Source organism: Pituophis catenifer, unplaced genomic scaffold (assembly GCF_029215685.1).
Source record: "Pituophis catenifer annectens isolate HBS135680 unplaced genomic scaffold, rPitCat1.0.hap2 SCAF_1, whole genome shotgun sequence".
NCBI classification, from domain to species: Eukaryota; Metazoa; Chordata; class Lepidosauria; order Squamata; family Colubridae; genus Pituophis; species Pituophis catenifer.
The window spans coordinates 186,470,966-186,615,144 of record NW_027256881.1 but is presented as its reverse complement, the minus strand read 5'-3'; the positions used below and the strand labels follow the sequence as shown (position 1 = coordinate 186,615,144).

The 144,179-nt window shown below is 40.1% G+C and overlaps 1 protein-coding gene across 1 annotated transcript; it reads left to right on the top strand.

Annotated features, from left to right (window-relative positions):
- The first annotated feature begins 48,730 nt into the window (after nt 1-48,730).
- Nucleotides 48,731-116,621, top strand: NAB1 (NGFI-A binding protein 1). Its single transcript, XM_070933540.1, has 7 exons — nt 48,731-49,549; nt 70,466-70,599; nt 78,917-78,968; nt 89,596-89,712; nt 113,097-113,238; nt 114,669-114,818; nt 116,248-116,621. Exons 1-7 carry the CDS (start codon nt 48,731-48,733, stop codon nt 116,337-116,339), a joined length of 1,506 nt encoding a protein of 501 aa, XP_070789641.1. The 3' UTR covers nt 116,340-116,621.
- Nucleotides 116,622-144,179: the final 27,558 nt, after the last annotated feature.

Genomic DNA, 144,179 nt, shown 5'->3' with positions numbered 1-144,179 from the left:
AGAGAGACAAATGGTTCCAATAAAGGAGATTATTTGCAGCTCAGGATTCAAATGACAGGTCCTAGGTCCGTGATGGCAAACCTATGGCATGCGTGCCACAGGTGGCACACGGAGCCATATTAGTGGGCACGCCAGCTCAGCTCTGGGGTGCATGCGCGCGCCGGCCAGCTGATTTTCGGGCCTTCTGGGCCCACCAGAAGTAGGGAAACAGCCTGTTTCCTGCCTCTGGAGGGCCTGGGGGGTGGGGAAGGCCCGTTTTTCTTTCCTATCTGGCTCCAGACCCTCTCTATTTATCTGGGAAGGGCAAAAACAGCCTTTCCCACTCCCTTGGAGGCCCTACGGAGGCTGAAAGGGCCCATTTCCTGACTCCCGGTGGGACAGGAAATGACTTTTTTTGCTGTCCCCAGCCTCCAGAGACTCCTAGAGAGGCTCCTAGAGACTCCTAGAGAGGCTCTGGAGGCTGGTGACAGCAAAAAATGTCACTTCCTGTCCCACCAGGAGTTGGGAAATGGGCCATTTCAGGCCTTTGGAGAGCCTCCAAGAGAGTGAGAAAGGCTGTTTTCGCCCTTCCCAGATAAATAGAGAGGATCTGGAACTAGGTAAGAAAGAAAAACGGGCCTATCAGGCCATCATGTGCCAGGAGTGGGGTGGGGTGTTGTGCGCGCATGCGCGTGGGCACATGCACACGTGACCCTCCCCTGCCCCCCCTCTTCTGGCATGCAATGGCAAAAAGATTAGCCATCACTGTCCTAGGTGGTCTCTGAGCTTGCTTGTTTTGTTGCAGACGTTTCATTATCCTAACTAGGTAACGTCATCAGTGCACTAGTTTAGGGTAGTGAAACGTCTGCTACAAAACAAGCAAGCTCAGAGAGACAAACGTGGCAGGGAGTTAATGACCTGAGGGGAAGGGGCATACAATCCAGCAACCAATCTCAAATCTTAGTTACGATTAAGTTAAGACTTCATTGCATTATACAATAAAGCTACTTTAACCAGTTGGTTGCCCTTTGGCAACATGGAGACTCTTCTTCTACCCATAAGAGTTAATTATGTTTTTTTTCTTTATCTCCACAGCTCAGCTCCTGCTTTTCAGACTCTAGATCCCCACAGAATTCTGTAGTATCCATGCCTTCTAATGAACTCCTAACATATTTACCTATCTCTCTCAACACATTCCCACAGTAAGATCTCTTCCCTTCTTTTACTCTTCCCTTACCTCTTATTCTTCCTTTAACTTTTACCGTACACTCGTTAAAGGTAAAGGTTTCCTCTGATCAGCTGTGTCCGACTCTAGGGGGCACTGCCCATCTGTTTTTTAGCCAAGGGAGTCAGCATTGTCCGAAGACATTTCCGTGTTTAGGTGGCCTGTATGAATGTATATCAAGGGGCATGAAACATTGTTACCTTTCCACCGAATTGGTATCTATTTATCTATTGACATTTGAATGCTTTCGAACTGCTAGGTAGGCAGTAGCTGAAGCAAGGACAGGATCTCACCCCATTGTGCAGTACTCAGGTCTCAAATTTGGGGTGTCAGCTTTCCAGCTCACAAGCTCAGTGTCTTTGACCACTGAGCCATCATGCCCCCACATCCTAGTTAAGAGATGGTAAAAAGTTATACAAATTTCCCACATCTTCAACCCATGCAGAAAAAACAGTTACTACAAACCTGCCTTCCACTGAGGACCTGTATACTGCACGAGTCAAAAAGAGGGCTGTGAAAATATTTACAGACCCCTCACATCCTGGACATAAACTGTTTCAACTCCTACCCTTAAAACGACACTATAGAGCACTGCACACCAGAACGACTAGACAGAAAAAGTTTTTTCCCGAACAACATCACTCTGCTAAACAAATAATTCCCTCAACACTGTCAAACTAGTTATTAAGTCTGCATTACTATCACCCATCTCCTCCCACTTATGACTGCATGACTGTAACCTTGTTGCTGGTATCCTTACAATTTATATTGACTGTTTCCCAATATGATTTGATTGCTTATTTGTTCCCTATGACTACCATTAAATGTTGTACCTTATGATTCTTGACAAATGTATCTTTTCTTTTATGTACACTGAGAGCGTATGTACCAAGATAAATTCCTTGTGTGTCCAATCACACTTGGTCAATAAAGAATTCTATTCTATTCTATTCTATTCTATTCTATTCTATTCTATTCTATTCTATTCTATTCTATTCTATTCTATTCTATTCTATTCTATTCTATTCTATGACATTAGCTGTAGGGGGAAACTACTTTATTCCCGGATCAGCAATGATGTGCACATCAACTAGAGAGAAGCTGAAAGACAGTGTTTCACATGATCAAAGAAATTTGGAGTTGCTGGGGCATAATGGTGCTGTGATAAATTGTACATGGGAATAATGCAGGTATATACAATCCTAAATCTGTTGCCCTCCAATCTGTGCCAAACTGATTGAGAATTCTAGGAATCTAGAATACACCAGATGGAGGAAGATGAATCCAATAGTAACCGTCCCTTCTTTTCAAACTGTATACTGGGTTTATTGATTGCTCTAGTATGGTTCGTTTGGCTTTGGTTGATGGTGAAGATTGTCACTATAGTCCAGAGGTGTCAAACTCAAGGCTTGTGGGCTGAATCTGGCCCATAGGGTGCTTAGATCTTGCCCGAGGCCTGCCCTGAAAACATCGAAGGACCAGCCCGTTTTCACTGGCTGTAGGAGGCCGTCGTGGACGAAAACAGAGCGCCAATGAGTGACATTGAGCTGGCCATGCCCACCCTGGCCACCACCACCCCGAGGTCAAACACAACCCTGATGCGGCCCTCAATTAAATCAAGTTTGACACCCCTGCTATAGTCTGTAAATCATGGTTTATGGCTTGTTCAGTCCACTTCTTCCATATTTCCAAACTTTTTATCCTGTAAGGAACTTACAGGATAAAAGAGTCATTTATTTATTTATAAAATTCATTGCCTGGCCATCTTACCATAGGGTAACTCTGGGTGGCTTACAGTCATAAAAATGTATCTATACATAATGTTAAAACATAAATAAATTAAAGTGAAATATTAAAATCTAAAGATGCATGGGGAGGGCAGGGGCGGAGTGAGGAAAGTGGGATGTGTTATTACTTGATCAACCTCTTCCACTGTACTGTTCCTCCATTGGGGCCCCAGGCCAACTGGCAGAGCCAGGTCTTTAGGACCTTAAGACAGGCTAGGAGGGTTGGGGTCAACCTCACATGGGGGTGGGGCAAGGTGTTCCAAATGTTTCAGATAGGATCATTCAGGGAGGACCTTGCAAACCAACAGCATGAAGACCAGGATGAAACCAGAGAGGGCTCTGCATCATTGCTTTCAGACAAGGATACAGGAATTGGGGGGAACAAAGCTGAAGAGAGAGACATGCTACTTGTTCACACTTGAATTTATGCAAGATTGAAAGATATGTTTGTTAAATTAAGCATTTGTAACATAAAATAATAATCTACCACAAAGCCAACAATAGTTGTTAATACAAAGCAGTTGTGTAGCAAATGGATGAAACCAGCTATCAGTAATTTGGCTTCCTGATGGTCTTTTCCATTTTCATATATTTGTCCCTAAATCTCAAGATATTTTATTTATATAGCAGTAATCATTTTTACTATGATATTTTTACATGTTAAACTCTTACTGTTGCCCTGGCTTTACAATATACTGTACACTATATGTCTGCCAACATATGGGCAGATTGCAAAGATTAAAATGCAGGATTTCTTTTTCATGATTTGGCATTAGATTATTTTTCTGATGGATGGGGTTTCTGTTGGCATGCAGTTAGGGGTTATTTGAAATAATTTTGGATGATTTGAAAAGTTCCAAATTGAAATCTGTTACGTATCACCCAAGTTAGAGGTATGTAAGCCTAAAGCAAATTGTATGGATAGAATTAGCACATTTTATTTGGAGAATTTTAAAGAAGACCCCTTCCTCTCCCTCTCCCATCACATTAGTATTTGAAAACTAAAATCAAATTCAGACATAGCCATCTTCTCTATGGGTAGTTCTTGCAAAATAGGTGATTTTTGTTCCCTCCTATGGAACTCTTGCTTCATGAATACATATTTTTTTGTCAAGAACATATTAGATAATATATATAAGTATAAGCATGGATTGGATACATAAAATAGATACAAATAGAGGAAACATTAGGACAGGGACAGTAGTCCCATTCTTTTTTATTTGAGATAAACAGAGTTTTGTGTAGGAGAAAAGATGCTGATCTAGAAATCAAAAGACTGTGAGTTCTAGTGCCATCTTAGACGTGAAAGCTGTCCGGGTGACTTTGGGTCAGTCGCGCTCTCTCATCCACTCCACCCACCTGGCAGGATTGTTGTTGTGGGGAAAATAAGAGGAGGAAAGTGTATTAGGTACAGTATCTTCACCACCTTGAGTTATTTATAAAAAACAATAAAGGTAGGAAAATAATTCAAAATAATGAGCTGTGCACCAGATTTGGGAACTGACCAGTGAGAAAATATGTTTACTGTAGTGGCAAGATTGTGTGCCTTTTGTCTGATCTTATTCCGCCTTTGTCCTCTCTGTAATTATCAGAGCATCAGCATCATTTTTTAAAAATGGGATAAAACAAGATTTATTACAAAGGCTTGAGTAGGAGTAATGTTGGCATTTGCAACGTTCCCTTCCTCCTTGGTGAGATCTGGCTGTCTTCCAGTTGAAGTGGAAAGAAGTGCTGAATTTCATTTTCAGCAACAGATCTTTGGCATTTCATGGTTTATGACACAGAAAGTTTTCCATGTACCCTTTGGGTAATCTGAGTGCAATGCCTACAGCAGGTATTACCACCTTAGATTGGATTTCTGTGGGACCCTTGTGCCTAAGTCAATAGTCGGCAGAAGCGTATTCTTTCCTTTGGCAGCAATAACATTGAATATCTGGTGCTTTCTTTGAAATCTTTCTATTTCTACACTGCCAGGAATCCAACAACACTGGTTAATCCAACCTTGTATTTTAGCTTGCATAGAAAAGAAGGACGTTTATGCAGAGGGCAACAGACACTTGAGCAAGCAGAGAGAGAGAGAGGACAGTTCATTATGGTTGACTTCAGTCATTACACAAAGCCAAAATGGGCTTATTTTGTTTTGGACTAAAGGCAATATGTATGTAATGTAAATTAACAAACCATGGTATTTTTTTTTTTAATGGCTTAACACGGTATGGGAATCCAACTATCCGTCTCTTCTATCTTGCTTGGTTTCTTTTTTTAGTCATTAAAAGAAGAACATAGCTTTGATAACAGATATTACTGATTGCTCAGCATCCTGGTTATTGTTGTGGTTTCAAGGCTGGACAAGGTAGTGGTGAGGTTCCATCAAATCTGAAAGTAGATTCTCTGCCTAAAATCACACAATGTATCAAGTCATTGGCCATGATTTACAAATGCGATGCCTGACTTCACAGAATATCTATGCCAAAATCCAATAACCTCTGTTGTAGCTGAGTGAAAAGTATGAACTCTGGCATGTAGGCAGCCTTAGAAGAAAACCTTAAAATAAATAATAAAGTTTTTGTGTTATAGCTGAACCCAGCTAGTAACATGCTACAGGGTAGCTGCTGATTCTAATTGCTGTATTTTATTGTTGTTTGCCAAAGCTTAACAGCATTTTCATAAAGGGAGCATAAGTGATTTTTTTTTACATCTGTGAATTGAATGAACCATCTAAATTAACTAGAATGTCTACTTGATTTTCAAAACCTGCCAATGACAATTAAGCTTGTGTTTGTGTCATTATATATTCATCTATATTTTTTCTTTTTATGCACACATTCCCCCTATCATTAACATGTAAGCTATTGGCTTCTTGATACAGGAAATCTATTCCTTTGTCTCACTACTTTGAAAATCACCAGGAGCATTGATTCCCTGACTGTCATTGCCACCATTATCATTAATTTCACCTCCATTTTGTCTCATGGTTACATCATTTGCAAGTGATGTATTCATGGTGAAAAGCACTCTAGGATCATTAGGCACAGAACACAACCTTCTGTACTTTAGCTTCTCTGCAGCATGTAATGACTCTGCCAATATTATGATTCTATCTATGGAGTTAACAGTATTTGAAAATAGTAAGAATACAGTCTTGTGTAGATTTACTGAGAAGTTCATCTTACTGGCTTTGCACATCAAGAAAAGAGCCTGGTGGCTCAGCAGACTAAAAGCATTGTGATTAACACCAGCTGTCTGCAATTACTGTAAGTTCGAATCTCACCAGGCTCAAGGTTGACTCAGCCTTCCATCCTTTCTAAGGTAGGTAAATTGAGGACCCAGTTTGTGGGGGCAATAAGCTGACTTTGTATAAATATACAAAAGTATGAAGGCTATTGCTTAACGCATTGTAAGCCGCCCTGAGTCTCTGGAGAAGGGCGGCATATAAATCAAATTAAAAAAAAAAAGTAAAGTAGTGTCAGTTTGATTTAGTGGTTATGAAGTCTACTGGGCTGCAGCATAGGCCATAAATCATGGTTCATACGTGTTGCAATTGGGAGTCATAAATCATACTAAGCCAAACCAAATCATGGCATAACACAATTTGTGAACCCAATTTTAGATAGGAACAAGCTTCATTAGTTTGGGCAGTTATTTTAGAAACCAGTAGTTAGAATAGAATAGAATAGAATAGAATAGAATAGAATAGAATAGAATAGAATAGAATAGAATAGAATAGAATAGAATAGAATAGAATAGAATAGAATTCTTTATTGGCCAAATGTGATTGGACACACAAGGAATTTGTCTTGGTGCATACGCTCTCGGTGTACATAAAAGAAAAGATACATTCTTCAAGAATCATAAGGTACAACACTTAATGATAGTCATAGGGAAACAGTCTATATAAATCTTAAGGATACCAGCAACAAGGTTACAGTCATACAGTCATAAGTGGGAGGAGATGGGTGTTAGGAACGATGAGAAGATTAATAGTTATGAACATGTATAGGATTACTTTGTTGATATACAGTGCAATATATTCATTATTACATATCTAATCATGTGTTTGGGGTCTGAAATGGCAGATTAAGAAAAAGAAGTGCTGACTGGAAGCTATCTACTGAAATTGTAACTGTGTTGTTCTGTTGTGATGTTATAGAAGCAAGGTTATTTAACAACTCTTGTTTCAATCCTGAGGGACAGTGGTAGTATTACAAATACTTTTAAAAATTGCAATAGTTTTGTTCAGAATAGCCTTCTGCTTTGTAACATTAAGTAACTCACAATTTAATAATTTAACTAACTTGCTTCAGTATAGACAACATACTGATTCATAAATAACCAGATTATTTTAACCACATTTTGTCTCAAATGCTGGCTTTATATTACAAATTGGAATGAACTGGCTTAGCGGCTTAGTCCTGCATTAGACTGCAATGGGTAATGGCTTTATCAAAATCACAAAAACCCCATTTAATTAGGTCTACCTTCCCAGCGTTAAGCCAATCTGGTCAATTGGAAGCTATATTTACATTTTATAAGCATATTAGATTGTTCCTCCCTCTCTGTTTTTTATAATAATACAACCGGCAATGCTGTAAAGCACCAGATGAATCTTATCTTCAAAATAACATATCTGCTTGGTAATAGTCTGGTTGAGACTCAACAAATCTACCAAAGGAAATAGGAATGCCAGAGAAGGGTTCATGTATCTTGATAGGTGCAGTTCCAGAAGAATTACAATCTCCTTGAATGTTGACATTTGCAGCTAAGGGATGCTCAGTTGTTCATTTTTATCTTTGGAGAACTAAGTAGCTTCTTTGGCACAACTCTCTTCTTCATCAGTTGCAGTTATAATGCACCAAGATCTCTCTAGCAATCTCTGTAGTAGGTTATTGTAATGCCTTCGCTGTAGTGCTGTACCCTTGTAGTGCAGTAGCCTGGGAACTGCAGTTAATTTCAAATTAAAAGATGTAGCCCCTTGAATGGGATGAAGCACTGAACATATGCCTTGCCAGTGATTTAAGCAGCTACACTGATTTATTTTATTTGTTAGATTTCTCTATTCCACCTTTTATGTTCAGAGGCCAAGCACTGTACACTGCATTTCCATCTCCTATTTGTAAGTCCCCTGAGAAGCTTCTGTTGCTGAAAGAGACATGCACCCAGAAAGTTACCCAAGAGAGGAACAAGTAGGGAAACAATTTAATGGCAAATTTGCTATTGGGGGGCCATAATGTTACTGCAATAACATTTTTATCAACTCTGCCAGGGTTTTAAAGATGGAAAAAATCATGAGAATCTGTTTCCTTTGGCTACAGCTGTAGGAAACTGGAGTTTAGCAATATCTGGAAAACATGTCTAAAGGAATACAGCCAGATTAGACATAGAAATAGTTTATTTAATTGTCGTTGATATTCCTATGCTAGGTTTCCAAAGCATGTTGATTATGGGATTGATTTAAAATCTGACAGAGATGAATATCATCTTCTGCACAAGAGGATTAAGGTATGTCAAGTGGCTGAATCAGTTAGCACAATTTCTTGTAAGAACTATTTACCCAGTAATCTCTTGCTTCTGGAATAAAACCTTCTTGAAGTAAAGTTCTTCTTGGCTTTTTAAGTTCCCTCTCCCCCCCCTTCTCTCTCTCTCTCTCTCTCTCTCTCTCTCTCACACACACACACACACACACACACACACACAGTAATGCTGAAGAACATTTTCCAAGGGGCATTCATTCTGTAGGCGGAGGATGTGAAGATCATAAGCGAAGAGGAAGCTATTGAATTCCTCTGTGTGGAGCAAGCTGTGTGGTAATCTTCGCCTGAATCACAAAAGAACTAATCATGTTCAGCTTCAGTCAGAATAAACACATATAGAATTCAATGGTTTGGTTTTTTTTAATCAGGTTTTGGAAGACAGAGCCCATGATATTATTTAAACCTTTTAGAGGATTTTCAGCATGAAAAGCTAAGCATTTTGCCTAAATCTCCTTATAACAACTAAAGGCAAGGTACAGGATACAGTAATTACTTGGCAGGTATGACGATAGAGCCTGATTATTACCTGTACAGATCAAGGTCAGCAACACCATCTGGCACCCTTAAGCGGATGTTGAAGTTCCAGTATTCCAGCAGTCCACTGATGGAACTTACTGTTTACAATTTAACCATTAAAAAAAACCCTCATGGATTACTACAGTACCTTTACCAACAGAGCAGGCAACGAGTGATCTTTCCTTTGCTGATCCGTCACTTACCACCTGCCCCTTTGTTTTAGCAGTGACAGCAAAAAAAAAAAAAAAAAAAGACTTCTGGCTACCAGATCAGTTTCCCTTTGCCTACTGTCATCATTTCCTATATTGCTGTAGTAGCAAAAATTAGAAGGAAGAACGAGAAGTGATGGCAAAGCAGAGAAACATCAGATAACCAGCCATATTTTGGGATACATGGATGTGGTTATCATCCCAAAGAGAGAAAGAACTAGGCTACCACAAAATGAAATCAAACTGCAATAGAATTCTTGTTTGAAAATTGCATAGAAATGAGTGATTCAGAGGACAGAATGTACCTAATTGAGGATCCTGGATTCTGTTCTCAATTCTTCTATCATGTCTGTAATCATAAAGGTTGTCATAGAAAGAAGGAGACATGAAGTCTCATTCGTTTGACACCAGAGTTCACAGGTAAACTCATTTTGGATCTCCTGTTATGATGATTAATGTTTCATCTTCTCTAAAATTAGAAATAGACTCATGTCATGACAAAGGACGTGCTAAATATGGAAAGCTGGTTTGGAGAGAATTTCATCTGAGTTCAACATCCAAAGCCACTCTTTACACAGACACTAAAATTACCATTATCTCTATAGAATATAGTCAGTGTACTAAAAATCAGGCCCTTCATGCAATTTATAGTATAAATTACATTGAATTTTCCAGTTAGTTGCCATTTTCTTCTAAATATTATCTCACTTGGTTGATGAATGAACAGTCTTAAGAACAGTAATATTTTCTATGAAAAAAATATTAATAAAACGTACTGTGATTGGCCTATGGCAGAGGTGTCAAACTCGTGTCATCATGTTGTCATCATGTGACATATCGTGACTTTTTTTTCCCTTCGCTAAACTGGGCCAGTGCATGACGCAACTGACCCGTGGCCCACGAGTTTGACACTCCTGGCCTATGGGACCAACTTTTGATATACTCTATATATAGTTTGCAAACCAGATGTTCCTAACCCAGTCCCTTCACGTACTATTTATTTGTTTGTTTATGAAATATTTATGCTGTCAAAATCTGTTATGACTTTGGTGGCTTATAAAAAGAAATACATCTCTGAAAAAAATAAAATCTGGACAAATACCAACAAGCATTCAAAAGATCAAAACAAAAAGCTCCATCATCCACTCTGATCCTGGGCTGGAAGATACAGTCAGATTTTAAGAGCTGCTCTGAACAGAGCCGAGGTGAAAGTCATATGAATCATAGGGGGACTGGTGTTCTAGGACAGATGTCTCCAAACTTGGCAATTTTAAGACTTGTGGACTTCAGCTCCCAGAATTCTAGAGGACAAGTGTCATGTTGACAGAGGAGCCCTACTTCCTGAATCCAATTGTGACATTGGGAACTGGAGCATGTCAGCTCTGTCAGAATATGTGAAAAGATCTGAAAATATTAGATATAGATGACTATTCAAATAACTCAGTGTTATGCCATGAAGTGGCTTTATAGGTGATAACCAGCATCTCCAATTGCACCTGAAAACATACCAGCAACCAATGCAACTCACAAGCAAAAGTGTGACATGGCATGCCCATAACTGCCTACGCCACTGCATTCTTGACTAGCTGTAGCTTGAAGGGGACTTTAAGGAAAGTCCCATATAAAGCATTTTTCAATAGTCCAAATACATGGCATTTAAGACAACACACGTGATTGTCTTAAGAGGCTTCTGGTCTTAAGTTATAGGTGCAATAGGCACATTTGTACAAACACCTGATATAACTTGGTTATAGCGGTCACTTGAAGATTGAATTCTACTTATGAGCCCAAGAAAGCCCCAAATTGCCCTCAGTCCAGGAAAGGAAAGTGCCGTTTCTATCAAGATCAAAAATGAAACCTCTTTCTTCCTTTGGGGCTAATACAGTAAGACTTAACATGCTCATAATTTCCAGAATCAGCAAAGAATCTTAGAAATTGCAACTTAGCACACCCTGGAGGATGTTAGGATGGGGAAACTGTTCTGGAACAGTCAAATTCAGGGCAAGTAAAGGTAGTTCTTGGGCTATGACCATTAATTTAGCAACCGTTCAAAATTACAATAGCACCGAGGGAATGATTTTAATACTTGTTCTTGGAGTGCCAGCCATTGCGGCATCCCTATGGTCACACAATCGCAATTTCTGACATTCTGTGCCAGCTTCCCACAAGCAAAGTAAATGGGGAAGCCAGCAGGAAGTCAGAAGTCATGATCATGTTAGGTCCTCGCCTAATGAGTGTATAGTCTTTCCTTAATAAAGGCAATTAGGATTGGTAAGCACTGACTGCATTTCTTAAGAATGGAAAATCCAGTCCCAATTGCCACTGAAATTGAGGACTACCTATGGAAATATTTTTTTTGTTAACCTCAAAATCTTTTATACATGCTATATCCTGATCAAGTAGGTTTTCACTGATTACTAAAACACACAGTTACCTCATGATATTTTTAACACTGACAATTTGGGCCATACCAATTCTTGGTAAATATAGACGGATGACACACTGTATTCGCATTCATACTCCCTCAAAGGTTAGATTATGGTATTTGGATTCAAGCTGAAGAGTTATGGTGACTGTTATTAACAAATCTGGGGAAATACTGAAGGTATTATATTAATATTTTAACCCAGGGGACATGGGTAGTTCAAAAATATGAAAAACAAATAAAATAAATAAAAAATGCACCATTATATTTTCAGCCTTGAAAAAAAAGTGTGTAAAACAGTGTGAAATTTGGTTAATAGCATCTAAGTATTCTTTCTACAATAACTTACAAAAATAATTTCTTATTTAAATACACTGAATTAAAAGAGGTGATTTCAAAAAGAAATTTGATGACACTGCATAAAAAGCAGAACCAAAATAATTGTTTCTGGGGTTCTCTTTTTTTCTGATGCTCTTTATAAATTTGGAACATTACATAAATAAGGACACTGATTATTTAATCATTAATAAATTTACATGGCCACCCATCTCATTACAGACATGATTTTGGGCGGCTGATAAAATAAAAACAGGGAAAAGGCAAAACCAACAATTAAAACATAAGTAACACAACACAGCCTTAATCTAAGCCCAGAAAAAGAATGATTAGTGACACTCTGCTGATCTCTCCCTTGGAGATATGTACCTGAAACATTCAAATACCTTCATTTTGCTACTACCCTTCAGTGCTGAAATTGGATAAAATCCCTAATTCCTTATTTGTTTGTTTGAAGTAGAGTTCAAACAGTTCAGACTGTTAAAGAGTGTAAGCAACTGAAATGCTTTGTTTCTCACTGTAAAGTGAGCAAGTTATCTCACTTTATCTTCTCAACAACCCTATGATGTTAGCTGGGTCAGCCAGAAAGTTCTTGGCTGAGAAGGCCCATTTCCAAATCTCCACAATGGATAGCATCACTAATTCTTTCCACTGCTGGTGAGCCTCCAGATCAAAACAATCTGATGTATAGCGAATTCTTTCCAGACCTAGAATATGGCAGTCATGGGATAATACACATGATAAATTTGCCTTCTTAACAACAATAAAGTCTTTTTTTACTTTCTGATCGCTACTTCATCTTGAGTTGTGGCTATAATCCAGAGGGATAGAAATTTCTTTTTAGACAGTTTTATGTGTGGGAAATTTCATTGACAATGAGAATAAAGGCTGGATTCCTCTTTAAATTAATTAATATTGCAAAGAAGCAAACCAACCAACTAGATAATAGCAAAGATACAAAACTAGTTCTCTAGTTCCTTTTTTTAAAATGCAAAAATCAGTCAATGTAGTCTTGTAACATTTTCATTTTCTTGCACTTCAAAGGATTTTTTAATTAATCCATATCTAAAAACAGATGTCAGTTTTTCATTAATGTTCTTGGTTTGACAGATTCTAAAGGCACATCTGTTTCTCCACCAAAATTTGCACTTAGCTGAAAAAAGAAATTACAGTTGTGATTTACAGTCTTTTTCATAATGTGGTGGAAATGACATTGGTCTTTCATAAAAATTGATTTATGTAAAATACTGCTGTTCTACCAATAAATCTGTTTAAAAATATTTGACAGTTTCTTTCATTTCCTGGAAAAAAAGGAAAGGAAAACAATAAGGCTAGCTTAAAAGTATGTGTTTCATAAATTGGAGGGCAGAATTCTTGTATAGTCAATGCATTTCTCTTTGGACCCCTCTTTCAATATATTATTTTGTCTAGTGGTATAATTTCAACACAATTTTTTGAATAGCTTTTGGTAATTTGTGCCATGAATTTGTTTGTGCCAAATAAACCTATTTAGCAGCTAGTACGTAACATAGGAAAAGTAGATTTCCTATTATTTTTCCAAGAATTGGCGTACAAACTTTCCCTATGTAACTAATTTATAATCTTTGAATTTGAATTTCTTTAAATTGTCCATGAAATCTGAAGAAAGGAGTCCACCTAACATAATAAGAAATTTTGGTTTTTCATGGAAATATTTATACTATTGACAAACATGGGAATAAATGTATGACAGATAGACCATGATACGTGTGTTTATACTTAGATAAATAATAGTCCTCAAATTACAACCACAATTGAGCCCAAAATTTCCATTGCTAAGCAAAACAGTTGAGTTTTGCCCCATTTTATGACTTTTCTTGTAATCTTTTTTAATTGAATCACTGCAGTTGTCATGTTAGTAACAAGATTGTTAAGTGAATCTGGCTTCCCCATTGACTTTGCTTGTCAGAAGGTTGCAAAAGGTGATCACTGAAACCAACCTAAATGCCAGTTGCCAAGCGCCCGCCCAAATTTTGATCAAGTAACCATAGAGATTCTATGAAGTTTCTCAGTTATCTAGGCCATCCAAGCACAACCACAACCTGGATGACTGAGAATCTCCATAGACGTTTAGCTATGCACTTTGGGAGGAACACCCTTCAAACAGTGTGGGAGTATGAAGGGATTTCCAGAAAAATTGCTCACCATGGGGACGTTGCAACAATTGTGTGAAAAAAAAGTCACTTTTTTTTCATTGCTACCTTTCTCTAGAATGGAATGACCTTTACTTCAAGATCATATATTCTGTCCAAATCTTTCCGTCTGGATGATTATATACAGAGATTTGTAAACACTTACTCCAACTGAAAGATTTTAGATGCCAAATTACAAGCATAACTCCAATTATTTTATTTTGTAAGAGTAATATTTAGGGAAAGGTTAAGAAGTCAATACTGTAATACATTGTGGTCATTTTAACCATTCAGTCATGTGCCTGACTCTTGATTTTACAGGCACATGCTCTCCATCCTCATCCACTAGGATGCATGTGAAAAAGGGTGGAGCTTTGGTCAAATGGTCGCCATCAGCATGATTTTTTTTTTCAAGCCCCTGCATAGTTCTGTTCCCATTCCTCTGTTGTTTTATTTTTTTTTCTATATACACCCAGAACCCTGACACCAAAACTTTAGGGAGAAAAAGTTGGAAGAATTGTATGTTTTTTGACTGGCAGCATTCCCAGAGCTCTAGCTGGAAACATCCTGATTCTCAAGAGATGTCTACATAAGCCTGCAGCCTTTGCCAGTTTTCCTTTGGCCTGGTAGTATAATTTTAGGATCCTCAAAGTGAGCCTGCTGGGCTGTCTGTCTTGGCTGCAATCCGATAAGAGCGCAGGTGGTCTTACCAGCTGTAACCTGGAGGAGGCACCTCCCGGTCATGACCAATGCCTAAACTGAAAAGGTTGCCAAGGGAGAAGACGCTGGGATCCAAGATGCTTTCTCATTAAAAAGGGGGCTTAAAATAAGACCAAGTAGTTTCGCAACGGCAACTTTTTGAAGGTATAAAAGTCCTGGAAATACAGAAAGTTTTTAGGTTATTTTTATTACATTTGGTTTTTAATTAACTGTGATGGGTGTTTATTAATTTGTCAAATTTAGGTACCTCCCATCTGATTCACAGAGTGACTCTGAGTTCCCTATGTTCCAAGCAGGCAGAAGCACATTAAAATAAGAACACAAGTAAAAGGAATGAAATGAATGGATGTGTATCTGTGTGTCTGGATCTGTATATCCAGAGTTGTGTCAACTGATTTATCTGGGAGTCTTGATTACAGGTACTCCTCGACTTACGACCATATTGGAGCCCAAAATTTCTGTTGTAAAGTGAGACATTTAAGTGAGTTTTGTCCCATTTTGTGACCTTTCTTGCCACAGTTGTTAAGTGAATCAATGCAGTTGATAAGTTAGTAACCTGGTTGTTAAGTGAATCTGGTTTCCCCATTGACTTTGCTTGCTAGGTTACATGACTCTGAGGCACAGCAACGGTCATAAATATGAACCAATTGCCAAGCATCTGAATTTTGATCACATGATATGAGGATCAGGAGTGGGTTCTACTTACTTTTATCACTGGTTCACAACGGGATTGCGGCATGCGCAGATCATTGATGACAACATCCGGGGTGGTGGGCAGGGCCTCCCGCTGGTTTTACTACCGGTTTTTGCAAACCGGTCCAAACTGGGGGCAATTCAACCACTGATGGGGATGCTGCAAAGGTCATGACTGGGAAAAACCGTCATAAATCACTTTTTCTGGTTCCGTTGTAACTTAAAATGGTCACTAAATGAACTGTTGTAAGTCAAGGACTCACTGGAGAAGAGCCTAATGCTGGGAAAGATTGAGGGCAAAAGAAGAAGGGGATGACAGAGAACGAGGTGGCTGGATGGAGTCACTGAAGCAGTAGGCATGAGCTTAAATGGACTCCAGAGGATGGTAGAGGACCGGAAGGCCTGGAGGAACGTTGCCCATGGGGTCACGATGGGTCAGACACGACTTTTCAACTAACAACAACAACAAATAAAGGATTACCTGTAGTTTATTTTAAATATCCAAAAGTATTTCAGAGTTTTTGCCCCATGAGGAGGTATGAAACTTGCTTTGTATTTTCAATAAGGTCTTGTATTCTCAGGATATCTAAGTAGTTAACAGCACTGTGTGTTCTGCATGCCTGCACGCATGCACGCGGACGCACGCATGCACACACACATACACAAACACAAGGAACAGGCAGAGGAAAGCATACAGAAATTTCACATGCTCTCCCACACATTTGAGAAAACAATTAAAAAATTAAACTGAAAAAAAAAATCTCCTCAGGATACTGATGAGATCTAAGTGACTGGATGTTAAGCCAAACACCTACTTCTGGGCTCCAAGTCATATTTGCTGTTAGTCAAACTGGTTTTGTTTTCTGCTTCACTATTTGTACACAGCATTTCCCCCAGTACCATGCTGCACTGCTCCCAGGTCATTCTTAAGGCATCTGAAAACTCGACTGGCATGAAGTTGCCTATCCCCATTATGAGATCTCCATTTCCTCTCCTGTGCTTAATCACTTGCCGTTCCTCCCAGGCCATGGGCACCACAGCCCAACAGATCTATATATCTGGAGGTTACCCTTGGGTGATGTCAGAATGAGAAGAGGAATGCTACTTTTATGACGAACTTACAACTGCCTTATTTAGAGTCTGGGGATGAAGTCAAAAAAGGGATACCTCCATAGAATGCATGCACCATCCATAGGTGCAAGTGAGGACATGGAATTGAATACAGGAAATCCTTGACTTATTTAATTTAATTTAATTTAATTTAATTTAATTTAATTTAATTTAATTTAATTTAATTTAATTTAATTTCCAATTTATATACAGCCCTTCTCCCTGAGGACTCAGGGCGGTGTACAGCCAAGATAAAAAACATAGAATACAAATATTAAAAAACATTTAAAAATATATATAAATTTTGGCCCGAAAGTTAAAAAATCACAGACTGATTAAAAGAATTTAAAAATTTCTTCTTAAGCCAACCCGGCTTGCTGGAAAAGATGGGTTTTCAGGGAACGACAGAAGGCATTGAGGTCATGGATTCTCCTTATCTCCGGGGGCAACTGATTCCAGAGGGTGGGAGCCCCCATGGAGAAGGCCCTCCCCCTGGGGGTCACCAGCCTACATTGTTTGGCTGATGGCACCCTGAGGAGGCCCTCTCTGTGGGAGCGCACGGGTCGATGGGAGGTCGTCGGTAGCAGCAAGCGGTCTCACAGATAACTAGGCCCTATGACTTATGACAATTGAGCCCCAAATTTATGTTGCTAGGTGAGACAGTTTTTAAGTGAATTTTGCTCCATTTTACGACTTTTCCTGCTATAGTTGTTAAGTAAATCACTGCAGCAGAGGTGGGTTTCAACAGGTTCTGACCAGTTCTGGAGAACCGGTAGCAGAGAACCAGTAGTAAAAATTCTGACTGGCCCCATCCCCATCTACTCTCTGCCTCCAAAGTCCCAGTTGATCGGGAAGAAATGGGGATTTTGCAGTATCCTTCCCCTCCCACGCCCATCAAGCCACACCCACAGAACAGGCAGTAAACATTTTTGAAACCCACCACTGTTCTCTAGATATCTTTTTATAGCTCTTCCTGGACATGGTTAAGGGCTGAAATTACCTGGGGATCTTTGCCTTTAAGGCCCCTTCAGAATCAGTACCAACATTAAGTAGAACAGGCTTGGTGATGTTTTCAAGCACTAGGTACAATCAAGGTGCATGTATTCCAGGGTGGATAAAAATCAATGATTTTTTAAAAAAAATAAAAAAAAATCAGATTTTTTAAATTTAAAACGGATTTTTTTTTAATTTAAATCGGATTTTTTTGATTTTTATCGAATTTATTTTAATATAAAACTTTTGGGATAAAAATCTATCGTAAGATAGTTTTCTATTTAAGATACATAAATAATTTAGTTTATTCAGCATGAAATGGAGCTTAGTTATGTAGCATGAGGCTGTATATTCTGCAACACTGGGACTATCGGTGAGTCAACAGTGGGTCAAAGGAGTAGCAGAGATGACAGTTGCTCTTTAAAAATTATGATTTAAATCGAGTTGATTTAAATCAAGCCTTTTTACTTGTGATTTAAATTGTGATTTAAATCAACTCGATTTAAATCAAATCCACCCTGATGTATTCCTCCCCCAAAATTAAAATTTTGCCCAAATTACATCCCATGAAATTTCAGTGATCAAAAATCTCCATGAGTCCATAAATTATATATTATAAGATTTAGGAGATAAGTTATATATTCTCTCCTAAGTCTTACAGATCTGATGAAAAAAATAATAAAAATAGCACCTATTACAATATAGACACCTATAAGTATAGACTTGTGAGCGGGGTGAAATCCAGCAGGTTTTGGAGAACCGATAGCGGAAATTTTGAGTTCGGAGAACTGGCAAATATCACCTCTGGCTGGCCCCAGAGTGGGGTGGGAATGGAGATTTTGCAAGATCCTTTCCCCAGGAGTGGGGAGGGAATGGATTTTGCAGTATCCTTCCCCTGCCATGCCCACCGAGCCACACCATGCCCACCAAGCCCCGCCCACAGAACCGGTAGTAAAAAAAAATGGATTTCACCACTGCTTCTGAGCCCATGTGTTTTTTCTGAATAATGGAGCCGAAAATGGATATAGTCCTTTCATAGAAATACAGTAGATACCCCTGGTGAAACCAGGTTTTCTTCCTTTTATGGTTTGAAGTGGAATAAGAAATCATTTTGTTGTTGCAGTTAAACAACTGGGAGCCAGAAATCCTGTTCATCCATTTCAAAACTCAAGAAGCCTAGCAGTAAATCCAGATCTACCATTCTCCTCCTGTGGACACAACTATTTGCATATAAGCCTGATGATGTGTGAAATGAGAAACCATAAAAGATGTATCTTTAATTGTAACGTAACAGGAAGACCAAATGCATTGTGAAACAAACATACATTTTGACAGATGTGGCTCAATAGGGAGGAATGACCATAAGGATTCCTGCAGAAATCTAAAATTACCCTTCTTTATTACAGACTTACGACCATAAATTGAGCACATTTCTGTTTCTAAGTGAAACACTTGATAAGTGAATTTATCCTCATTTTATGACCTTTCTTGCCAAAGGTGTTGAGTGAATCACTGCAGTTGTTAAGTTAGTGACAAGGTTGTTAAGTGAATCTGGCCTCCCCATTGACTTTGCTTTAAAAAAATTGCAAAAGGGGATCACACGATCCTGGGACACTGCGACCGTCGTAAATATGGATCAGTTGCTAAGTGTCTGAATTTTGATTACATAGCCATGGGGATGCTACAACAGTTATGTGGATAATGGCCTTAAGTCACTTTTTTTTAGTGCCGATGCAACTTTGAGCAGTCACTATATGAACTATTGTAATTCGAGGACTACCTATATATTTAAATCTGCTTTTATTCTTGGAAGTCAGGTCAATGACATTGGAAGTCTCTATTTTTCCATCCTGTAATACTGTGAAAGAATTTGGGCCGAGAGAAAGGGATTGACCCAAAGGTATTTAGTGAAGTCCATGGCCGAGTGAGGACTTGAACGTGATTCTCCCCTATCTCAATCCAATACTGCACTTGCAACACCACAACCACTCTGTTACAGAAATCTTTTCCTGTTTTTCGACTGAAAAGCATAACTGGAAGTGTTAAGACAGCCAACAGCTGTTAGCATCTTAGACCAAATGGGATGAACCAAAACTGATCTTCCTTCCATAATTGCACAATTGTTTACAAATGAGATGAGTAGACTGGGGAAAGAAAGCACGTACAGGTAAACCTAGATTTATGACCTGTCCAGACTTGTAACAGACCTCCCTGGGGGTACTTATGATCCAGCTCTAAACTTCCAATGGCTGCCCCATCTAGTCACATGTCCATATGTTGGGTGCTTAGCAGTTGCCCAGCTATGGCCATTCATAACATTTATTTATTTTATTTATTTATTTTATTGAATTTCTATACCCCCTTTCTCCCAAAGGACTCAGGGCAGTGTACAGTCAAAAATAAAACCATGACAATATAAAAATTAAAAGCAATTTAAAACAATTAAATAAATTGGCCAAAAAACTCTAATAAAACAACCCATTAAAATAGTAAAATGTTATTATTTAGGCCAGCCCTGCTTGTTGGAATAATAATGTTTTTAGGGCACAACAAAAGGTACGAAGGTCGGGAATCCTACGAATCTCCGGGAGCAGCTCATTCCAGAGGGTAGGGGCCCCCACAGAGAATGCTCTCCCCCTGGGGGTCGTCAGCCAACATTGCCTAGCCGACGGCACCCGGAGGAGCCCCTCTCTGTGGGAGCGTACTGGTCGATGGGAGGCTATCGGTGGCAGAAAGTCGTCCCGTAAATACCCAGGTCCCAAGCCACATAACATCACAGTCATGTGACTGTTTTACACTATTTTTAAGTTTACTTCTGAATTTTGGCAAAACCAGCTCATAGTGAATAATTGGTACACAAAGGTTATAAAATCAGATCAGTCATGCCTTAACAACTGTAATCAGTAAGCTCCATATTGATCGTAATATGGAGGACTTACCTGTATTGATTTTATAAAGCCTAGATTTGGTTATATCCAAATCTGTCATTAGCTTGTAGATGTAATAATTAAAGAACAAACCCAGGATTTCTTCCATAAAGGATTTAGCATTATTTTAACTGAAATGTTTATGGCAATTCATGCTAAACTTTTGAATGCCGGTAAGTTTTTGACAATATGTAGTTGATATTGTAAAATCATGGCTCTGGAATGAGTTTTGGAGATGTAACCAGTGTCAAATACTGATACATCTATCCATTATCCACCTCAGTATATACTCTGCTGCCCTTGCTTATCTTTGCCTTTTATCTAGGCATGCGGGCACTCTTTAAAGCATGACTCCAACTGCCAATGGCATTTATCATCTAAGAAAGCTTCTGGAATAAAATAGATGCTTTGTTTTGCAGCATGCCAGTTCCAAAATATAAGAAAGGTGTGGGAAGAAGCCTTGAACTTCAAGAGCAGTCCGATGATGAATACTAACCGATGAAGTAACACCACTGACATCCTATTCCTGGGCTTTCTAGAGCTTCTGTTTAATCATCGAAGGAGCAGATGCTGGACTAGATGGGTCTCTGATCTAGCACAGCTCTCATTACAGGGGATGTTGTACAGCTGAGCTCAAATTCTTAGTGTTTTTATATGCAAGCACCATTATTTTTTTGGTCATGGACAACAATGCTCTGGTTAATTTGGGATGGGATGGGATGATCTCTACCAGGGATGTCAAACTCGCGGCTCACAGGCCGGATGCATCACATGCTGGCCCTGCCCCCACCTGGTTTAGCGAAGGGGAAGGAAGTCCTGATATGTCATGTGACGATGCAAGTTTGACACCCCTGACCTATACCAACCTTTTTTTTTTTAATGTATTGCCTTTTAGATATTGGATTACTCATTCCATTATCTCCAGCTAGTATCTGGAGAAAACCAGTGCCAGGAATGCTATTTTATGCTAAAGTAGGCTTAGGTAATGGCTCCAGTGATCCTGAACTGCACGAAAGCTCTCTTGTGCTGTGAAATTTCATTCCATGAACAATATCACTTTATGCAGTTTTCTTCCAAGATCCTTTTGCTTACTGCTTAGTGAGGCATTCATTCATCCACAAATTAGGTAGCTCCAAAATAGAACTTATTTATGTGTTGTGTGACCTATACAAATTGTGGTCCATCCAGCTAATAAGTTAGTCACAATCCATCTGGACCACTGCCAAATTTCAGTAAATCCAAGATATGGTATCCATTATCCTATAGTGCACTCTGGGAAATGTAGTTTATGATGAAAGGCATTTTGCTTGGCAATTCTCTTCTCTACTAAGCAACAACTTTGTACCTTCCTAGGCAGGGGCTGGCTAAAGTGGAGAAGAGCTCAGCCAATAGGTGGCACATCCACTTTCTTCATTACTCTTAAATACATCTTAAAGCATTTTGAATTAAGGGGGTGCAGCTGAATATCATTGCCAAAAACAAAACATCATTTTTAAAATAAAAAAGTTGATGGTAATATCAATCCTTATAACTCTCTTTGGGCTCATGACCTTCTGTGGCTTTATTATCCCAGAATCTTACAATGCCAGACCTGAAAAAGCTAAGTATAAGTTTCACTTTTGTAGCCCTGGAACAAGGGTGGGTTCTACTTACCTTTATTAGTGGTTCACATCGGGAGCACATGCGCGCATGCGTAGAACCTTCTGCGCATATCGTCGATGATGACGTCTGGGCGGGTAGGCGGAGCCTCCCACTGCTTTTACTAACGGTTCGGAAGAACCGGACCTAACCAGGAGCAACCCACCATTGCCTTGGAAGTACCTAAACCAGGACATTTTTAAACCTCTTGCATGCCATGCCCGTTTTGCAACCAAAATGTGCAGATGGTTGCCTTCCCCGCGAATAGCTTCCTTCATCCCATTGTACTATATAAAATGCAGAATAACTTGGGACTATTATAAGAAATCTGTGGCACACTGAGAACGTATACATATGCAAAGAATCATCAACCTTCTGTATCAAAAAGCAAACAGTTTGGAGTGTTTTCTTCACAAATGACAGTAGCATCTTTGGAAAATATGGTTAAACATACATTTTAAAATAGTAGTTCTGTTTGTGTTGCAACCTTATGTAGCAGTTGAAAGCCTGCACAATTAAACAGACTGTACTGAGTGGATGAGGCACCATCCACTTGCCATCTCCTCCTCCTCCTCCTCCTCCTCTTCTTCCTCCTCCTCCACTTCTGGTGTCTGTCAAAGACACCGAGGAGCAAGTCGTGGGAGATGAACTTCAAGAAACTCAACAGGGAGCTACACCAGCTGTTATGTTTGGAGTCTTAGAACAGCCTCTGGAACTTTTGACACCAACTGCATTCCCAAGCATTTTTTAAAAAAAATGTATACATCTTGCAGGGAGCTCTGAGAACTCACTTACCTGTTTCTTATGTTGAGCCCATCCTGATTTCAAAGACCCATGCACAGCAATGCCAGCTGCTACAGTCTTTAAAACTTAAATCTTTCAATGTCATTTTTGATGTAGTGATTAAAAATTCAGACACTGCTATGTAGGTGATCTCTAGCCTGCACGTATTTTAGAAATTAAAATAAAACGCTGAATGTGATGTCTATTTTGTTTAAAAATATGACAACTCAGTCATATTCTCCTTTAAAGCAAGACCCGATGGGATTGCTGTTAGTAACAATTTTTGTCTCTTTCGTATGTAGTTAATCAACTTAGGTTATACTGTGTACAGCAGAATATTTCTGATTTACTTCAATAACTGAGAGCATTTAAGTGAATACAACTTAAACAGTGATGATAGTTATTATAAAATACAAGAATGCATATTTCCACTTAGTTGCCACAAACTGCAGTTACCAACTTATTTCCTATTAGTTTTATTTGCCAATGGAAGGTTTGCTGTAATGAAACAAATGCTGTACAACTTTTAAACTTGTACAGCTCATCTGGGAACCATCATTTAACCCCACCCCCACCCCGAATGTGTGCAGAATTAATTTGGATTGCCATCGCATTTCCAACATTACCATTCTGAACAGTGGTATCTTTTACACTACATGTATATTCAGAACTGAAGCCTACTGGATTCTAATGGGTTTTGTGTACACTACAGAAGTGGAGAGGATTTTCATGTCATGCACAATTGCAGTCAAGATAAATCGGACAGCAATTGTTTATGCCAGATCCAAAAGGGCAGGCAAGGTCAGAATGAGTGGGATCATGTGGGAGAAGACTTTTGTTCCCAGGCATTCTCTTGATCTGATTAGTGCATCAGCTTTGCTGTTGGGAAACAGATCAAATCGATTTCCCAGCCTGGTTAATGTTTAACTTCCGCTTCCTAAATCCTTGGCCAACATTGGGTAAGAACTACAGACTATGGGAGCTAAATTCAATCAATACGAAGGGCACAAAATTATGGAAGTCTGGAATAAATGATGTCAATAATTTAAAATGACAGATTATAAGTATGATATGGAAAAAGATGATGTATGGGCATATAAAAGAAATTGGTGTAATGTCTTAACACTTAGAAGGAATACACAAATAACCAAGAAGGTGAACTGGATAAATTTCCTATATTGCATTTACAAAAGAGATTGTTAAACGTCTTTTAGAATGTTGTGAAAAGGGACTAAGGAAAAAAATGAAATCAATTGTGATTTGATTTGACATTATTTGACTAAAAATCAAAACTGTTAAAAGTAAAAGAAAGGAATATAAAGTTGGTTTATTTGATCAAGGTTAAAATAGCTATGTTGTTACCTCTAGTAACTCTTAACAGATTTTTGCTAATTAGGACTAAAATAATGAGGTTTTACAGATTGCTTTATAATAAAGAAAGTGCTGTGGAAGGAAGAGATCATTTGTTGCATTTTAACAAAAGGTGGTAAGTTATTAAAATTGTTTATACATGTTGTGATGAATGGGAAAGTCATTTATTTATTTTATTTTATTTTATTTTATTTACTGACCTCAAGCCAAACATCCCAGAATGTGAAGTCAAATGGCCCTTAGGAAATCTGAGCAACAATGCTAGTGGAGGAGACAGTATTCCAGTTGAGCTATTCAAAATCTTAAAAGACGATGCAGTAAAAGTGCTACACTCAATTTGCCAGCAAATTTGGAAAACTCAACAGTGGCTACAGGATTGGAAAAGGGCAATTTACATTCCAATTCCAAAGAAAGGCAATGCCAAATAATATTCAAACTATTGCACCATTGCACTCATTTCACACACTCGTAAGGTTATACTTAAAATCTTACAAGCTAGGCTCCAGCAGTATGCGAATTGAGAACTAACAGAAGTACAGGCAGGATTTTGAAGAGGCAGAGGAACTAGAGATCAAATTGCCAACAAACGCTGGACCATGGAGAAAGCTAGGGAGTTCCAGAAAAACATCTACTTCTGCTTCATTGACTATGCTAGACCCTTTGATTATGTGGATCACAACAAATTGTGGCAAGTTCTTAAAGAGATGGGAGTACCAGACCGTCTTATTTGTCTCTTGAGACATATGGGGGTCAAGAAGCAACAGTGAGAACTGACACGAAACTACTGATTAGTTCAAAATTGGGAATGGTAAGGCTGTATACTGTCGCCCTGCTTATTTAACTTATATGCAGAGCACATCATGAGAAAGGTGGGGCTAGATGAATCAAAAGTTGGAATTAAGATTGCCGAGAGAAATATCAATAACCTCAGATATGCAGACGATACCACTCTAATGGCAGAAAGCGAAGAGGAACTAAAGAGCCTCTTGATGCAAGTGAAGGAGAGTGCAAAAGTTGGCTTGAAACTGAACATTAAGAAAACTAAGATCATGGCATCCAGCCCTCTCAATTCTTGGCAAATAGATGGGGAAGAAATGGAGGTAGTGACAGATTTCATTTTCCTGGGCTCCAAGATCACTGCAAATGGGGACCGCAGCCAAGAAATTAAAAGACGCTTGCTCCTGGGGAGGAAAGCTATGGCAAATCTAGACAGCATACTAAAAAGCAGAGGCATCACCCTGTCAACAAAAGTGTGTATAATCAAGGCTATGGTTTTCCCAGTTGCAATGTATGGCTGTGAAAGTTGGACCATAAGAAAGGCTGAACGCCAAAGAATTGAGGCCTTTGAACTATGGTGCTGGAAGAGACTCCTGTGAGTTTATTGGACTGCAAGGTGATCAAACCAGTCAGTCCTAGAGGAGATCAAGCCTGACTGCTCTCTAGAAGGCCAGATCCTGAAGATGAAACTCAAATATTTTGGCCACCTAATGAGAAGGAAGGACTCAGTGGAGAAGAGCCTGCTGGGAAAGATTGAGGGCAAAAGAAGAACGAAACGACAGAGAACGAGGTGGCTGGATGGAATAACTGAAGCAGTAGGTGTGAGCTTAAATGGACTCTAGAGGATGGTACAGGACAGGAAGGCCTGGAGGAACATTGTCCATGGGGTCGCGATGGGTCGGATATTACTTTGCAACTAACAACAATTTTTCTTTACTATATTCTTTCTTTTCTATTTTTTACTGCATCTATTTTTTTATTTTTAGAGTTTTTAAAATTATAATTGTAATTTTTAATAAAATTATGATTACAAAGAGGAATATATATGTATGCATATGTGTTAGACCAAGGGTTTAAATGCTAAGTCTTTTTTTCCAATCTTTTTTGCTTAAGAGATTTCAACCCTTCTTTTCCCAGTTTTGAAGGCTGACAACTGTTCAGTGCCTAATACAACAGTTCTTTCTACACTTACCTTGACAGCTTCATTCCTTTTCATGTCTTCCTTTGTTGTTCCACCTCTGAGCCCTATTTAAAGGGTTGCTTTTTAATCTTTTCAGATCTTCTGTCTTCATTTTTCCCTTATATGCGTTCCTAACCTCTAACATCTCCTTCAGATTCCTGTTCAGAAGTCTTTTCCAAGGGCTTAGGGAGAGCCTATGGATGGTCTTTCAAACAGTGGAATACTTTAGAAAGTCTTCCTTGGAATTACGTTTTAAATTTATTTATTTTATTCATTTATTTATTTTGTCAAGCATATATAAGATTGCAGATATAAGTATAAACATGATTATGAATACATGAAATGGACACGAATAAATGGGGGCATTAGGACAGGGACGGTACGGTCATTGGTGCGCTTATGCACGGCCCTTAGAGACATTTTAGGAATGGGGTGAGGTCAATAGTAGACAGTCTAAGGTTAAGTTATGGGGGTTAGGGGATGAAACCAGAGTCAGGTAGTGAATTCCAGGCATTGACCACTCTGTTGCTGAAGTCGTATTTTCTGCAATCAAGTTTGGAGCGGTTTACTTTAAGCTTGTATCTATTGTGTGCTTGTGTATTGTTGTGGTTGAAGCTGAAGTAGTAATTGACAGGTAGGACATTGTAGCCGATAATTTTATGTGCTACGCTTAGGTCAGACTGAAGGCGGCGTAGTTCTAAGTTGTCTAAACCCAAAATTTCAAGCCTGGTGGCATAAGGTATTCTGTTGTGAGCAGAGGAATGCCCAGAAAACATGCTTTGCTTAACTGTATTAATATAGTTTAGTAAAAATAAATTCAGAAAATCAAAGAGTTTGTATTCTACAAAAATTCTCTATAGAGTCCTTGATGCTCTAAGCTTGGCTGTTTGCATGTAAATCAGTGCACTGATGGTGTTACCTAGTCCGGTAATGAAACATCTGCAAACAAACAACCAAGCTCAGAAAGCATAAAAAACTCCACAGTTCAACCCTAAGGGGTGTGTGTGTGTGTGTGTGTGTGTGTGTGTGTGTGTCTTTGGTTATTCAGGTTTTCTCCCCCGTAAAATTGGAAGTGTCTTGGCGACGTTTCGACGAAGTCTCATTCGTCATCTTCAGGCTGGTGTTTTCGGCTTCATGCTTCTAAGAGCAATGTGAGATCACAGCTGTTTCTTCCTTTTAACTGCTAGTGGGGGTGTGAGCTGATTGGGTGGGAGCTTGGCTGTGTTCTGATTGGGTGGGGGTGTGTACTGATTGGTTGGGGGTTTTGCTGTGCTCTGATTGGATGGGGGTTTGGCTGTGCTCTGATTGGATGGGGGGTGTTCTGTTTAGGTAGGGGCTTGGTTGTGCTCGTGTTAGTCTGAGTTGCAGGGGGATTTGAGCTGGTGAGCTGCATTGCTGTTGTTTGGCTTCGCGTTTGTGGTCGTGCCACATCTTCATGATGGGTGTCAGTTTGCTTCATGTATGGATTGGAGGGATTTAAAGTGACTAATGATGCAGCTGTGGTCTGGCTTCTGGTTTGTGGCCGTGCTTCATCGGTGTGGGTTTGCTTTTTGCGTGGATGGGTGGTGGTGACATCCTGTGTGGTTTTCGTGAGTGTGGGTCTGTTGTCATTCTTTGTGTTAGGGACTCGTTTGTCAATGAGGGCGGGTTTCCAAATGGCTGGTAGGCGGCAGGTATCATCTCGTTTATTCATGCTGTGTGGGCATTTTTCTATCTCAATGGCTTCTCTGATTATTCTGTTGTTAAAGTGTTCAGTTTTGGCGATAGTTCTGGTCTTTTTAAAGTCAATATCATGTCCTGTGGTTTTAAGGTGTTGGACCAGGGAAGAAGTTGGTTCCTCTTTTCTGACTGAATTCTTGTGTTCTTCAATGCGTGCACTTATTCTTCTGTTGGTTTGTCCGATGTATGTGGTGGGGCAGGTTGTGCATGGGATTTCATATACTCCTTGATTTTCTAACTCAATTTTGTCTTTGGGGTTTCTTCCCTGGTCCAACATCTTAAAGCCACAGGACATGATATTGACTTTAAAAAGACCAGAACTATCGCCAAAACTGAACACTTTAACAACAGAATAATCAGAGAAGCCATTGAGATAGAAAAATGCCCACACAGCATGAATAAACAAGATGATACCTCCCGCCTACCAGCCATTTGGAAACCCGCCCTCATTGACAAATGAGTCCCTAACACAAAGAATGACAACAGACCCACGCTCACGAAAACCACACAGGATATCACCACCACCCATCCACGCAAAAAGCAAACCCACACCGATGAAGCACGGCCACAAACCAGAAGCCAGACCACGGCTGCATCATTAGCCACTTTAAATCCCTCCAATTCATACATGAAGCAAACTGACACCCACCATGAAAATGTGGCACGACCACGAAGCCAAACAACAGCAATGCAGCTCACCAGCTCAAATCCCCCTGCAACTCAGACTAACACGAGCACAACCAAGCCCCTACCTAAACAGAACACACCCCCATCCAATCAGAGCACAGCCAAACCCCCAACCAATCAGAACATACCTCCACCCAATCAGAACACAGCCAAGCTCCCACCCAATCAGTTCACACCCCCACTAGCAGTTAAAAGGAAGAAACAACTGCGATCTCACATTGCTCCTAGAAGCACGAAGCCGAAAACACCAACCTGAAGATGACGAATGAGACTTTGTCGAAACGTCGCCAAGACACTTCCAATTTTACGCGGGAGAAAACCTGAATAACCAAAGACCTACATACAAATACCCGCGAAAACCTCAGAAAACATATATATATATTCCTTTCTATTGTTCTATAAATCTAAGGAGTGCTATAGGCATATTCTAGAGCAGTGGTTCTCAACCTTCCTAATGCTGCAACCCTCACCACAGTTCCTCATGCTGTGGTGACCCCCAACCATAAAATTATTCCTAAAACCATCAAAAATATGTGTTTTCCGATTGTCTTAGGCGACCCTTGTGAAAGGGTCGTTCGATCCCCAAAGAGGTCACGACCCACAGGTTGAGAACCACTGTTCTAGAGAATTTCCTGATTTTTTTTTTACTGTTCACCTTATATCTTTTCTCATTATAGAGTAGGCTTCTTTCTTATTTAAAATGTATAATAATAGTATGCATTGTTAATAATTATAATATTAATAATAGGCAATCTGACCCTGTTTCACACATTCTTTTAACATATTTGAGAGAGCTCACTGAGGAAGAAATATTATGTCTGTCTGTCTCTCTCTCACACAGAGAGCGAGAGAGAGAGGAACAGAGAGGGAGGGGGAGAGAAATATTGCTTCTAATGTACCACATTCAAGTCTCTTAAATTCTTTCTTCTCGTTGAACATACATTGCCATTAGCTATGCATAAAATAGAAGCAAATTGCTCTTTTGAATTATCTTGAATATCACAGAGATTAAGAGATGACTAGGTAGATTCAAATATTCCTCTCCTACCTCTTGGAATCCTTCGCGTACTGCCTCTTTAAATATATTTAGCACAGCTTCGTTCCCACCATGTTTCTTGTCATTACCGGGGGTTTTTTCTTATCCCACTACAATGTTTTGCTTGCTTACAGTTTAATCATCTTCCCTTCTCTTTAAATCAGAATAAATTCTGCAGATTTTAGACATGCTTACATTTTAAAAACAACTACAGCCACCAAAGGTATTTTGTTCAGATTAAAGGAAACAAGCATAGGGAATGCAGGTATATGAGATATAGGATAGCACACAGTTGCCACTGTTATCTCCTCTCTCAAAACTTTGGCACATATGGGTGTTGTAGTGATGGGGAAGGAAGCATCTTCCCTGGATTTGGGAGACCCAATTTGAGCTAAAGGTAAGACCTTGGATATCCAAATTCACTGTTCACAATTTAATGTTATTTGCCAAATACCGATTTCCCCCAATTAACCTCTAGCTTATGAACATTTAAGGAATTATCAGAATTTTAAATAAATGTTTGATGATGGAGAAGTGCATATGGTATCTTGTTTCTTTTCAAATTTACAAAATCTTCACAACAATTAGAAAGTACCTGTGACTTTGTATATGACTCTCTATAATTCAGAGGTTAGCACTTGGCTGGGCAATAGGCCAGTTTCCCGTTTCATTAACACTGCTTTAAACTAAACTCTCTTTAATCATCTGCAGGTGAAAATGACTGAATCTGGAAAATAGAAAAATGAAATGAAAAAAACAAATCCTGGGTCTATGTAGAAATGTGTTCAGCTTGCAGCCTACAAACCAGCTAATCGTGACAGCAATGGGATCAAGCTCCCCCTCCTACTAATAATTATAATCGTGGTGCATTCCTATAGTAAACTAAAATGCTTAAGAGCCAACACGGCAGGAGCTAAACAGCATCACTGAGAAATAGGAACACTATTACCAGTGTGCTCACTTGAAGCAGAATCAATAATTTTTACTCTTCCAGGAAAAAGGATAACTTCGTCTCTCATAAGAAATAATACAATGAAAATCCAACATTCTTCGTAGCCTCCAGGCATCCAGGAAGGCTCAGTTGCAATAGAAAAGAGGAGAAATTGCATTTATGCATATGTGTGCGTCTCAAAAAGAGAAAATAAACATATGCCCATCAGGATGCATATTATGGTTTTGAGCTCTTTACAGCATGGCTGGCTCACAGTTTAAGCCGCAGGACAATCAACTTCCTCTGTGGTCAGCGTAACTCCACATTTTGAATACCCCTAGAAATAACAGATAAGCATTCCAATCTACATGTGTTCTGTTTGTAGAAATTCCAGCAAATTTTCTTCTTCCAGTTCAAAGTAGATTCCTTAGATACTGTGTGAACTCGGGGTCATTCCCCACTTCCATTTAACTAAATCATAGCAATACTCAGCAACGTCTCTTTTTTTTTTTTGTCATGGCCTCATGACATTGTCTTCATCATGACTGAGATGGATCTAAATCATCTGCAGCCGAGTTAGTTTAAAGCAGTGTTAATGAAACGGGAAACTGGCCTATTGCCAAGCCAAGTGCTAACCTCTGAATTATATTCATTTACAAAAATGTCTCTGGGATCCACATTAGGAGATGAGGACTTAATCCACAACTTTGCTGAAAATGTACTCATCTGCCCAGAAGAAGTATTCTGGGTGTGGGGCTGAGAAGTGTCAGATACAGATGTTATGAACAGCTGTCAGATGTTCCTAATAATTTACACGTATCTTAGACTTTTTATAGAACCATACAGAACCACTGAATTAAAGGAACTATTCTAGTCTTTGAAATAGGGATATCTCCAAGGGGTTTGGGGGTGTGCAACAGTAGTGAACAAAATAGTAGTCACAATAGGCGGTATCAAAGGAGTGTACAAAGGGGATGGAGCTTTGTTCACTCTTTTGCACTTACCATTTTGATGCTGTTGACTCTCCGTGGACACTTCTGTTTTGAATTCCACAGGCTATAAATCCCTTTGGGTAAGTTTTACCTGTAGGAAACAAATGGCATCCATTCATTTCTCTTGTGGATCAATCCCATAGTAAATTGTCCTGAACACCAGTCTGCCTTTTTATAAAGCACTTTCGGTTTATTGGACAGGTGCAAGTGCAGTTGAACTGAGAATTGTCCAACATAAGCCCCTTAGTTATGAATTGTATTTTGTGATGTGTGCTGGGTGGAAACTAGGAAGGAAGAGTGCCAAGAAATATTAGGATAGTAGACTAGACTGGGAAAGCAGGATAAGACCCCGGGGAAAAGCACTTCTATCTTGTTGCCAAGACTTCAACTTGACTAAAGGAGACTGGAAACTATGAATAGCAGCCAACCAGTTTCCAACATATGCCAAGGCTTATGTTGTTTCATATGATGTTGCATGGAAAGAGAATCTGGCATTCCAGGATTAAAAATACTGGGAAAAAGTTGCTAGGAGTTTCATGGTGATGAAAGACATAATGGCAAGGGAACAGGAAACGTAGGACATTTTAAAAAAAAAACAACAAGAGGGAAAATGAAGATGGACTTCAAGTACAGCAAGCGTTCTCCTTAAAAGCTTTAGAATGTTTTAAAATAAAGTATAGACACAATTAATAAGAAGACCAGAGGTGGGTTTCAGCAGGTTCTGACCAGTTCTGGAGAACCGGTAGAGGAAATTTTGAATAGTTTGGAGAACCGGTAGTAAAAATTCTGACTGGCCCTCCCCCATCTATTCTCTGTCTCCCAAGTCCCAGCTGATCGAGAGGAAATGGGGATTTTGTAATAATCTTCCCCTGGATTAGGAAGGGAATGGAGATTTTACAGTATCCTTCCCCTGCCACGCCCACCAAGCCATGCCATGCCACACCCACCAAGCCACACCCACAGAACTGGTAGTAAAAATTTTTGAAACCCACCACTGAAGAAAACCAATCTCTTTTATATTTCTTCGATGCTGCCAAAAGCAGCGATCAGAAGACAAGAAAAATATAACTGTTTCTAATGTAATATTTCGCTAGAAATATTAAATGTATAGTTGTACTTTAGAGAGCTTTAAAGAACAGAATACATAATTACCTATATCATCTTTAAGGTTTGCCACTTCTATTTTTGGTCAGTGATAATTACTAAGAAAATTATTCCCGGGAGAAGGCGTAACAGGGAGACAGGAGGAGTCAGGTTACTCTCGCAGAATACGCCCTGGGTATGGTGTTCTAGTGGTGCATTCCAGCCCTCTGGTCTCAACGCTACACTCCTATCAGTAGTCCTCTGAGGACTGAGTTTTTGGCTGTTGCTGTTGAATGTCAGGTCAGTCAGTAATAAAGCTGTCCTCATCCATGATTTGATCAGGGGGAAAAATCTTGGGACACCTGAAACTTGGCTGGGCTTGGAGAGGGATATTTCTCTCTAGGACATATGCCTAGCTCCTCTCTAGGAGATATTTCTCTCTAGGAAATATGCCTATCAAAGATGAAATGCTCCCGGTTCGGACAGGATCACCTGATCCGGTAGCGATGGAGGCGGGTGGTTCAGAGAACCAGTAGCAAAAATCCCTGCCCACCCCCTTCCCAGCTGAGCTGCACAATCATCAGAGGCTTTTTTTTTACTTTTAAAAGCATTTTTTCTACAACCTCTTCAGCCAAAAAACCCCTTTTTTTCTTTTAAATGACTCTGACAATCCAAGCTGATTTGCCTGATTGGCAGAGGTTTTTTAAAAAGCCTCTGCTGATCAGGCAACTCAGCTTGGATCATCAAAGGCATTTAAAAGAAACCCCCCCTTTTTTTCTTTTAAATGCTCTGATGGTCCAAGCTGAGTTTTTATTAAAAAAGCCTCTGCCGATCAGGCAACTCAGCTGGGATCATCAGAGCCTTTTGAAAGCATTTTTTTACAACCTCTTCGCCGAAGAGGCTGTAGAAAAAATGTTTTTAAATTAAAAAAAAAAAAAGTTGGCCACACCCACCCAGTCACATTACAACCCCGCCACAAGCCACACCCACAGAAGCGGTAGTAACAAATTTTACATTTCATCCCTGATGCCTCTGCCATGGGTGTGGCATCAGCCATGTTCTCTGAGTGATCATCATGATTCTACCAGAAGCGATTGTCAGGTGCAAGACCCTGCTTGCTAGGCTGGGCTCTAGCATACAGTTGGGATTGTTGCCAATGTACCAACCTCCAGGCTACATAGTACCAACCTCCAGGCTGCAATTTCCCTCCTTGGGGTGCAAGGTCTGAGGTAACGTGAATGTTCATGACCACCATCACAACCATGAACTTGTCTCAGGTCGTCCAAGCCTGGCCCATACACCTGATCTGGGTGTGAGAGTAGTGGTAATGTGATCTAGAGTTGGGAGACTTTTATTTGTCAGATGACTCCCTGGCAGCACTCTAGTTCTCTGATGCTGCCCTTTACTGCAGGGAGGTCAGACTCTCAAACTGACCAAGATGACGAACAGACCTAATTGGGTTCCAGAGGGAACTTGGGGTTGTTCCCAAGAGTCTGCTACCTAGTTCAACTGATGGCCACCTGCAATGAATGGGCACTAGGGTTTTGGATTGGATTGGGTCCATGGATGTTCAAGAAATGTAAGTAAACAAACAAACAAATCCACACTTTGCTAAGTGCTGCCATCTACTGTGACACAACTCTATCAGACAATATTCAGAAAATTGCCAATTGATTTCACTATGACTTACTCTTGCAACAATCTCTGTATATGGATTGGAACAGTCTCAACGGAATCAAATAAAATCATTTGGAAAATACATTTGGAAGAACAGTTAAACTTAGCAGGTTCTTTGTCCATGTGAACAGGAGTTTTGTTAACGAACTCATTGTTTCATGGGGTGCTCTATAAATGACAGATTATATTAATTTTTGGAATATATTCATCATTATTCTATTTTAATCCCAGTTAATGAAAATCATCATTTTCTCTCTTTTCAAAAGTAATGTTTTTTTCAGATGCTGCAACTTTACTGTCCCATAAACATTTCTGTTTTAATTGGAAGGTGGTGGCTTTGTGACTTTATGCCAGAATAATATGACAGAATATTCAGGAACATTAGAAAGAGCTGAAAAAAGCAACAGCAGTTAAAAAAAAAAGAAACTGGAAGCTGGACAAATAACTGAAAGATGCAGTTATAGGCACAAGCTTGAAAAGACTGAATAATATATTATCTGCGGTGTAATATAAGCATAAAACCTTTAGTCTGTTACTACAATCTGACCTTTACTTTAAGATGAAATCTCATTGTGCAATTTGTATAATCAGGCATGTGCTACAAATGTATGCATTGTTGGATAGAGTGTTTGAATTCTTTCTCAGAAAGGATTCAAAAGACAACAAGCACAGGAATACAGGGGAAAGGAAGAAGGTGCTGCAATTCTCTACTCATTTTAGGCTAGCGGCCCCCAATCTTTTGAGCACCAGTTCCATGGAGACTCAGTTCCACAGACCAGAGGGGGTGTGGTTTCTCCTACTGCCAGCATTCTGGATGGAGTTTCTCTTGTTTGTGAGGCCCGATTGTGAGGCATACCACAGAGCACTGCCGGTCCATGGACAGGGGTTGGGGACCCTTGTTTTAGACAGGAATTAAGAATTCACTTTTGAACAGACCTGGACAGGACTTCTCAAATAAATCACCCTATTTTCTGGGAATAAATACTATTGATATTTATTACTTGCATGAACATATTACATCTTAACCACCTTGCAGAGATACAAATGCTCAAAATAGTGGCAACTAAGATCTTTAAGAACAACTCAATACGTATGAAGGCCAAGCCAGCAGGCAGTCAATCAAGAAAAGCTCTTGGAAACAACAATGACTATAGAAAAGCAGCAACTGAATACAGATTTGCTCATTGGAAGAACAAGCCAATGAAGAGTCAATACTTGAAAGATACAGTAGTGGCCAAAATTGTGGAAACCTTTTGGGGAAAGTATATTTTTGAGGTCTGATGGCTAATAACACCACTTTTTTGGGGGAGTTTCAAGATAATCATATTCCACTTCTGGAATGGCATGGGAACCTTAACCCAATTGAAAATCTATGGAGCCGAGTCGACTAAAGAAACATTAATCAGAAGCAACCCAGCAATAAAGCCCAGTTAATAGAAGCAATCATTCAATCTTGGTTTCACATTATAACAACTGCAGAACTAAAAGACTTGGTTCACACTCCATGGGAAGACGTTGTAAGGCCGTAATTCATGCTAAAGGTTACCCAACTAAGTATTAACTGATGTGATTTTTCTATATCTCATTTTTTCTACGTGTTTCACTTTTCTTCTTTATACTGTAACTGCTATTCTAATAGCAAATCCTTTATAAAAGTTATTGCATTACATTCTTGATTAAATTATCTTCCACTGGTACTACTCCAAAAAAAGGTGGTGTTATTAACTAGTTTTAGAAAATACACTTTTCCCAAAAGGGTTGAACAATTTTGGCCACTACTGTACAGAAGAAAAACCTGACCAAACAAAAAACAAAAACCCCCATCAGGGAGTTGGTTCAGATCAGGAGTGTTAAAGAAAGAAACTAAAGGTGTTCTTTTAGCAGTTCAAGAACAAGCTTTGCCAAGTAACTGCATGAAGGTGAAAATTCAACATGTAACAAACAACAGCAAATATCAACTTTATAGTAAAAAGGATAAAACTGACCATTTGATTAATGACTGCAGCAAATTTCACCAACTGACTACAAGCAGAATCGTGACTGCCAGAATTCTTCATTGAAAACTTTGCCAGAGGTTTGAATCTGAATGTAGTAAAAACTACTGGGACCATCAAGTTGAGAAGGTTTTGGATAATGAGTGAGTAAAGATCTTATGGGACTTTAAGTTCCACATAGGCATCTTACTCATAACATGTCTCATATCGGTTATTGAAATGAAAAATGTCTGGTTCATTGATGATGGTCTTTCGGGTGATGCTAGGATTGATGAAAAAATATTTAGAAACAATGATGAAATACCAGGGGGGCTTGCGGATTGAAGTTAAACACTTATGGAAAAAGAAATCCATTGTTATTACCAATCGAGAGCAATTGATATCTGGACATATTGAATTTATCAGACCAGGTTTTTACAAAGAAAAACCACCTTGCTTGGAACTGCCTGGATTCTTAGACGCTACTTTTAATAATTCTTAGGCCGTTGGTTAGTATTTGAATTATTAAGTTTCCACCAGTCTTAGATTGCAAATCTAACTATAGATTACCCATCCAAAATAATAATAGCTCCGAAAATAAACCCCATTAGGAAACTGCGGTTCTGCTGGGGCGGTGACGCAACGCGGGCATTCAAGCATGCCCAAACTTTAAAACCATCCCCCTGCAAAGGGGGGAGACTGAATGAGACCCCCATTCTATATCTCCCTCGGGGAAGAGGAGCCCACGCCAATGCCTCTCCTCAGAAGCTGGGCGTCCTTTCAACCTCGCTGCTCCTCTGAACTAAAGCCATCCAGCGATTCCAGCCGCTTAGGGGCTGCCTCCATCCTCGCTGGCGCTCCCCTATCCCGCCTCTCCCTTGCCCGGCTGCCAAGCGCTTCCTTCGAGGCGGCTCGCCTTCTGTTCCAGGCAAGGGCCGCCGAGCCAGGAGGAGCAGCAGCCGCCGCCCCCGGCCTCACGCTGCCCACGCCAGGATCTGCGTCACGCGGCCGCGAGTGGGAGGGAGGAGCAGGAGCGCGGAGCAGGCGGGGAGCAAGAACGGAATCTCCCCATGTGACGGCGCGGGAGGGGGCCGTGGATGCGCAGGCAGAGGAGAAGGAAAGGAGGCGGCGGCGGCGGTGGCGGCGGCAGCGGTGGAGGAGGCGGAGGCTGCTGCTCCTGCTCCCGCCGCCGCCAGAGCGGCAGCCATTCCCGCGCTTCGGGCTTGCGGGTCAGAGCGGAGCCTGAGAGGCGGCGGAAGCAGCACACCCACTGATGGAAAGAGAAAAGCTTGGCCGCAGGCGAGGGGGACTTCGGCCGTAACTTCTGACCAGCAGCCTCTCCGGCTAGGACAAGAGCCGGACGGTCAGGCGGAACAGTGGCGGCGGCTGCGAGGACGTCCTCCTGGAGACAAGTAAGTTAAGGACGGGGAAGTCTCACCTTGTGGTTGGCGATCGCACGGGAGTTTCCAGGCGGAGCGGCGGCTTCGCTTCGCTCCAACTCCGAAGGCGTGGAGCGGCGCAGTCCGGAGGCTCCGCGGCGCACCCTTTTGCGCCGCGTGCGCTTTTTCTCGCTTGCCGAATCGTTGCGTCCGCGCGCCTTTCAGAGGCTCCGGCGCCCACTTAAAACACAGAACGCGTTGTGGATCGCTGCGCGCGCGGGAGCTTTCTTGCGAAACAAGCATTGCAGGATCGGGGGGGGGGGGAGACCTCTTATAAACCAAACTGCGTTCCGTCCTTGCAACTTGCTGGGAGAAGTGAAATTGCTGCCAGTGGGTTTATTTCATGCTCTACTCCTGAAGAAATAGTATAAAAAACGCAGGTCCCGTTTTTCATTGTTTTTCAGCCGCGATCCTTACTTTTATGCTAAGCATCGTGTTGCTCGCCGGAGCTTGGAATAGGTGTGTGTGCGCTTCGGGTTTTTAAACTGAAACGGGCTGTCTTTAATTCGGCGTCTCCTTCTGCAGCCCGAGGTGCGCGGCTTGCAAAGAAAACTTGCGCGCGTCCTTCTCAAGTCAACGTCCGGTTAAAAAAATGCACGAACCAGGTTGGGCGGCAGGTGAGATGAAAACATTTCTAGATAAACATGCACGGGTAACAACATGCACAGGTAACATCCGTGCGAGTTTCGTTGAGCCGTGCTCCCGTATTCATGAGAAGCGAAACTGACGGGGACAGCGGCCTGTCTGAAACGAGGCCGCAATTCCTCTACGCATTTACCTGGAAGCAAGTAACAGGGAGGCTAGTGGGGCTTCCTTCTAAATTAAACAGATGTTCAGGCAGAGTTGCGTTTGTAAGAGGAGGGGAAAAAAGGGCGAACGGAATATAGAAGCGCCCTGCCTCTTTTTCGCCTAGCAGGCTGTTTGCAGCACTCCGGCGCTGCAGTTAGTTCCTGCCGCTGTAGATTGCCGGAAGGAGAGCGAGGATGCGTGTGTGGGTGGGTGGCGTGTGGATAATTCCCAGAGAAATCCAGTGCAAAAAAGGGTGAGGGCGTGGGCGGAAAGTACTGAAACATCCTTGTATTGTCTTCACTAAAAGTTGGGAGAGATGGTATACAACCCAAACATTGCAAAAGAAGGAATGCTTTACCACATTATGTAAATGGTATAGATAAGGATGTGCTTGTCTGCGATCGCAATAAACAGTTGATTTGATTTGATATGGATAGCTAATCTTAATTAGTTTTTTTTTAATTTGATTTATATGCCGCCCTTCTCCGGAGACTCAGGGCAGCTTACAATGCGTTAAGCAATAGCCTTCATACTTTTGTATATTTATACAAAGTCAGCTTATTGCCCCCACAAACTGGGTCCTCAATTTACCTACCTTAGAAAGGATGGAAGGCTGAGTCAACCTTGAGCCTGGTGAGATTCGAACTTACAGTAATTGCAGACAGCTGGTGTTAATCACAATGCTATCAGTCTGCTGAGCCACAGTTGCCGATCTGATTAACATTTGTTTTAATAAACTTTGAACATCTTCAGAATTAGGAAATTTATCTTTGGTGTACATTTTTATATATTTAAAACTTGGGGTGGGGATTAATTTTGAGACGATCGTCCCTATATATATATATGTATGTATGTATGTATGTATGTATGTATGTATGTATTGAACATCTTTAATTCAGTTTTAAAACTTCAGTTCCACTATCAGTATGGTACTCGACACGTTTCAATAGGCACATGCTGTCCCCTTGAAGTCAAAACAAAAAATGCTTTCTTGAGAAGATTCTGATTCCCCCCCTCCCTTAAGTGTCTGAGGACATAGCACAACAAGAAGTGTGAGAGAAAATGATATATACAGTTGAGCTTTATAGTATTTGAATACTTTGAGTATTTGAAATATTTAAAATAGGAGGAACTCTTGAATATATTACCAAATTACATCCATAGTCTCTTATTTGAGGAAATTGGTAGGTAAAGGATATTTGAGCTGTATCTACCATATGTGCACATTCAGGCACAAATATAGAAAGATTATTACTGTATTCTACAAAAATAATATTGCAGAAATATGCAGTATACAAAAACTATAATACAAACTTGGTAGACAGTTGAAACAGTATAATTAATTTTAAAGATCTCTGTAGAAATGTCAGTAAATCTTAAAATTGCTACATCCTCTTCTCTCTTCATATTGGTTTCATTTGTTGAAAGAATCTTATTTTCTGCTGAGTAGCTTGCTAGTTTGTGGGGAGGGGGAACACTGGTGGTCTAAATAGGTGGCTATTTGGAAGTAAGCTGTTTGCTGGTGTGTGTGTTTGTGAGAGAGAGAGAGAGAGAGAGAGAGAGAGAGAGAATGAGAATGAATGGATGAAGATATCACTCTGACCCCTGCATTTGGAAATAAATCTGATTGATTTTAGTACTGTATTTATAGGTTTAGAGGAAGAATATGCACGCTGTTCTTTATATCTTGAGGCTGAATGAAAGGGCATGAGTTTAGCAATAAGATATCAATGTCATATAAAACTGATTCTAGTCAGTTTCAGGGCCAATATTTCATACAAAAATATGAGGCTGTAGAAAGGTTGTTAAAATATGTAGCTGCTAACCATTGTGGAAAATAAACAGTTGTCCAAAGCATAGTCACTTTAAAGAGACCTGTTGGAGATGTGTATTTGCTGAAATCAATATTTTTGGAAAGTTCTCTTGGGAGATAATTACTCTTTTAATGAAGGTGAGAGGTCTGAGCTTGTGTCAGGGTAGTAAAGCTAAATGGCTGTGGGGAAATATTACTGTACTTTGCATCTTTTCCTTCTGAAATAGGTTCAGCTCATTTTATGGAGAAATTATTCGTTCGTATGGAACCTCATTGCTATTGGATTGGGAAAGCAGTTGGTTAGTAGGATTATTCATTATTAAAGCTTGGAAATTGCTCCCATTTCTGTGGTAGAACCAAGAAATATTTACTGACATTTGATACCTCTCTGTATCAAGTGGAATCTTCCCACAGCAGTCCTATTTCTAACCACTTATAGAAAAATATGTGTCACTTAAGTTATTGCTGTTAAGTTTTCCATATAACTGAAGATTCCTAACTGAAGAGGGAGAAGCAAGCCAAATTAAAATGGAAGTGCAACTTTAATTTGTCAGTTAACACCTGTACAGATCTGTTTTGTTCCCTTCCCTTTCCCTCTGTCCTCAGTCATTCCTATTACAGATGAATCAGAGGAGAAGCTGATCTGAAACATCTGAAACATTTTAAGGATTGAGAATATTTGCTGCTAGAACACATTGAAGACTGATGCTTTAATGTTAGCTTCTTTTTGTGGAGTTTGGGGTCAGACTTTACCTTTTGAAAGAAAAAAAAAGTCCTTTTAGTGGTATTTTCTTTCTGAACTTTGATGGCAATTTTTCTAGCATTTCAAACAGCATCTCTTGCCACCATGAAAGACTTAATGTACATTCATCCCACTGTTAGCAACCCACACCAAGAGTTCTCCTTCTCTATAATTCGCCCACATGAGCCACATCGCAGCAGAAACGCCTCCTCCCTCCAATTTTCACACACAACATGCATTTCCCACAGCCATCTTTGGCTGAAAGAATTATTACTATTTTTTTTTTAAAAAATGGTCATGCTAAAGGTCTTGAGAAAGGATTGGTGGGAGGATCTCTTCATTTGATAACACCAAGTGTTTCTACCACTATTGCACTTTGCAGTTTAGAACACAACTGTAGAATAACATTTAGGTTTGAATAATGACTGCTTTTGTGCTTCTGAGCAGGCGATGACTGGTTCACCATGGGGTTTCCACTGTGAGCCCTATATCTCACAAAGATGACGCCATGCACAATCTTCAGTGCAGCTATCAATAGTTATGCAAGGCATCTTAGCATAGCTTCTTCCTTGGTGTTTTGGGAGTTCCATCTGCTCTGAGTCACCCACTGGTAGAGATTTGGTTTCCAGGTCCTGGCATTAGATAGCTCCTACCTGTCTTTCTGCAACCATCTACAGAACCTGGGTAGTTCCCACTTAACTCTTTTAACTTTGGAATAGCCACTTTTAGGACAGTACTGTCAGAATGTCAGTATAGCATGTGTGTTATTTTGTTTTATTAATATTTGGCTTGTTAAGGTAGTTTAGAAGCATCTGATTGATCTTTGCACTTGACAGTCTGATTTAAACTAATTATTTCAGATTTTTTGCTTGTAACCTTATTTTTGCTGTTGCCTCTCAAAATCAGTAGAACGGCAACAAAATTAACAGTAAAATGGAAGTCATAAAAAGGTCATACAAATTGGGCAGAAGTGGGGCCTGGTATGTATCTTCTCATCTGGAGGAAACTATCTACTAAAAATACCTCAAAGACTTGTTCTTCCTCTCTCTCTCTCTCTCTCTCTCTCTGTGTGTGTGATATCACTTAGTGTCTCTAAGGGTTCAAGCAATTTTTTTAAAAAGGTGGGTTACAGGAGTATAAAATGGTGTTTGAGGTCCTGTGAGTGTATAACTGATAAAAGAGGTGGGTTGTTTGTTTGTTTTTGGCCTGTTCTTATGACTCAGAGAATGTTCAGAAAAGCTGCAAGGGCAAGTTTTTATCTATGCCACTCTTGTGTTACAGTTTTTCCTGGATCCATCCTACCTTTATTCTACAAGACTGTCTTAAATGGGAAAGCCTGAAGTGCAGATTTTTGCATATGGTCCATTATGAAGAATTTGGGAATCGTATAATGGTTTTCAGTGCCAGGCAAAATCTTTATGCCTGGAAATTTAAATGTAATTGCCTTCTTTTGGATCAGCAGAAACTGTTCAGCATCAGGGCAGCAGCTAAAGATAGGAGCCTGTTGCTCTTTTGAATGTGCTTTTTCCCTTCATGCAGAAATGTGTGAAAAGAATTTGGATGACAGCTAATTCACACATACATGTAAGATACTTGATGGTTGATTATCAGTGAATCCTGTCATTGTCTTTGGTTGACAGGCGTTGCTCTTGAGATGAAAGTATAGGTCTACTGAGCTGGTAGGTTTCTTTCAAGCACTTTGCAGTTTAGAACACAACTGGAGAATAATACTTAGGTTCGAATAATGACCGCTTTTGTGCTTCTGAGCAGGCGATGAGTGGTTCACCATGGGGTTTCCACTGTGAGCCCTATATCTCACAAAGATGACGCCATGCACAATCTTCAGTGCAGCTATCAATAGTTAATGTGAGGCATCTTAGCGTAGCTTCTTCCTCAGTGTTTTGGGAGTTCCATCTGCTCTGAGTCAGCCATTGGTAGAGATTTTGTTTCCAGGTCCTGGCGTGACACAGCTTGACATTCTTGGAGTCATTCCTCCCCACTTATACCTTCTTCTTTTTGCATCAAGAAACTTTGGGCGAATCACAGAGGTAGGCTGTGGCGCATGAAATGAGATAAAATGATTACTTGATGTGTTAAATAAGAAAAGTGGGCCCTTGGTGGTAAATCATATCTTCCAATGGCATCTGATCAATTCTTTCCCCTGTTTAAAATTCTGAATTGGAACAACAGCTTAGCTTCGGATTTATTTGCCGAAAAATGTATTGCTAAAAAATGCTGCTTAGCCTTGTTATACATACTGAAGGTAGGCCTGAATCTAGAAAAAACAGAACAGCAACTGTACAATGCATGTGACTCTTGCAGTGCAATAGCCACAGTTATCATGAGGCCCACAACACACGTCTGTTGTATCTGCTGGACTCCCAAATTAGTAGAAATTAATTTTAAAGTAAGAGATTATTTCAAATCCAGGCAGTCCTCATTTAACGTCTACTTATTCAGCGCTGAATGAGTTGTAGTTATGACCAGTCCTTACAGTTTTGGTCATTACAGTGTCCCTATAATCATGGCCAACAATTCTGATGTCATGGTGAGCTGTAGTCACATGATCATAATTTTCAACACTCCCTGCTGGTTTCTCACAAGCAACATCCATGGGGAAGCCTGAAGAAAGTTGGAAGTCCCAGTCACATGCAGTCCTTGCTTAACTATGTGTGTGGTCCTCACTTAACTTTGGTAATCAGGACTGCTGGAACTGCCATTGCTAAGCAGTGTGGTCACGTAACATTACAACTGCATTGCTTAGAGTGGCAATTCCAGTCCCAGTTGCCATCACAAACCAATGACTATCTATAGACCAAATTTCATGAGATGAGCAAATGTGATTGATTTATTTTTAAAACGCTCACCATCTTTCAAAACCATAATCTATTAATTAGCATGATTAGGGGCTGAGATCAATTAGAGTTGAGCAGCCTAGTGTACCGATTGAGATAACTGGTTTGGGACTGGGACAATTCTTTTTTTTTTATTTCAAAAGTTTTACAGTTACATTTTCACCCCATTTTTCCCCCCCCACCACCCACCCCAAACATCCCAACCTCCCTAACCCTCCCCTCCCCCCAGACTTCCACACAATATACTCATATCAGGTAGAAAACCCCCCTTAGTATAAAACTTGTATAAAACTTGAACCCCTCCCTCCCCCTTATAATTTTTCTTTTTATCTTCATTACATTAAAATATTTGTAATACATTATTTTCAAATAAAAGCTATTTGATACTTCCTAGTTTGATATTTGTTCTGAACATATTCTATCCACTTTTTCCATTCCCATTCATAAGTCTCTTGTGAACAATCTTTTAAGTATGCTGAAATCTTCGCCATCTCTGCAAAACTGGCCATCTTCAAAGTCCATTCCTCAATAGTGGGCAAAGCTTCATTTTTCCAATATTTACCTATCAACAATCTTGCTGCTGTTATCATATACAATATCAATTTTGTTTCACCCAATGTAAAACCCTTAACTATACCCAATAAGAACAATTGTGGAGAGAATTGAATTTTTTTCTTCAAAACATTCTGCATGACCCACCAAATTTTTATCCAAAAAGCCTTAACTTTCCTACAGGTCCACCAAACATGATAATATGTAGCATCCAAGCATTCACATCTCCAACATTTTGGCTGAACATTAGGGTACATACATGATAACTTTTTGGGGTCTAAGTGCCATCTATAAAACATTTTGTAGAAATTTTCCCTCAAATTCTGTGACTGTGTAAATTTAACGTTCTGAACCCAAATTTTTTCCCATGTTTCCAACATCACTGGTTCTTCAAAATTTTGAGCCCACTTAATCATACTGAACTGTATGAACTGTAGTAAGTTGAGGACAACCTGTATCTTTGATCAGAAAATTGTAAATTTGCTTCAGTTTGAGAAACACCATTCGGTCTACTTAGAATTTGAGCAGACTCATGTAGGTTTGTATGTTTGATCATTTTCAAAGTTCCATTGATTTCAGGAGAAAAATTACAGATGCTTAAATTTCTCTCGTTTGCGCTATTTTTTTCTTCTGAATCTAAATAACCTACCTTTTCATGCACATTTATTGACTGTCAGCAATAGAAAAAAGTCAGAATATTCCCCTAATTTATTCACTTCTTTATAAAACCTTCAGCCAAGAGATACGTACAGATATCGTTGCACACTTTTAAGAATACATCTGTAAAAAGCCAAATTTTCTCTTCTGTAGTTGGGTTTGTCTTGTGTAAAGAAAGAACAGAATCAAACAGGGACATGAAATAGGAACAGGGGGTGATGTTGCATTAAGTCTGATGAAAATGGCCTTAGGTTTGACCAGATTTTAGCCTCCACCTTAAGTCATATTTGTAAAGGAGGATCCATGAATGTGGATGACAGTTCTTCTTTCCAGCAGTAGAACATATGTAATGAGACATTTTGATCCATTTTAAATGAATGTCTGCCAGGGCTGTGGAGTCGGGAGATAAATGTTCCGACTCCGAATCCTCAGTTTTTTGTGCTTCCGACTCCGACTCCAGGTACCCAAAATTGACTTCGACTCCGACTCCACAGCACTGTCAGGGCTATGGAGTCGGGAGATAAATGTTCCGACTCCGACTCCTCAGTTTTTTGTGCTTCCGACTCCGACTCCAGGTACCCAAAATTTCCTCTGACTCCTCGACTCCAACTCCGACTCCACAGCACTGGTCTGAACAAAGCTAAATTTGCTCTAATGATAAAGTTCTCTAGGTTACTATATCTTTAATACTATGTACTATTAATAAAAGTCCTCTGTATTAGATTATTTCTGTTTACAAAATGCAGGAATGAGTGTTAGAATGAAAATATATTATTTGCTCTTTCATAATCTGAAAAGTTCCCCTCTGTATTTAAATAGAGTTATGCATTGCTTACATCAAAGCCTATTTAATTAAATGGAATTTGTTACCAGATTAAAGCCTTATTTTTATATGTAAGTGTATTTAGATTTAATCTACCAGGATTTAAATTCTGTCGTGACACTTAGACCTATGCTCTTAATCCATCAGACACAAGCTGAATCTGGTTTTAATGTCTTATAAATTTATTTGGTTTCATTAGCCTTTGTATCAGTTTTGAAGTCATTTTGGAATTCTTCATTTTCTGTATTTAGATGAGTATTTAATTAGCTGATTAGGAGAAATGGATGGGGAAAAGCTAATCTTTTACAACTTTCTCTTCACTTTATAAAATAATAAATTTTTATTCTTCAATTTTCACTTCTTTTTTTATCTCTAAGTGGCAACATGTTTATAGGGGAAACATGTTTATATTGAAGTAGTGGTTCACTGTGGCATACAGAACTGCAGGTATGCAAGCAGAACACTTATCACTACTAATTAGAGGGATTGAGCATATATTTATTTATTTATATTTATATCATATCTATCTCCGTCATAGAAGGCGTTTCAATAAATCTTTTCAAACATTGGTTACAGACAGGGTGGATAAAAATCAATGATTTTTTTTTTAAAGTCAAAAAAATCGGATTTTTTTTATTTAAATCGGATTTTTTTTATTTTTATCAAATTTATTTTAATAAAAAACTTTTGGGGTAAAAATCTATCGTAAGATAGTTTTCTATTTAAGATACATAAATAATTTAGTTTATTCAGCATGAAATGGAGCTTAGTTATGTAGCATGAGGCTGTATATTCTGCAACACTGGGACTATCGGTGAGTCAACAGTGGGTCAAAGGAGTAGCAGAGATGACAGTTGCTCTTTAAAAGTTATAATTTAAATCGAGTTGATTTAAATTAAGCCTTTTTACTAGTGATTTAAATCATGATTTAAATTGTGATTTAAATCAACTCGATTTAAATCAAATCCACCCTGGTTACAGATAGTGGAGTAGATCTTTTGAAAGCTGGAATTAATATTTGGAGATTATGGAGAATTGTTTTCTGCAGTGTTTTTATATGGTTATAAACTAGTGGAGCTGTATCATACCAGTAGTTGAAGACATAGTGAATGTAAGGTAAAGATCCTCTTGGCTTCTAGAATGTTCGTTTATTTAATTTATAGCTCATATTTGTATAGCTGTCCCTGCCATTGGCATCCTCTAGTCTCAAGAGATTATGGTACGTGCTCTGGAAAGAGGTCCTAAAACAGTATCTAGTGTGATTAAAAAGGCCAATTTGAGAGTGGCAATCCCTTCCACACTGGGGCAGATACATTCTGTCCCCTGCCCAGCCCCCAGATTTCACTGGTTCCGGGACTGCCTCTTTGCCTCAGCCTGCTGAACAAGTGTCTCTTCGAATTGGAGTAGGCCATGCTGTGTCTTTAGCCTCCAAAATGAATAATCGGAGGTCAAGGTGTCCATCTCATAGAATAATACTAAAGCAATGCCATTAAAGTATTAATATTATTATTAACATCAATAATAGCAAAAGCTAAGGCTAAGCGAAAGTGTTAGATATTATGAATAGTGGAGCCATCTTAGGAGATCACAATAAGCCTTGAAGTTACAGTTTACAAATTTCTTTTAACTAATGTAATTTGGTAAGTTATTTATATTTTACAAACAGTAGATCAGAGGTACAAGTGGGGAAAAGGACAGCTCTTAGACTAGGACAATGATGGTGAACCTTTTCAGCACCGACTGCCCAAACTTGAATGTGTGTGCATGTGCGTGCACCGGAAACTTGAAGACCAACTGGCCAGTGCGCATGTATACCCCGTCCCAAAAACCACCCTGAAAACGGCTCCAAAAATGGACTGTTTCTGGCCGTTTTCCAGCGCCCGTGAAGACCAGCTTGCCGGTGTGCATGTGCACACCGGAAACCAGAAGAGTAGCTGGCAACGGGCCATGTGCCCACAGAAAGGGCTCTGCATGCCATCTCTGGCACGTGTGCCATAGATTCACCATCATGGGATTAGGACATAGAGGGTTTTTTCCCTTATATTTAGGGGCCATACCTATTGTTAGATATTAGGGGCTGTGCAAATCCTTCGAAAGAGGTGCTTTGCAATGCATACTAGCATTGATTCTCTCTTCGAATCAGTAAAGCAGTTATGTCATTTTCCAGGTTTGTGTGATTGTTTCATAAGCTACTGTTAGCTGGCTCTGCGGGTGGGTAAACATATAGCCACTACATGAACAAGTGTGCAAATAACAGCTGAGAACAATTTATGAAGTGGCTGCAGGAGTCTGCAAAAAGACAAATCTTTTAATGAGGCACTTTGCCATTTTTGAAAGACTTGTACTTGCTTTATCTTGTTTTTCTTGTAACTGGTCTTTTAAGAATTCCCTCCATAGATGAAAAATGGAGACATCAATTTGCCAACTACTACTTGGTCAGTTCAGCACAACTTTAACCAGCTCCCAATCCTGTCCTCCTTCTGTTATGCCCACCCATAAGGAATGCATTTATGTCAAATAAAAAAGCCTATCTGGAAATTGGTATTAATTTGGTTGCTCTTCTGCTTCTTTTGCAGGGCATTGGGTCCACAATGGCCACAGCTTTGCCCAGAACCCTTGGTGAATTGCAGCTTTATCGCATCTTGCAGAAAGCCAATCTCTTGTTCTACTTTGATGCCTTCATTCAGCAGGGAGGGGATGATGTTCAGCAATTGTGTGAGGCAGGTGAAGAAGAGTTCCTTGAGATCATGGCCTTGGTTGGCATGGCTAGCAAACCTCTTCATGTCCGAAGGCTGCAGAAAGCTTTGAGAGACTGGGTCACAAATCCAGGCCTTTTTAACCAGCCCCTCACTTCTTTACCGGTCAGTAGCATTCCTATATATAAGCTACCGGAAGGATCCCCAACTTGGCTGGGAATATCCTGCAATAGTTATGAACGGAATAATAGTACCCGGGAGCCTCATGTGAAGATTCCAAAATGTGCTGCCACAACCTGTGTTCAGAGTGTGAGTCCTGGCAAATCTGATGGAGTGGGGAATTTAGTGCCGCAAAACAGTAGTGAGCAGAGACTCTGGCAAGGACACCATGGAACTGAGAGCGAGCACAGCCTTTCCCCTGCTGACATTGGTTCTCCACCCTCACCAAAGGATAACACAGAAGCTTTGGATGCAGCTGCAGCTCTTTCAGTCACCGAGTGTGTGGAACGCATGGTTTCCACTCTCCCCAAAAGTGACTTGAATGAAGTGAAAGAAATGCTGAAAATCAATAAAAAACTGGCTAAGATGGTTGGCCATATCTTTGAAATGAATGATGAGGACCCTCACAAAGAAGAAGAGATTAGAAAATACAGTGCAATATATGGCAGGTTTGACTCGAAGAGAAAAGATGGCAAACATCTCACCCTTCATGAGGTAAATTGGGGACTGATATTCTTTGCTAGCTCTTTTTCAAACACCTCTGAGGTTTTTTTTTCACCACCATCTCAATCAGATTTGCTAGGGGAACATTGATACTAATCAGAATTGTATAGGCAGGAAGCACTTTTAATAAATTATTTTTATAGATGCATTGTAAAATATTTTTAATGAAATGTAATACATTAGGTGCTTTTTTGAAGGACACATTAAAGAAAAAAGTAGTTGAAATGAAAAGTGACTGTTCTTTGTCATTCCAGAACTTGGAATTGATAAACTGACATATTTTTAAATCCATGTTTTGTTTGCTCCTTTTGGAAACTTCTACAGTAAATTCACATTTACCATATTTTTCAGAGTATAAGATGCTCTGGACTATAAGATGCACCTTCCTTTTTTGGGAAGAAAAAAAAATCTGCCTCAGCCTCCCAGCAATTTGCCTCCTTGCAGCAAACAGCCTGTTTCATTTTCATTTTCAGCGCAGCTGTCGAGATCCCCTCGACACTCGGTGCTATGGAGGCAACCGTGGATCCTGGCGCTATGAAACTGTGTGCTTCCCGGTGCTATACGAACCGGGTATGACGGTGCTGGCGCCCGTTCGGAATAAACTGCACTAGGACGTCTCAGCGTCTTCATTTCCCTACGTCTCCAGACACGCAGCAGGAAGTTAGATAGCAGCCTGATTAGCACAAGAAAAAAAATCTGCCTCTGGCTCCCAGCAATTTGCCTCCTTGCAGCAAACAGCAAACAGCAGAGGCGGAAAATGGGGTGCGTGGAGGCAGCAACAGGCAATGGCAATCCCTGCAGCCTGAAACAGCTGATGGTTGGAAGGCTGATCCAACCACAATCAGCTGCTTGTGCTAATCAGACTGTGCTGAAACTGAAACGGGCTGTTTGCTGCAAGGAGGCAAATTGCTGGGAGGTAGAGACCAAACGGTGAGGGCCTGTGGGTGGGCAAGGCTACATTCGGTGTATAAGACATACCCAAATTTTCACCCTCTTTTAGGGGGGAAAAAGTGCGTCTTATACTCCGAAAAATACAGTAGATTATTTTAAATAACTTCCTTTAAAGCACGGGTGTCAAACTCACAGTATCACGTTCAGTGGTGGGTTGCTACTAGTGGCAGCGGGAGACTCCGCCCACCCACCCGAACGCTTCTGCGCATGTGCGCGTGCATGAGCAAACCGGTAGCAAAATAAATTGAAACCCACTACTGGTCACGTTTCTGTCACATGACGTTTTGTGACGTTTCTTCGTGGAGATGCAGTGGGCATGGCCTGCGCGTGACGCATCTAGCCCATGCGCTACCAGTTTGACACCCCTGCTTTAAAGAGATCTTAATAAAAGGAACTTGATTAGTAATTACCTGTTTTCAAACGTGCTCTGAAGTTAGGTTTTTCATGCATTTAGATTTTTAAAAATGTTAGTAAATGATGAAAGGATCTTCAAGAGTTTTTGATTTCTCTGCAAACAAAACTGTTGTATTCCCAAGGAGATGGTCAGCTGTTCAGGGACAGGGACACACTGTATATTTTTTAAGCTTTCATTCACTTCAGCTGTAGCTCTTTGAAACCATATGTCATATGATATATTGTAGCATTTAAACCCAAGTTCAAGATAATTACGCTTTGAAATACCCATTTGTATTGGATGTTGTTGAACTACAGTAGTAAAACAATTGAGTAAATATATATTGTTCAATTGCATAAGCACAATCTTAATGATTAATGCATTTATTTCCCTTTGAGGATAAGAATGAAATATTTCCTTTGGAAAAAGCAAGAAAACAAAGAATTGTAACTATCTAATAGAGTTAAATATGTCTAGTGACATTGGTGATTTTGAACATGTTCAAGACATTGAATTTATGAACAAAATTATAAACATTTTATATAAAAATATTTCTCTTTCAGCCTCGGTCATTATCTTTACAGGCACCATGTAGTTAGTGTATGTTAAAACTCTTTAGTTTTGATAATTGTGTCTACTTAGCATAATTGGCTTTCAGAAGCTGGCTTTTATTCATTTTTTTCATAGATTGTAGTATGCAGTTGTACGTAGTTACTTTGATTGTTTTTCATTCAGGGTGGATTTGATTTAAGTCAAGTTGATTTAAATCACAATTTAAATCATGATTTAAATCACTAGTAAAAAGGCTTGATTTAAATCAACTCGATTTAAATCATAATTTTTAAAGAGCAACTGTCATCTCTGCTACTCCTTTGACCCACTGTTGACTCACCGATAGTCCCAGTGTTGCAGAATATACAGCCTCATGCTACATAACTAAGCTCCATTTCATGCTGAATAAACTAAATTATTTATGTATCTTAAATAGAAAACTATCTTACGATAGATTTTTACCCCAAAAGTTTTTTATTAAAATAAATTCGATAAAAATAAAAAAAATCCGATTTAAATCAAAAAAATCTGTTTTTTTTAATTTTTTTAAAAAAATCATTGATTTTTATCCACCCTGTTTTCATTAGCAGTACATTCATTTATTAATTGGCATAAAATATATTATTCTCAGTTGTAACATTTACTAGTTAAAGATACAATTTCCTATGTATTTTCCTGGGAGTTGTGTTCACTAAACTCAGTGGAGCTTAATTTCTGACTAGGCATATTAAGCATGGCTCAATTAAGGGTATTTCCTCAATTTTGGATAAATGACAGACTAGTTTACCAGCTCTTTTCTCAATTCTCTGCCCAATCCTAGTTAAATTTATTGTAACAGTTCTTTTTGTAAAAAGAAAATGGATATAGATAAGTTGATATAGGTGCTGAACATTGGTGCATAATTTATGTGCCTGAAACCTGTGGATTTGCCTACATAGGGCTTTTGAATGTTGGAAATTTTATTGCTTGAATTTGTAATAAATGATCAGTGTTAAGGAAAGGCCATCAGCTGAACTTCCTTGGATTTGCTTTGTCAGAGGGGTGGTTTCTTGAAGGTATGTCATTCCTAGTGAGCAGTAGTTTCAAGCTGATGGGCTAAACCAGGGGTGTCAAAAACAAGTCATCATGGCGGCATCACGAGACATATCGGGACTTTTTTCCCCTTCATTAAACCAGGTGTGGCCAGCACGTGACGCACCTGGCCCGTGGGCTGGCAGTTTGACAGCCCTGGGCTAAACCAAAGGCTCTTTTCCTGACTCGCTGCTCAGACATTGCTACATCTGGGTTATCCTCACTCTGATTCGTTCGACTGAGTCCCAATCATCTCTCTCTGAAGCTGGTCACGCCCACCTCCTCGGCTTCCCAGCAGTCTTTTTCATTCAGTCGACGATATTGGACTTGAGTGCCTTTGTTTCTGTGCATTACGAGTTTAACTCAATATTTTTCGCTTGAATTGGCGTTTTTCTATCTTGTGAGGGCTGTGCGACGTGGGATCATCCTTTCTACGGCTGCTGTGTGGATCAGTTGGTGTTCCCGGGCTCCGGTCGCCGCTCGCTGTTTCTTTGAATTTGTCAGCGTTGAGAGATCGCTTCGGTCGTCTCCAGCAGCCATTTTAGCCACGGGTGCAAGAGCTTATTACTGGCTTATGCGGCTTGTGAGTCACTGCCGGCTGGCATACTCTTTTTTCAGGGAGGATGCTTCGCGGTGGTGGCTTTATACCACCATTTTCGTGGTCTGAGGAGGCTGTGGTGCTGAGGAGATTGTTCCAGCGACCACCATTTTAACTGCTACTTGCCACCCGCCATTTTCTGCCTGTATTTTGGCATGGTTTCTTTGATAACGTCCTGGGCTTCGATTCCCAGGGGCGTTGGCGAAGCACTTGGTTTGGACGCTGTCCAGTATTGTCCTGCCTCCCTTCAGTGCTCTGGTCATCGTTGCCTGGTTCCAGCAAAGGAAAGTGATTAATTTTTTTCCTATTTCTTCTGGGGGCTCTAGCCTGAGAGTATAATTTACCAAAAAAAAAAAAAAAAGCAATAAGGAAAGGAAATTAATTCAATAAATAAAAGGTAATTACTTTGCTAGTATTGACTGATACCACAAATAATAATTTAAATATGGCAAATGTGGAGCTCTTTTCTGACCTAGAGCAGGAAGAATCCCCATCTCCGCCTCCTTCCCCAAAGTTATCAAAGGGAAAGAAGGCCAAAGCCTCCAGGGCCTCTAAGGCAGTGCCTGCCATGACTAAGGAGGATCAGAGGAGACATAATGCCTTAGAACGACAATTTTCCAAGGCACAACATCAGGCTCAGCCTAGCCTCTACACTGCTGCCCCTGAGGGAGCAAGGGAGGACCATTCGCTGACTACCTTATCCTCTCAGGAGGTTGACCAGAGTAATTGGAACCAATGTGACATGGGCTCTATGTCTACAGACCAGGTCTTTGTCCATGTTCATTCAAGGCAAGGTTCTCCTAGGCCCAGCTCTGCAGAGGTCAGGAGCCATGTTTCCCAGTTGCCTCGCCCCGCACCTGAAGCCACTTTCACTCCTACGGCTGCCGGGCTTCGTGCAGAGGAAGGTCATACCTGTAGTCAGGCTCTGGATTTTCAATCTTTAGTTTCTCAAGCTATTACTCGCATTTTTCAGGCAGGTTTGCAACAGACTGGCTGTTTGCTTCCTCTACAGGGCCCAGCTGGGGTTCCTTGCCAAGTGCCTCAGACCATTGTACAACCTTCTGTCTCTTCCTATGGACATGTGGTTGAGCCGGTCCGGGAGGAGGAATACTTGCAGGACTTTGAATTCTCAGAAGATGAGGAAACTGTTCCGGATAAACTGGCATTTTCGGGGTTGTTTAAACCTGCTTTATTCAAATCCCTCTTACATAAAACTAAGGTGGCTACAAACATGGAGTGGGGTGCCCATCTACAATCTCAGCTGGCACAGGGTACCTGGTCTCCCATGGAGCAACTTCACAACATAAACTGGCTGGAGTTGCGCGCAGTCTGCCTGGCGCTGGTGCATTTCCGCCAACAAGTCTTCCACAAGCATGTTCTTATATTAACGGACAATATGGCCACAAAGGCCCATGTCAACTGCCAAGGGGGCACTCGCTCCTTCTCGTTGATGGAGGAGACGGAGAGATTGATGTCATGGGCAGAGCGACATGTCCTCTCCTTGAAGGCACGATCAATCGGGAGTGGATTGGCTCAGTCGGGGTCAGTTGGACCAGTCCAAGTGGCAGTTACATCCTCATCTTTTCCAGGCCCTGTCTCGCCGGTTCAGACTCCCGGTGCTAGACCTGTTCGCCATGCCCCAAAACACACAGCTGCCGAGGTTTTTCTCCCGTTTCCCGACGCTGAGGGCAGAAGGTCACGACGCCCTTCGATCTCCGTGGCCTCAAGGGCTCCTCTACGCTTTTCCTCCTATCTCGATCATCCCCAATGTGATCCGGAAGATGATCATGGAATGGGTAGATCTTCTCCTAGTCGCTCCTCATTGGCCTCGATGAGAGTGGTTTGCCGATCTGATGACTCTATCCGTCGAACCACCATGGCGGATCCCACCAGACCAGATTTCTCTTCTTCAAGGCGCGGTACATCATCCAGAGCCAGAATGGCTCCGGTTAACCGTCTGGCGCTTGAAAGAATACAATTGACCAAAGGTCACGAATGATAGATATGACTTCACTAGACAGGTGACAGGCAGCCAGACGGCCATCAACTGTCCGCATTTATAATGTGTCTTGGAATGCCTTTGCCAGGTGGTGTGCTACGACTCATGTAGATCCAACTACTGCTTCGGTCCCTGATGTTCTACAGTTTCTTCAATCCGGCTTCATCAAAGGTCTGGCTCCGGCGACCCTCAGAAGGCAGGTGGCGGCCTTAGCGACTGTACTGGTCGGGGATAATCAACAATCCTTGTCTCATGATTCCCAGATACGATCCTTCCTTCAAGGAGTGGCTAACTTGCGGCCTACAGTGATACACCGCTATCCCACATGGGATCTCACGCTTGTTCTACAAGCCTTGACGTCACCTCCCTTTGAACCTCTCAGTTCTGTCAGTCTGCGCTATCTTACCTTGAAAATGGCTTTCTTGTTGGTGATAACATTGGCCTGTCGGGTCTCCGAAATTGCGGCCCTTTCTATCAGGAGGGACCTCTGTGTGTTCTACCAGGACCGTGTGGTTCTCAGATTGGACCCGACGTTTATTCCCAAAATTAACACCCGTTTCCATCGAGCACAGGACATTGTTCTTCCAAATTTTTGCCCGGATCCCCGTCATCCTTCCGAGAAACGGTGGCATACATTGGATGTGCGTCGGGCCTTGAAGCGATATATTAGTAGGACTGCCCCCTTTTGGAAGACTGAGGCGTTGTTGGTGTCATTCCTTCCTGCATCTCTAGGACAGAAGTTTTTTTCGGCCACTGTGGGCAGATGGCTTAAAGCCTGTATTTCTAAAGCGTACGAATTGAAGGGTGGTCCAGTTCTGGGGCATATCTTACCCCATTCCACACGCAGTGCCCCCACTTCGGCTGCCTGGGCTACTCAGGCCTCCATAGATGACATCTGTCGAGCAGTCACTTGGTCCTCGCTTTCTTCCTTTGTTAAGCATTACCGTTTGGATGTTTATGCTTCGGCTGATGCTGCCTTTGGCAGACGTGCTTTACAATCTGTAATAGCTTTCCATGGCCAGGAAGGGGCTTCGATTCCCGCCCTGGGGACTTAAGCTTGGGTATGTCCCAGATGTAGGAATATCTGAGCAGCGAGTCAGGAAAATGGACATTGCTTACCTGAACGTCCCTTTTATGCTCACTGCGAAGACATTCCATCCCGCCCGTGTTCTCGCCGTTCCTGGCCTTGGGTGGGCTTTTCCGCTTGTTTCGCTCTGCAGCTGCTCCTGTTTCCTGACTGCATCTTTCATTGTCTACCTTCATCCGCTGTGGAGTCGCCTTCGTAAAAAAGACTGCTGGGAAGCCGAGGAGGTGGGCGTGACCAGCTTCAGAGGGAGATGATTGGCACTCAATCGAACGAATCAGAGTGAGGATAACCCAAACATAGGAATGTCTTCGCAGCAAGCATAAAAGGGATGTTCAAGTAAGCAACATCCGTTCTATTTCTTTCATGTGATCTCCATAACAAATATAGCTTACTGTAGTAAAATAACAATTCAAAGCCAACAAATATTTGTTTTTCTGGTCTTTTTTTTTTTTTAATGGATCACAAAGGTTGAAAAATGTGCTCTATGTTACTTGTTAAAAACTTTTCTATCACTTCACTTCTGAGCAACAAACTTATCAGAAATTAAGATGATTTACAATACTGCTTAGGTATGAAAAGCATAGTCTTCCTTATTTACCATAGGAAGGATAAATAAAAGTAGCTGTGGAAATAATACACAGAATGAGGACTTTGTCTTGCATTAAATTTCTCTAAGTGGCTTCTAACAAACTTTCCTCTTTTATTTTCTCTGATTTCCAACCACTATTTGGTTTGTCCCACTAGTGATGGCTTCTCTGTAGATAGTTGAAGAGAACTCCATCTTTCTGAGGTTTAGAGGTCATTGTGTGCTAGAAACAGAGCTCATGTCTTCAGGTACTGGTTGTTCAGTCTTCTTGCCTAACTTTTGTCTTTAGAGACAAAGGTTGGGATATCTCAAAGAGACATGGGGTGGGATATCTGGTAATTTCCAGTACCATGCCATGCATATTTTAGCTGGTAATCAAAACCTATTTAAGCAGATTCCAGGCTGTATGCAACACAGTTTTTACAATCCAGATTACTTCTCTTTATAAACATATGATTGTCCAATATTGGGGAAAACTAGATTGATTTGAACATGTAGATATTTTTGAGCTGATAGCCTAAATTTCTGTCCATTTGACTGTTAGGAAAAATCTGTCTGGTTCTAAATGTAGGACATGTGAAAAAAAAGGAGTTCCAAAAGAGTTGGCTGCCACAAATTCTGTCAATTACCATAGAAATTCTTCACTGAAGAATATGACATACAAGCCCACACAACATTTCTGTATTTTATATTAATGAAACATTAAATGTTTAATAATAAAAATATTGTATTAAGTTTTATTTTAGGGGGAAATGGAACAATATTTTTTATACCTGAATGAATACATTTTAATCCATTTTATTATTAAAATAGGTAGAATGTAAATGGAAAGTGTTATTTTAAAATACTACTTTCTCATTTGCAAGAGAATTAAGTGAGCTAAGTCACAATAATTATTTCCATCTTCGTGAGGACCACAGCATCTGTTTTAGTATGGGATGATGAAATGACAGTTGGAGTAATGGTGCTCATTTGGTCAATTGTTGACAGCTTTAGAGTTTTAGAGGGAATTGGCTGACTCAGAATGCATTTCAGTGATTACTGGCTTTAGGCTTCAGTTTAAAATTTCAGCTTATTGGAAATTTAATTGATCGTGAAATAAACATTTTGTTTTCTCGTGCTGGTAAAAATTTGCGGAACTCATTCTTAAATGATCTAAACACAAACACCTCTGTTACTTTATGTATTTATATATCAACATCTATTCATCAAGTTTATGTGGCTGCCCATGTCACAAAAAGTGACTCTAGGCAACGTACAGCAAAAAAGTATAAAACATTTTTGCTGTACGGAGCAAAACATGTCAAACACACTCATTAAACTAAACATGTCAAACACACTCATTAAAAAAAGAGATTCGATCAATAATGGAGCCACCTCAAGATCTTACTGGTCCCCTGAGACCCAGCAGGTTTTATTTATGAAAAAATAAGGGATCGAGCTGACCTCACTTGGGGATGGCAGGTGGGGGATAATGTCCCATAAGGCGGGTGCAGGGTAAAAAGGCCTCCTCTCTTGAGACAGTCCCTGACCTGCAGCATGCCTCCCTTGCTAAATCTGATGGAATAAGCCAATGTAATCAGAAGAGAGACAGTCCCTCAGATAGTCCATTTCCATGCCATGAAAGCCTTTAAAGGTCAACCCAACATCTTGAATTGGACCTGGAAGGACACTAGCAACTAATGCAGCTGTCCAACAAGACGCATAATGTGCTGTTTTATAAGCACACATAACAGCTTGTACCATTGTGTTTTGCATCAACTGAAACTTGGATACCTTTGAAGGGCATTACAGTAATCCAATCAGGAGGTGACTAGAATATAAGTAACTATAAGATGAGCCTCTTGATCTAGAAATGGGTATAACTGATGCACAACTTGAAGCTGCGCAAAGGCCCTTCTAATTACGTTTGCCATTTGTTCTTCAAGCAGGAGTTGTGAGTCCAGGAGGACCAAGATTATGCACTGGGCCAGTCTGGGGTTGTATAAACCCATCTAATACTGGATTCTAGAATCGTCAGGCCCCCAGAGCCAAACCTATCTTGCCAGGGTTCAGCTGAAAGCTGTTGTTCCCCATCCAGACTGCCACAAACTCTAGATACTGAGTAAGATGTTTCATGTATTGACTAGGTTCACAGTTCAAGCTAAGTCATGATTTGTTGAATTATGCGTTACTAAATAAATTAGATCTGAAATACTTGAATTACAGGGAATATTTTTTGTGAGTCTATTTACAACCAAGCAGAGGTACATTCTATATATTAATTCTATGGAAATATATCAATAGAATGGAATATATGTAGCTCAGTGTTAAACTATGGACTCCTTGGTTCTCTCTGAGCTTGGTTGTTTATTTGCAGACATTTCATTAACATCTTCAGTGCTAGTATGTATGTGTGGGGGTAGTTTTCTTCTTTGATTAGGGTATTGTTTTCTGCCTGTTTGTCTGGTGTTTATCCCTGATTATCAGGTTGTTCTTGCTGGCAGGGCATGCTGCTATATATAAACAGAGAGCAAACCTCACACTCAGTATATTAACAATGTTACCTAGTCAGGTAATGAAATAATCATGCTCACATAGCACCAAGGTGAAAAGTATTTTCTGATTGGGAAATTATTTTTGCTTGTTCCAACTCTTCTAAGCAGCATTCACAGCATTTTAAGAAAATGAGCCATTTCTTTGTTATCCAGCTATGAGCCAAAAATTTTTCTTCCTAGGATCAGTAAAATTAATTTAGCTTGTTCATATGCTATTTAGAGGGAGGGAAACTTCCCCAAATTAATTTGTTTGTTAGAAAATTAAATTACTTGTACATTGAAGGTCTTAAATTGGTAATCTAGTCTTATTGTCATTTCCATTCCTGGTTAAATGCATCAGTTAATGGTTAACCTTAAGCATTTAACTTTCCTAAAACTTTATTTTTTAAAATAATATATTAACAGGAGTGTAACCAACTTGTTATTTTAGTGAGGCTTAACATAAAGCCATTTTAGCCATCTATTTCATTTTATTAGCTCTTTCTTAATAGATTGTCAAATCTGCAGTTGGAATTATTCTTTTGTTCATGCTTATTTTATATATTTTTGGCAGCACTGAAATTCCATAGACTATTTCTGGTCACATAGTTAGGTGTAAGACAGATGTCATTGCTCCCAATTGCTTCATCTCTTCTTTTATATAAATTAGTGTTTTGTTGAAATATTGGTTTTGAAAAGGAATAAGTACTTGAACATGTTGGAATAAAGATAAAAAATTAAAATAATTATGTTTGAATTTGTACAAAAATATGACATATTTCTGGTTTCTTAGATGTCAACAAAACAGATTGTTCATAATAGCATCCTGTCTATGCTAATAAACTTGTCATTCTTTGAAAGACAGTCCTGTAATCTTGATTCCGTCCATTCACTTTATCCCTACTTCTGTTTCCCTCATCCTTGCCAACATAATCATTTGTTCTAGGCTTATCAAGCTACTTGAATCACAACCAAAGTATGTGAATTTCTGCTTACCAGTCAGTATTTACAAAGGCTATTGCACCATGGTGGAAGAGGAATGTTGACTGAAACAAATCTTATTGTATACATATTGGGGTGAAATGCTCCCGGTTCGGACCGGCTCGGACGAGTAGGTAGCGATGGCAGCGGGCAGTTCGGAGAACCGGTAGCAAAAATCCCTGTCCCCACCCCCCATGCCCAGCTCAGCCGCGCAATCATCAGCCTTTTTTTCTTTTAAATGGCTCTGACAATCCAAGCTCTGACAATCCCAGCTGAGTTGCCTGCTAACTGGTAGCAAAAATCCCTCCCCCCTCCACCTCCAGCTTGCTTACCATAGCTGCTGGTCGCAATGCCTGCCTTGCTTCGCTTGCTGTAATACCTGCAATCCATTGCATCAGCAAGCAACTGAATCTCCCTGCCTGCAATGAAGCTCATCAGTGAGCAGCTCTATCTGCCTGCCTGCCTTCCTGCCTGCCTTGTACCTTCTATTGCAGGGGTCTCCAACCTTGGCAACTTTAAGACTTGTGGACTTCAACTCCCAGCAAAGCTGGCTGAGGAATTCTGGGAGTTGAAGTCCACAAATCTTAAAGTTGCCAAGGTTGGAGACCCCTGTTCTATTGGGTAAGTTTTTTTTCCCTTTGGGAGCTTTAAAAAAAATAGTTAATTGGGGTTTTTTTTAGTTGTTCTTTTTTTAGACCTAGCCATTTAAAGTTTAGGAAGTTTTAAATTTAGCTGCTTTTATATAAAAATAAAAATAAATTAAAATAAAATAATATTTGTGCAGTTTTCTGAGATTCAGTGTTTCACTCTAACTACACAAACACATAAAATCTCACAAAGCTGTATGTGGAATTTTGTGTGTGTAAAGAGTGAAAGTTGTTTTTTTGGGCTTTTTGTGGCTGAGGTTCCTGCTTGTTGCAAGGCCATTTTGGGTCTAGCACAGCTGCTTTTACATTGTGGGTGAGCCAGTTGTGTTGTGTTGTGTTTTGTAGGTTAAAAAAGGGCAAAGAAGTGACATTGACTTGGCCACGCCCACCCAGTCACCTTACCACCAAGCCACGCCCACTAATTAAGCCACGCCCTCAGAACCGGTAGCAACAAATTTTAGATTTCACCCCGATACATATGTTGGTTTTGTTTATTCTGGGAAGTTTATACATGTTTATTAAATAATTCTATATTACAAGCCATATATATTAGCATCAGGATTTGAAGTGGGCAGAAAACTTTTGTATACTTCCTAGTGCTGATCACACAGGTGTCTTCACTGTAAGATTTAGAAATTTGATTTATTTTCAAGAAACAGAAGAATTTTAGAGTGTTCTTAATGTGAAAACTAGTAACGGGATAATGTTGTTGTGTCGTTGGTTATAAAGTTACATGGGAGTAGTTCTGTCCCACAGTAATTGCTAGGGTATGATGGTTGCATATTCTTAAATTCTTAAATGTTTATTAATAACCATAACTTAATATGAAGCACTTATTTAGAATTCTGATTTATTTAAATTTAAATTTCTAAGGAAGTTTAAGATTATAGGCAATGACTACAGAAATTAGCACATGTGATAAAATATGTAATGTTGGTGAATCTTGCTTATTTTGCTTGCAATCCATTCTGAAACTTCCTGCACTTACAAAATACAATAATTGTCATATTTCCTACCCTTGCCAATGTTTTGTTTGTTGTGCCTTTGAGACGATGACTCCTAGCAGCGCCCTGGACAAGTCCTTGCAATTTTCTTAAAAGGTTACCCTTCTAAGAGTTGTGCCTGAAGCAGGACTGGAACTCTTGGTCTCCGAGTTCCTAGTCTGGTGCTTTAACCTAAACTGGCTCTCCTTATAAATATTAAAATTTCCATTTTCTGTTATCTTATTTTACATAACTGAACAATATGAAATGAAAGTTTAAAAATTCTATCCTAAAGTTTAAACATTCTATCCTAAACCACTGCATTCACCCTTACTATACAGGTAGTTCTCAAGTTACGACCACAATTGAGCCCAAAATTTCTGTTGTTAAGTGAGTCATTTGTTAAGTGAGTTTTGCCCCTTTTTACAACATTTTTTTGCCATAGGGTTAAGTGAATCCCTGCAGTTGATAAGTTAGTGACCCGGTCGTTAAGTGAATCTGGCTTCCCCATTAACTTTGCTTTTCAATAGGTAGCAAAAGGGGATCACATGACCTTTGGACACAGCAACGGTTGTAAATATGAACCAGTTGCCAAGCATCTGAATTTTGATCACATGATCATGGGGCTGCTGCAAAGATCGTAACTCTGAAAAATGGTCATAAGTCCCCTTTTTTCAGTGTTGTTGTAACTTAGAACAGTCATCAAATGAATTGTTGTAAGTCGAGGACTACCTGTACATGTTGCTCCAATCATATATGGCTGATTTCGAAAATAATAATATGATTTGAAATGAAAGCTTAACAATATGAATAAATTTCTCCGCACTGAAATTTAACTGAATCCAACTGAAACAATTATACACTTGATTGCCTGCTGAAACCACAAGGTTTTGTGTTGATTTCATTCTGGTGGGCTTCTCATGTGAGTTTCCAGTTTAGAAAAAACACAGGACAAGTGTTTTCTCGGGATGAGAGAGCAGCAAACAAAAGGCTACAATCTCTTTTATTAGTTACCAAAATACAGCGTCATCAGAAGGCGTTATTATGACTACACATCTCACATTACGTACAAGAGATGGGAAAACAATAGTAATGATGCAAAGCGGAACTTTAACTCTGGCTTTTTACAATTCTCAGATATTATTAGGCGAGAGGCCCATCTCCGTTATCTGCTTCTCAGGAATGTGATTCTCAGGAAGGAGATAAGAGATATTTTTACTTTGTATCCCAGGATGTTTATACAAGGAGATATCTTTACTTTTGCAGGCACATCCTATGTTAAAAACAATGAGAGAATGAATAGGGCCCTTCATATAGTATCCATGTGAACCCGCTTTTCATTGTCTGGTTATTTCGGTGCTAAGCTCCATACAAGTGTCCAACCAGTTAAACTGGTTTAAACATGTTTTATGGCCACCGCATTCCCACATTTCCTCTGTTTTTGTTTTTTGCAACTAGGTTCAGCTGTATTGTTATTATGATGTTCTCTTTATGCCTGGGAAACATGTCTATCATCATAGCAAACAAAGCAGGAATATATTGAATACTACAACATACAGAAATAAGCAAAGCAATGATCATGAGTACAGTAGACAATATGTTCTTCAGCCATCTGGTTTCTGCAAATGTTTTTAGGTCACCTATCCTTTTATTACGGTGAACAAAGTTAGTGGAAAAGTGGCCAGGAGATGTCAAGCGAGGTAGGCCATCATGTTTCTGAGTTGTATTCCAGTTATACATTTCCACAAATCGCTCACACAAATTGTAAATCCATCCGGTTTCAGGCACCCAAGAAAACCACATGTCAGGAGTTTGTAACCTCTGAGTTATCTTGGAAGCCCTATCTTGCAAGTCCCGAGCACCTCCTCTGACCACACCTGATTTGTTCCTCCAGTTCCAGAAGGGCTTTGGTTTCACTTTTCAGGACGTCCTTCCTATTGGAGGGAATAAAACCTTTGCACATTTGCAGAAGGGAGGGGAGACATTGGATGCAGCAACAAAGCAAAACAAGCAGTACAATTATAGATACAATAGTTGGCATAATTGATTTCAACCAAGAACCATCCGGGAGCCATGACCAAAGAGCAGCCCAGATGTCAATGGCGCCAGATCCATTGGATGATAAGGGATTGTTTTTTGATCAAGTTTTCCATATGTTCTATGGTGTGAGTGATGTTATACTGATAATCAGATACATAGGTACAACAATGTGAATGTATAAGGGCACAATTGCCTCCTTTAGCTAGGGCTTATCGGTTTTGTAAGACTACCTCTCTGATTTCAGCCAGTTCTTTATTCATCAGCTTCAGCACCTTGATAGTCTCGTTGAACATATATACTGTCCAGTTATTTAATAAATGAAGATCCCAATAGTTCATTGCCACCCAAGATTGGGCAAGATGCCTCTGGATATCTGAGTTTTTAATGAGCCACCTGGTGTCAGTGGTGGGTGTGGTTTAGCAAATAGGAGTAGTGGAGTTTGTCCGATTAGCAGCTATTTGAATGTCTTTTATTACTGTCCCATCATGATTGAATGTAGAGGCTGCTGACATGAAGGATCATGAGATGTAGGGGCAATAGATGCAAGATCGTGACTTAATTCCAGAATCCATGATATATAGTCTCTTTTATGTAATTGTTACAGAGGCCCATTGTTCTTATTCACTCCCCCCTCAGCTGGAAATGTCAATATGGGAACCTTAGGTGTTGGAGTAGACTTAGGTAGAAAGTAAGGACCTTGTACATAGACAATACGTTTGTGGCAGGAGCATTCTTACATGGTCACTTGAGAGTCCCAAAGCTAACAATGTCCAAGGCCATAAACAAATCATAGTCACTTATACGTGTGAAACAAAATTACTAGCAAAATTAGAAAAACAATTCTACTAACATTAGTATGTGTAAGAAAGTGTTAAAATGTATATGTACAATGTGAAGGTATTTTTGTCTCCTGATGAAATCTTCCGCTGTGCGCAGGGGACTAGCTTCCGGTGTAGTCCTGCAAAGCTGATGGTCACCACCTTGCGTTAAGAGTCTGTTGCCGGGAGGACTCAGCAAGATGTTTTTTCTCTTAAATATCAGCACCAAGGGTTTCTCCTTCTTTTTGTTGTAAATGAAATGGTCTTACGTGTCTTTTGGGGATCCAAATGATGCGATCATTGTCCTGGACAGCAGCATATCCATGGCCCCAGGTAATAAGGTCAGCGGGCCCTCTCCATGCAGGATCAGGTAGTTGGCGGAAATATACCTTCGGTTTTGGAGTGGCTGATGGAGAAGCAGAAAAATGACGGGTCGCAGCCAATGTGGGAGGCTGTCCAGTCAGGTTAAGAAAGTTCAAAGTATATAAACAAAGATTGAGTTTGTTTTGCATGGCTGGGAGGCTGAGGCATTTTTCCTCTTTCAATTTTATAAGCCAAATTTATGTGTGATGGACCACTTGTTACAAAAGTCTGCAAAGGCAGTACTGGTGTACACAGGTCCATTGTCAGTTTTAAGTTCAATTGGGCGTCCCATCGATGCAGAAGTCCGAATACAATGATTTATTACATGTTTGGTTGCTTCCTCTTTTTGGGAATGCCAATAATAAATCCTGAATAAGTATCCAAGGAAACATGCAAATATTTCCATGGGGCAAAGGAAAGGTATTGAGTCACATACATTTGCCAATTTTCACAAGCTTTGAGTCCTCTAGGTTTTACACCCATAGGGATAGAATGAGCTTGTTGACTATAGGTAGGACATTGTTGTATGATGGCAGTCACTTCAGCTGCCATGAAACCAAATTGTTTCGCTAATGCTTTTTTATTTTGATGAAAATAAGCATGACTGTCCCATGGTGTGATGAAAGATATAACCATGAGCGCAGTTGCAGCTTTGTCATTTTCCTCTTCCAATCTGTCTCCGCTACTCACAATATCTATAACCTTCCAATAAACAAATCTCCTTATAACACTAAACATTCAAGTCCTTCTCTCACTGCCATTCTGACTTCCAAGCCAGCCCAAATCTGTGCAAACCAACTTTCTCTTAAACAATTCAACTCCTTCTTACATTCCCTGTAACACTGGATTCTTTGCATACCAGTCTTTATTCAAAATAGCACAATTATCTATTCACAGCCTACAATATCCAGTCAATCCTAAAAATTTCCTCAACTCTTCAGGTGTTACTTCTTTCATTAATTAAATGTCCTAAGTATTTTATCTCTCTGTCTACATATTGTAATTTCTAACTCATCTCTGTGATAATTCCTAACAAACAAACAAATAAACAAACAACAGACAAACAAAGAACAAACATGCCATCTGTTAAGTATGCAAAATGCACGTAGACATAAAAACATTAAGGAGCATTTTGAGTCAATGCTCTGAAATAGAATTGGGTATGAAAGTATTTAAAACGTCAAAAATGTTCAGAAGGAAAAAAATCAAAATTGCATTCTGAGCCGTTCAGTGCTGTGCAAAGGCAGGTATCAGATATCACCCTTTCACTCCCGCCTTTCTCTGGCTGGTACTTTGAGAGAAAAAAAAATGGTTAAAAGTACAAAGTAGCCCCCCCCCTCTTTCGTGCCTCTTATCTCCCAGGGAAAAAAGGGAGGGGGTGAGGGAAAGGAAAACTTTTTTAAAACAGACCAAGCCTCCCTTCTCCTCGGAGGGCAGGGAGAGAAAAGAAAAAAGGTGCTTATACACAAAATTACATTTCATTTCATGCAATCCAATACACACCCATTCACATCTGTACTGCAATCAGACCTTTTGTATAATACATCCTTCATGCGAATCAGTCATTCAAATTATTTCAATGAACTAGTTTATTCCCAAAACAGTGAAAAAATTCAGGCAACAGTCATAATCACAAAAAGTGATATGGGCCCATAACCATTGCCCGGTTTTCCACAGTTTCAAGTTCAAACCCAGTCAATTTTTTGCTGGCCAGCCAAGCATATCAATTCCACACACTATCATTATAGATGCACATCAACAAAATATTTTTAACAGAAATCACTTCAAGTTGATTAGTTCAAATTATCTGAGTCTTCCCATTTAGACAGGCTCTACTTTTATTTCCTGCTAAACCCCGGGTGGGAAGAACAATAAACAATTTATTTATTTATTTTTTCATCCTGAGAAACATACTGAGAGTCAGAGATCAAATTAAAAGCTTGTTGAGAAAAAGTGTGAAAGCTAAGATAGTCGCAGACAATTAGTGTAAGATTCTTTCCAGATGTCCTTGTAAGCAGTGGCTCCTTTGGAGAAAATCATTAAGCAAGTAAACCTAGGATCTTTAGGCAAATGATATGAAATACAATTTACATAGTCAGTTAGAGCACACTGAAGAGATGAATCATTCCGAAGACAAAAGTAAAAGTCAGATTTTGAGATAGAAAGAATAATATTTATTAGATCAGTTCCATTTCTTCGTATGCCCCAAGGTTATAATTTCAGCAATAGCTTAAATAAAGGGTAAAACATTTTTTAGATGGTAATGAGACAAATAAAACAATGCACTTTTTGCTGTTCTAAAACAGAATTAAATCTCCTGGCTTTTTCTTTTAGTCAATAACTCAAATAATGGACTAAGTAAATGCATAGGTAAAGAAAAATATGAGCAGTCCCAATTAATAGTACCCAGTAATTGTTGCAAATTTAACTTTGGGTAACTTTAAAAGCCGGAGCTTTTGTTGACGCTTGCCAAAGACAAGCATTTTTCTGAAGGCTTGTTAAGCACATTCAGAAGAAGCTTGCAAAATTGCAGCCGGCAGACACACTGAAAGCATTTCAGCAATTTATTCTATCCATCCCCCTTTTTTTGTCTAACTGTTTCTTTAAATTCTGCTTAGTGGGGGTGTAACTGACTCCTTCAGAATGAGCTGATGTTTAATTTCATGCCGTGCGTCTGCGTGGGTGATTTAACGTGAGAGCAATCTCTCAACAAAGTCTGAAAAGGAACTATTAACAGTGTCCTGAAGGCTTTTTTATTTATTTATTTTTAATGTATCATAAAACACTCTATAACTAATCTCCAGAGTGCAAAAAATTTTTTAGGGCTGGGGAGGTTTGTGGAGGCATGTTCCCATCTGCTTCCACAGATTCACTTTTAAAGAGCCCTTTTATTGCCAAACGTTTTTTAGAAGGTAAATCAAATTCTTTTCATGGGCAGGACTTTCCCGTTATCTTTTTAAAACAATAATTGAGGACTTGGCCAATTCTCTAAGTTTGTGGAGGTACGTAACCTGGGAGAACTAGAGAATTCTGCCCCCATACTCACGATTTATGGGAGGGTGCTTCGTTCGCAGACGACCGGCCCTGGTTTGCAGAGGCTCTTCCAGCCGAATGAGTATGAGGGTGCCAAGAGACGTGCTCGATCCATGAATCACGTCGGGGTCACCAGATGTTGATTTCATTCTGGTGGGCTTCTCATGTGAGTTTCCAGTTTAGAAAAAACACAGGACAAGTGTTTTCTCGGGATGAGAGAGCAGCAAACAAAAGGCTACAATCTCTTTTATTAGTTACCAAAATACAGCGTCATCAGAAGGCGTTATTATGACTACACATCTCACATTACGTACAAGAGATGGGAAAACAATAGTAATGATGCAAAGCGGAACTTTAACTCTGGCTTTTTACAATTCTCAGATATTATTAGGCGAGAGGCCCATCTCCGTTATCTGCTTCTCAGGAATGTGATTCTCAGGAAGGAGATAAGAGATATTTTTACTTTGTATCCCAGGATGTTTATACAAGGAGATATCTTTACTTTTGCAGGCACATCCTATGTTAAAAACAATGAGAGAATGAATAGGGCCCTTCATATAGTATCCATGTGAACCCGCTTTTCATTGTCTGGTTATTTCGGTGCTAAGCTCCATACAAGTGTCCAACCAGTTAAACTGGTTTAAACATGTTTTATGGCCACCGCATTCCCACAGTTTTGATGAATGTATGTGGTTTTCTAAATTACTCATTTATTTATAGAAATATACAAAATATAAGCAAAAATCCCCCAAGACGCACTTAAAAAGAAAGCATGATCCAGGAATCCCTGCAGTGATATTTCATAAGGGTAAGGGTCCAGAGGAAGATTCCACTAATATCCAGGTCATTAGCCAAGAAAAGCTTTAAAACTGATAAGTAGCACCTTTGATTACACCTGGAAGGAAACTGGTAACTTCTGTAGCTCTCAGAGCAGAGATGCTACATGGGCATTTTGCCTTGTGCCCATAACTCCCAGAATTCTTGGAGCTGAAGTCCACAAGTCTTAAAGTTGTCAAGGTTGGAGACCCCTGATACAGAACACATTGCACAAATCTAAATAGGTGGTGATCGAGCCTGAATAACTATGCACAAAGCTTCTCTCTGTGCAAGTAAAGCGGCAAACGGTGCATAAGGTAGACCCGTTCGAAGCTCTTCCTAGCCACAGCTGCCACCTATCCTTCAAGCAGGAACTGTGAATCCAAGAACACAGATTACAAACCAGCACTGAATGGGGGTTATGCTCTGTTTTGTGGGAATTAAATCAAAATCTGTTCTTTCCCATCCAAACCCTCTGCAGCTTCCGGACATTGTGATAGAACATCCAACACAACCCTTGTCTGGGCTGGAGTTAAGATATCCAACTAAGTATCAGCTACGTATTGATGATATTTGATTCCATGCCAGTGAATGACCTTCACCAGTAATTTAGGCAGATATTAAATAAGTGGTGGGTAAGTGTCAATCTACGTGGCATTATGTAGTGGAGGGCTTGATCCCCCCCCTCAATTACACTTGATTGGATCCACCTGCTTTGGAAGGAGGACAACCCCTGAGAACAGTGATTCCCCACCCCACCCCAAATTCCAGCCTTTGCACATGGTCCAGGAGGTATTGAAAACTGCTAGGAAATAAAACAGAGGCTTGTTTTTTTAGTGATTCAGCACTAAAACCCTAACTCTAAACTCACATTACACTTGTTAAGATTTTGGGAAATAAAGCTCATGAATATTAATATAAAGTAAAGCTGCTTGAAAGTTTTGAAGAGAGTTTAAATAATGAGTTCAGAGCTTTAGCCAATATCATTTCATCTTCTTCCCTAACTCTATCATTAATTGAATGTAAGGCTATTTTGTACTTGGCTACAGTTGATGGACATGATTCTAACAAAAATTGGATCTCAAAAATCTAATTACTTCCCATCACTGCTTACTCACACACTAGCACATAATTAATACCAAGTAAGTCTGGACTTCCTTTCAAAAACAGCCTGTCTCTCAGTGAGAATTAGGTTTTGTTGATATTAAATTGTTTCAGTAGGTATCTAGTTATTATAAATACTGATCTTTTTTAAAAAAAAGTAAACTTAAGACCTGCTGGGTGGTTGAGTGGAAGGACTGCTTCCTTCCATGAAAAAACTTATTAGAAAATTGTAACACAGCTGGACAGTACTCCATCTTCCTATAGATACCACTAATGTTTTGAGCAGTGCCACAGGTATTACAGGCTTAGATAGCTTTTTCAGGACTGATGTGCTAATGAGTCAATTTTTTTGTATGTTGTTTTTGTAGCTCACAGTAAATGAAGCAGCTGCTCAGTTATGTGTCAAGGATAATGCACTATTAACCCGGAGGGATGAACTCTTTGCTCTGGCACGGCAGATTTCCCGAGAAGTTACATACAAGTACACTTACCGGACCACCAAGTAAGCTACATTTTTTTTAAAAAAAAACAAACCAACAACTTAACTTGAAATGGGTACATTACAAAGTATTAGAAATCACTTTGCAATTTTTCTGCCCTATGGTCTCACAGGCCCAATACAAATATATGAACCAGATAGGAAGTGTGAATGCTGGTGCATTCTTGCTACACTGAGAATGTTACATGTTTGATACCATTCTCAGCCTTTTTTGAGCACAGGAGGATTGAACAATTTAACTGTAGGCAACTGCATCATATTTCTCTGTTGGGAACATAGAAACATTCACATATCCACAGCAGTGATGGGTTTCAAAATTTTTAACTACCGGTTCTGTGGGTATGGCTTGGTAGGCGTGGCATGGCTTGGTGGGCGTGGCTTGGTGGGTATGGCAGGGGAAGGATACTGTAAAATCTCCATTCCGTTCCCACTCCAGGGGAAGGATACTGCAAAATTCTCATTTCCTCCCAATCAGCTGGGACTTAGGAGGCAGAGAATAGATGGGAGCAGGGCCAATCAGAGATGGTATTTACTGGTTCTCCGAACTACTCAAAATTTCCGCTACTGGTTCTCCAGAACTGGTCAGAACCTGCTGAAATCCACCTCTTACCCACAGCACTTTTTTTAAATCAGTGTTGTGGAGAGTTGTATTTTTTTCATCAGAAGACTACTTGGGTGTTCCCAGAGAGGGTAAAAATCTTCCTCATCTGTCATATGCTTAGGGAGTATTGCTTTATAGGAACTCAGTTTCTCTCCCCTTGCCATAGATGGTGCAATCCAGTATTGGTGAACATATTGAACCATGTGTTTCAGTGAACAGAATGGCTTTGAAGGAGTGGAAGAAGAGTCCCAACCAAGACGGTGTTCAGTTAAAAGAAACCCGAGTCCAGAGTAGAACTGTAACCTGAGAAAATGTAGACAAGACCTTCCCTAGTCTGGTCTACCTTGAAGTCTCGATGTGCTTTCCCCCTCCCTCCCTTTAACTTCATAAACTTCTGGATGGGGAGAAATAGGCTCAGACTCAACCCTTTTCCATTGCGCTGCTCCTCCAATCCATGGACGGGTAGCTTCTCCTAGTTGCTGGGCAGAACTGAGTGCTAAACCTTCCCATTGTCTGGCCACGCCCACCTCAACCAATCAGCTTTCAGTCTTTCTCACTCAGTTGCTGTGAGAACTTGGCAATTTGAGTGCTCTCTACTTAGAATTTACCTTCCCTACTTTGTTATTTTATTTTATTATTTTCTCTTCTCATCTTTGATTATACTGAGGAGCTGCCACGAGGGAGATTCCTATTGCTGTGTGCCTGAGGTGTGCTTGGAGCTTCAAGCCGCCTGGCCTATCTCCCCGTCGATCGGGGCTGCAGCGCGCCGGATTCCGACCCGGCTGGGCGGATCCGTGCTTCCTTTGCCGCTGGCGAGAGGCTAGCCTTCCGCTGAGGCATTAGAGCTGCCCTCGCCTCAGCTCCGTCCTTAACGAGCGGCTCCGGAGTGCCTGCCCTGTCATCAGGCGGCCTCCGATGTTGGCGGATCAGCTGGGGAGCGGTTGAAGCGTGCAGCGCTAGCGGAGGCGAGCGCTGCTTGTCGGACACCTTCAGAGCCAATTTTCCGGGCTGCATTGAGACGCCCATTGACCAGATCGCTGTGGTTCGTCTTCGGAGGTGCCTTCCTTGGGAGATCAATCTCCAACGCCTCAGCAAGTATTTCTATGTGTGTGACGGCCGCCATTTTGTTTTGGGACTTTGTCGGCGTGGCGGCCGCCATTTTGGAGAGGCAAGTTTAAAAAAAAAAAAAAAAAAAAGACAAGAGACTGTTGCGGCTAGCGGTGGGCGTTTTGTGCATTATTAACCACCCTTAGTGACTTGTGGCCCTGTGTCCTGACCAAGGCCTGTCAACTTTATAACTCCCTTGCCTGATTGACTTGGCTGTCTTATTTTGGGGATTTGAGCTCAGCGGCTTCTGAGCCTAATTTTACCCCTGCTCGCTTGAAACTGCACTGTGGGCTTTTTCCTGGAGGGAAGCCTCGGGCAGTTATCTGTTGGACTTGGTTTGTGGCCTGCCCTCTTCTGCCTCATTCAACATGGCAGACATTGCCTTATCTTCTGATTCAGAGGGCGCCTGTGAATACCCTGCCACTCAACATAAGTCAGGCAGTAAGAAAACTAAATCCAAGTCTCGCAAGTCAAAGTCATCCTCTAAGTCTTCCACCACCAACAAGGCAGAGCAGAGGCACCATGAAGCCTTAGAGAAGCAATTTGAGAGGGCCCAGCTCCAACAAGCAAATCTGTCCAGACAAGTTGCAGCATCTCAGGACTGGGCTGATCCTTCTGGAATTTTGCAAGCCGAATCTGCCTCATCATCTACCAGGCTCGCTGCTTCCAACTTACAGCGCTCCAAAGGAGTCTCAATGTCCTTGCCAGATGTGTCCAGCCAATCAGATGCGCCATTGGGCAGCAGACGGGTGCCGGAGGCTACCTTTACTCCTACTGCGGCGGGGCTCCGCCCGGAGGTTCCAGACGCACCTGTGAGTTTTCAGTCTATGTTATCAGATGCGCTGGCAAAGATCTTGGCTGCTGGCATACAACAGGAGGTGGCTCGGCCAGCCAACACCTCTCAATCTTCTTCAGCTCCGGCCCCAGTTAATGAAGCAGTTCCGAGCACTAGTAGGCAACGCCCTGCTGAATCTTCCTCTGAAGAATCTGAGGAAGGGGAAATTTGTCCAGAAGATGTCGAATTCTCGGAGGATGAGGATCTCCCTCCCGAGAAGCCCACCTTCACAAATTTGTTCCGGCCTTCTGTCTTTAAATCCTTGCTTCATAAAGCCAAGGTCGCTACAAAATTCGGCATTGCAGAAGGGACCGCTGAAAAGTCTTCTGATTCTCAGCACCCACACGAAGCTCTATTTCATGTTTCTAAGCAAGATCAGGACGTGATTCCTTGTCCTCCCTTGTTTTCCAATGTCATTACATCTGCCTTTGGCCAACCAGGTTCCCTGACTGCCCCGAGTGGCCTGGACAAACGTCTTTACTCTGCTGAGTCACATCTGGAGGAACTTCTGGCTGTCCCTTCCGTCGATGCCCCGGTCGCTGCTTTGTCTACCTCTTCAATGCTGACTTCAGATGTGGTGGATGGCCTCAAGGCGGAGGACCGCAGAATGGAAATGGGGTTCCGTAAAGCACACCAAGCTGTGGCCTGGGCTATAAAGGCAGCCACGGCCACATCCTTTTTCAACAGGGCCTCTCTGATCTGGCTCCGCCAGCTGCAAGAGAGGTTGCCCCCCACCGATACCAGGCTGCACCAGGACATTAATAAACTTGTGGCAGCAACGGAATACTCCGCAGATGCCTCCTTGACGGCGACAAAATTTGCTTCTCGAGCCATGGCAGCAACAGTGACCAACAGGCGTCTTTTCTGGCTACGAAATTGGCGCGCAGACAACAAAGCTAAATGGAAGTTGGCTTCGGCTCCGTTTACGGCCCCATCACTATTTGGTCCTTGTCTGGAGCCAATTTTGATCGAAGATAAAGACAAGCGCAAGGTGCTACCGTCTTCCTTTCGCCGTGCAGAGCGAAGATATACACCTTATACACAGCGCCAGTCCTTTCGTTCGTCCTCGGCATCGAGCGGTCCATACTACCAACGCTCTTATTCCCAGATGTCTGACCGAACATCAGACAGACAGCCATTTCGTGACAGACCTAGGAACCAATCCCAAGGGAAGCGGCCCTTCAGAGGCTCCTCTTACCGCCCTCCACGCAGAGGGAAGTGACTCGTCGATTCCGGGTCCTATCGGAGGTCGACTCCAGCAATTCTACCTTCAGTGGAACCTCTCGACAACCGACACTTGGATCCGCAAGACCATCCAACAGGGACTTCGCCTCGAGTTCCACACTCTACCACCCAACACCTTTCGCCGCTGCCCCATCCCTCGGTGCAAAGTCCAAAGGGGACTCATGGAAGCAGAGATTTCACACCTCCTCTCCATCAATGCCGTGGAGCCGGTGCCCCAGGGTCAAGAGAGAACCGGATTCTACGCTACCTTATTTCTGGTGCCCAAGTCATCGGGGGGCCACAGGGGCATCTTGAACCTAAAGCGCCTCAATCAATATATTCTGTATCGCAGGTTCAAGATGCACTCCCTCAGGACAGTTTTGGCATCTATCAGACAAGGGGACTATCTTTAATCGGTAGATCTCCGCGAAGCATACCTGCATGTCCCTATCCACCCATTGCATCGGCGCTACCTTCGCTTCGAATACAACAACATGCATTTTCAATACCGTGCGATGCCTTTCGGTCTGTCCTCGGCCCCCAGGACCTTCACGAAATTGGTGACGGTAGTCGCGGCTTCAATCCGATCTCGCTCTGTACGTCTCAGCTGCTACCTCGACGATTTGCTGGTAATGTCAACATCCCCGGCGCAGGCGAGGAAAGACATGGAGGTGGTCCTCAAGGCGTTCCAGAACCACGGCTTCTCTATCAACTGGCAAAAGAGCCATCTGACGCCTACGACAAGGCTCCAACACCTGGGGGCTGTGATCGATTCCCAGCTGGGGAAGGTTTTTCTCTCTCCAGACCGCGTTTGCGACATCAGGTCTATGGTGCGGCAAGTACAGTCCCTGAAGAAGGTGTCTCTGCTCCTGTTGAATCAATTGTTGGGGAAGTTAATATCATGCATCCATGTCGTTCCGTGGGCACGCAGACATTCCCGCCCCCTTCAGTGGCTGTTGCTTCCCTTCCAGAAAACGAACCGCAGCTCATCATCCCATCGGATTGTCTTGACCCCACAAGCTCGACTGTCACTCACGTGGTGGAGGTCCCCCGCACTGCAAAAAAGGTTGTGTCTTTCTCGAACCGGACCGAGTGGTTCTGGTTACCGACGCCAGCCTGTCGGGCTGGGGAGCCCATCTGCAGAATGCAGTGATTCAAGGTCAGTGGTCTCCGGCGGAGCGGACGAACAGCATCAATTTGCTGGAGTTGAGGGCTGTTCGTCTCGCCTTGCGCCATTTCGTTCACACCTTGGAGGGTCAACATGTGCTGGTCCGGACGGACAACGTTACCACCAAGGCACACATAAATCGGGAGGGAGGCACGCGCTCCAGATCCCTGATGATGGAGTCGGAGAGCCTGTTGGCTTGGGCGGAAAGGCACACGGCATCTCTGGTGGCAGACCACATTTCGGGGCAGGACAACATCATGGCGGACTGGCTCAGCAGGGAGCTCCTGGACCCTGCAGAGTGGTCTCTCAAGCCTGCCCTCTTCGATCAGATAGTGGAACAATTTGGCCGCCCTCAGGTGGACCTCTTCGCCATGCCCCAGAACGCCCAACTACCGAGGTTCTACACACGTTACCCGACCATCGGTGCAGAGGGTTACGACGCTCTACGCTGTCAGTGGCCTCCCGGGCTTCTCTATGCCTTCCCTCCCTTGCCGCTGCTTCCAAGACTGATTCGGAAGGTGTTGCTAGAGAGAGCCGAGTTGATTCTGATAGCTCCTCAGTGGCCTCGCCGGCCCTGGTATGCAGACCTAGTGGGACTGTCCACTTCTCCTCCGTGGGTAATACCACTGGAGGAGGAGATGCTCAGTCAGGGGGCCATCGTCCACCCCGATCCAGGGTGGCTCCGATTGGCCGCTTGGCGCTTGAGCGGCTCCAGCTACAGAAGGACAAACTGTCTTCCGATGTCATAAAGGTGATCCAAGCTGCCAGACGCCCTTCCACTACTAGAATTTATGAGTCTACGTGGCGTACATTTGCTGCCTGGTGTGTGACCCATCACGTGGACCCGACCTCTGCAGAGATCCCGGACGTTCTGAACTTCTTACATGGTGGTCTAGCGAAAGGTCTTGCTCCTGCCACGCTTCGACGCCAGGTGGCCGCCTTATCCACAGTCATTCGGTGCGAGGAACACCGTATTCTTTCCCATAATCCTAGGATTAAGAGTTTCCTGCATGGGGCCTCCAACATCTCACCTCCGGTGATACATAGGTACCCATCCTGGGATCTTCCATTAGTTCTTCAAGCACTTACAACATCGCCATTTGAGCCCTTGGCTTCAGTATCTTTAAAATTTCTGACGCTCAAAGTCACCTTTCTTTTAGCCATTACGTCAGCTCGACGCATATCGGAGCTCACTGCGCTCTCCGTCCACAAGGACCTTTGTATCTTTCATAGTGACAGAGTGATCCTGCGCTTGGATCCATCTTTCTTACCTAAGATAAATTCACGATTCCACCGCACTCAAGAGTTGGTTCTACCTAACTTTTGTCCGAATCCTCGTCATCAGACTGAGTCCTTATGGCATACTTTGGACGTTAGGCGTGCTCTTCGGCGTTATATTAAACGTACTGAGTCCTTTCGGCAGACTGAATCCTTATTGGTGTCTTTCACCCCTTCCTCGATGGGGAAGAAGGTGTCATCTACTACAATTGCCAGGTGGATTAAAGCTTGCATCACTACGGCCTACGACATTCGAAAACGGCCCCGTCCGGCTAAGATCTACGCACATTCAACACGCAGTGCGGCCGCTTCTGCAGCTTGGTCTACAAATGCCTCACTGTCCGAAATCTGTAGAGCAGCCTCTTGGGCTTCTGACACTTCCTTTATCCGGCACTACAAAATTGATCAGTACGCCTCGTCCGATGCAGCGTTTGGACGTAGAGTTTTACAACAAGTGGCCACGCCTCAGGCTGAGGTTCCAGTCAGCCTCCCACCCTGAGCTCCTGAACTTGGGTATATCCCCGTCCATGGATTGGAGGAGCAGCGCAATGGAAAACGGACGTTGTGATCCTGAACGTCCATTTTCGGGGCGCTGCGACTCCAATCCATACCCACCCATTCGGCTTCCTGTTTCTGTTGGTTTCTCTTGATTAAAATTGTTATGTTTTTCATAGTTGGCCTGGTTACTGCGCCTTCGTGAGGAAAGACTGAAAGCTGATTGGTTGAGGTGGGCGTGGCCAGACAATGGGAAGGTTTAGCACTCAGTTCTGCCCAGCAACTAGGAGAAGCTACCCGTCCATGGATTGGAGTCGCAGCGCCCCGAAAATGGACGTTCAGGATCACAACGTCCGTTCCAAGACCGAGTGGCTGTGGCTTCCGGCGTCCCGATATAGTCAGCTGGTGCCATCGCTGACTATTGGGGGTGAATCTTTACCCCCCACAGAGAGGGCTCGCAATCTGGGTGTCCTCCTGGATCCATGGCTGTCTTTAGAAGAACATATGACGGCCGTGGCCAGGGGGGCTTTTTATCAAGTTCGCCTGATCCGCCAGTTGCGGCCCTTTTTGGACCGGGATGCCTTACGCATGGTCACTCATGTCCTTGTCACCTCCCGGCTGGACTATTGTAATGCTCTCTACATGGGGCTCCCCTTGAAGAGCACTCGGAAGCTCCAACTGGTCCAGAATGCGGCCATGCGGGTGGTTATGGGCGCGACTCGTTGCGCCCACGTGATACCTCTCCTGCGCGACCTGCACTGGCTCCCAGTGGTCTTCCCGGTGCGATTCAAGGTGTTGGTTCCACCTTTAAAGCGCTCCATAGCTTAGGACCTGGATACCTTCGAGACCGACTTCTGCCACCAGTAGCCTCCCACCGGCCAATTCGCTCCCACAGAGAGGGACTCCTCAGGGTGCCATCGGCCAAGTTATGTTGGCTGGCGACACCCAGGGAAGGGCCTTCTCTGCGGGAGCTCCTGCCCTGTGGGACGAACTGCCCCCGGAAATATGCAAGATCTCCTATCTCCATGTGTTTCGCTGTGCCCTTAAGACCCTGCTGTTCCACCAGGCAGGGCTATCTATGTAAATGATTTTAAATTGGGTGTTTTAAATTTTGGGTTTTAAATTCGGGCCGAAATTGTTTAATACTTTTAACTATTTTAAAACTGTTGTTTGTATCTTGTGTTTTTAATTGGCTGTACACCACCCCAAGTCATTCGAGAGAAGGGCGGTATATAAATTAAATTATAAATAAATAAAAAATAAAATAAAATAAATAAGAACTAGGGAGAGTTTTGTCTGAGATGTTTTCTCAAGTTAGAGTTAATCACCAAAGTTAGATTTTGTTTATCTGACCATTGTCTTGGTAGCAGCTCTTCCTCTTGTCTGTCAAGGCCACTACATGTACATTGCCCGACTATGAAGCTGCCTCAAAATTAAGAGTCCCAGATTGAGACAGTATAAAATTTCTGCAAATGAACAGACAAGCATATGAATAAATTAAATGAAGATAAATTCAGAGAAGCATAATTTCCAAGGCAGGTGTTTTGCAATAGTTTTTCTGAACATATGTACACATTCCTGTTAAAAATATATATATATTTTCATCTTCTAGGTCTAAATGTGGAGAAAGGGATGAACTGTCACCAAAGAGAATTAAGATAGAGGTATTGTACTTTTAACTTGTTCTGTCTAGCTGTGGCTACTAAAACTGACTTTTGTAAGAGGAAGCAAACAAATACATAACAGTCAAACAGGTCACTTTACCAAGATACCTGTTTCACTAAAATATTCCCTAAAATATTCTGAAGTAAATAGAATCCAATTTTCCCAAGGCTGGGTTCTGTAGATAGTGATTATCATCACAAATAATGGGAAGGAGTTTGTGGAGCCCATTGGAGAAAGAAAATGGAGTATCATGGCATTACTTTTTAGTCTATTTATAGAAATGAACTTGCAAACTATCTTTGCCTTCAAAAGTGATGTAAGATATTTAAAATGAAAATCAATTCAAGTCACTTCTCAATAATATGAAAAAAATTGTGGTAGTTTAAAATGGCTCTTGTCTGTTTTTATGATAATTAAGAATCAGTTTGGTATAGTGGTTAAAGTGCTGGCCTAGAAACCAAAAGACTAAATTCTAATCCCGACTCAGGCCTAAAAGCCAGCGAGGAAAATGATTGGTTCAAAGTCATCCAGCCACAGTTTGTAATTAAGCTTTAATTAATGGCAATTAAGTTGACTTGGGTGACTTACCAGTAAGTATGAAAAGGACTGTTAAGCTACTGCAGGCTAATTCTGCTGATTGCCGATTGCCAGCAATTCGACAGTTCGAATCTCACCAGCTCATGGTTGACTTAGCCTTCCATCCTTCTGAGATCGATAAAATGAGGACCCAGATTCTTGGGAGCAATAGGCTGACTCTATAAACCGCTTAGAGAGGGTTATAAAGCACTGTGAAGCGGTATATAAGTCTAAATTGCTATTACTAAATTGGCTTTCTCCCATATAAGCAGTCCCAACATCTTGGGACTGCAATTCCTAGAGGGTGACAGATTGAGGAAGCTATGTTGAATCATGGACTAAGTTGAAGTATTGTTCTATAATCATATGGTGTAAATGGGATTAAAGTTGTTTATTTTTCAGTGTAAATAAAACAACCTTTTGTTCAGATAATTCAAAGAGCTGTATTTCCTCATTCAGATCTTCTGCATTTTAGGAAATATTTTAGACCCTCTTGGAGAGAGTATTTCCTGAGTCACTAAAGAAATACTTTTTTCTCTTTGGGACGTTGACTAAATATAGCAAGCCAAAGGTGCTTTAGTCAGTATTTCTTCTTTAAGATTTACTTTTAAATAACACAGTTGATGTTAAATTTTAGAAACTGGAGTGCACAAATATAGAGAAGATTCTTTTATTTTCATTAAAACTTCAAAGTATTAGACTTCTCCCTGTCTCATATATCAGGTGATATGGACCAAATGTATGGTAAAAGATGGGATGTCTCAGACATATCAAGATAGTGGCTCTGTTTATTGAACTCTGTTCCTTTTTTTGACGTGTGTCATATATGTATCAATTACGACAAACAAGCAAACATAAAATAGCCCACAGCTAAAGTCTCACAAACTGCTGGTCTTGGTAAGTTTTTTTTTTTTTTAACACAGGCAACAATTTTTATCAGTAGCTACTATTGCTGAGTTGGTTTTATTTACTTATTAATCAAATTTATGTAGATTTCTATGAATTAAATTCAGACCAATTTGTGCACACTCAATATTCACATTAAATGATATTCTTTTGACCCTCCTACACTTTGAATAGTGGAACTTCCATACTGTATTATGAATTGAGCTTGAAAATCCTTCGTTTTGCTTGTAATATAAAGAGGGATATACATGTTCTGGGAATTAATATATTATAATTAAAAATAATAGGAAGTAGGTTCAGCATTTTTGTTCTGTTTTTGCTTTTTAGGAAGGGATATTTTAATTTGATTGCTTTGTTCTGAGTGGACTTTTTTTAAAAAAAAAGGGCTAAAAGAAGGAGTTGGGGTGAAGAAAAATACATAGTTAAAACTTACTTATTTCTATCAATTGATATTTCTATCAATGCTATTGGTGATTTTTCAACAGTATAAGAACATGGGTGTCAAATTCACGGGCCGGATGCCTCATGTGCTTAGCCACGCACATCCCTGTTTTAGCGAAGGAGGGGGAAGTCACGATACGTCACATGATGATGTGAGTTTGACACTCCTAGTGTAGAACATAGAACATCAGGGTTGGAAGAGAACTTGGAGATATTCTAGTCCAATCCGTTGCCTATGGCAGGAGATTCTATTGTCCAGTCTCTTCTTGAAAACTCCAGTGATGGAGCACCCATAACTTCCAGAGGCAAGCTGTTCGACTGAATGTTCTCACTTTGAAAAAAAATTTCATTTGTGTACTCACTTTAAGGATTTATTCCAATATTGCACTGAACAGAAAGTTCAGATTTATCTAAGTAAAGTATTCAGTATTCAGTAGTGCTGTGTACCACATTGCTTTCCAAATATATTTCCAGTGTTCCTTTTTTTGTATTTTTTACAGTCACAAATAACAAATGTTGCCAGTAACATCAGTATATCGCCTCACATATATTTGATTTTAGTTTTGCTGGATGCATTTTGACTCATGTTTTTAACAGCTTATAATTATTTATACAAGCCTGAAATAGATCCAAATAGTCATGCTTCAATTTTTCAGGCTTCTGATGCTTGGCAGCTGGCCACATGTGTTAATTCAGATACATCCCTCCTCCCCTCCCCTCTAGTATTTTGAATTTTGCAGGGTTTAATATGCTTTAAATGCATTACTTCCTTACTGCTAAATTTATTAATATAAGGATTGAAACTGGTAAGGCAGGAATCACTTAATTCTCAGGCCAGGGAGAATTGCCACACAAACATAGAATAAATACTGGTAGTTTTCAACTTACAACTAGTTGCTTAACAACTGTTCAAAGTTACTTCTCCAGAGCTCCTTATAATCCTTTTGACAATATGATAGTTGCAACATACATACCAATACACAGACACACTGCAGTTAATACCGTAGCATTTTGGATGCCTGGCAACTGGCTTATCTTTACAGCCATTTGCAGTGGATATGACTACAATTTGCAAAAAAAATTGCTGGTTTTTAACAAAAAATGCCTATTGAGGAAAATGGATTTCCATAATGACTATGGCATTCACTTCAATTTAAAGCAGGACATCAGATGAAATATGAAACAAATTAGTTTGTCAGGTCTCCCAGAGATGTTGATTTCAGGTCTGCTCAGATATCAGTGGAAAAATTGTATCAGAACATGGGTGGGAAGGGAAGATACCAGAAATATTATTGCCCTTTTCAGTTTCCTCCTGCTCATTAAAGTTGAGCCTACATATCTGTTGGAGAAAAGTTACAGCAGTGTGTGCAAAGTCTGTGTTTATATTAAGAATTTAGCCACTGCATTAGTGCCAGGTTAAACCTTCTCTGTCCTGTTGCAAACCACACACACACACACACATCAGTTGCAAGGTGAGAATATCAATTTACTCAAGACTGAGTAGAAAAGTGACAGACAGGGAAAGAAATGTATAAATCAAAACAGTCTTTGGGAAAGAAAGTTCTCCTGGGTAGCTTTACTTTCAACAAGAGCAGGCAGACATGAAGTCAAAATCCTGGCTGAATTTCAAAAAAGCAAGTCAAGATTGTCACAAGTCTGAGGGTCAGAGTTTCAGGGTTTGTAAACAAATTTCACAGAATGACATGCCAGAACAGGAGATCATACAATTGTTTTGAACAGAGAAATGTAGATACCCCATATGCTCCAGATCTGGCCAATTGATTAAAAAAAAGTTTGTCCCAGATTCCAGGGGTTCAAAGACATCCAGAAATTAAATGGAGCCCAGCTATTCAGAGTCTCATGTCAACATTGAATCATTCCAGTTACTCTACAGATCAAGGTAGGCTTGAAAATACAAGTGCAGGTCCAACTAGAATCTGGCACCTTTCACTGAATCTCCTAAAATAATCAGACTTTCTTCTCTTACCTCAGGAGTGTCAAACTCAAGGCCCGTGGGCTGGATCTGGCCTGCAGGGTGCTTAAATCCGGCCCATGGGACCAGCCTGGAAATATCAAAGGACTGGTCTGTGGTGCCTCTGCTGGCCAAAACGGCCCACGTGTGGCCCCTAAGTAGCCCATTTTTGGTCTCCCTGGCCAAAAACAGACCTCATGAGGCCCGTTTTTGGCCAGCAGAGTGCTGCTGGAGGCTGGGGAAGCCGAAAACAGGCCATGTAGGGGCCTCAGGAGGCATCCGTCCCATCTACTCCCCCCCCCACCCCTAGCCCCTGGAGAAATGCAATGCTGATCCGGTCCTCAAAGGAATCCAGTCTTATCTCATCTAAACAACTCTTTGGATTTGAGATTACTCTGAATCTTACCATCAGCAATTGTCAGGTATCCCAAGAAATTTATTTAGCTTTTCTTTGTCATTTAGTCTTAGGAGTAGACACATATTCACAATCTGTTGTATTATCTGGGATAATACAACATTAGAATTGACAAGCAATCCTCCCAGCTGTAGGGCCTTAGGTTTATCACAACTGCAGTAAAATATGAATCCCACCTTGTGTGCGAAATATATGATATATTTATTTTTTAAATTTTTTATGTTTTTCCCCTGGAAAGTGATTCTGGGAGGCGCACAAGTGATATGGCAATGTATTTGGAGAAGGAGACATGAAGACTCCCATAAATTTCTCTTTTTTGTCCCTGACCAGTGTTTCTGTCTTGTCTTGTCTTGTCTTTTTTTTTTTTTTTAAGAGACAAGTAGTTCATTATTACTGTCCTAATTAGGAATCTGTACCCCTGGTTTCCGAGCTCTTGCTCTTGCAATGATGCTGCAGAAGGCATACATATTTAGCTAATTAAATCTCAAGGAATATTACAATCTGATTCATACAAGGAAGGGCATGTGTACTATATTGGATTGCATTATATATTGGGCGGCTTGGTAACAAATGTTCGGATATATGATAATGTTATTCAGATCAGGAATTAGTCCCTCAATTTTCATGCAATTTATGAAACTTTATTTTATTATTTCTCATTAATTCTAAGCTGATCTCTGCAGTAAACAAGTTAGGGCACTCCTTGTGTGCCTTTATGACTATACTCTCTAGGCTAAGCTAAAGAAATAATGCCTTTTACCTGCGCATATTGATCTATTTGGGATATAATCTTTTCTTGAAAGAAATTCAGATGGATCCAGCTAAAGTTCAGTCTCTTCTCTTAGGGAAGGACTTTCCACCCATACACTACAAAGGATTTATTGAGCTTTGCCATTTTTAATAGTAAATCTAATTCTACTTTTGCTGCACTGACAATTGTGCATTCATCTTACCCATAAAGGGGAATCCCTTTAAGTGGAATTCTGATGCACAATTCTCATTTCTTCTTCTTTTTAAATATAAATTTTATTAAAAGCTTTACAAGGAACATAAAAATTAACACAAACTGATAAAGAATAAAAGAAGCACAGAAATAAATGAAGGAAGAAAGAGAAAAGGAAATGCAGAACAAGAGAACCAGGAGAAATAAGAAGCTTCTGGTTTCTTCTGCAGCAAATATAGTACCATTACTCTATGATTGCAAAAAAAGCTCAGGTTTTCTATTCATTTTTTTTCCTAATCATCAAAAACACAAATCATGAGTGCATTTTTTTCTGTTTCATGCAAAAAGTCTTCAAGGGTTTTCCAGCCAGACATAAATATAAATTAATTTAGCCATCTCTGCAAGTTCTGTCATCTTCACTAATTATTTCTCCATTGTGGATATTGTTGAGCCTTTCTTCATTTGAGCATGCATCAGTCTTGCTAATGATTATCATATATATATAAAAAAAATTCCCTGACTTTTTTCTACAATAGTCCCAAGAGAAAAATCTCTGTTTTCAGTTGTACTTTACCCGTCAAAATATTCTGGATTAATGTATGTATTTCTATCCATTTTTAAAGCTTTTTTGCATGTACGCCAAACATGGTAAAATGTCCTTTCATATTGTTTGCATTTCCAGCAGCAAAGATTTTTATATATTCTAGACAGATTTTCTGGTGAGAAATACCAACATTTCAGTCCTTCCAACCACATTTCCCTATTGATCCATTTGTATATTATAGCCAAAGATTTTATTGTACATTCGTTGCACCACTTCTTCTGTCCCATAGTTCAAAAAAAAGTATACAATTTAGCAACAACATGAATATCATTGGTACATAATTCTATTTCAAACTCAGTCTTACTTTGTTTAAAACCATAACGTTTGTTATCCACGTTAAACCTTTCTAAATTGTACATTAGAAAACCATTGGCATTCTTCTGTTATCAGATCTTCCTGATTTCATTTTACAATCCTGCTGAGAAAATGATAGTACATCATGGTAAATTATCCATTTATATTCATCAAAGGCTTATTGCACTGAAAGCCACAAAGTGTTTTTGGGCAAAACCTAATTTTATATTTATTCCATACACTAAGCATAGCTATCTAACATGAAGATGTTTAAAGTCTACATTCACCTTAGCTTTTATTTTCCTCCTTCTGATAGAGGAGTGGTGTTTAAAACCAAGTGTCAGACCTGGAAGCCATCTTTTACGTTTGGGCCTTATTTTCTGTTTTTAAGGAGAACCTAGAAAAGAAAAAGGACACATTTCTCACTGAGAACTGGTAACTTGGACATTTCAGCCTGTTCAAAGGGAAAATGTACCATTCTGTGGCAGGTGTCTTTTTAAACACTTCTGTTCTGGGAAGTGTAAATAGCTGCTTGATATGTGCTGAACTATTTTTCTCTGCCTTCAGGAAATCTTTTCTTTAGGTAAGGAGTGTGAAACTCAGAATCTAGGCTCTCACCACTTCTGAGTTTGTTCTCTGCATTTCCACATTGGTGGGTATAAAACATTTTGACCTTGCCGGGGCATTTAATACCTGTTGGAAACGAATGCCTGAAGCATAATGTGAAATTATTTTTCACTGTAATAACCTACACACACAGAGAGAGCGAGAGTTCAAGAGTGAGGTACCTTAACAGAACTGTGTAGGCAAACCTCCCAATGCTTCGCTTCAGCCATAAACCTGGCAAAGGTTCAATAAATGCAGTGGGAGCTCACCAATTACGTTCAATTACTTCTGAAAGGCTCTCCTACTTCCTGCTTGCAATGCCTCCCTTTTCGCTGGTCGGTGGAAGGGTGGGTAAGGAGGTCGGCCGTAGGAGGAAGGCAGGCAGGCAGGGAGAGAAGAGGGGGTGGGAATCTAGTAAAACAACAATCCCTGGGAGCAGAGGGGGTGGATGAAGGAATGCAAGGAAAGAGAGTTGGACTCAATGAGTGGGAGACACTGTCGGGGCTTGCATTCCACACAAAAGCTGTTTCTTTTCCTCCAAGCAGCTACTTTCTCAAGGGTCGGGGGGGGGGAAGCTGCTCGTCTTTCGGAGGTGTCCCCTGTTCTCGCCACACATGAATAGGGAACCCTTCTCACAATGTCCTCACCTGTGTGCAGGCTGTTGGGGTGGAGACGTGAGGAGAAAGCAGAGGGAGTTATTGGCCGTGCAATGAAGGCCGAGTTACTGTGATCCGCTTTATATCTGCTGTGTGGGTAGAGGTTTCCTTTCCAAATTTAGCGTTGGCAGCTGGGAAGAAATGGAAAGGTGTATGTGTGTGCGCGTAAGCATGTTTTGAGGGGGTGAGGACTTCGGCATGGTTGCCCTCCTATGGACTAGAGGTACAAAGGCATTGTGAAAAAGCTAGCTGCGGTGGAGGGGGGAATCTGATGCAAAGTTCAGCGCCTGAAAAGCTCAGTGGGAATGAGAGCCCTACAGGGAAATGGAAAAGTGGGATGGGGGAGCAGGAGAGAAGTTCAGCATTAATGTCAGCCTTAGATAGGGTGGGAGAGAAAGGAAAGAAAGAAGGTACGAGCCTGCCCACGCCACTGTCAAACGAGGTTGCAAAGGGAGAGAGTGGGATTTCTTTTGCTCCCTGAAGATTTTTTTTTTTTTTTTTAAAGCAACAATCCAGAAGCCCTGCAGTCTGGTGAGTATGTAGTGGGAGCAGGGTTAGCGGAGGGGGAAGAAAAAACGCCTGTGGTACTGAGAACATCTGCTGTAAGAAATCGCTGTTAGAACAGCCAAGTTGGAAGGAAGTATGGCATGTGTGCATGTTTTCACAGGCCAGAACATAAGCACCAATAAGGAGAAAGGAATGGTAGGTTCATAGAGGCTCTCTCTCTATCTTGGTTTTTTTTTTTTAATAACCTTTGTTTGTTTTAGTTAGCATCTCAAGAAGTAGGTGTTGTTCAGCAAAAGCCTTATAAATAGTTTCTACTCACAGCTAGGCCTGCCTCAATTTTATTTCTGAGGGAGAAGCCCAGGTATTTGCGTCTGATCCCAAAGCAGCCAAGAGAGCAGATGTGATGCTACAGCTAATAGTTGCAAAGGTTTTCTTCAATCAATCAGCAGTGTTTATTCATTGCTGCACTCCTCTAGCTTTACATATTTCTTGAAGGATGAAATTCATCAGGAATCATAGATTACCTGCATTCACACATAACACCCTTAAATTTTCAGTCACATTTTGTTGAATGTGTTTGAAACATTGCTTTTGTTACAAGGTTTTTGAACTGGATTCAGTGGGAATAGAATAGAGTCTAACAGAATTTCTCTTCTGTACCACTTTAAAGGTTTTGCAGGAATGTTGTCTATTTTTAGTTCTAGCAATTTTCTATTTCCCCCCCCCCCTCCTCCAAAATAGAGCTCTTCTTTGCCAATTTACACCTCCTGGCCAAAGCACCTGGCTGTTTTTCTTCACAAGTCCATCTCCTGCTCTTCCCATAACTCGGTTCCAGTTGCTCTGTGCATTGTTTGGTTTGGACCCTTTTTTGAAGTTTCGTTGTCTCCAGGCTCTTGGCCATCTGTGGTTTCTTTCAAAGCTTCAGTTCATCCTATAGACCAATCCTTCTTCGTAGATATTATTACTTTAATTTACGCTGACTTGTCTCCAAAGGTAGATAGCCTGCAGTTCTCCTAGCTGAGAACATATTGGGTGTTATACCAGTTGGTGTCAATGACATCATCACCACAAGTGTAATACTACAAGAGATAATCAGCATAGTATTCACTTGAGAGTCGTACTTGCTATTCATTTGAAGAGGCTCATTATAGCTGTTTCAAGGCTCTTCTTGAAATTCCAACAATCAGATCAATTTTTGAAAGACTGTTTGGCTGGTAGAATGAAGCCACTGGGTTTTTTTCTCTCTCTAGGCTTTTACTAGTCTAGTTATAGCCCTAAAGAAAGATATTTAGTTCTTTTGCTTTCAGCTTAATTTGTATGCTTGTTTCACCTTTTGTAGCTTCCTTGGTGTTTTCAGAAATGTTCTCCTCTCTTTCTGCATTGCTCAGGTATAAAGGTATATCTGTATGGCTATTGTGTGCCTCTCAAAAAGATAAGACATTATCTTATTTTTTTAACCTTTGCAATAACTCGTTGGTACAGATAGTCGTTGACTTATGACCACAATTGAGCCCAAAATTTCTGTTGCTAAGTGAATTTCCCCCCATTTTACTACCCCCCCCCCCTTTTAAGGTTATTAAGAGAATCACTGTAGTTGTTAGTCAAACTGTTGTTAAGTAAATCTGGTTTGCTTATTGGCTTTGCCTGTCAGAAGGTTGCAAAAAGGAATCACCTGACCCTAGGACACAGCGACCGTCATAAATATGAGTCAATTGCCAAGCATCTGAATTTTGATTATATGACCATGGGGATGCTACAATGGCTGTAAATGTGAAATCTTATGATTTATATTGTTTTATTTAGTATCCTAGTATGATTTATGTTGGTTGCTTATTCTATGACTATCACTAAGTGTTGTATCTTATGATTTATGATGAATGTATTTTTATGACTATGATCATGATTTATCACTTATTGCTTGTATGTACACTGAGACAAATTCCTTGTGTATCCAATCACACTTGGCAGTTAAGAATTCTATTCTAGAGCTAACATAGGTAACTAGTTTTTTTTCTATGTTACTTTTGTTACCTAGACTTACTGAGTAATTACAATACACAATTAGTCCCAAACAAACCTATTTTATTGTAACAGCTGAGAGTTACATTCATTCCCAGCTGAGTCCCAATTAGTTGCAAAACAAGTCCTTCGGAAGAAGTCCTTCGGGATTATCACCAACCTTTATCTTCTTTGACACCCTGCCAAAGGCCTTACTTGGCAAAGCCCCATGAAGTTCAAAAACAAACAAGAGATGCTGACTGGAAACAGAGTTAGCAAAGTTGCTTTCCTGCAAAAAGGCCCCAAGTGCCTCTGTTTCTATTTTAAGCCTTATGGGAGGGGCCAATCATCTCCTGGCCTTACTCCCGAGTTATCCCTTTTGCTTTAGCTGCTCTTGCCTTCTGGCAGCTCTGCACATGCGTGCACTAGGAACAGACTCCTGTTCCTCTGCCTCTTCTGTCCGACTCTGGGGGCACCTGAGTCCACGCATCACTCCCAGATGGCCCTGGCCCCATTTCTGCCTTCGACGCAGAGCCCTCGGCGGGGCCTTCCCCAGACTCCAGGCAGGACTGGCCCATGTTCCTCCACAGCCTCCTCACTGTCCGACTCCACTGCCAGCTCCGCAGGCTGCTGGCGGACCACAACAGTTACAAGTAGAAAACTTCTGCTCTACTAAATGCTTCTTTTCGCCATCTTCCATGTTGATAGGTTGGCTTTCCTGATTTCCAAGATGCCATCCAAAGTTTTTATCAAGACGATCCAGTGAAACTACAGCAAGCATTGTCAAAAGGGAAGTGTGAAGACCTAGCAGCGCTTGGTTCCCAGGTAAACAAACGATGTGCCATGGGGAGTCCAATTACAGGTAGTCTGGCAGACTTACAACTGCAATTGAGCCCAAAGTTTTCATTGTTAAGTCAGTTGTGCCCCATTTTATGACCTTTTTTGCAACAGTTATTAAGCAAATCACTGCAGTTCTTAAACAAATTGTGCGGTTGTTAAGCGAGTCCAGCTTCTTCCATTGACTTGGCTTGTCAGAAACTAGTTGGGAATGTTATACATGGTGATCACATGATCATAAATACATGCCAGTTGCCACGTGTCTGATCATGTAACCATGGGGATGCTGCAGTGGTCATGTGTCATAATTAATTTTTTTTCCAGTGCCATTATAACTTTGGTCACTAAATGAATGGTTGTAAGTTGATGACTCCTGTTACTTAACAGGGCATTTCTTTCTTTAACAGGATATTCTGTCATAGTGCTGTACAAAAGATTTCAAATTCAAAGTAATTGAAATCCAAAATAGCTCAGACAGGGCTGTTTTGACTCAGAACACCTACAGTGTGGTCACAATGGCATTAGTGTGTTTCTGATAAAATAGTAACAGCTGCTTTCAACTTAAAACAAAAGAGTTTGATCTTTGCACATCCCTATTATTTCCTAATCCTACTGTTTTGTTTTGTTTTTTGTTTTGTTTTTTTGTTTTTTAATCCTTAAGGTCGGTCTAGGGGCTGTTATTTCCAAAGTAAGCATATAACTCATAAAATTATTTTGTCTTTTTAGAAAGACGATCGGTTATAACTTCTAAATTGAAAGATGGGGGAGGAATCCTATCTACTGAAACCGAGGGAATGTTTAAATGCCTTTCATGTTACATTTGGAGAAAAAGGAAACCTATTAAAACAGACATGGTAGGAGGTGAACCATTTCAGTCTACAGTGGCAAAAAATCTGAAGTTTAGTATGACTTTTTCCAATTAACACATTTGGTTAAAAGGCAGAAGCTTTCATGCGCTGCAGTTCACAGAGTATCTGAAAAAGTTGGCTGTTACCAGATTCTTTCTGATTTATTAAAACGAGTCTCCGTAAATCGTCATACGTGCAAATGAGAACTCGCTTATTAGCTTTTCTTGTCATGATGAAAAAGTCTGCAGGTAAGATGCAAAAAAAATAATAATACAGGTAATCTTCATTTAACGACCATTCATTCAATGAGCATTTGAAGTTATGATGGCACTGAATGAGGAGACTCATGGCTGGTCCTTGAAATTGCAGCTATTGTAACATTCCTGTGGTAATGTGATCACAATTCAAGCACTTAACAACCGGCTCACAATTATAGTGGTCACAGTGTCCCACAGTCACATGATCATTTGTGACCTTCACTGCTCGCTTCTGACAAGCAAGTCAATGAGGAAACCAGCAGGAGATTGCAAATGGCAATTGTATGATGTTGGACCTAACCACCACAAGTGGCCACCTGATGTCATGTTTTATTACTGTGTCACTTAGCAATAGAATTGGTAGTCCCAATAACTGTTGTTAACAGAAAACTACCTGTAATCACTATTGCAGTATACCATTAAGTATAAACTTATTAAATAAAAATAATTTACTTGCTGGCATCTTTATAGAAGCAATGAGTAACTTGAGGAAAAAAAACATGAAAATCTGGAATTCTGGAATTCTAACACCCAGACAAACTCAACTTCAAAATTGTGTCATATTGAAACTTTGTAATTCCTGTCCAGCATTGTCAATTTCCATAGCACATACTGTTGCAAAAAACTGAAAGTGTGATTTAAGTGCTTTAAAATCAAACTCTTTCTGTAAATTCTGCCATGGGCTGCGGTCCCTTCCCACCAGGGATGAAATGCTCCCGGTTCAGACCGGATCACCCGATCCAGTAGCGATGGAGGCGGGTGGTTCGGAGAACCGGTAGCAAAAATCCCTGCTTCCCCCCCCATGCCCAGCTGAGCCGCACAATCATCAGAGGCTTTTTTGTTACTTTTAAAAGCATTTTTTCTACAACCTCTTCGGCCAAAAAATGCTTTTAAAAGTAAAAAAAAAAAAAAAAAAGCCTCTGATGATTGTGTGGCTGAGCTGGGATCGTCAAAGGCTTTTAAAAGAGAAAAACCCTTTTTTTCTTTTAAATGCCTCTGGCGATCCAAACTGAGTTGCCTGATCGGAAGAGGCTTTTTAAAAAACCTCTGCCGATCAGGCAACTCAGCTTGGATCATCAGAGCCTTTTGAAAGCATTTTTTTTACAATCTCTTCGCCGAAGAGGTTGTAGAAAAAATGGTTTTAAAAGTATATTTTTAAAAAATTGGCCACGCCCATCCAGTCACATTACCCACCCCACCAAGCCACGCCCACAGAACCGGTAGTAACAAATTGTAGATTTCACCACTGCTTCCCACCCTATGGTTCCATAATTCTAAATCAGAAACAATTCCTACAAATTCTTGCAGAGATTTAAGTTCATCCTTACTTAAGGAATTTAGAATTGGGAAATGGACCAAATTCCCAGCTGACAGATGTTCTGTCTGTCCCAGATATTTAACACTATCATACATCTGTTCTATGGTACCTACACTCATAGTTGAAACCATGGACTCCCCAACTCCGAATTTCCTATCCTGTATAGTAGCTGGTGCCATTAATTTTCACCTGCTTTTCTTCCCCTTCACTCCAACTTCATGAACCCTCTAGGCTTGGGGAGAGGGGCAGCATAAAGCTTCAGTAAAGTCAGGGTTGATGTAAAGTGATCAAGCACAAAACAAGTAAACAACCCTGCAATAGCAGGACAATCCTTCCTACTAGCCAGGTTGAAAGGAGGACCATTCCTTGGGTACCAAATACAGTAAGAAGCCTCTGTTTTCTTCTGATTAATCAGGTGTGGAGTTGCAATGAGGCGTAGTTGGGAAAATAGTTAATTTGGAGCTTTGGGGATTCTCTGAAAATCAGTATAGCTGAAAATAACCTTCCTAACAACTCCAGATGGGAGGGAGCTGGAGAAGATCAGAGACATACACTTGAGATCCAGCCTTCTGATTTGGGGACATCTCTTTGGCTGTTTTTCTGCCTGCAGAATTACTTCTCTTTTTATCACCTTAATTTGTCAACACCACCACCTCCAAATATTGTGATAAACTATTTGTACCAGCTGACTGTAACATGATTAGAAAAAAGTTAAATGAGAAATGTTATGCTTCACATAAAATGCATTAATAACACTTTGAAGTTGTTTGCATTTGTAAAGTTCCTGGCTTTTCTTTTTCTTTCTTTTTCTCATTTGATGACAAGGTGGATTAGTTGTGTTTATTTAGCTGTAATTTGAAGGGTAATGGTATCAGATAAGAGTATGGTTGAATCATTTAAGTCTTTCATGCTACTTTTCTGCACCTTCTCGAAGCATTTATTTTTATTTATTCATACATTAATTTATTAAATTGCTAGAGTGGGCCCTTTCCCCCCTCTGCCCTGTCCACTTCTACCCTATTCAGTTTTCGAGTGTATCCCAGCCTTGATTTCTCAGAAATACAAAATATTAAATAAAGTGCAATACAGAATATGTGTTACTGTGTGCATATAATTAGAGCCTAATATGGCAGTTAACACATAGTTAATATAATGGGGCTTATACACCTGAATAAATATATAGAGAAAATTGCTTTTGCTTTCTTTGTTACATTTATACTCACCCCAGGCTAATGAAAATACTTTGAAAGGGAAAGAACTGATCCTGCTGCAGCTCCTTTCTGGATTTTTGAAATGTAAAACAAGATACTTACAGGTCCATCTGGCCTCTCTGGTTTAATATCAGATGATTATAGTGCTCCATAGTCTTTCTTTGCACTGCTGCTCCACATTCTTTCAACCACTCAAATCTAACAATCTCAGGTGAATCAGTTGCAATTTAATTGTGGGGATGGTCATATGTCCAACCTATTGCTGATGTATAGTCTTCATTACATGTGTTGTTTAAATGGCAAAAATTGGGAAGGGGTCTAGTGCTATCCGTGGTGTATTTGTTTATTTATAATATGCATATGCCGCTCCAGGTTTTTTGATTCTGGGTGGCATGTGAAATAATTAAACAATTAAAACAACATAAGCAGGAAAAGAAAATTACCATATTTTTTGGAGTATAAGACACACCTTTTTACCCCAAAAAAGAGGGTGAAAATCTGGGTGCGTCTTATATTCGGTGAGTCCGAATGTAGCCCAGTCTAGCCTCTGAAACGGAGGTTTCAGAGGCTGAAAAAAAGCCTCTGAAGTTGAGGTTTCAGAGGCTGAACAAAGCCTCTGAAATCTCCCTGTGAGAGGCTGAAAAAAAGCCTCTGAAATTAAGGTTTCAGAGGCTAAAAAAAGCCTCTGAAACCTCCGTTTGAGAGGCTGAAAAAAAAGCCTCTGAAACAGAGGTTTCAGAGGCTGGGGAAAAAAAGCAAGGCACAGAGCTCACAGCCAACAAACCTGTTGCTAAAGTTCACCTCTGGGAACAGCTGATTGGGGGTATTCTGGGAGGCCGATCCACCCCCAATCAGTTTTTTTCTTATTTTCTTCCCCAAAACCTAAGGTGCATCTTATACTCCGGTGCGTCTTATAGTCCGAAAAATACAGTACATGGCAGCTCTTAATCTTCTTATCTGGGGGAAACAAAGGCCGATGAAAAAACAATTATTTGAAACATTGCATTCCATGGCCCTCACAAGTTACTCTGGTTAGATAATCTGGAACCTTATAGAGGACGGGTGTCAAACTTGCAGCATCACGTTGCCATCATGTGACATTTTTCCCATTCATGGAGCTGGGGTCCTGCACATGATGCATCCAGCCCGTATAGTATAGAGTAAGAAGAAATGAATGGAAATAAAGAAATAAATAAGTAGCCACTGCACTCTTTAATAACTAGCTATGTGATTGCATTTAGCCAACCTGATCTTGAAAAGCTAAGCAAGATTGGACTTGGTTTGTACTAGAATGGGAGACCATTAAAAAAAAATGACAGGGCTTGTTTTGTTTTGTTTTTGTTTTTTTGTTTTTATTGGATTTATATACCGCCCTACTCCCGAAGGACTCAGGGCGTTGAACAGCCACAGAATAAAATACATAAATACAAAATTTTAAAATAGAATAAAAACGAATTAAATAATTTGGCTGAGACGAATTTAAAATACCCAATAATTTAAAAACAAATTAAAATTTACATTTAAAAGGGGAAAAGATTTAGGCCAGGCCAGCTTGATGAAATAAGAAAGTCTTGAGCGCGCGACGGAAGGTGCGCAGATCCGGGATCCTCTGTATCTCCGGCGGGAGCTCATTCCAGAACGTAGGTGCCCTCACAGAGAAGGTTCTCCCCCTAGGGGCCGCCAGTCGACATTGTTTGGCCAATGGCACCCGGAGGAGCCCCTCTCTATGGGAGCGTACTGGCCGGTGGGAGGCTATTGGTGGTAGCAGGCGGTCCCGTAGATAACCAGGTCCTAAGCCATGGAGCGCTCTAAAGGTGATAACCAAAACCTTGAAGCACACCCAGAAGACCACCGGGAGCCAGTGCAGCTCACGCAGGAGAGGTGTTACATGGGAACGCCACGTCGCTCCCATAATCACCCGCGCGGCCGCACTCTGTGCCAGTTGGAGTCTCCGAATGCTCCTCAAGGAGAGCCCCATGTAGAGAGCGTTACAATAGTCCAGACGGGAGGTGACGAGGGCATGAGTGACTGTGCGTAGGGAGTCCCGATCTAGAAAGGGACTCAACTTGCGGATCAGGTGAACCTGATGAAAAATCCTCCCGGTCATGGCCGTCAAGTGCTCTTCTAAAGACAGCCGTGACTCCAAGAGGACGCCCAAGTTGCGAGCCCTTTCTATGGGGGCCAATGATTCGCCCCCAATAGTCAGCGATGGCACCAGCTGACTATATCGGGATGTCGGAAACCACAGCCACTCGGTCTTGGATGGGTTGAGCCTGAGCCTGTTTCTCCCCATCCAGATCCACACGGCCTCCAGGCACCGGGACATCACTTCAAGGGCATCGTTGGGGTGGTCCGGGGTGGAGATGTACAGCTGGGTGTCATCAGCGTACTGGAGGTACTTCACCCCGAAACCACGGATGATCTCGCCCAGCGGCTTTACATAAATGTTGAACAAAAGGGGCGAGAGGACCGATCCTTGTGGCACCCCACATATGAGGGGCCTCAGGGTCGACCTCTGCCCCCCTGTCAACACAGACTGCGACCGGTCGGAGAGAAAAACCCTCGCTGGATCTACCCAGTCGGAGTCCAGATCTTCCCGAATCTGAGTGATTTTGTCATACAGATACTGAACAAAATCCTCAGCTCTTCCCTCCAAGGGGTCCTCCTGTGCTTCCTGGTGGAGCAGGGAGTGGGTCACCCTAAACAGGGCGGCCGGGCGATTATCGCCACTAGGTAATTCTTAATATGAGATTTTACCAGTGTCCGGTCAGATTCAGAAAGACTGGCCCTCCAACTACTCTCTAGGTGTCTTTTCCGGCGCTTCATCTCCCTCAGCTCCTCGGTGAACCAAGGAGCCAGGTGAGATCGGTGCCGGGTCAGAGGCCGCAAAGGCACGACTCGATCCAGAGCTCCAATGGCTGCCCTATCCCAGGCGGCCACTAGGTCTCCAGTCGAGGCGTGAGCCAGAACCTCGGGGATTGGCCCAAGTACCATCTGGAACCTGTCAGGTTCCATCAGGCACCTGGGGCGGTACCATCTTATCGGTTCCGCCTCCCTGCGGCGGGGTGCAGCGGTTCAAAGGTCAAGGCGAAGGAGAGAGTGATCCGACCATGACAAGGGCTCGATGACTATATCCCCTATCTCGAGATCACTCAGCCACTGTCCAGAGACAAAAACCAAGTCCAGTGTGTTTCCCCCCGTGTGCGTAGGGCCATGAATTAGCTGGGTCAGGTCCATAGCCGTCATGGAAGCCATGAACTCCCGAGCCACCTCAGATGCCTCACCCACAGACGGCAGGTTAAAATCCCCCATGACCATAAGTCTGGGTGCATCAACCACCACCGCGGCGATAACGTTGAGTAGCTTGGGCAGGGCTGCTGCCACGTGGCAGGGAGCCAGGTACGTGATCAGCAAACCCATCTGAACCCCATGACCCCACTTCACAAGGAGGGTCTCACAGCCAGCCGTCTGAGGAACAGTGGCCTCCCTCGGCCTAAGGCCTTCTCTAATAATAACCACTACTCCCCCTCCCCTCCCCTGTGACCTCGGCTGATGGAATGCATGGAAGCCTGGTGGGCACATTTCTACCAGAGGGACCCCTCCCTCCGGGCCCAACCAGGTCTCCGTAATGCCCGCCAGGTCTGCTATCCCCTCCTGAACAAGATCGCAAATGAGGGGGGCTTTATTTACTACAGACCTGGTGTTGCACAACATCAGTTGAAGGCCCGGGCCCTGAGGGTCTGTGCAACTTGGAGAACGAGTGGAGCCTTGGGGGCCGGAGCACGCTACCGCTCGAAGACAGCGGGTGCGTGCTCCCTTAACATGATATGGCCCCCTGCTCCCGCCATATCTACCCCTCCCACTCACAGTACCGATGGTAAAAACACAATCTGGACAAGCTCGACCCCCCCCATTACCCCCGGATCTCCCCCCCCGCCGCACATCATGGCCAGGCCCGACCCTCCCCTTGGTGGATTATCCCCCAAACCCATAACCCTAGTTCTAATCCTACCCTCCCCCCCGGGACCCCTTAAAAGTTTAACCAAAAATTTACATAAAAAACCCCTTCGCCGCATGCCACCTCTCTGGGTTCTAAGACCCATCATTGAGGTAGGCCCTCGATAATGTGGAGGGCCAGGCTTGCGAGAGGAGGGAGTCTCGCAGTGCAAGAAGCTGTGACCTTAAGTACATCTGAAGCTCTGAGGTAGTGATAAGGTATGGCCAAGGGCTCCACTATGATAGTCCAAAATGTCCTGGAAGACAAGGCAGGTTGACCATAAACGGGAGAGTCTCCACTGTCCTCTCACGGCAGTGGCGGAGTCCAATGTTCCAACCAGCTCGGGGGTAATCCTCCAACCAGCCTCTCACAATGGTTGGCCAACTGGCCATGGGGAAGATGGTACATCCCATCGGTGGTGAAACAATGATAGAAACCAGTTCCGTTCATCCTCCCGTAAGCTGCCATTTTCCATACAGCCAGCGTGCTGGATAACAAACAGAGCTAGGTCCAAAGTCTCCAGAAGGGAATAAGCTGTCCACAATGTTCATACAGGCAGCGTACAGATGGATAGTACAGGCAAGCGGATAGATGGAAAATAGGTGGGGACCACCTCCATCGAACAGAAACTGGCAGGGCAAGCATGTTGGTCATAGGGCCTAATAATGACCCAGTTAGGGAGGGGGGGAGGCTTGTCCGAGGCTACGCAGTAACCACTCCGACAGCCTCTCAACCCTCGTTAACCTCCCCCAGGTCTTCCAACCACCCTATCCATGCCCAGTCTTAGCCCCCCAAGATGGTTATAAAGGAGGCCTCACCGACTTCCGGCGGTGACGTCAGCGTGCAAGGAACGAGGGGAACGAGGCTCCGTCCCCGAAGTTCCAAATTTCTTGATTGGAAGCCGTTGCTGGCACTATCGACCACGGAGAGGTCGATAGAAAAAGGAGGACTCCCTAGGACCTCGGAGTGACAGCAATCACCCCGAAGGTTCAGAGGAAAACCCCCTAATTCCAACCGGGAAAAAAACCAGCCATTTTGGCTGGCCGGAGCGCTGTCAACCGATAAGGGTGGAAGCGAAGATTGCAGAGAGAAACTTCGGTAATTGGACTAAATCATCTGAAAAGTGAACGGTATATTTACAAAGAGTTAAGGATTTAAAACATCGGCGGGAAGAGGACTCCTAAAAGCGGCGGTAAGATCGCCAGACAAGCGGCGAGAGAAAGTGATCGGAGCGGAAACTAACACTCACAGTGACAGCGCAGATTTGACTGGCGAAAGGACGAGAGACGGAAGGAAAGGATTACAAGCAAGCGGTGGATTATAATTTTATAAATAACGCGTTTTGATTTAACAAAGAATAAAGACTATTGGAGAAAGGGATAGTAGAAAGTGAAACTTAAGAATTAAGACTCTTTAAGCCTGTTGTGGGCAAAAGGGAATCAGCTAAACGGAGTGAAAGGTGGACTGAGGATCGAGGACTTGGAGAAGGATTTTTTACTTTGTATCCAGCAGTAATAATAAATCCAAACCACAGATAAAGGACTGGTAGTAAGACACTGGACACATTGATGCTGCTGGCAGAGGAGATATAACTTGCTACAAATCGGAACAATTACCTTACTGTTTCAACGGGAATTATTGCAACAGAACTGTGAAAGCTGGGCGAGCTAAAGGCGAACTGAAGAACGAAGGAAGAAGGGAAAGGAAGTAATTTCAATTGGTCTGAAAGTGACTTAATGGAGAACTTTTAACATCTATTATCAAAGATAGCTATCTTATTTATATCATAAAATCCAACTACAGTTTAATTAACTCTGTCTAAATAATACTAATACTAATTTTGAAGTTAATATACTACGTATTAATTGACTTAAGATTAATTTATACATTTTTTTTTTCTCTCTTTTACTGTCTTATGGTTTTCTATCTCATTGAATTAAGACAATAGATTCTATAGTAATATATTGTATATTGTGTATTGATTGGAAATTTAGATACTAACATAGATACTGTAAAGAAACTGTTATAGATAATATTAAGGAATAATAAGGAATAATAATTGTGATAATTAATATAAATACTATACATTGGTAATGGTGATATAACTTAAATACATATAGAACCTAATAGAATATCTTAGACGATTTATAGGGAATCTTAGACTACATAGGTTTATTATACAAAGGTACACATGAATTGTTTAGGCTTAATGTGAATTTAAGTATTAATATAACTTGGTATTTAAATATTGACGATATTACACTGTTTAGGAATAAGAATAGGAAAATGAATTGCTAAAACACTGTATTTCCCCTTAACCCCACTGAATTAATCAATTTGACTCCTATATAACGATATTTCAATTACCCCCAATCAGTGTATGAAAATTTGGAAAAAAATAATACAAAAAACGATGGCAACATCCTCAATAACAATAACTAAACAAGGGAAAAAACCAGCACCCATACAATCCTCACCGGCACAACAAAAAACCATTGACACGATGCTAACTACAGACAAGGATAAAGCTGCTACTACACACAACATACAGAATATACATTCTATATTGGCTATGATTCAGGAGGGGATGAACAAGACCCAAGAAACAATAGCGAATAACCACGAAGAAACCAAAAAGAATCATGAAGAACTGAAATTAGAAGTAGGACAAATAAACGACAATATAAAAAAAATGGACGATAAGATTGAAAGAATACAACAAAACATAGTTAAAAACGAAGAACGAATTCAAAATATAGAAGCCAAAATGGTCCAATCGGAGAAGAAGATAGATAACATCGAACAAAATCAAATGGAAGTAAACAGAGAACTTGAAGAATCAATTACCCATTTAGAATTAGAAAAGGCATCTTTCTTTTTACGGTTTCAAAATATAGCAGAAACAAAGGGAGAAGATCTAAGAGACTTGATGACAGGGATATTAGTGGAGGCTTCCCAAAAGGAAAAAAACGATATTAGTAGGGAAATTGACGAAATTTATAGAGTGCATACGAATTATGCCCGTAGGCACAAACTACCTGGAGAAATACATGTCAGATTTGCACGTAAAACTGTTAAAGATGAGATTTATACACTAATGAGAGAGGAGAAACCATGCTACAAAGGGAAAGAAATAATAACCTTAAAACAAGTCCCAAGAAGAATAAGAGAATATAGGAAAAACTATAATTTCTTGACAACCCTACTGAACCAACATAAAATAATGTTCCGCTGGCTGGTGCCAGAGGGAATTCTAATATCCTGGGATGACAAAAAATATAAAATTGACACGATAGAGAAGGCACAAGAATTTTTTGACACGCATTTTATAATAGAAGAAGAACAGGAAACTAGGTGTGACTCAGATAATACAAACCAGGAACACCCCTCGGGGGAAACAAAAAAAGGAAAGGAAGAAAAGGAGTCTAGGGAAAAGGAGAGGATTGAAAGAGAAGGGGCTAGGGGGAAAACACAAATGGTAACAAGAAACACAAGTAAACTCAAACTAACAAACAAAAACTAAAGGAAATGGGACAAGAATTGAAATTTATTTCAATTAACATAAATGGCCTTAATCTACCAACCAAAAGAACACATATCTTTAAAAAACTTCAAAAATTAGATACAGACATTATCAATTTACAAGAAATACACATTAAAAAACAACACAAAAAATTATTAGAAAACAGAAAACTTGGATCATTATTTACCTCACTATCAGACCAAAAAAAAAGAGGCATTGCAATATACGTTAAAAACCATATCCAGGCAAAACAAATTTACACAGACGGGGATGGTAGGATATTAATGGTCAATATTAAGACAGAGGCCCGAAATATGTTATTAGTATCAATATATGCTCCAAACGGGAACCAAAAAGAATACTTTAAAAAGCTACACGACAAAATTAAAGAATTAGACTACGAACACATATGCATAATAGGGGACTATAACGCAATTGTAGATATGGACTATGACTACCAAAGTAACAAAAAAAACAAATCTAAGAAAAAGACACTACCGGATACTTTTAAGGACATGACTCAAGAGTTACAACTGAAAGATGCCTGGAGAGAATTGAATAAAACTAAAAAACAGTATACATATTATTCAAATCCCCATCAGTCTTGGTCCAGACTAGATATGGCCTGGATGACGGCAGAACTAAGAGAAAGCATAAAAGAAATTGAAATCACACCGAACATATGGGCAGACCACAGTCCTATAACAATAGTCTGGAAAGGCCGGTCAAGGAGAGGAAGATGGATGATGGATAGAGAAATCACCAAAGATAAAGAATACATAGAGATGATAAAGAAAGAGATGGAGATATTTTTTCAAATAAACAAAAAGGAACATACATCATTACAAATTCTATGGGATGCCACAAAAGCATATATAAGAGGATTAACAATCTCATTCAAGGTGAAGAAAAACAGAGAGAAACAACAAAGAAGGGATAACCTAATGACTGAGCTCGGAAAACTAGAAGTAGAATTACAGAACAGACCAGATGGGAAAGAGATTAAGGAAAAAATAAAACATATCAAACACGAAATAAATTTAATAACAACAACAGAAATAGCTAGGAAGATTAAAATGGCAAAGCAAAACCAATTTGAATTTGCTAATAAAACAGGACGTTGGTTGGCATATAAATTAAAGAAAGAAAAGGAGAAAAGACTAATACACCAACTTCAAGATGAACAAGGGCAACTACAGCATATGAATGAGGCAAAAAAGCGAATTGTAAGGAATTTCTATCAGGAACTATATACGCAGGAAGAAATCCAATTGGAGAAAGTAAAAGAATATATAAACAAAGCCAATATCCAAGAAATAAAAGAAACTCAAAGAGAACTCTTGAACAGACCAATATCGATGTTAGAATTAATTGAAGCAAAGAAGAAGCAGAACAACAATAAAACACCAGGCCCAGATGGTATCCCGGCAGAATTCTATAAAATCGAGAATCAGTCAATGGATGACATTTTATTACAAGTTCTGAACGAAGCGATTTTAAAAGCTAAAATTCCTAAATCATGGATCGAGACAATTATTACATTGATACCTAAAGAAGATTCAGATCTAACTCAAACCAAAAACTACAGACCCATATCACTCCTAAACGCAGACTATAAATTATTTACATCGATCATGGCTCAGAGAATGAAGAAAATTATTGTGAATTATATCCATCCAGACCAAAATGGCTTTATTCCAAATAGGCAAATCAACAAGAACACAAGAACAATAATTAATATACTGGAATATTATGAGCAAAAATCAGATGAAAAAATGGCCTTACTCTTCCTCGACGCACAGAAAGCTTTCGACAATCTGAACTGGGGGTTTTTAATATTGCAACTAGAAAAAATGGGAACTGGCGAGAAATTTCTTAATATGATCCAAACAATATATTCAGATCAAATTGCAAGAATATGGATAAATGGAGAGACAACAGACCAATTTAAAATATCCAAAGGAGTGAGACAAGGATGTCCTCTTTCTCCTATACTATATATATTAGCACTCGAGCCCCTATTGAACGAAATTAGGAATGACAATGAAATAAAAGGATTAAGAACAAAAAACCAGGAATACAAACTACAAGCATTCGCGGATGACGTAGTATTTATATTAGAGGAACCGAAACAATCAGGACTGAATTTATTAAGGAAGATAGAACAATACGGCGAAGTGGCAGGTTTGAAAATTAATAGACAAAAAACTAAATTACTAACTAAAAATTTGACAAAACCCCAGGAGGAGGAGCTGGAAGAGGCACTAGGAATACAAACAACAACCAAAATAAAATATTTAGGAATTTGGCTCACCAATAAAGTATCATCATTAAAAGAAGACAACTACATTAAATTGCTTAAACAGATACAGAAGGACTTAGATGCATGGAGTAAATTAAAACTATCATTATTAGGCAAAATTGCTTCAATTAAAATGACTATTTTACCAAAAATGTTATATTTATTTAGAACAATACCGATAAGTCCGGGGAAAACATATTTTAAAGACCTCGATAAAATGATATACAAGTATATATGGCAAGGGAAGAGAGCCAGGATTAAATTGAAACACCTGCAAGATACCAAAGAAAGAGGCGGCCTGGGATTACCAGATTGGCAAACCTACTACATTGCAACAGCCCTAACCTGGATCAAGGATTGGATGACACTCAAAGACAAACGAATACTAGCCCTAGAAGGATTCGATCTGTTCAAAGGTTGGCACGCATTCCTATGGGAAGAAAAGCCCAGACAGCATGAGCATTTCAGGAGACACTACATTAGAGGAGCACTGGCAAAAATTTGGATTGAAATAAGAAGGAAACACTATGATAAAATTCCAAGATGGATATCAACCATGGAAGCACAAATTTACCCGAACACAATGGATATGAATAAAATGAAGACCTACGACGAATTGTTGAATACAGAGGGAGATATAAAAACAACAGAGGAATTGAGACAACAGGGCACGGACATAGATTGGTGGACGTATTTACAGATAAAATCAAGATATAAAAGCGATATGAAAAAATTTGGAATCCAAAAAGAAAGGAATGAATTAGACAAAATTATAATGCAATCAGATGATAAATTAATAACTAAAATATACAATTATTTGCTTAAATACAAACTGGAAGAAGAAGTGGTGAAGGAAAATATGATTATTTGGGCTAAAAATTTTGGATATAATATTAATTTAGAAAAGTGGGAAAAAATGTGGAAAGTCAATACTAAACTGACGATGTCCGTGCCCTACAAGGAAAATACATATAAGATGTTTTACAGATGGCATCTCCCCCCTGCAAGACTGGCAAAGATGTTCCCCAACACCAATCCAAATTGTTGGAAATGTAAAACACAGAAGGGGACTTATTTCCACATGTGGTGGTCATGTCCAAAAGTTAAAAAATTTTGGAAAACAATTCAAAGTCAATTGGAAGAAATCACCACCCAAAAAGTACCCCTCAGACCGGAAACATACTTATTAGGAATACTCACAAAAGATTATAAAAAAGAGACACAATACCTAATTATACACATCCTAACCGCTGCCAGAATCGCTTTTGCACAGATGTGGAAATTGGAAAATACGCCAACAGAGGAAAAAGTAATACAAAAAACAATGGAATGTGCAGAAATGGATAAACTGACCAAAGAAATTCAGGGAAAAGAAGACTCAGACTATTACCTAATTTGGCAAAAATGGTATAACTGGTTAGAAAAAAAGGACACGAATTAAGGAAATACCATCCAACTATATTCAAACATAGAAACAAAATGAAATATCGTTATATAAATATTGATATATGATGAAGTATAATATGTACAGATACATTGATATACAACTACCGAGGTATCTACACTTCAAAGCTCAAGTCTTAGGACTTGATTTTATTGTATAGTTAGTCTATGTATAGTTTGTTTAAATGTTTGTGTTTGTCTGTGTATGTTGGATTATAAAAAAAATAATAATAAAAAAAAAAAAAAAAAAAAAAAAAAAAAAGGAGGCCTCACCATAGGAGCTAAAATTTGGGAGTTATCCCAAGGCCCTATGGTGGCCCGAAGCTCCCAAGATTTAAAGATTCAACGATGGAGGCTCCCACCTCATGTTCTTTCTCGGCTACATGACTCCAGCCATCCCAGCAGCTAGCTGCTGCAACGGCATCAGCGGAGGCGCTGGCATCATCGTGGGCACCACCAAGAGCCACGTCTTCAATTCGTCCTCGCCTCCTTTGACGCCCAATTCCTTCCCCCCAACGTCCAACTCCACTGCTCCGACGCGGGGGGGAATGCAGTCCGCGACGACGCCAGTGCCTCCACCGCAGCCGCTGCACCAGCCATCGTGCCGCCGGGCATCTTGACATGAAAGCCGGCCGTTTCGTTGCCTCTGCCACCGCCGCCCATAGACCGCGAATGCCGCCCTTCTTGCGGTGACCACGGAACAGCTGTTCTTTGGAGCGTCGGTGCCACGCTGTTATCGGTACCTTAGAGAGCGCAAAAGCTCTCAACCAGCTGACCACAAGCAACGCTTGCTGGGCAGGGGGTCCTAGATGGTCAAAATGACTCCCGGAGCCCCTCACAAGGGCTGCAAGCTAGATTGCCAATTTGAAGGAAAAACAAAACTCCTGGAAAAGTTAACAGCAAATTATTGTGCTGTTGCCTTAATATATGGACATGTCCATTACAGTGCCAGCAGCTGGAATGATCTTAGAGGTGCTGCTTTTGTTAAGAAGAAAAGCATGCCAAGTCTTTCAGCCTGCATGCGGTTTGAGAGATTTTGACCTAATGTGGGTGTTAACTCACAGGCTGTGTTGTTAAAGCTTGACTTTCCTGCATTGTAGGCGAAGGAGGATCTTTGAGAGAGAGGCTGAATTCAGTAGAACAAGCAAAATTGGAGGAAATTTCCTTTGTATCCTATTTTGATTATTTGCCTTCAAGGTTTTTTTTTACTCCTAGCAACCACACAGATAGATTTTCTCCATGACAATCTGTCTCCAACTTGGTCTTCCAATGGTGCCACTATAATTGAGTCCATCCACTTTTCTTCTGGTTGCCCTCCTCTTCTCTTTTCTTGCCAGCATTAGAGCCTTATGTAATATGTCCAAAGTAGGATAATTTGAGCCTGTTCATTTGTGCCACCAGTGCGAACTCTGGGGTTATTTGTTCAATAATCCATGGCTTGCTTTCTTAGCTGCCTGGGGTATTCTCAGGAGTCTTCCCCAACACCAAAGTTTAAATGTGGCAATACTCTTCCTATCCCTATTTTATTTATTCCTTTTATTCTAATGTATTTATTACTAATGAATTAGAAACAGATTATCCTAACAAATTCTTATTAAAAATTCAGTTTCTGTCCTTCCTTAATCCCGTTTTGTATACCATGTCCTTTTACATAAAGTGAGCAGAGACAGTGAAGATGGTTTACACACTGATATAGAATACAACTGTATAAGGAATGTTTACATTAAGTAGTATCAGTGCCCATTGCAGAAGAGTTTATATTACAGATTCATTTCTAACACATCTTGAAAAGAGATATATACCTAATATGCCCAGAGTTATACAAATGCGGTCATGAAATCAAATTACTTCTGGCTCTTTAGTTCAAACATATGTTTTTCGCATTCTTCAAATCAGGAATAAAACTGTTGCCTTCCAGATATATGGGTTTAGAGTTTCCAGATCTCATGAAGGATAGCACTCACAAAGTCTTATTAGCGTTGTTCACAGCATCTGGCAAGGGAGCAGTTCAAGAGCTGCTGCTTTCTATCTTTAGAACGCAATGAAATATCTCGGGTGAGGAGTTCCGCATTTAATGCTACAAGCAGAATTGCAAAAACTCCATGGTGCCAGGGATGTGTTGATTTAGCCTGTTACGTTTAATGCGGTTGTGGTTAGAAACTGCAATTTTTTTTCATCCCATTAGTGTATATTTGTTTTCTATCCATTTTCCTTCCAACATTGTATGTGTCATTTAAATAGGCACACATTGGTTGTTTTCTTTTCAAACTGATGAACTGTTTCTGTAATTAAAAAAAAGCACTATTTAGAATATAGCTCTGTTATTTAGACTATATTCTAACAGGTTCTGTGCCCTCTTAATTATATTTTCCTTGTAGTCCATAAGGCCTGTTTCTTTATTCGGGCAAATTTTGTGCTTTATTATTATTCACAAGTAAACTGCCGTCCTACACTTTTCAGAATGACAGATTGTTGGGGTTCTTTAAAAAAAAAAAAAGTGGATCGTACTGTATCCAGAAATAAAGCATGAGTGAAGTGTTGTCATTTTTCCTATGGTGGTGGTAGTGGTGAATTTTAAACAAATTATTAAAATCCAATGATCCTTTTGAGAGAATATTTCAAGAGCAGTAACAGCATCTGATTAAAATAATTATTTAAAGAACAGAAAAATTATGTCATGAATTATACCAGCTATATTTTTAGAAACAAAACTTAAGTTTAGATAAACCTCAGGTGCTTTAGAATCAATGTAGATTATTATGCTAATCTGGCATATTCTATTAAGAAAAATAATGATGCTTATTGATGGATTTTCAAAAGTATGAGGATGGATATACTCCATCTGGATATGTGTACGTATGTGTACACGTTTGAGAACAGGCAGCAGAATTTCATTTTTATTTTTTTAAAAAATAATTTTTATTGAATATTTTACATTTTTAAAACCATTTTTTTTGTTCAGAATTTGATTTTTAGTGTGTGCCAGTGTGCCCACAGTAAAAAATGACAATAAAGGTTACCTTATCTTATTTCTAAGCAGTACTCAGGTTTTACTTGAAAGAGAGAGGGGAATGCTTTCAGGAGGGACAAAGGGACAATCTGATCAGTACTGAGAGAATAGTCAACAATTAACAGAGAACAGTTAACAATTTTCATTGATTACCTGATGTCTTCAATATATTTTGGCTTTTGGCTTTCATAATTTCCCCAAGACAGACGGATTGTTGTAGTAGTTAAGGCAGCAGGCCAGAGACCATGAGTTTTAGTTCTGTTTTAAGCACAGGGCAGGGGTGAAATCCAGATTTTTTCCCTTTCCCTTTCTGTGGGAGTGGCTTGTTGGGCATGGCAGGAGAAGGATACTGCAAAATCTCAATTCCCACCCCACTCTGGGACCAGCCAGTTCTCCGAACTTCTCAAAATTTCGCTACCAGTTCTCCAGAACCTGCTGGATTTCACCCCGGCACAGGGTCAGCCGGATGACTTTGGGCCACTCACTTTATCTCAGTCCTAGAAAGGATGCAATAGCAAACTACTTCTGAAAAATAATGCCAGGAAAACTGCAAGGCGGTTGCTAAGAGTCAAAAATGACTTGAGAGTGCATGCATATACATATACAAACACAAAACCCAAACCCTAAAAAATCAAGTTGTTATTTGGTGGGATGCTTACTCATTGATCTTAAATGGCTTCTGGGGATTGAATCACTTTTTAGCATCTTTGACAGGTCCATGATTCCCTAATGAATAGGCATAGTTTGCTTTAAAAATAAGTGCACCTGGTCATTTCTACTTGGAAGAACTACTGTGTGTGATACTGCAGAAAGCCACTGCAGATAATTTCTCTTGCTGTAATCAGAGGGCTGCTTTGATCCTCAGTGCCCTTTGGAGTTTTGTTCTTAAATGATTCTTTTCCTCCCATTTATAGCTATGACTTTAGATCACATGAAGGCATTTTTTTCAAATGCCTTTGTAGGTGATGTTGAACAGGTGCTAGTAATGAAAAGTTCCTTTTGGTATAGACTTCTCTCTTGTGGAATTTTATTTATTTACTTACTTGATTTTTATCCTGCCTTTATTATTTTCATAATTAAATCTAGGACATCTCCAAGGAAAGATTTCTGACCTTTCCTCCCTGGTTGTCTTTTCAGTGCCATCAAATTAATTTAATTTTCCAAGAATTAATTTTATCTCTTCAGTTTTGTTTGTCATATATGTGGGATTTAATGTTGCATCTCATTTTACATCATCATATAATCAGCATCTTGTGATGATGGTGGCCACATAGCCAGCTAGATGTTTAGATTGGATTTGGCATTATTGTCCACCTTTCGAGCGCTTCCCAAGGAATTGAGATAGGCAGGTGTTGTTGTTTAATAATATTAAACATATTGTCCCAGGATGTAAGCTGTTACAAGTAAAATTGCCTTTTGTAATTGACTGGTGGGAATTTTGTCAATGCCAGTGGTGTTCAAGTGGTGCTCCAGATGTTGTGGGATTGCACCCAAAGTGCCTATTGCTATTAGTACTATCTTTGCTTTTTCTTGCTGCAGTCATTTTATTTGCAGATCTTTGTATTTTGTGATTTTTCTCAAGATTTTCTTTTCTTTTTTTCTTCTGTTCTGCTGTCTTTCGGTGCTCCAGCATAGACCATCCAGACTATTTGTCTTTCTTTTCAACAATTGTTAAGTCTGGGGTGTTATTATTATTACCATATGAATTTATTTTGTGCTGTCAAATCATTGTCAACTCCTGGCAACTGCCTAGACAAGTCCCTGCAATTTCCTTAGCAAGAATTTTCAGAAGTGGTTCGTCATTGCCTGCTTCCTAGGGCTGAGAGAAAAGGATTAGCTCAAAGTCACCCAGCTGGCTTCATGCCTCAGGCAACACTAGAACTCATGGTCTCCCAGTTGCTAGCTTGAAGAACGCCAAGATATTTGTACTGATCTTCTATATCCACGCTGTTGATGTTATTTCCATAGGACATCAAATTCTTTCTGTTTTCACCATTTTCCTCTATTGAGGAAATCAATAGAGTCCAAAATCCACTGTGGTATATTGGCTATATATTTGGACAGTTTTAAGCAGCAATTCAGTTTCAGATACTGTTTTTCCAAACAGCTTCGGATCTTCTGTGTAAAGGAGGGGAGATAGCTGCCCTAGCAGATGTTTGATAGCCAGGTCATGAATTGTTCAGTATTGTTGACAGAGGAATCAGTATAACTACAAACAATAGTGATGATAGTGAGCCTTTTTAAAAATTTCCTTTATTGGTGTTAACCTCTCCCACAGGGTGGATTTGATTTAAATCGAGTTGATTTAAATCACAATTTAAATCATGATTTAAATCACTAGTAAAAAGGCTTGATTTAAATCAACTCGATTTAAATCATAACTTTTAAAGAGCAACTGTCATCTCTGCTACTCCTTTGACCCACTGTTGACTCACCGATAGTCCCAGTGTTGCAGAATATACAGCCTCATGCTACATAACTAAGCTCCATTTCATGCTGAATAAACTAAATTATTTATGTATCTTAAATAGAAAACTATCTTACGATAGATTTTTACCCCCAAAGTTTTTTATTAAAATAAATTCGATAAAAATAAAAAAAATCCGATTTAAATAAAAAAAATCTGATTACATAAAAAAAATCTGATTTTTTTTTATTTTTTTAAAAAAAATCATTGATTTTTATCCACCCTGCTCTCCCAGTCTATCACCATTGATCAGCAACTGTGTCTTCCATGGTGCTATTGACCTTTGCACAAAGCTTCTGATGTTTTTGCTGACTCCTGTTAACTTCTAAACATGTGATTATCCAGTCATGAGGCAGGGAGTTGATTGTCTATTGAATCAATCCTAGCTACATTTAAGTTGGTCTTCCTTCTGTTAAAGTTTTCCAAAATCATTCTGTTGATTAGGAGCTGATCTTTTGTCCCTCTGCTGTTTGGGCTTAGCTGCACAAAAAACTGCATTGTTTCTTCTTTATCTGGTGTTGGTTGATTTATTGCACTCTCTCTGTTGTTGAATTAGTAGACACATTTCTGATTCAACTGAAATTGGAGATTCTGCCTGTACTGTGCAATCTGCTGATTTTCTTAGCTATGGCTGTTATTTGCTGCTTTATTATTTCCGGAGCTCCCTTGATCTTGCTTGTCTCTAGGTGATATTTCTTGATTGGATAATCTTTGGTCCTCATATTCTTCAGCTTTTCTTTCATCTGTTCCAGCTTGCTTGCATATGACCCTTAGCATGTTGATCATATTTTCCAACCTGATCTTTTGGTAGTGTGCTGTTTGATTTTTTTCCCCTGTTTTTGATTTTGCATCCAAAGTATTCAGTTATTTTTAATTTAATTTTTTTTATTTTTATTTATTTTTATATGCCGCCCTTCTCCAGAGACTCAGGGTGGCTTACAATGCGTTAAGCAATAGCCTTCATACTTTTGTATATTTTATACAAAGTCAGCTTATTGCCCCCACAAACCGGGTCCTCATTTTACCCACCTTAGAAAGGATGGAAGGCTGAGTCGACCTTGAGCCTGGTGAGAATTGAACTCGCAGTAATTGCAGGCAGCTGGATGTTAAATGCTGCCTTAGTAGGAGGCATTAGCCTCCTATACCACTCAGGCGTAGTTATAACTGTGGTCATGCTATTACATTAGTTGGCTTGTTTCTTGCAATGTGCTGATGCCTTTATTTAATACTACAGTACAGGTAGTCCTGGACTTACAACAGTTCACTTAGTGACCATTTGAACATACACCGGCACTGAAAAAAATGACTTATTACCATTTTTCACACTTATTACCGTTGAAGTATCCCCATGGTCATATGATTTACATTTGGATGCTTGACAACTGACTAACATTTATGATGATTGCAGGGTCCCGGGGTTACAAGCAAAGTCAAAGGGGAAAACAGATTTGCTTAACAACTATGTTACTAACTCAACAACTGCAATGGTTCACTTAACAAATATGGCAAGAAAAGTCGTAAAATAGGGCAAAACTCACTTAATAAATTTCCCACTTAGCAACATAAATTTTGGGCTCAATTGTGCTCTTAAGTTGTGGACTACCTGTATGAGCTTTTTTTAAATAGTTGTAGGAGCTGCTTTGTGTGTGTGGGTGTAACAAGCTTCAGTGCGAGCAAATTTTGTTATTTTTGTACTGTTCTAAATGCTAAGTTATTCTTTGTTTCACTTCCTATGATTATTATTACTGTTAAATTCATTGCACAATCATCTTTTTAGTGCAATAGCATATACAATGAGTTATCATATAGCTCTTAACTTCACAGGTCAATCTGAAGAGTTTTAAGTAACATGCAACAAACTAAAGCCATTTTGACATAGTGGTTAAAGCACAAGGCTAGAAACCAGGAAATTGACAATGCCAGTACCACAAAGCCAGCTGGGTGGCTTTGGCCTAGTCACTTTCTCTAAGCCCCCACTCCCCACAACAGAGTAAAAATGGAGAATAAAAACAGAAAAGAAATTCAACTAATATTCAACCAATTCACCACAGGTGGCAGCTAGAAACATTTCTGCTTTCTACATGGGGCTCCCCTTGAAGAGCATTCCGCTCCAACTGGTTCAGAATGCGGCCATGCGGGTAATTATGGGTGCAACTCGTTGCGCCCATGTAACACCTCTCCTGCGCAAGCTGCACTGGCTCCCAGTGGTCTTCCGGGTGCGATTCAAGGTGTTGGTTACCACCTTTAAAGCCCTTCATGGCTCAGAACCTGGGTACTTACGAGACCACCTTCTGCCACTGATAGCCTCCCACCGACCTGTTCGCTCCCACAGAGAGGGACTCCTCAGGGTGCTGTCGGCCAAATTATGTCGGCTGGCGACACCCAGGGGGAGAGCCTTCTCTGTGGGAGCCCCTGCCCTTTGGAATGAACTGCCCCTGGACATACGCAAGATCTCTGACCTCCGAGTTTTCCGCTGTGCTCTTAAGACCCTGCTTTTCCGACAGGCAGGGCTAGCTTCATAATTGAGTTTTAAATTCGGAGTTCTTAAATTATTTGGCTTTTTAAGCTAATTTTGGCCTTAAATGTAATACTTTTAAGAATTTTTAAATTTAAATTGTGATATTTGTATTGTGTTTTACCTGGCTGTACACCGCCCCGAGTCCCTTGGGAGAGGGGCGGTATAGAAATAAAATTATCCTTATCCTTATCCTGATTAAAAGCATGGCAAAACAGCAGCATTGTTATAACAGGTTTATGAGATACCAGAAGGGAGGTTTGAAAGTGGTTGAGTATTCTAATTTTTGGAGCTTACTCTTTGATTCCTCTTGCTTTTGGAGATCCTCAGCAGAAATTCTGCCTCCACTGCTACTTGTCAATCTTTTAAAGTGCTTGGCCATGACTATGCTTTTTTTTAGGCTTGCTATTTCTGTTTGGCAAGTGGCTGGTGGTACAGTATAGTAATTCTGCTGCGTGCATACATCTCTGGTTCATTTCAGCCTGAAAAGATGATGGCCAAACAAATGGAGTTCCTTTGCAACCAAGCTGGCTTGGAAAGACGACTGTCTACAGGTCTTTACAGGCAAAGTTCAGAAGAAAGCAGTCCCAATGGACTGACGCCAGACCCTCTGGATGGACAAGGTACCTGTTGCTTTTCCAGACACATATTTGCCATAATACATTTCTTTTACAATTAGCATTTTGAGGTCGATGCGGTAGTGATACTATTACTATTATTATGGTTGATTGAAGAGTTAATTAGATGTTTAGAGTGGCTTTGGCATTTTTATTCACCTGTCAAGTCCTTCCCAAGGACCTGGGATTGGCAGATATTATTTGATGATGTGAAAGATATTGTCCCAGGATGTAAACTGCTCCAAGTAAAGCTGCCTTTTGCAATTAATTGATAATGATTTTTGTCAATGCCAATGAATGGTATTCAAGTAGTGCTCCAGATGTTTTGTGCTTATTACTATTGGTGGTGGTATTATTATTATTATTATTATTATTATTATTATTATTATTATTATTATTATTATTATTATTATCCCACCTTTTTATTTATAATTCAAGACAGCAGACATGCCTAATATTCCTACCTCCTATTTTTTCCCACAATAACAGCCCTGTGTTATATCATACAGTATAGAAATACCTCTGTATATAGAATGGAATTTCCTGAGGTTTAAAGAGTGCCTCAGAGGGCACAAATGATTTTCCAATGTCCAATCTTTGCCTTAGGAAAAAAAAGTTGTCTGAAGTTTATGATTTAATTTATTCAATATGCTTTAGAGGCAAAGTAATCACAATTGTTCCTATTTTGTGTGTTTATACCAGGGGTGGGTTCTAAATTTTTTTACTACCAGTTCTGTGGGTGTGGCTTATTTTGTGGGCATGGCTTGATGGTCATGTGACAATTCTTTAATATTTAGCAGAGATACTGGTCTACCAGGCTTTTAACTGCTTGCTTGTACCAGTCTACTCATTTGTTTTTGGAGGCACCGGTCTACCCATTTGTTTTTGGAGGCACCAGTCTACTCATTTGTTTTTGGAGGCACCGGTCTACTACCAGATTGCCTTTTAACACTGATCAGCTGTAGGGCGGCCCTTTCAAGCCCCACGGCAAGAGTTTAAACAGTTTTTTTCCTTCTAGCCAATCAGCTGGGACTCAGGAGGCAGCAATAGATTGGGGGTGGGGCTAAATAAAAGGTAAGAATAACTTGGGGGGGCGAGAGGGGGGGCAGAACTGGTTCGGTGACGTCATATCGTCACCGCTACCGGCTTGGCGGAACCGGGCAGAACCCGGGAGGAACCTAATACACACATCTTACTCCCACGTGCTTCAGATGATTTGTGGATCCCATGCTTTTGATGACCATGGAATCAAGAAATGGTTGAAAATGTGGTTTGGATGAAAGGCTTATATTGTGAAGAAGCAAGCAGAAAATAATGACATGTGCAAATAACATCCATGTGATGCTATTTACAATGGGCTTGTTTCTTGGAAAGTAGAATTGTTCCATTTCTGTTATAACAATCACGTGGTTTACACCTGTGCTTATGTCTTTTAGGGGAAAGGCCTTTAAATCTCCGTATATCAGGTCTATCAAACAGACACCTGCCGCACATTTCATTAGATGGAGAAGCTCCTGGAGTGAAACCCCTTTGCAGTGATCTGAGCCGACAATATGTTGGTAGTGAGGCAAAATCACAATTGCCAGGTAAGGATTTTTCCTTTCACGCTGTATCTTGAATATTCTGGAAAACGTATGTTAAAAATAGCCTGTAATTAATTAATCTATAAATAGGCAGATTTGTTTGGATTGGGACTGCAACTCCCATAATGCCATCCATGATGGTGAGAGAGATCTCTTTCCGACAATCTTGTGTAGCTTAATGAAGTTTTGTTCCTGCTTGATAAGTAATATCATATCCACTGATACTTAGCATGCTCAGAGTCAGCCTTTTAACAGGAAAATGTGTGGAATTCCAGAACTATAAGATTCCATCCCATACTTGCATCAGTAGCTCCACTGGAAGGGAAGGCATATTACATATACATATTACAATTGACATTCTCACTATTCAGCAGGTTTGTTTTAAGTAAATGTTGGCAGGTGAAGAAAAGCATTTCAAAGGCTTAAATATAAGAGCTACTGTATGCTCAGTATCAGATGACCATGTTATCTGAATTTAGAAGGAAGTGTCCCTGAGTTCCTTTATGCCCAGTAGGCAGCTGTGCTAGACAACACAGTGTATATATTTTGTTAATTGACGTTCTTTGCCAAAGTTAGCAAATAGATACCCATATCTGCTGGTGCTTCATGCCTTAAAATCCAATATCAATGCTACTGTTTTCAAAATATTGCCTTTTCTAGCATTACATGCATTGAAAATGCACTCGCAAAATAACTTGAAAGTTAGAACCAGCAAGACAGGGTTAGTTACTCTTAATGGAGAGTAGAAAGATTGACTTTATTCTGAATAGTTGTTAAAATTTTGCTACAATCGACGCCTTTGGAGCTCGACTTAGAGCTCAGAAAACTTGGCTTATAGCATTATTTTTATCTTGGCTTCAGATTATACTGGTTTTAATATTTTTAATATGGTTATATTGTATTTGTTTTTTATTTGCAATTTGCTTGTTGCATTTTGGTGGTGGTTGTTAGCTGCCCAGATTCATATATGTGACATGGGAAATTATAAACTGAATGGATAAATAAATAAATAAAAATTGTTGTTTTTTTATACAAAGTGAGCCAATTTAAGATGCCTTTGGTTTTGAAGGAATCTGGAGCTATCATCTTTAAATCTCACTATCATTGTAATCTTTCCAACCATTTAAGACCCCAAGTTAGAGTTTGGATGTTCGCAATTTTCACTACCAGGACTTCTTCCTCCAAAGACCTGAAGCCTAAGTTTTGAGGGTCACTGATTCTAAGAATGTGCTGTGACCCTTTTGATCATAGAGGTGTCTGCTTCTTTTCCCTCATAGTATCTTCACCATGGTGGTTTCAATATGCTTCCATTTTTCGCTACTACAGTGTAGTAAGTAAGATGCTACCATGGTTTTATGTTCTAGACATTGGTTACATTGTCCATTTGTACTGCTTTTCAAAAATACTAATTTTCTTTTTGTTGTTATTGCAGAAGGTCTTGGTATTTTGAAAGATTTTCCTCACTCGGCTTTCAACAACTTTGATCGGAAGGTCATAAAAACCGAGCCAGAAGATACAAGATAGACCTACTGCTGTTGGAAAAGAGTTCTTTCCAAATAAAGCTTTGAATGGAAAACAAATCAAGCCTTAATAACCAGCGTTGCCTCATTGAAAAAAAGGGATTTCATAGCCAAAGCCTAAGAACTGGAATAGTCGTAAGTGAGGAGCTGAGAGACAAGCGAAACTGCAGCACAAGCAGTGGGTGCAAACATGAGAAAAGGGATCTCTAAGTGGAAAAGGCTCACAAAGTAATACTGTGGGGCCTTATTATTTAAGAATGTATTATACGTTTGAGTAACGTAATGTTTTTAAACAAGTGTCACAATATGTATTATGTCGAGTAAAGGTGGTTGCCATTATTTTTACTTGAAATGTCAGTATCTACTTTCAATAGTTACAAGTTCAATTTTTTTTAAAAAAACCAACCTTTGGGTCATGGGTAGAGAAAGGTGCGGGGAGGGAATATAGTGTAAGACACTTAAACCGCAGGTTCGACGTGTTTATTTTTTAAAGTAAAAAAAAAGCAATTCCATAAAATGTTATAGGAATATAGCATTTAAAAGAGCTGACTGTATTATAACAGGCATTTTTATGCTCGGTGTGTAACATTCTCAGAGATTTCAGGAATGTCTATCTGTAACGTATTTATTTACACTGTATGCTTGTCTGCTATTTAGGGAGATGAAGAGACACAATATTGTTTCATACTATAAATTAAGCAGGGAAGGAAGAAATAAGCAAACAAAAAATCATCCCATGGAAATTACTTGAGTAGACATTCAGATTAAGACTGGCAGAGCACTTCAAATGTTGTCACCAGTTTTCGTACATTCCTTAATTTTTTTTTTCTTTTTAAAAGTTGGAATACTTCCAATAAATATAATGTCAGAAAAGCAACCCAATAAAACTACATGCCGTGCAATAATCAGTAAAAGAGGAATAGTGCATAGATCAGTGATGGCTAACCTTTTTCTGGACCAAGTGTTCAAAGTGCACATGCGCGCGAATGCATGCGCACAAACCCCCAAAATGCAATGCGTGAACGGCCTTCCACATGCACCCCACACCCCCCATGCATGCGCAGCAGAGACCCAAAGACCAGCTGGGTGGCGAGAGGCGCACATGCATGTGTGGTGAAACTGAACTTGGCCGACGGCTCGCGCACCCACAGAGATGGAGCTGTGTGCCACCTCTGGCATGCATGCCATAGGTTCGCCATCACGGGGATAGATATTCAACTAGTAGAAGAGGATATAGGATCAACTTTACCAATCCTGTTGATTTCATTCATATATCATATCCTGCCTATCACAAACAGATACATTTTGTTTTGAATGAATGAAGAATCGGGGTAATTATTTATTTAAGGTGGGCTTCATTTGTATGAATGATGGTGCCCCATTTGGTTTACAGTAATGAAGAGACATCCATTTCTATTCCAGGCTCCTGCACATTAAATATGCTACCAGTAGGACATCTGGATTTGCAAAAGAAGATCTCTCTATTCAGGGCACATAAATTCTGTAGTTATATTAATGCAATTAAATAAGATTTTGTTCAATCATCCCCAACTTAATGTGTGATAGCAGTCACAATCCAGTATTTCTGGGAGGCACGGAGTTGGAAAGATTACTTAGGTTTATAAAAAGCTGACTTTGCCTACAGTGGATTTGTTATGCAGAGGGGTGTTGATGGTTGGTCATGGAAGTGCCACATATTCTTGTTAATCTTCCAAATGCAATATTGCTCCTGATATGCGAAGATTGTGATCTACATATTAGCAATTACAGAATCATTCCACATACCATTTTGAAGCTGTTAATATTGTGTGAGGTGAACCTTGTCATTCTTCAATTGGGCTCAGTGTAAAACATGTTTTTGTAATTATCTAATTTGATTTGTAGGGAAAGGCTTCATGGTAGAAAAATCAGCACACATTCCTATTTTGCAGCAAGAAAACTTTTTTTTTAAGCAAATGTTTTTTGAATTGCGTTGTACCATTTGATAACAAAATATATTCCAGTAAGAATGTGCATTTAATAGATCAAAACACTACATTTGACTTCAGATGGCCAGTTTCATCATTGCGTGAATTAATAACATTAATATATGTCCATGTTTCCAAATGTACTCAATATTAGTGATATCACAAGGTATAGCAGTAATAACAGGAGAAAAAGCACATGTAACTATCAATAGGACATTTGTTCAATAAAAGCCAATATAATGTGATGTAATAGAGAACTTTCTTTATAGTTGTATTGACCTAATGTAGTTATGATATAAAAAATGAGGTATTTGCTTTTTTTAACAGTTGAGCAAATCATTTCATGCCCCAAATACAGATTGTTTGCTTTGCGTTTTTTGTTTTTTTTTAAATTTGCAGTATATTGAATAGAGCCATGTTTATTTCTATGAAAGCAGGCCTAAGAAGCTTAATATGGTAACTGTGTTCACACATTGTTTTACATTATTACATGATGTAATAAATAAATAAGCATTATTGCTTATTTACAGTAGTGGCCGAAATTGTGGAAACCTTTTGAGAAACGTATATTTTTGAGGTTTGATGGCTAATAACACCACTTTTTTTGGGAGTAGTACCATAAAATTATATATCAGTGGAAAGATAATTTAATCAATAATGTAATGCAACAAAGTTTGTTCAATTATCTGTATTCTATGAAAAGTTATAGCCAAATAACCAGAAAAAGGAAGCACAACTTGCTTAGGTTGATATCAGGTAGCTTTCCTTCATCTGATTGTAGCCAATGAGCATGAATGTTTAGAGAGCCAATCAGGTGTCATCTTGTTTTGGCAATGAGCCAATCAGATCACAGTAGGATTCAGTTATTGATGTCATGTATTGAAACTGAGAGGAGGACAATTGTCAGTGTGTTATGTGATCGCTATCAAGTTGGTTGGATTTTTTTGTGTTCTTTCATTTAGTGAGCTTGTAAAACGTAATAAAATTAAAGTAATGATGCAAAGAGTTGACTGGTCGCCCAGAAAGCGATGTAAAACAGTATTTTTAAGTTAACAAGGCTACAGTTATAAAGAAATTAGAAGAAAAATTGGTGGAAACTTAACCAAAGATGGCATTTCTAAGTTTCTGAAAAGGTATAAGGAGACTCAGTCACTATAAAATCACACTGGTAAAGGCAGGAAAAGGTGCACAACAGCAAGTCATGATAGAAGAATTAAGAGACTGTCTATGCGACAGAAGAAAATAATATGGGTATATACAAGATGAAATGGCGCAATGCAATATGAAGGCTATTGCTTAACGCATTGTAAGCCGCCCTGAATCTCCAGAGAAGGGTGGCATATAAATCAAATTAAAAAAAAAAAAAAAAAGTTGAGTGCAAGGACTGTTCGCACAGACTGCAGGAATTTGGCCTAAAATTTAGAATTCCACAAAAAAGCCACTTTTATCTCTCAAACAAAAGTTGAAAAGCATTACATTCTTGATTAAATTATCTTTCCATTGATATATAATTTTATGATACTACTCCCCAAAAAAGTAGTGTTACTAACCATCAAACCTCAAAAATACACTTTTCCCAAAAGGTTTCCACAATTTTGGCCACTACTGTATGTCTTTGAGAACAGCCATTGTACTTTGTAACCGTAGATAAATGGCTAAGTGTGATCTGTGAAACCAGACATTTGTAGTTTATTCAACCAAACATAGCTAACAATATTGTGGATTAGTGCAATGTAGGAATCCAACACTCAACTCTTTACTATTTGATGTATACTATTATAGAAATAAGAATTTGATTAAAACACTCAGAACCCTCCATTCAAGTCTATAAAATCAGAAAGCACATGGAAACCTGTTTGCAAGCTCACTTCCCTCAACCCCAAATTTATCTTCCAGGAAGTGTGTGTTATAAATTCAACACTCTTCTAAATGCATATATGAAAAGACTCTGAATCAGCCTTCCCCAACCTAATGCCTTCCAGATGAGTCAGACTAAAGTTATTTTTCCACCTGAACAAGCTGATTGGAGGTGATGAGAATGATAATCCCGCCTTCTAGAAGCCACTTGATTGTATTTTTTTTCCCCAAAAAAACACTTTCACCCTTTGAAGCCAGTTGATAGGTTCTTTGTAGAAATTAAAAATGAAGAGATCAGTTGATGGCAATAGAGCCAAATGTCTTGTTTTTAAACTTTTTGACGGTGGTGGTGATGGTCGTGGTGGTAATGGTGTAGTATTAAAGAGATCTGGGGGAGGGGGGTAAAAGAAGTGTGATCTATGTTTGTCTGCATTTGTATTCTTGTTTTCTGAATTTTTTTGTGCCTTGTTGATTATAAAATAAAAATCGCTTTGGTGAATTTTTTTCCTTGTCTATTCTTTTTTTTTTTTAATGGTTAAACAAATCAATTAGCACGTTTCAGGAATTGCAGATTATCATAGAACACAATTGATGTCCTTCATCAAACAGCAGAGTTTTCAATATTATTTCATGGGGGTGCTTATTTAAATTGCCAAATGATTCCCCCCACCCCCACCCCGAATAGGAATTTGTTTACAATATCCAGATTGCTGAATCTTGGAAGTTCCATTTTCTGGTAAATGGAACTGTTTGTTTCAATATTGGTATTATAATGCAGCTTCGATGAATGAAGCAGAAAAATTAAGAACAGATTACTAGATTTCTCTATCTGTCTCGTAATATGCACATATATACACCTGCATTTCCAATATCCAGTCCACAATTGTTTTTTAATCGTAGCCTGAATTAATGAAAACTTCTATAAAGCATTTGATAGGTATAATTTAAATTATTGGCTTTTTAATATGGATACAACTATACTTTAAATAGCCATTGCTTGATTTACAGCAAACTCATTTAGCTTTAAATACACATTTCACTAACAAAAGATTTCCTAAAAACCATTTTCCAACATTACGGATTAGTTTGTATAGCTTTTATTAGATAATGTTCTTTCTAGAAAATCCAGGATCATGTCTGCAGAAATGAACACATTCCAATTTGATTTAAATTTTCTTTATTACTTTGAAGTTATTCTGATCTTTCATAATTCATTAAAAATTCTTAACTCTTACTTGGCATTTTTGTCTGGTCAATGAGCATGCATTTCTAACAGCCTGTACTTTCTCATTCAATACTTTTAAAAAACAATTTTACAGGTGTGTATGAAAGACTAAAAAATAACATAATTAGGGAACTGGCTTTTCAGAAGTTGGTGAACTATAACTCTGCAGCCTCAGGAACACATTGCCAATGGTGAGGAACGGTGTGGATTGTCTTATCAGCAACATTTCGTATGCAAGGCAGAGATATGCAGCAGCTCCAATAGTTTCATCAAAATGTTGAGAGGCCAGGGCAATACAAACTTCATTCCTTTCATGCATGTGCAACATCACAAAGTGTCCAAACAGGGCAGAGTTTGTCTCATGAGACAGATGTTGCTTTTGTTATCTGCTCCCCTTTGATCCACCCATAGATTTCTGCGGTGCCAGGTTCCCTAATTCCAGATACTGCTACAATTATACTTACTAGCATTTTATGGAATTGTCCATACAGCTACCTTAAGACATTTTGGCATCCAACTAAGGGATAGACAGTCAAATATTCTCAAGAAAAGCATCTCCTGAGGCCAGAATCTCAGTTTATAGGAGGCAAGCGTAGCATATCTACTGATCTCAGCTTCCTATCATTCCAAATATATGTCATTTGAGGAAGCTGCCTTACACTGCTTGATTATTACTGCTCTTGGACTGCTGCAACACACTACATGGGGCTGCCCTTAAAGACCACATTACAGGTAGTCCTTGACTTGTGACTGGTCACTTAGCGACTCTTCAAATTCATAATGGACCTACCTTGGGGCTCCTTATGACCCATATTCAAAGTTCCAATGGTCGAGTCCCCATGGTCACCTGACTGAACTCCAGGTGCTTGGCCCCACGACAGCATTTATGGCCATTTGCAGTGTCCCACGTCATATGACCGACTTGTTTTACAACCATCACAATTTAACAACCATGATCAGCAGGCTCCATTACGGATCTAAATCGAGGACTACCTGTAGTCCTGAACGTGGGAGCAGGCACAGTCAAGGGTGCAATGTTATGCCCCTGTTGTGTGCGCTGCACTGGCTCTCGGTTCCCTCCTGGGCGCAATTCAAGCTACTGGCTAAACCCCTATATGACAAAAGGCCAGATTACATGTGGGATTGCGTTTCCTTAAGGACATCTGCCCATCCTACCAGATTGGATAAGGCACCAGAGATGGGTTTCAGCAGGTTCTGACCAGTTCTGGAGAACTGGTAGCGGAAATTTTGAGTAGTTCGGAGAATCTGTAGTAAAAATTCTGACTGGCCCTGCCCCCATTTATTCTCTGCCTCCCAAGTTCCAGCTGATCGGGAGGAAATGGGGATTTTGCACTATCCTTCCCCTGCCATGCCCACCAAGCCACACCCACCAAGCCATGTCAGGCTCACCAAGCCACTCCCACAGAACCAGTAGTAAAAAATTTTGAAACCCATCACTGATGGGCACAATCTTAGTTCCCTCCTTTAAATGCTGACATGTTATGGCCAACAAAGGTAGTGATTAAGAAAAGGAAGTTAAAATCACCATGAAGGCCTTTTAAGGCCTAAGCATCTGCTTTCTCTGAGCCTCAGTTTCTTGGCTGCAAGATGGAGATAATAATCTGTAGATCCACATTATGAACCTTTTGTATGGCCTGTTGAAATAGTTCAATAAGAAAAATGTTCCAGCCATTCAAAATACTCAGCAAAAGTATTAGTAGATTGAGAATTGCTCACTTTCTATAGTCCAGTATCTGAGCTAGGCTGTAAACCAAAGCCAATTTAACCAACCAAACTCAACATTCAAACTTTTTTCTCAAGTCACTAATTGAATTGTGGTGGCTGATATAAAACATTTATTTCTTAGACTATTATGTCTTCAAAATGTATGTTTTAATTTTCTTAAGTAATGCAATTTCAGAGAAGCTTCGTTCTTTTTGCTACTTAAAAAATTAGAGATAATTGCCTCACTGAAAGAATGTGGTGAGGGAGAGAGAAGATGTACTCAGAAACTATTTTTCTCCCTTTTCTTCAGCAAAAGCCATCATTTTAGTAGTAAATGGTCAGCTTTCCAAATCTCTCAACTTTGCCACTTCAGGAAGTCAGAGAAATTTTGGTTTTTTTAAAAATGCAAGGAATTCTACAGTACTGTATTCTCAAAGGCTTTTTGGACTTCACACTCAGAAGACCTCCCAACTATTAGCACTGAAGCATCCAAGGCAAGTTGAGTAAATATGTGCATCATATTGACACATTTAAAAATCCTGCAATGACTCATTTATATTCCTTGAAAAAGTGTACACTTCTTATGTTTGGAGTTTTAACTGCTTCAGAAATGCCATGTTACACCCACGGGTTCCTAGGAAGGCAGGCCCAGTCTTGCATTCTTTCTTTGTATTGTCCCAACTGATTGCTCACTCAGGAATAAGTGCGTAGGACCAAGCTGAGTAATAGGCTTGTAGGCGGAATCTCACTGCTACCCACCGTTGATTTGTGGGGCCACACGTAGCTGCTAACCACAATAAAACTAAGCAAGTTTAACCATAGGAAGAGGTGCGATGCTTTTGTCAATCTGTTTCTGCTGCAATCACAATTGCACTAGGGACCATGTCCAACATGTTGGCAATAGTGATGGGAATTGCAATCCAACATTATTAAAGGTTGGATTGTGGCAGAATCTCCTTAATGGATTTGTACATTGTGTTCCATTTACCAGTTAATATGTGGACATTAAGTCACAAAGCAAGCTTCAGCTCAGCAACACAACACAACCATAACTACATCTGGGGCTGAATTTTGGATGGGCTGCCACCTTGAAACTAACAAAAAAAAAGGAGGTGAAATAATACTATTATGATCTGTAGTGGAATACAGAAGTAGTGAGGTAGTATTTGATTGGTGGATTATTTTGTCCAGTCTGATCCCACGTTCTGAAATAATTGACATTGTCTCTTTGCTGAATTCAAGTTTCTCAGACTTTTGCCTTTAAGCTCCATAAAAGAAGTGTAGAATGAGAAGCATTTCAAGAAGGAAGAGTTTGCAGTGGGAAAACAACAGGCATGGAAGGGACTAAAAAACCCTGGAGAAATCCCCAGAACTTTAGAATAAAATGAAAACAAATTTAAAATATTGTTCACTTTCACAAAGCTTTGTACAACAACGTAATAGTTCACAAGATTTCACACAAGAACCACAAAATCTTGTGAAATGTGATAACCTTGTAAATTATGACTACGTGCACAGACATAAATTATAACCATGATGCCATTAAAAAAAATAGTGTCTGGTGTCTGAAAAGACGCCTGGCCCTGGATTAATCCAGCGTGTGATAATCCATTGCACCATGCATTCATATAATATGATAATAAATTCATTGGTCATAGCTTTTCTGTTATCTCTGTTGTCTGTCAACATCTTATAAAGAAAACCTGATTATGTCCTTTGTTACGCTTATGCAAAAAAGATACTTTGCAGCAGTGGTGCAAAAAATTCAAATTTTTTTACTAACGGTTCTGTGGGCATGGCTTGGTGGGCGTGGCAGGGGAAGAATACTGCAAAATCCCCATTCCTTCCCCACTCCTGGGGGAAGGATATTGCAAAATCTCCATTCCCACCCCATTCTGGAGCCAGCCAGAGGTGGTTTTTTGCCGGTTCTCCAAACTACTCAAAATTTCCACTATCGGTTCTCCAGAACCTGTCAGAACCTGCTGAATAGCACCCCTGCTTTGCAGCAAATATTATATGTAATTTTTCATTGTTTTCTTATTTGAAAAAAAACTAAATATCCTCAATGTTTCCCTTTTCTACTTGATTCTCATCGCTTGGTGGGGGAGTTTATGACTGACTTGTATGCATATATTATATGTGCGTGAAAACATTTGCTTTTATTACTTGAAGATAGAGCTCAATTTTATTTTATAGCCATTTCTTTAGCATTCACAATAGAAACCAAAATCTATTTCTTCTATTCCTCATTTATTTCTTCTTTCTTCAGTTGTTTCTTGTTGAACTGGCAGCAATCAAAAGTCAAGACTGATTGCATGTTTTGACATGATGTGATACCAAACCTTTGATGTTGTCAGGAATATCTGAAGAGCTGGAAGAAGAAGCATTTCCCCAGGTCCAAGTTCTGCTGAGGCCATCCCTTTGCAAGTAATTCTCCAGATTCAAGTCTTATTGGGCATCTTCTCTCCTGTCTCAAAAACACACAGGGATGTCAATGAAGAACGAAAGCAGAGAGATCATCTGCGATGGATGTCTTGCAAAAACTCCCCACTTAAAGCTCTGAACTGTCCCCAGGAAGATTGACAGTCCAGCAGCACGATTGATATGATTTAGAGAAGATGGGTGCTCTAAGTTTTACTTTTGGAGAACTTCACATAAAGGACTCACCAGGACAGGGCCAAAGGATGATTGTATGGATGTCCATGAATTAGTGTTTAGTTTTGTCTGCTTAGGCACAGATATGCATTTCTTTTTTGCTATTCTGCAGGTGGACAAAGGTAGGCTTTGCTTCAGAGATGGGTTTCAGCAGGTTCTGACCAGTTCTGGAGAACCGGTAGCGGAAATTTTGAGTAGTTCAGAGAACCAGTAGTAAAAATTCTGACTGGCCCCGCCCCCATCTATTCTCTGCCTCCCAAATCCTAGCTGATCGGGAGGAAATGGGGATTTTGCAGTAACTTTCCCTTGCCACGCCCACCAAGCCACACCCACCAAGCCATGCCACGCCCACCAAGCCACACCCACCAAGCCATGCCACGCCCACCAAGCCACACCCACAGATAGTAAAATATTTTGAAACCCACCACTGCTTTGCTTGTAATGAAAAAGGCAGGGATAAAATATTTCCATTGACACTGAGGCTGTTAAAAGTTTTTAAAAGTGTACTGGGACCATGACAGACTAAGGAAGGAAGAGGGAAAAGAAGAAAGCACAATTGTGATTACTCTACTGTGAAAGAATGTCTGAGCCCTTTTGCTTACAGCTGGTTCATTCTTCCAATAGGATTTCAGCTTCTCCAAGCTGAAGAATGAGACCCTCCAATGAGTGTCTAACACAGCTACTGAACATCAGATGTGGAAGCAGCTTCTTCCACACAGGTGGGGAAAGATTCCACTGCCAGATTTTTATCTCTCAGACAGCTGTTAAACGCCCAGGAGCACAGCCAGAAAAAGAATGGATAAACATTGTCTGTGCTAGTGATAGGAAGGGTGGCAGCTCCCTGTTTACTGCGCTGCATATGTGTGCCTTTCAAAGGACAAGAATTTTTTGAAATTTGTGTGTGTGTTTTTCAACACTGTACACCTTTCCGCTATTCACCACTCTGCTGCACTTACAGGATTATAACTGGTTATGCATTGATTGTAAGCATCCCATCAAAGAAGCGTTTCATTAACATTGGCTCTGAACATTTTGTTACATTTTTTTTCGTGTTAAGATCACAGTACCATAAGATCACAACAGAAGATGCCAGCTCCATGGATGGTAGTATCCATTTGCAAAGAGTTAGTATGCTAGGGGGATTGTACCTCGATATGGAAATCTTTTCTGAAGTAACACCACCACTGGATAACCCCCTCACCTCCCTCTTTTCATATTCTAAGATGTAAAGAGAATTTAAACAGAAAATAAGAAGTGTGAATCATTGTTTTGGCACAATACAGAATTGTGTCTTTCTGTTTTATGTAGCTGTAGTCTAAAACAACACTTGGATTTTCATTCACGGAGTTAAACTAGGAGTATTTATTATTATATTATTATTATTATTATTATTATTATTATTATTATTATTATTATTATTATTATTATTTATTAAATTTATATGCTGCCCCTCTCCGGAGACTCAGGGTGGCTATTTATGGGGGGAAAGCATTTGGATATTTCAGATAATATTAGGGAAGGCTAGTTCTAGATCCTTTGCTAACCTGGCAGCTAGGTGACTACTTCTAGAAACAATTAAGTAAATACATGAAAAAGGGCTATAACCTCCTGTTAGGCCACTGCTTCTGCATGTAGAATTCTTCATATTGCATGTGTGCCAAAAATCCTAATTTAGCTGGACTGATCTATGTGTCTATTATTTGGAACCAGGGGTGAAATCCACTTACCTACCGGTTCGGGAACAGGAGCACACGCCTCTTCTGTGCATGCACAGAGCTTTCTGCGCATGCACAGAGAGTAAAAAACTGGGATGTAATGACATCCCAGCGGGTGGGCAGAGCTTCCCGCTGCCAGCGCTACCGGTTTGACGACCTGGATAGAACCGGGCAGATTTCACTGCTGCTTGGGACCCTGGCACGATGATTCTCAGGATCCCAAAATATCTTTTTGTATCAGTAGTTCCGCCAAGCTGGTAGCAGTGATGATATGACGTCACCAAACCGGTTCTGCCCCCCCCCCCCGCGTTATTCTTACCTTTTATTTGGCCCCATCCCCAATCTATTGCTGCCTCCTGAGTCCCAGCTGATCGGCTAGAAGGAAAAAAACTGTTTAAACTCTTGCCACCGGGCTTCAAAGGGCCGCCCTACAGCTGATCAGTGTTAAAAGGCAGTGTGGTAGTAGACTGGTGCCTCCAAAAACAAATGAGTAGACCGGTGCTCTGCAAGCAGTTGAAAGCCTGGTAGACCAGTACCTCTGCTAAATCCTAAAGAATTGTCACATGACCATCAAGCCACACCCACAAAATAAGCCATATCCACAGAACCGGTAGTAAAAAATTTTAGAACCCACCTCCGGTTTTTATGTGTCCATGACTTAGTCTTCAGTGACTTCTAAACTGTTCCGGGTGAAGATAAATTCTCCGTAGTGATGTAAAATAGATTTTAAAGAACATAAAGTATTAATTCCAAAAAGGTTTTCTTTTATGTTTAACACTCACCTGAGAGAACATTTTAAAAGTGTTTGCTGTCAACTTCATTATGCTGAAGTATAAATTGACTAAAGAAACAATTATAGGATGTGATCTTGTCCACTATTGCCCCATTTACATTTAATATTCATAAACATATTAATACAAAAATTACAAAACTTATTATGAATTAAAGATGCAGATATATTTTTGAATAATATACCAAGAATGTATTCATTGAACAAAGAATTGTGGATTTACTGAGCAGGGAGTGAAACAAAAAAGATTTTTCTATAATATTGGAAGGACAGTGCTTACAAACTGAATTTATGATTTACGTTCGTTTTTGATAGATAAATTGGTAAAATCATTATTAGAACCAGGAAAAACCCAGAAATCAATGTTCAGTGATGTCTTTAAAACTTGGGATGAAATATTTTTCTCTTTATGTGACATAAAATGTTTCTGATGTTTTCTCAGCTTATGTGATTGTTTGGTTTTTATTTTTAATTTCTTTCCTTTTCTAGAACACTACAAATAAAGTGGCAAAATTACAAAGAAATATCAAAGCATAAGAGGAAGAATATGCAATTAATTAAGTTTAGAAAAACTCCGTTCTTGAAACTGGTGTGCAGGCAAAGGTACTCTGTAATTTATTTGGTCTGAATTCACACAACCCGGGCAACTATGATTTAATTAATAAACATTGTACAAATAATTTTTTAGCTTGAAAACATTTAGCAGCAAATTCTCTTATGGCAATATTGTGCCAATTGTGTTCTCATCTTCTTCATTTCTTTATGCATTCCTCATTTCGTGTGCCTATTTATATCAGTTTTGCTTGTGCAGCCACATGATTATATCCCTTCTCTTCCATCTGAAACGGATTCATACTTCTTAACACAAAGTACTTGGGGTCACATATGAATGACCACCTTCAGAAATGAGAAATTCCTACAAAGGTCAAGAGACCAATCAATCTTCCAATATGAAAGATTTTTTTTCCTTTTGGTTGGAATCTTTTCCAACACAGGTGAGTAGATCTAAGGATTTAAAGGAAACGTGAACCCAGGTTGCTTTATTCAATATCTTACAATGACATTTATCAGTAGGATTTTCTTAATTGATAAAAAGGGGCAGTTATATTGTTTACCCAATATGAGACATGCACGTACATACATGTGCTCTAAATATTTCTTGGGGCTGAAAGGTGTGGTGAAGGGAAAGTGTAAATCAGATAATAATTTAAGCCAGGATATGCCTAGCTTTTCCCTGATGTTTCATAATATTTTCCCTTGAACTACTCCTTCTTACAAGTCTGGACACATCAAGATGCACCAACATATAATTAACACATATCTAAAGGTTTTTTTTTTTCTTAATGACTACACAGCTACCTGTGTAAATCAGTTTTCTTTCAAAAGACAGATTTAGCTCTATTCACTTGAGTGGGATGTCTGCTTTGACATATCAAGCCAGATTAGGCCAGTATGGAAAATAATTAGATTTATTTTGCCTTTGTGCTTTCTTATTCACTGATAATATAAAGAACACTGTGAAGAAATCTACAGGATATTCTAAACACACAGGATACAAATTGGCTTGGTTAAACAAATGACAGCTTATTTTTGTAAGAACACTCCTCATTTTAATGCCACGAGAAGAATTCACTTAAATTCTCATAGACACAAAGAAGAAAAGAAAGAACATTATGGCTCCAGAGGTTGGACTTTATTAAAGATAAAGCTCTCTTCACCTTTTTTGTTAATATTTTTTTATTTTATACTGAATTTTATAAAAAAAATCAAAACAAGAATTACAAACAAGATACAAAAAAAAAAGATAAAAGTGTATACAAAAATAGAATATTAACAATAAACCTATGACCACTATCTCACTTGAATGCTGATACCTGTATCTCACACAAATCTAATAGGTTTGTTCCCCTGCATCATGGTCTACAAATAGTTATAAATTTTTCATTTATGCGTACTAAATTACTATCACATTCTCTTAACAAATATCTCAAATATGAAAATCTATTGTCTATCAATCAAATTGACCCAATATCCAATAATGTTCACTGTAAAAAAACCTGTTAACTGTTAACCCCAAAAAATATATTAAACTTCAAAGCCTTCAAAGCTTATAGTCCATTTTTATATTTAACTCGCAGAAACTCCACAAATGGCTTTCAGTCTCTCATAATCTGATCCAAACCATTGTCTCTAATCAATGCAGTTATTTCACCATCTCTGCCAATTCAGTCAGTTTCAAAATCCATTCTCCCGCTGTCGGTATTCCTTTTTCTTTCCAGTATTCAAAGTATCCAAAGCTGTGGTAGGTTGCCCCCGGTTCGCACCGATTCTATAGAACCAGTAATAAAACTGGTGGGAGCTCCGCCCACCGACCCCGATGTCATCAGAACGCTTCTGTGCATGCGCAGAAGAGTGTGTGCGTGGCCCCATTGCGAACCGGTAGTAAAGGTAAGTAGAACCCACCCCTGATGCAAAGTATTCCTTTCCAGTATGCAAAGACACAGTCCTTGCAGCGGTCACCATATACAAAAAACAAGGATCTAAATCATGTTTCTGTCGATGTATCCATAATAAATCCATAATCCCCTAGTTATTTATTTATTGGTTAATTATTTTATTTGGGGGCTCAGTTATGACCATAATTGGAGACTACCTGTACAAAGAGACTGCTAGTTCCTCTACCTCTCATTGGAGAAATCAGGAGTTGAGATTCAAGAATGCCTAATTCAAGAGTCTATTGAATATATTGTGGCACAATATATTTTCATTAATTTCCCTCCACAGTGAACTAGATTGTCCCCTTTTATGAACAATGTGCTTAGAACATTTAATCAGAATTAGTTCCTTTGTATATAAAAAAGGGAAATCAAAATATAAATATATAGGCCATATGGAAGAAACTAGGGTTAACTGGAAGGAGTTAACAAAGAACATGAATTAATGTTGTGGTTTTTGTATTTACCTTTAACTATTCACTCTTTTCCTCTGGCTTCTCTACAGGCAGAGAATTCTGAATCAAACATAATATAATTCTTGCAATACAGAGTTGTTATTTGCCTTTCTTCCGTTTCTTCTGTTCTGGAGGAAGATAGCACTTCCCCTGAAGGAGTGGCTGCATGAGGTCAAGGCAGTGGTGAAATCCAAATTGTTTTACTACCAGTTCTGTGGGCATGGCTTGGTGGGCCTGGCAGGGGAAGGATACTGCAAAATCTCTATTCCCATGCCACTCCAGGGGAAGGATATTGCAAAATCTCCATTCCCACCCATTCTAGGACCAGCCAGAGGTGGTATTTGCCGGTTCTCTGAACTAGTCAAAATTTCCGCTACTGGTTCTCCAGAACCTGTCAGAACCTGCTGGATTTCACCCATGTACCCCTATGGCACACGTGCTGGAAGTGGCATGCAGAGGCATCTCTCCGGGCACGTGAGCCATAGCCCGTTGCTCTTCTGGGTTCCAGCATGCCAGCCAGCTGGTCTTCATATGCTTGGGAGACCAGAAACTGGAAGAGCAGCCGCTGGCCACCTGGTCTTTTGGTTTCTGGTGCACATGCATGCGTGAAGGCCAACTGGCCAGTGCGCATGCATGCACCAGAAACTGAAAGATCATCTTCAGGGCATGTGCATGCTCACTGGGCAGCTGCTCTTCTGGTTTCTGGTGCGCGCATGCACACCATCCAGCTGGTCTTCATGCATGCATGCATACCAGAAATCAGACAACCAGGTGCATGCGCCTGAAACCAGAAGATCTTCCCAGTGCACGCATATGCACTGGGCGGCTGCTCTTCTGGTTTCCAGTACACATGCGCGCATGCTCCTGTTTTGGCACATGGTACTAAAAAGATTCGCCAACACTGGTATAGGCTTTCATGCCTGAGAAGGGAGTTGGACTAGAAGATCTCCAAGGTCCCATCCAGCTTTGTTGTTCTATATTCTATAAGTGAAGGGGAAGCTTAACAACCACTGATTCATTTAACAACTACAGGGATTCATTTAGCAATAAAAGAAAAGCTCGTAAATTCCGGTGTGACTCACCTAACAACTGCCTTACTTAGCAACAGAAATTATGGTCCCAGTTGCGATTGTAAGTTGAGGACTACCTGTGTCATCTTTTCTTGAGAAGAAAGCCCTAGTAACAGTATATTGTATTCTAGCAACTTCCTGGTTCAGTTCCTACAACACATGAGGCTGCTTTGGAAAACTACATGAATGCTTTGATTGACCCAAATACATCAGCCTATTGGTGGAGAGCTACTGCATACCAAGCTACTATATATCACCAACATCGATACTGCTCTTTAGGTTCAAGAAGGAGCAGCAGATGTTGTCATCACTAGCTGAAAGTGCCAATAGATGTAGAAAGGGTAACATTAATTATACAGTAGAAGAACTCTTGTCCCATGGAAAGGAAATTAGTAAGGAATAACGCTTCAGAAAGTGCAGGAAGTAAATCCTGAGCTCAAGTTCCAGCTTTTTCCGAGTAGGGTTGGGAAAAGTTCCTAACTGAAGCGCTACAGAGCTACTTTAAAGTAATGTAGATCTTTGATAACATTGGGGCAACTTGAATATGTTGCCATCCATAGGAGGCTTCTTCCAAAACATGGGAGTGGGTGGGATGGGATGGAAGGAGAGGTCATAGTATGGCAGTTGCCTTCAGCAATGTAAACAAGTGTTTGAGAGTTTGGAAGTAGTAATTGCTTAGCAACAACCTGGAGTAGTGGGGTAGGACAGTAGGAGGACTGTTGGTTGGATTGGATAACTATCATAACTTATTTATGTACCACAACACTTTAGCAGCTTCTATTTTTCCTTCTTCTTCTGGTGTTGGCCTCTTTTCTCTGCTAAGTAACAATTAATGGCCCAGAACACAACAAAGCTGTTGTGCAAGGGCACAAGCATTTATGATACATTCTTACTGCAAACCTCTGCTCCCACATGCTTCTTGGCACCATTGCAAATCCTCCCACTCGCCTGCCCACCCATGCTCACAGCCATACGGCCACCCACACACATATGGCATGTTTGTTCCATCTTGTGGAAAGTCACTCTGACTATGGGAAATAGTTAATCTTCACTATACACACAGATATACATCGTGAGGCAACCCATAATAACTTGCATTATAGACACAGAGGGAGAGACAGACACCTTTAGCAATCAGGCAAGTTGCACAGAAATGAACAAATAACGGTTAAAAAAGAAAATGAGATTAGAAAAGCAATCCTTCCTTTCTCTCTTTGGGCTCATCAAATTTTTAGGTGGATTTTTGGCCAGAAGTGGACTATGTGGAAGAAAATGTTTTAAGTCTGCACAGAGCCTTTTTCTTCCTGAGTCAAAGTGCTATGCTGACTCCATAAAACTCAAGTAAGGCTATCAGTATACTGAATGTACAATATACATTCATGTTGCAAGAGAGATGGTTTTCCTATTCTGTCATATGAAACTGCTTTGTCCATTCCAAGGAATGGTGCTCATTCCTTGTTGGCATTTCAGTAAACACACTTTTCTGAAAGGCATTTTATATAGCAATAGCACTTAGATTTATATACCGCTTCACAGCCCTCTCTAAGCGGTTTACAGAGCCAGCATATTGTCCCCAACAATCTGGGCCCCCATTTTACCCACCTCAGAAGGATGGAAGGCTGAATTAACCTTGAGCCAGTGAGATTCAATCTGCTGAACTGCAGCTAGCAGTCAGCTGAAGTAGCCTGCAGTACTGCACTCTAACCACTGCGCCACCTTGGCTCGCTATATAGACAATATATAATTGTCACCATCGTTTTTGCTTTGGCGTTTTATCTATTGATGTCATGACTTTATTTTTGGTTGAATTATACTCAGGATCATTCCCCAGTATCTATTGGAGTGGGATTAGTTTATTTTGTATATAACTTGAGTTTCACCTTGAATGCTTATATTTTTAATTATTATTATTTGGATGTGTACAACAATTTTCTATAAACTGTTATCTCTGGGGCTGATTTGTGGATTGCTAATATGAGAAATAAATAAACAATCACCATAGTCACTAGAAATGTTGCTTTCAAACAGGAGGTTTTCTCCGCTCTTGCTAAGATGATCGGAATTAAAAATTATTTCTTCTCTATTCAGGTATCAGGTTGACCCTACCATAATATCAATCCCTGGATGATACACAACACCCAAGTCTCATTTTTGTGGACATCAGACCTCCGCTGATGTATTTTCAGACAATAATGAATCCGTAACCAAGCCCTTAGATGATTTGATTGATTGATTGATTGATTGATTGATGGGGCATTTCACACAATGGAGCCAATGCTATTGACTTCAGCAAGGAACGTTGCTATCCTTTACCAGCAGCTACAAACAAGAGATGGGGATTGCTTGAATATTGGTGAAATAAAATTTTGCCCAGGCCTAATAGAGATACTTCAATACTGTAGACCAATTAATAGAGTTTCTTTATCTCTCCTGTTTGTTTTTGCAATCAGCAAAAAAAACAATGTCTGTAAAAAGGGTTGGGGGAAGTTCTAAATGAATGTGACTATAGTACTTCAGGTTTGGACAAATTTATTTGTGTTTTGCTTTTTTTTTTTTTACAATCATTTTTACTTTATTAAAATATATTTGTTGAAGGGGGGCGTTGCTAGAGTGCTTCTGTTGGAATTTCTATACATCCTAAGTAGATATGACGTAAACCTTTTCTAAGATTAAGATTTTATCATATTTTCCTTTGTAACATACCATAATAAGAAAGAGAAAGTTTTAAAAAGAGAGCTGAAATTGCTTTATTGCAGAAGGACACATACTAGTAGTTGAATAGCTGAGCCCATAGGATGCAAGGCTGGAGGATACTGGAAGAAAGTTGGTTTGAATAGTAGGACCTTCTTGTTCTTCTTCCTTTTTTTTTTCCATTTTCCATTTCTTCATTTCTGGCCAATGAAGTTATTAGCATGAGAAGACAAGAATTTGTAGGACCTGTGACTTGACAGAGAGATTCCCAGAAGATGTCAGAGTAATTGAACTCTGCCACTGTGTCCTTTGCATGCTTTCTGATAGAACAGGGGTCTTCAAACTTTTTAAACAGGGGCTGATTCACAGTCCCTCAGACTGTTGGGGGAGGGCGGACTGGCTGGTTGGGCGTGGCTAGGTGGTGTGGGTGTGGCTAGGTGATCATGTGACTGGGTGGGCGTGGCCAATTTAACAGTCCATTTTTTTGCCTTTCTCCTTCCTAAGCTCCTGTTTAAATTGTTTTCAAAGACTTTTAATTTAAAGCAGTCCTTTACAAGCCCAGAGCTGCTTTTCAAGGCTGCACCCCCCCTCCCCTATTCAAACACAAGTCCTGGTTCACATGGCTGTGAAAAAGACTTTTAATTTAAGGCAGTACTTTACAAGCCCAGAGCTGCTTTTCAAGGCTGCACCCTCGAGATCACCCCTCAGCTGGCTCTCAGCTGGCCTTCCAGCTGGCTTGCTGGAAGATAAGGCCCACGGCAAGGGGCGGGGCTTAATCACACCACTCCGCGGGCCGGATACTTTGCATTGGCGGGCTGTATCCGGCCCGTGGGCCGTAGTTTGAGGATGCTTATGATAGAAGGTCACCTGATTCAGAAAGACCTCATCTATGTCTTTTGCCTGCCTGCCCAGGTGACCTAGAATAAACTCTCAGTAAGCTATCACTTTTCTTCTCTCTCCTTTTATTCTTACCCAAATATTTGCAACAGGATTTCTAGGCTCTGATACCTGAAGTTCTTTGCAACTATGTTCATTTTATTTATGTACAGTATAATATTAACTCACATGCTCTGGACTCATTCTATTATAGCTACATTTGGAACTGAATTCCACCATATTGTTACCCTTATTACAGACCAATCGTTCAATTTAAATTCTTCTTGGTTATATCCAGTTCTCAGAATTTGTAAAAGACATTAGGAACTGTAAGCTCCACACAGAGGGGATAGCCAAAATAATTATTTTAGAATATTAAAAAGATAAATCTTTACTTGATTGGCAGAAATGGATCCCTGATATGTGTGATCTGTCAGCATTCCAGCTATGATCAAAGAAAGGATTTGATTACTGAATATTTACATTAATGAGCTCAAGGCAATTTAAGATTTCATTTTATCCCAACAACAACTCTGTGAAGTAGGTTGGAGTGAGAGGGAGATAATCCCAATCACCTATTAAGTTTCCATGGCCAAATGTCCCAATACCATGGGACTCTGAACATCCTTCCTGCCCCTGCATATCTTAATATTTCAACAGGTACAAGTAGGAGAGATGCCTTCTCAAGTATCCTAAACTGTTGGGTATAAGAACTTTATTATCTAATGAGGATTGTTTTATAGCACCAGTGTTATTAGACTTCTGAAAGATATTCTTTGCAATAGTCTTTCTCTTGTATTCTGCATTAGGTGGGTTTTCCATATTGCATTCAGTGGTAGACATACCCCCAAAACATCAATCCAAATAAAAGGTTATCAAAAATGGCCCAGCCATTTCAGTCCAGGAAGCATTGTAATTGGTCGAATGCTCTCTGGAGCTCCAATGGGATGAGCCAAATCAGTCTATGAGTAAGATGAGTGGTTTCTAAATTGGATACATACATAACTAAATGAAAAACATTAATCTGAGTTCTCAACCTGCTACTCCAGAACCAGAGATCTACTCTGGATTAGTAAGGCAACAATCTACAGTGCTTTAATCTTACTGGGATTCAGCTTCAATTTACTGGTTTTCATCCATTTATTAAAGGTTTAGACACTGGGCCATCATCTACATTTACTCTAATGATGGAGATATGCAAGTTGGATACCACCAACATACTGATGGTGCCTAATTTTAACTCCTCTGATTATTTTATATAAATGTTAAAAGATATTCCTTGGAAAGTCTTGGTAGTACAGTGGTCTAAAGCACCCTGTTATTAAGACCAGCTGCCTGCAATTACTGCAGGTTCGAATCTCGCCAGGCTCAAGGTTGACTCAGCCTTCCATCCTTTCTAAGGTAGGTAAATTGAGGACCCAGTTTGTGGGGGCAATAAGCTGACTTTGTATAAATATACAAAAGGATGAAGGCTATTGCTTAGCACATTGTAAGCCGCCCTGAGTCTCCGGAGAAGGGTGGCATATAAATCAAATTTTTTAAAAAAAGCCATAGTTTTGGTTCCATAGTGTCAACAAAATCCTGGAGATAGGAATGAAACAATTGGAAATAGTGCTTATTCCAGCTCCACATAGTTAATTCAGCATGATCAGTGGTTTTAAAAGACACTGACTATCTATCAACAGGAGGGTCAACAGAAATACATTCTCTCCATCTCTACTGTGGAATAGATCATCTAGCAGGATGACCAAGGTAGTTTTAGTGCCAGGAACAGACTTGAAACACAATTAAAGTGGGACCAAATAATCTAGATATTAATAGCTAAGAAATATAAGGATTGGAGGTTGGTATGATACACCAGGCAGATGCAACCTAAGAATTAGAAAGTGAAATTGATCCTAGCAAATATGACCAATTAGTACTCTGGATCTTTACCCAGATGGAAATAATGGAAAGCTCCACACAGTTGTGAGTGACTTTTTCCTCAAAGTTCTTAGAAAATTTATCCCAGAAGCTCTTTAGGAGCTATCATTACCATCAGGCACCTTACCAATTTATGTGCACATCTTATTGATATGTGGGAATTGCCCATAAAGGACCAGTGACCAAGTTCAAACAAATTGCCTAAATGAGCACGTGTCAACATATGTCTGTTACACATACTCCACTGTATCTAAAAGCAGCAATGCTTTATGGTAATTGCTTCTTCACTTTCTTGCTGCTAGAAGTCATCATTTTAATTAGCAGTGATAGTCTGTCTAATATACTATGATGAAATTCAAATTCAAGCCTCATTGATTACAATGGGATTTTAAAATAATCATCATCCCACTCTGCTCCTTGTCTGTGATGTGTTGTGCATTACCCTGGCTAAGAAGTGACAGCTTGTGTTTTTATTGGCAAGTATGTTTGCAACAATGCTTCCTTTCTCTTTTTGTTTTAGTAATAGCAACATTTGAAATAATTACCTATTAAGAGATGGAACATGTCGGTAAGACAGACTGAAAGATTATTTATACTGCATTTATACTGCAGCCCCAAAATGCAGCCCCCAAAGTCTCTGATCTATTAAAAAATGATTTCTCCTTTGAGAATGTATTCACAAAAAAAACATAAACCCATATATACTAGGCTTGCTCCAATCTCTCCTTCCTTCCTTCCTTCCTTCCTTCCTTCCTTCCTTCCTTCCTTCCTCCCTCCCTCCTTCCTCCCTCCCTCCCTCCTCCTTCTCTCCCTCCTTCCTACCTCTCCTCCCCTCCCCTCCCCTCCCTTTCCTTCTTTCCATAGCCCATTCCAATCCACCCAGCTACTCAAGGGTTTTTTTGGACAGCATTTTACTTTACATACTTGCTAAGGCAACATCTTTCCAGATATTAGTTGTTGTGGGGAAAGAGTGCTGTTTTCTCATGTCAGCTTATCAGGGATAATATTCTTTAGATAATTCTTTATCACACTGACAACTCCTCCCAATAATATTTTCTGGATATTGATGCAAAATTTCCTTTACAGCAAACTGTGGTATTTGTGATAGCGTTGTTTGAAGAACCATGTACCATGTTTTTCCCAGAAAATAAGACCCTGTATTATATGTTTTTGAACCCTGAAATAAGCGCTTGGCCTTATTGCCATGCGCTCAAAAGCCCGATTGGGCTTATTATCAGGGGACGTCTTATTTTGGGGGAAACAGGATTATGTGCACCTCAAGTCATCTACATTTCTTTACAGAAATCAAGAAATCAAGGATTATAATGAAATTAAAATCTAATGCCACCTCTTTTAAAAACTAAATTAAAACCAGAATCATGAATAGCTGTCATTAAAAAACATTTAAGGTGGCTTCTTATCACAAAAAGGTTGTAGTTTTACTGAGATCTAGTATATAATGGAAAAATGCTCTACCACATTGAGGCCTGCACATTGTAAGATTTTAGTGACTACTATTACTTCTTCTTCTTCTTCTTCTTCTCCTTCTCCTCCTCCTCCTCCTTCTCCTTTTGCCATATCCATCATCAGACATTGGCGATCATGTTAGCAATCCTATTTTTATCAACAGCTGCATGAAAAAAGCGCTGCTGAGTTTTGTCCAAACCAGTCCCTTAGATTTTGAAGCCATGATGTTCTTCTTTTGTTAGGACCTCATTTGCCTTCAATCTTTCCTTAGAGGATTAAGTGAAGTATGCTGTATTTTTCTGGGTGCCGCATCACATGTTCAAAATATTGTCCACATATCCAAAATATAGTGACATCTACATTCAGTGATCATGATAATGTCCTCTGGTTTAGATTAATTTTGAGAAGAATCCAGAAATTGCAACTGCCCCAAAATGTGGCTGTTAGTGTTGTGGTTCTTCTGGAACCAAAAATGTTGCTATGTGCATCAGTTTCTTTATTGCTGATGCACCCTGGATAATGAGAAACCAAAGAACACACACCAAAAAAGAAGTCAATTTATGCTTCATTGATTGAAGCACAATTTGAAAGGCCTTTGATGGTGTCTATCATGTCAAACTGTGGAAGATCATTAGGAAAATGGGAATCACAGAACTTCTCATTGTCCTTATGAGGAACTTATTTACATGGCAGGAAGCATGGACAGAACACGGTGAAACAGATTGGCTCCAGGTTGGCAAAGCAAGGAGACAAGACTGTATACTCTCTATTTATTCAACTTTTATGCTGGAATATGTATATTGAGAGAAGATTCATTACATAGAAGGCAATTGGCTTGGTTTTAAAATTGGAGGAAGACACACATCTAACCGGCACAATGTTGATGACAACTACTCTGATACTCTGAGAATGCAAAGGGTAGGGAATTTTGAGGGTTTTTCTAGAATACAAATGATGCTGCTTGATGGGATTAACAGTTCTACTTTAGGTGAAGAACGATAAAAATGTTCTTATATGCTTTGCGGTTTGTGTCCTGCAGTGAGGTGAATTCAACCACTTGCAATGTAAGCCTGATTCGTGCAAAACATCATACATGTATCTTCTGCCCCCCAGGATTTTGATCAGAGACGGATCGGATGACTCACAGCAAAACATGGAAGGAGATAAAAAGAAAAAAAAAACACATGTCTGAGAACTGTGTTTGCATGAGTGGGGGATTTTTCTGACAACTATTTGGCATATGAGTCAGAATGGAGGTTAGTGTGGATGGCTTTTGGTGGGTGACTGCATCTGTGGGTGTCAGAGTGAGACAGACATGGAGAGATGCCTGTAATTAAGTAGCTGGTAAAATGACTATAATAGTCAAACAAGTGTAAAGATACAAATTTCAAATGGCGCACTATTAAAAAGAAAGCAGATTTTTTCAATAAGTCTTGAGATATTTATTTACGATGCATCAAAGACTGGTTCCATTTTGTTTAGAATCATCTGGCTGAAGATGACTCACTTTGAGTTCATTTTAATTTCTTTCTTATTGTTCTTATTTTGGGTTGGGGGGCAGGAGAAAGGGACACTGATCAATAGTCCTGTTCTTTGGGAATGTTCTCCTTTGGCCCTATAATCTGGTTAGGAGAGAAGAAAAATAAGAAAGAACAGAACAGAACAGAACAGAACAGAACAGAACAGAACAGAACAGAACAGAACAGAATAGAATAGAATAGAATAGAATAATAGAATAGAATAATAGACTTTATTTGGCCAAGTGTGATTAGACACACAAGTAATTTGAAAAGATGTATGTAGATTTCATAAGGTGATACATGTTGAGTTTTATTATTCTTGCTTTCCAGAAAATTCTGCCTGGGTTTATGTCCTGTTAGTGTGGGATTAGGTGGGTGGTGGGACAATGAAACAATCTCTCTCTGCAGAGAGATTGCAGTTGAAAAGTCTCTGGTTGAATCACAGTCTTATTCAGTCATGCACTTCTATTTAGCTCCTTCATGCTCAAGGAAACACAAAAGAAAACATTTTTTAAAAAAACAAGCACTCACGATATCTGAACAATAAAGGACCACCACGCATAAGCTTGCTAACAGCAGTCAAAAGTAATGCAATAATAACAATCAAACAGGATTTTTCAGAATCAGAATTTTTTCAGAAAGTTATGGTTGTTTAGAGCAGCGCTTAAAATGAGTAGATGCCTCAGGCAACTGTACTTTTCTATTTTTAGAAATGGCTTCATCAATCAGGATATTTCATTGAATTATTAATATCCGGTTCTAACCTACTAAACGGAGAAGAAATGAAGAACCTTATTCCATGACAACAGAACACATGGAATAGATTATTGAGTCCTATCACAGAAGGTGTTCTGTGTGCTTTCCTTATCCATATTGCCCTATAGAGCTGGCTATGTTCTCTTCATTCTCATAACTCAATGGCTTGAGTAGGAACAACCTACAATCTACAGAAGATCTCTCGTGCATAAGGACATTGGGAAGAAGAACGGAGAACAGTTCCTACAAAAGGATGCAATCTCGATGCCTGTTTTCCCTGAAATATCTAAAACAACAACAACAAATAAGCATTGTTGTATGCTTTGGATTTTTGGATTTGCAAAATTGGACAAATATTCAAGGATTCTTTTTAAAAATTTGTTTGAAAGTTGGGGAATAAATATTTCTGGAGAATTTACAAGTCAGGCAAAAAATTACTTGATAGCACCAGATATACTTACAACCATTTGCTTCAGTAATTATATACATACATACCCATCATCATAAGCAAATGCATGACAGATGGTCTTACGGGTAAACAAACAGCAAAGAAATTAATAAAGCAAATATTTTGCATTTTTCAAAGCATTGTTAAATTTGTATATCCTTTGAAAAATAAATATGACAAACCCACCTAATGCAGAATACAGAATTTTTTGTGGGAGTATAAAATACTTCTGGTGGTTTAATCAGACACTGGTGAGGGATCTCTGAAATATATGGGGACATTGTAAATTTTAAAGGTGAGAAAAGAGAGTTCACAAACTTAATGAACATATATTAAGAGATCATTTTAAGTTAACATACATATACATACATACCGATCAAACTGTACTCTTCTGGAGTAGGCAACATTATGCAAAGTGCAGAAAAAAGAGGAAAAAATAATAAGCAAAAGAAAATAAAGGCAGGAGTTAAAGGAATTTTTTTAAAAAAATGAAATCTTAATCTAATCTATACAGATAGTCTCACTTAGCAATCACTCATTCAGTGACTTTTGGAAGTTGCAGCGACACTGAATAAGTGATACTTATGACAGGTCTTCAAAGTTCCAGCCATCACACCATCCCACAGTCATGTGATCATGATCTGGGCATCTGGCAAATGGCTCACACTTACAATAGTTGCAGTGTCCTGCTGTCATAGAATTGCCATTTTGTGACTTTGTTGGCTTCCCATAAGCAAAGTCAATGCAAAAGCCAGGAGAGAAGGTTCTTGGTTAAGGTTGCTTGGGTAAGACTACTGCACTCAGCAGCAGCCCCCCCTGAGCCTGAAATCACTTGGGCGCATGCAACGGTAATCACACACACACATACACAGATGCACACACACTACCCAGCAGCAGCCACTTAGCTGCCTGCCAGCCTACTTGTGAGCCCTCTGGTACTTGCAACTTCCTGCCGGCTTCCCCACCGATTTTGGTTGTCAAAAGCCAGAAGGACGTTGCAAGGAGTTCCTTGCTTAACAACCTGTGTTTCGTGCTTAGTGATGGCAACGGGACTGCTGGGATTGCCATTGTTAAACAATGCAATCAGAAGACATCAAATGTTATGATTGCATCGCTTAGCAATGGAAATTCCAGTCCCAATGAACATTGTTAAGTGAGGACCACCTAGACCAGGAATGTCAAACTGGTGTCATCACGGCGGTGACACATGACATATCGTGACTTTTCCCCCCTTTGCTAAATTGGGTTTGGGCCAGTGGTGGGTTTCAAAATTTTTTACTACAGGTTCTGTGGGTGTGGCTTGGTGGGCGTGGCATGGCTTGGTAGGTGTGGCTTGGTGGGCGTGGCTTGGTGGGCGTGGCAGGGGAAGGATACTGTAAAATCTCCATTCCCTCCCCCATCCAGGGAAAGGTTGCTGCCAAATCCCCATTTCCTCTCGATCAGCTTGGACTTGTGAGGCAGAGAATAGATGGGGCGGGGCCAGTCAGAATTTTTACTACCGGTTTTCCAAACTACTCAAAATTTCCGCTACTGGTTCTCCAGAACTGGTCAGAACCTGCTGAAACCCACCTCTGGTGTGGGCGTGGCCAGAGCATGATGCATCCGGCCCACGGGCCGTAGGTTTGACAGCCCTGACCTAGATCATTCACTATGCAAATAGCAGTATCTATAGTCTTGTTGGTTTCATCTCAGTAAATGTTTAACTGATATATTCATGGTTTTCAGTTTTGAAATTCAGCTTATTTTCATATAACAAAATGGACAGAAATCTTATACATAGACTTCTTACTACTTTGTCAAGTGTTCATACTTCACAACAGACCATTCATTATGGTCTTTACAAGCAGTTGTTTGTCTTAAAAATTATCTATCCATATTCCCATCTTTCGCAAAGCTTCTATAAGTTATGCAAATTTCATTACTTGCTCAGATTTACTGTCATTTAAGCATAATTTGCAATCACTCAATTTTCCCTATCAAATTCATTCTACTAATATTCAGAAAACATTCCTTGTTGTATATTACAGTTTAACTAATATTTGCTGCAAATGATTTGGATTCTCACCCCACAACATGGCATCATGTGCATCATAAATATATTTTCATTTCATGTCTCCAATCAATACTTCTTTATTTTATTTCATTTATCATTTCAAATATTATAGTTATATATGGTACTCTTACCCATCACAAACAATCCATATGCGTG

What these genes read in the sequence shown, in the direction of transcription:
- NAB1 (XM_070933540.1), top strand. Translation starts at nt 48,731, where the DNA reads ATGGCCACAGCTTTGCCCAGAACCCTTGGTGAATTGCAGCTTTATCGC. An exon ending in AACATCTCACCCTTCATGAG is followed by an intron (nt 49,550 to 70,465) that starts GTAAATTGGGGA and finishes TTGTTTTTGTAG; the next exon opens with CTCACAGTAAATGAAGCAGC. An exon ending in AGACCCTCTGGATGGACAAG is followed by an intron (nt 113,239 to 114,668) that starts GTACCTGTTGCT and finishes TATGTCTTTTAG; the next exon opens with GGGAAAGGCCTTTAAATCTC.